Genomic DNA, 144179 nt, shown 5'->3' with positions numbered 1-144179 from the left:
TAAAAATACAATTTCTTTTTAACCATGTATTCTTATTTCAAGACTAGAAGAAGTGTTATTTTACAGATAGTGATCAGACACCAGGAGAGTTAACTTTCCCACAGTTGCATTGTAAGTCTGTGCTCACACTGGCAGTTGCATCCACTCAAATTGCTATTAATTCTGCTTACCACATCAGTGCTTAAGAACTACTGCAAGTGTAGTGCCTTCACTCTCGCCAGGCTCTGTGCACACAGAGCTGCAGGCAGGCCCTGCCAGGAGGTCTCACAGCCCAAGCAAGAAGTGGAGGAAAGGCTGCAGGAAAGGCAGTACCACAGCCAGCAAATTGTGCAGGCTTTAGATAAAGTGGGGTGTGTGGAACTAAAAGAAACAAGTGACTGATGAGGAAAGGTTAGAGGAGAAATAGGTCAGGAGAGATGAAGATAAACCAAAACAGACAAGGAGCAAAAATGAAGTGAAAGGACTGCAGGGAGTGGTAAGATGCAGAAGAGAGAGACAGAGCTCCAGCGAAAGAGGATGGGGTGCAGAAGTTGCTCCAGAAGTGCAGCAAGCTCTCACAGCATCTAACAGTCCCTGTTTCAGCAACTCTGGTAGCTGTTCCTCTCTGTGGTTCAGGGGAGGCATCGCTTGTGTCCTAACATCCTCTGAGCAAAAGAGCTCCCTACACAGCTCTGCACTGAGGGAAGGGGGAGGGATGGGCACTGACCAGAGCCTGTCTACTTCCCCATCTCCTCACAGCCAGCTCAGCCCCGGCTGCCTCTGCAGCTGCTCCAAAGCCAAGGAGTTCGGCCGCAAGGCCAACCACAAGCCCAAACTTCTCCTGCTACTTGGTTCACCACTTGTATCTCACATAACAGGCCTGCTCTGAGCCTGCTGCAAACACACTGAACACTCCCGCTTCTCTTCCATATCCATACCATTTCCCTTCCAGGTTCAGATGAGCAGAAGTATATATGCAATAGAGGAGAGAAAGGAGAAGAAAAAATGGATCTTTGTGGCTCACCCAGATGGCTTTTTAGCTAAGTGTTCTGACAAACATGCAATACTTCTAAAAGCTGTTCCTATTAAACCCTACTGAATTTGAAGGACAGACTTCAATCTTTACTTTTTTGCAAAAGCTGCCAAAACCCCCAGATTTTGAAGTCTGCTGTACCTGATGGTTATGTCATGCACCCATTTCCTGCAGACAAAGGGACATGGACATAGAGCACACCACGGTTTATGAGAGCTGGAAACAGAAGATGGAGGCACTGGCACCTACCTCCATATCCCTATCCCTCGTGGGAGGAAATGGACTTCAAGGGGACAGATGTGCAACCACTTCCCATGGTATCCTGCCAGTCCTCTGCCCCTGAGTCTGTCATGATTAATGCTGATCCACCACCTGGAGCCTGTGTTGGCCATTCACACTGCTTGTCATGGCGAGTTACCATAGTAAGCATGTGTAATAGATCTCCACCCACATTTTCGAAGAGTTCTGGGATTGCTAGAAAGACGAAGCAAAGTTAAACTGGGCCCCAGACTGTACCATGTAACCAAGTTCCCTGTGGATCTACTTTCTGCTGACGGCTTGTAGCAAGGGCTTTGTCTCCCTTGAGGGTATATTAGGAGCAGCAAGAAATGAGTTACAGCAGGGTAAGTTCTCAACAGGCAGCAGGTAAGAGAAGATATTTTCTTCTAAGCCACTCTGAATCCTGTTCAGAAGCAAGTTTCTCTCCAGAATCCTCCAGACATTTTGACACAGCTCACTGCCTCTAAAAAACTGACCTTCAAAGAAGAATATCAAAGTTAGGGCAACAGGTTTCTGAAACATTTCAAACAGTATCTTGTGAGTCATCATTAAAATGGCCATTTGTGGGTAAGAACAAAATCCCGAGCAAAGGTTACCCCTCAAATGCTTTTGAAAAGGCATGTGGTGTGTTAAACAAAACCATTACAACACAAGCTGCAACCTATTTCCAACATCCAGAGCCAGAGATCATATAAAACTATCAGATTAGATTTGTATTGTGAAGTTTCTATTAAAATAAAGTCATGCCTGATAACACTGATATACTACACCCTATACATAGGTAAATCAATATTATCATTACCCCCCAGAGTGCAATACTCAAGCTAGGTTTGGTAATAAAAGCTAGACAGCATTTAACAGAATATCAGAAATATTTATGATTTCTTTAAACAATTGCAATCCTGAAAGCTAGAGCCCTGATGATTCAAAGTACAAAGCTAGATTTTGACAGCACTCCATGGAAAGAGAATTTTCTTTCTCCATTTGGCACGCTACCAACAGATCCCTTGCATGCAATCCAGCCCCACAGCAAATATCCAGGCCACACATAACCCACATACACACCCGCAGGCACCCAAAGTTTTGGCTCTTGCAAACTATCATTGCTTACTTGACTTCAGCACAACTGTCTGCAGCACCTGAGGATCTGGCCCAAGAAACATATTCCACCAGAAACTGAAAAGCACCAGTTTTAATGTGCTTTTGACAGATTAATGAGCTTGGTGTAGTTTTTTAAATTAACATCCTTTAGTTCATGAGAAGTCTTCAGCATTTTTATATTACAACAACCATCTTAAGCTCATCTGCAGGGTTTCAGGCCAATGCCAACAGACAGTACTGCCAGGCACTGACATTTGGGGCTTATAAGTTATTGCATTTCAGTCACCAAACTAAAGGCCTAGAATCACATCTGAGATTTCAAACTTCACCCTTCAGAAGTGCAGATTATAAGCAGGGACTGAGACTGTGGCTGCAACTGAGAGAGAGCCCAGCTCCACAACAAGCCCCATGAATTTTCTCATACCTCCATCCTCACCACACTTTCCCAGATAAGATACTTTGCTTCCATGTTGAGACCCTGGGAATGTGATGAGCAGGCTCTGGTTCAACAACAGAGTGTTCTTGTCTTTCTGTGGGTAGGTAAATAGGATCAGAAGTTTGGTGAAGTCCACAAAATAAAATTCGCTATTAATACAGTCCAGGTGGTTTGAGCTTTTTTTTTTTTACTAGACTGGTTCATAAGAAGACTCACCTACTCATCTGTTCATTCTCAAGAAATGTAAACTCCTTAATTCATTGCACATCTAATTGGAAAACCCAGGGCCCTGTGATGTATCCTGAGCCCTGCCACCCAAGCAAGCACTGCAATTTGATGACACATTAAACAGTGTCACTAGTAGAAGCAATTTCTGGGTATAAACACTGAAAATCTTTACAAGTACTGGTCAGTTGCTTGTTGAAGAAACTGCTGTTAGATGGTCCCCCTTCAACTGGCTGCTACCATCCCTCTGTCAGGAGCTGCCCACACTGCAGAGCTCCTCTTCATTCCTCTTACAAATGCTAGCAGGTTAATTTAACACAAGAAAAGCTCTTTACTTTAATCTGGCTGACATTACCCTGAAGTAGATTCTCACTGTCTCTTTACACATGGCTTTCAGGGCAATAGCATTACAAAAAAAAAAAAAAAAAGTTGGTAACCAACAACAAAAAGGAAAGCACATCTGAAACCAGTGTGCTGATCTACAGTGGATGTCTACCACATCCTAAAACACAAAATGTCAGTCAAAGATGAAATCTGCAGGCAAAACCAATCTTTGCATGCCAGTGCCTTTCCTTTGAACGAGATTAAAGAAAAAAGTAATTGCAGTGAAAAACTACCCCTTTACCTAAACAAAATCTGGGGAAATTCTAGGAACACATACCTTGGAGAAAAAGAATACATTCTGGAAATTATTAACAAGTAGTTGACTTCCCTTATGGCAATGTTAGAATTTGAAGCTAAGGAAAAAGACAGTAAATTTCAGCAGATAGATCTCAGTTTCCTCAGACCTGAATGTTAACATGATAGCAAATTTTGGCCACAGCAACTTTTTTCCTTGATTTTTATTTCTCTCCTGTAAAACGCTGAAAGTGGTTTTATCTTTTTTAATTTCAGTCTGGTTTATGTTCTTCAAATTTTATTTTTCTGTATAATTGCCCAAAATGCTGAGTGTTACGGTGATATACACAAATTTCAAACTCAGTTTCCAAGGCTTTCTTCTGGAAAATGCCAATTTCCTCTAAAACACTCATTTTCTATGGGAAAAAAAAAATTGAGCTGCTTCTCTTTTCTCAGGATGGATCTCATTTCAAACTTGCAATGAGTTGTCACCTTTTCATCCAAATCTTGGAATATAATTCAAGATGATTTTTCAATTAGCCAGGTCTTGAAGTAGAGTGGAAGAGGCACTTCTGTGGAGCTTGCATTGGTTTGTAGGTTCCCCCGTAGCTGTCAATGAAAATCATCTCTTGATAATGGCAAGGAAAGGAAAGGAGGCTTGAAAGAGTGGGAAAACCCAGTAGAAAATAAAAACCTTCACAAAGAATTTAAGATTTCTATTCCACTCCACCCTTATTTGTCAGCAAATCTCAAAACAAATATAAATTGTGCCCCTTAGCACTAATATAACTGACTCCTTCATGTTCCCCCATCCTTCTTTTGTTAATATCAGTCCTATGGAAAATAAAACCCAATAACTTCTGATCAGCCTAGGCATGGAAATCAATGCTGCATTATGCAGACGATAAGGATCTCTCTGATTTCAAACAGGAGTCTGAACAACCAAGCCACACCAGTCCAACACAGCCATCCCTGGATGAAGTCCCCATGCCCCTTCCCAGCCAGGACTTGCCTATTCCCTGCTGCTGCAAACCTGGGTCTTTTCACACCAGAATACAGCACTCATGCCAAATTGTGAAGTTGTTTTACAAGGTGGAAAGGCACCAGCTTGGGGCTAAAGAAAGGCCAATAAACTGCTCTAACTTGTAACAAAATAACAGATTTAAACCCAGGTCAACCGAGGTGAAGGGCAAGTGCATTAATCGCCTGCATTAACAAGGCTCTGCGTGCCTGCAGCAGCCCTCAATTGGAAAAGACAGTACATCTTCCTGTAAATAAGACAAATAAACAGCAGCTACAACAACAAATCTTCCCCCAATTTCTTTTACTTTTCATTAAATGAGTAATCTGACTTTTATTAAGTCCTCTTCAAAGGCCGTGCAGGCCACTCTCTGTGGCTGTGCCTGTTTGCAGCCATGCACACCCCGAGACGTACATCTCAGCCTGACGGGTGCCTGGGAAGGAACCTCAGCCAGTTTTGTTCTTAAGTGATAATCAAAGAAGAAATCCTCTGTCACGTGTTGCAGCAGTGTGAGTTGGCCATACCAGGACGAAGAGTCATGCAGATGTTACCCAAATGCTTCCATTAACTTAATCTTCCTCAGAAGAGCCCTTCTGCTGCCAAGTACTTAAGAGTGTCACTTGGGATTTAGATGCCATTTTTGTTCACTACTGAAGACCGGTCATGTGTAGGAATCTGCAGCCTTGATAATAGGGTTTACAGAACACCATGAAAATAGATTACTGACTGCTGAAAACATTTTAAAAAGACAATGCTACCTTTTTTACTAGCCTTAAGTGCTTTCTGGCTTGGAAGACTTAATGGTTGTTTACTCCAGTGTGTTTTCTAGAATGTCAGCTTAGAACAAAATAAGGATCATCATAATAATTAGCTGAGATGCTGACAATATTAATCAAGAATCAAGATCAATATATGTTTTCATACACATCATTTTAGAAAACAAACTGTATTTCTGTGATCAGAAAATGCATCAAGCTTTTTCAATTGTCCTAGCATATACTGTTATCTCAGTAATGAAATCAGTTTTGCTTTTTTCCTTTTTTAACTCAGTTGTTATGTGGGAAGATGTAGTAGTATAAAATAGCAGGAAATAGTATGAGTAAATTTAACTTGAACAGTTTAGTATGTGTTTTAGAGAAAAGATTACCAAGTCCTATTTTTTTTCAACTGTCTTTTCATCTCCATTTTTTCCATCTTGCATTTGCTTCAGCCAAGCAATTCCAACAGTTCAGAAGGACAGATGTTCCATCTCATTCTATTCCCAGACAAGTCACTCTGTAAAATTACATTTCTTTTGAAACATTAGTACAACAGTTTAAAGACCATCAGAAGTTTTAAAGGCAAATTGCAGAGGAATAATCAGCAATGTGTTTGGATCTAGTTTCTGTAATGGATTTTTAGTTGTAGTACCATTCCTCAGTGAGAGAGTTTCAAATTTATTTTCCACCTTGTGTTTCTTCCTGGTTTGCATCTATATAGTACCACAAACCTCAGTGCAACCTGAGCAGAGTATGTGTATTTGTGATATTCAAGGGTGATGTGTTCAGGCATGTGTTCAGTGAACCAAGGCATACCAGTACACAGCACAAGGAGAAAAAAATGATTTAAAATACACTACTTTGCTGACTGGCTAATCAAAGCCTACTCAATAAGGACATTCAGATCACACAGCTGCATTTCATATCATCCCTGTTAATCTGCTTGTGCTGATACATTTCTACAGCAAGGCCAGAGAGGTAGAAACCTTTGATCGATCCTCTCAGGAACCACACACCTTGCACTGCCTCTTCCTGAACAGGCTAGTGATGGCACAAGAATTAAATGCAAAGTCTCAAGAAAAGCAAATTAGGATTTAAAAGCAGACAACACAGAGAGACAGAAATGTCTCCATGTGGGTGCATCTGTACTATTGCTTTAGCTGGGATCACAGGGACTCTTTTGAGCCAAACCTACCAATCATCCTCACTTACTGTACTTGGGCTCACACTGCAGAGTGGCCTCAGAGCTAAAAGAGAAAGAAATGTTCCTGAGCGCCCCTATTTACTCACTGAGATTGCTGACATTCACTCCATGGGACTGGACTGGCATCAGCCTGAAGCAGCCTCCTGAAAGGCACTCAGTGTGGCTGACAGCTCCGTGCTGCCAGTGCTGCTCTCCATCTGCCCTGCTGGCCAGAGTGGGCACACAGGCTGTTCTGTGCACATGGAAGGCACATTACTGTCTGGGCCTTAATCTCCAGCTTCTTCTCCAGGTATGAACACTGATGCTTGTAAAATGGAAGTAATGCCTTACATGCATCTTCTATGGTTTAAGTCGGACACAAGCTTCAAGAAAATACAGAATTGGGCCCAGTATCTCAAATCTATATAATAATTGATCAGATCAATTAACTATAACTCATATGATATATTAAATACCTATTTTGTTTTGGCATATAGAAATAAATTTCAAATTAGACCGTTAAAATCCTATGCAATATAATGTCTTCCTAGGCCAATTACTTCTCAGAAAATACAAAATACAGACTCAAGTTTACTAACTTGAAAGTGTGAATTTGTAGCTTAAAACTCCAGATCTGTAAATACACACAAACAAAACCTTGGCATGTGAGTATTTTATGTAACCCCAGTGTTGCCTACACATAGTAAACCTTATCACATACACTCTTGTTACCATATCAAGACTAAAAACTTCACAGAGAAAGGCTTGTGCATCCATTCTGTTACCAAGATTCACCACGTGAAATTGTGATAGATGAGCTCAGGCCAAAACACTCAGGTTAAGGCAGTTCACACAGCCCAGCTTCATCCACCTTTCTATATCAGATGCTGCTCATTCAAAGCACACTGAAGATCTGGACCTCCAGCTTTTGAATTTCAAAGGTACCACTAGAGATAGTGGAAAGGAATATTCGGGCTTTATTTTTTTTCTTTATTTGTAGCTATTTTGGAGTTAATCACCTAAGGTTACTGTCCATGGAAACAAACTGGACCCTTCAGGGAATCGCCTTGTTGTGATCTGAACCCCACTTTTATGGAAGGGCAGCTGATTATAAAAATAACCAGGTGCAATAGTGGAAAACTCCTGCCATCTTAATGTCACTAGGAATTTTACTATCAATTTCAACTCACAAAGTGAAGTTTCAAGGCAATTGTGGACATCCTTTAGATATTTAGCACTACTTGCAGCAGCAGTTTGCCTACTCCCTCTAGTAGGAATTAAAAAAAAAATGCTCATGTTTGAGTGCAGAAATAGAAAATGTTATTGTATTAAGCTCCCTGAAAGCAAGATGGTACTCAGTGAAGAGTGTATTAGGCCAAATCCAATTATTTAGTAACTCCAAAGAGGTCAATGGAATTGCAGCACAGCTGGATTTGGTCCAGCACTGCAAGTTAAGAAAATTGAGCTAAATTCTGCCCAAGGAACATGCACTGAAGTAAGACTACACATTTAACAGACAGGAAAAAATGAGCTTACACCACACACAGGATCAAGTCATGCTTGCTCTGGCAGTGTAAATCTCTTACCAAATGCAGTGGACTTACTCCTCTAATTTGAAGCAGCGAGATTTGGATTTTTCTTTTTACAGTTACATATAAGAATGTGATCACATTAGGAAGATTTTCTGTCATCACTTTTCCTTCAATTACAAAACAGAATACAGAGGGTAGGGGATGTTATGAAATCACAGTACTGGACTGAATCCCAAAACAAGGATTATGTTAAATAAAAAGGGGAATTCAAACTTGTTTCATGACTTTGGTGCTTCAGTTTTACTTAGATAATTCTAACAAAACTAATACTCACGTCTGATTTACAAATGTGCACATACCAAATATGGGATGGAAGATCTTAGGAGCTTTTCTCGAAACATGTGAAAAATCCTTGCTCCCTAGTAAAAGAAAAACCTGTTTTTACTATTATATGACTAATTTTATCCACCTAATATTGGTACAATAATGGACCAAGATAACCTGTAGCTCCAATCACATAAATAGTCCCTTTTTTCACTTAATTCAGTGAGTTCCTTTTCTACCAAAGCAGCTAGAAAGCAAACTTTAATATTATCATGCGCTAATTACAGCTAATGCTCTATGCTTAGAAATTATAAAACTACTTTATCATTAAATGTAACATTATGGACTTTTAGAATCCTGCAGGCATTCTTAGGACTTTGCATGACTGGAGATGCAAACTAGGATCCTCATACCTATTCACCTGTCCAGTTCGTGAATTGCATTGAACAAGGTACCTACTGAGGATGCAAATCCCAGTTTCCCACAAAAATGATCCATCAATACATCACAGAAAGAGGATACCAATGTGAGCTTTTCAGGCTGAGTCCTGAATGAAAAATGTGAGAAAGACTTAAGGAAAAAACTCCCTGCATAATGATAGCAGTTTTGCTTTAAGTATCATCTGCTTTTTAAATTTTCAGACACTAGAAGGACTAAAATATCACATAAATGTTACATTTTAAAAAAGGAAAGTCCTGGAAGTAACAGAAATAAATGGAGTTCTCAGTGGCAAATTCTGCACCCTTTCTGTGGGAGTCAGCCTGAGGAAGTGGGAGTAGAATCACACTAATTGGTAACAGAGTCATTCAGTTCACTCCTAGACTGGTACTAATTTCATTATTTCACTATATAGAAATGTATAATTATTTACAAATAATTTCACAAATAAATTGCCTGAATTTACACATGAATAAACCAGGCCAAAGTTAGGTTCTGCTCTGGAAAAAGCGTTTTTCAGCAGCTTATAACGGCCCAGAGTTAAAAAGAGGGACGGATGCAAACAGTGCCTCTGTATGTTGTGCTGATTTCTGTGCGAATTGGTTTAACACCAACGATAGGCAGCACACAAAAACTCATATGGGCTCAACACTGCAAGCCTGCCAATTTAATTTGAAATGACTTGACAGAAAATCTCTAGGCCACCAAATGCTATTACAAAGCACTGTATTCTCATTAAAGGTCTGAGCCCTTTTTTTTTCCTCCCTGAGGGCAAGCTCCTCGTGAGGCTGTCCCTCTGGCATAACATGTGATAGAGCTAATCTGTCTTCACTTGGACAGCACTGTGGATATGCAAACCCAGGTGGCACTAATAGGTTTACAGTAATAACTATGGAATTGGATACAGTATGTTACACTGTGAGAAATTCCCACAGATCAATTTTTGTGGTGAAGGTTAACCAACAGACATGGAGCCATAATATTCTTTTTTCATGGGTCTGTTAACAATTTTATGGTTTTAAAAGTAAAAGAAGAAAGACTCTCCCATATTTGGACAGAATATAAATATTTAACTTTTCAAACATATCTACAATATATGTGCATAAAAAATACTCTCCTGGAAAGACAACTTCTGTTGTCAGTTATTCCAGCACAAACCTGGAGGAATTCCACTGGCTTCAAAGAAAGATACCACTGTAAGTGAGAGCACAATATGCCCCAAAATATGTGTAATGTAAGATTGTCTCATACCATTTTGTTTGTACATTTTGGTGGCTGTATTGTAACTATATTATTAGAAATTACAATCAGAATAAAATTAGCTACATAATCATAATGAATGTACTATACAGTTGAAAATACCCTTGTTGTAGTAAAGCATTATAGCCAGAGACATAAAATTGTGATCTGACCATTTGTGGTCATTAGAGATCCCATGGTACTCTTTGTAAGATTAGGGGTTTTAATCTCAGGGTGCTGGCCAAATTCCAGCAAGGGTAATTACATTCTCTCTACCTAAATTCCCCACATTTCACCTAAGGTGGTTACATTTCCATGGTGCATGAAGTGTTCTTTGCACGTGGATTTTAAAATTCCGTACCTGTTAGTGTAAAAGGTGTTATAAAACATGTGATACCCTTGTTACAATTAAGTACATTCATTCCAGAAAAAAAGAAAGAGCCATCTGTCAATCAACTGCAACATTTATTGTACTGATTAAAAACATCATTTCAGCTCAAGAGGCACTCCTGTATTGTGGTATGTTATGTCTTTGCAGTCATAAATTCCATACCCCTGTTAGCTACCACAGATGGAACATATTGAGAAGTTAAACACACAGCACTGGTGACTGAAGAGGATGTATACAACCACACTGCAAATTCACCCAGCTTGTCAGCCCCCAAACAGCACTATTACCAGCTCAAGCCAGAGCATCTGTCTCACTTGAGACTAACAAAGAGATCTCCTACAGGCAGTATAATCACCTAGGAGGGGGAGTTTGGAAACTGAAAACAAAGCCAGAAAAAAGAAATACATTACTCAGTCCACAGCCACCTGAGCACTTCCAAGGCAGGGTACCTGTCTACCTGCAGAAACAGGAATGATGGGGACCACCTCCCCAGGCAATTTATTACTCCCTCTGATGATTCAGGTACCGCCTCCTACTGCAACACCTACTCACCCTCACTAGTAAGCAAAGACATATGGAAAGAAGGATGATGTACTCTGCAGCACTGCAAGATGGTTTTCCAGCCTAGAATGCCACCTCATGTGTATCTTAACTTTGTCAGCCATTTTGGTTCATCTTCCACAAAAAGAAACAGAATGGAAATAAAATAGCAAAATACCACAAGAAAAAAGAGTCATTAAAAATACTTCCAAGTCTTCCTTTTACCAGCATCTTTTTGTCTCAATTTTGACAGTCAGATTTTCAGTAAGAAACTTGATATTTCTCAAGTACAGAATGAAATCATTAGAGTTTCATATACTTAATTCATTTACTAAGGAGTAAAACAGCCTTTCAGGATTGTTTTATTAATTGATCCAGTGAGTCATGAGCCAGGTCCAGGGATGCTCAGTCTAGCAGAATGGCATCTTCATTTGGACTGAGACTGTTGCACTGAACCAAGTCATGTACAATTCAATTCTCAGAATCTACCCTGATGAAACCAGACTTAGGCATCTATCTATCTATGCATGCTCAGTGCTTAACAAACAAATCACTTGTGTTGAGCAGCACCATGTGCAATATTGACACTGAGTGCAGTTGGAAGCAGGAAATCACTGATTTTAAATTGATACTGATTGTTATTAGGCAGACACTTTGTACTGAATTAGCACAAAATTATCTGATATATGAAAAAACTACTATTAATCAAGGTAATATTAAGTGAACTTAACTGCAAACTTTAAACAGTTTTTCTCATTTGAGTCGTCCACATCAATCTACACAACCTACTTACACAAGATACAGTTTATTGCTAAGTTGAGTGTTTTCTTCTGTATTTACAAAAATGTCTCACGTGTGGGCCTTCACATCAGAAAAAGACTTTATACATCAGTTTCTCCTAGAAGGTTTTTTGACAACTGATACCATGCAACTGCACTGCCAACCCTTTTTTCCCCTAGAGAAAAGTGGAGGTATTTCAGACATGACATCTGATAACAATTTCAATAGCCTGTCCTTTTAATTCTGAATCTTCAGATTACCATACTATATCAGCATTGTTTTTGTTTTGATGTGGGATCATATTCTAACTGTATATGGCTAATTTAGGGATCACAAGCAGTGCAGTCTCAAAGTCCAAGAGACAAGCCTTCCTTCAGATTACACATAATCCAGAGCTTTCAGACCCAACTCCATGGGTAGTCAATGAAGAGAAGTTAGAGTAGTGGAATACAATATTCTGTACTTCTATTTATGCTTTGCATTGCACAGACATATTAAAATATGAACTAACCCTACACAACACAGGCATCTCTGTGAGGTATCCAGTTAGAATACAGTCACCTTTTGATCCACGTCTGGCCAATAAGGATAGGAAGACACCTCAACACAAACAGATGAATGAAAAGAATGATGAACAGAAATAAATTGTTATGTCCATTAAGTACAAAGAAATTACTTAGAAATGCTGACTTGTCCAAAACCCCAGCAAACACCTAAAGAAAGGTAGAAATGATTCTCAGTTGTATCAAGCTCTGGTTTGGTATCTTATTTGTATGATGCCTTCTTACCATATGTGCTTCCAAAGACACAGATTCCTCAATGCTTTATTGATCAGGGCCGTCAATTATAGCAACATCTTTGAGCAGTGAAGGAAAACAAAATTATTTTCCATCAAAATATTTAAACAATAAAATTTCAGTACATTTTTTTCCTACTTTACCTCTGAGGAAAACGCCTGGCTGAATCTTCCAGATTTAGAGAAAGGTCTGAGTTTAAAGCCAATTAATATATTAGTTAATTAATAAATTGGCAGATTCTGAAATGGTTACCACATTTTAAGTTACCCAGATCTAAACCCAGCCTTTTATCTCAGTTCTTCCTCTTTCCATAAAATTTCAGCAAAATCTGTTCCTACATTATCACACCATCAACCTCTGAATTTTCTTTATCTCAAACACATCTCTTTCCTCAAAAAAGTTATCCAGTCTTCTTTGTTAGACTCTGAAAACTACAACTAACTCAGTTTTATTCTTCACCAGCTCATCTTCACCTCTCCATTTCTCCATCCCCAGACATCAGCAGTTCTCACTCTCCCATTATGCAACCCACATTCTCCAATACAAATCACAGCACTAAAATTACTGCTCTGCTTTGTTTTTTTACCAGCTTATCTCCCTCTACTACTCCCTTCCCTCCCTCTATCATATCTGTCAAACAGCACAGATTTCCCAACCTCTCTTTCCTCCTTCCAAGCTATCTCTGAATTGCCCCATATGAATCCTACTCCTGTCCTCACCTTTCTGCCCCTCTCTTTTAGGCTTTGCTCTCTCTTCTGCTATTCACAAAGTTACTTTTCTCCTCTTGTCATTCACTTGCAGTGCATTTTTCCCCATAATACTACAGAGAGATTTTAAAATCTCAGTTAATAAGAAATGTGGATATTGAACCCATGTATTTCACACAGCTCAATACCTATTGTCTCACTCAGCCAAGCCTATTGGAGGCCCCATGGGCAGCAGCATTTCTCCTTGTATATCTGTACAGTACCAAGTACTCTCCTGGAGCTCAGCAAATAGTAACGCAGTTGTGTATCTTAAAGGAACCAGATAACACAGTAATAATGATCATAAGCATATGCAGTAACTTTTCTCCAGATGGATCCCAAAGCACTCTATACCATTTGCCAATTAACAGTACAAAATGAAGTATTTACATAGGAATAATTTCACCCACGAACAATGGCATAATGCCAGCCATGCCTTAATTGCATGAAGTTACACAATACAAATTTAAGACAGGAAGTGAAGACTCATGTCATATTTTTAGGGAGAATTAAGGCTGGAGTATTATAATTACCAAAACTAGCAGTAAAATGCAAATAAATTCACAACAAAATAAACTACACTTATTTTCAGAATTGTAGTAACATCCTAAAATTTTTATCTGGTTAATAACAAGAACAGTTAATCCCAACCCAAAGTCTGAACACTTTCAAAGATTGCTGCAATTTGAAAAAAAAATTTAAAAAATCAAAACCACAAACAAAACCAAAACAACCCAAAAACTGCTGTCCTCCTGAATAACTTTATTAAAACCTGGAAACAAGCCAGGACCTGAGACTTCTTTAGTAATTGTTGTAGTGATTTGCCTCATCATAAACTGGGACTTCAGATGACAGAAAATATCATGATGTGGAAATAAAAAAAAAAAAAAAAACACACGTTGACTGTGCATTCACATATTCAAATTTTAATTTAAATTAATTAGATTTATTAATAAAAGCTGGGGCTGAAGTAATTCCTGCTTATTTTTTTCTATACATTGGAAAAGTCACAGGTAAGTTTACCACTAATATTTAAACCAAGGTTCCATAGGTAAATGTAACACTTAGTTCTCAAAAGACTTTGAAGTCTTGGCATTGGTCAAATAATTTAGAATGTTTTTGCTAACTTTAACACAGTCACAGTTTCACTCACAGTCCATGGGATAGAGGAGTGTATAATGAAAAAAATACTTTGAATAAATTACTCAATGATTGCTCAAAATTTATGAATAATTTATTTGAAAAAGAGTATTTAACCATACATGAAGCTTGTCAAAGAGGGGCAAATATATTTCTGAGTTATTTATTCAACAATTAATGGAAAAAAAACTATTCACAAATGTCATTCAAATAAGCTCTAGACTATAGTAACTTGGTTTCCAGTTGACTCAGTATGCCTTTTAGAAAAGTTCCAAGTTTTCCTGCACACTAAGCTTGCTCTCATTATTTGAGATTCTCTTGTTTCCAGTTTTCCCTTTCCCCCAGCAAAATAACATCTTTTTTCAGTACCACCACCACTATTGTAAGCCTGACTGGCTTTGACTGCAAGCCCAGTATCCAACTCTTATAATCTTCCCCTTCACCAAGAAGTAAAGAAAAATGAGCATGTATCTATATGTATTTATATATCTTTGAATTTCTGAATATATCTGCGAGGTGGGGAGCAGAGAAGAAATCCACCTCAAAACAAGGGCATGAGTCAGAGCAAGCACAGGAGAGGTGAGACAAGAGTTGGTGGCTGCATTCCTTCAAAGCCTCTCTTGCAGCCGTGTCCGCACTGGGACACACCAGCCTGGAGTGATCCAGGAGCATCAGTGCACTGCCAGAGAAGATTTCCCTTCTCAAGCCACAACGTGATTCATTGCAACCGCTGGAGAAGTAGGTTGCTCTTGAAAAGAAATACTGGCATACTGGCATTTGGTGTAATTAACTATGGAAATCATAGATGCAGGAAATTCATGTTGTTATCATTGTTTTTCCAATATGCATTTAAAATGTAGCATAGCAAACACTGGCTGGTGTTCCTGCCTCAATGGGATTTTCCCAGTGCTTTGAGCACGGTATAATGGAATGAACTCATCTTTCAACAACTTGGCACCTTTTTTTTCAAATGCAACTTAAACAATAAAGGTCAGATTTAAAGACACAGCAAGACAAACAGCTCTGCTTTACTCTTTTTTTTTTTTTTTTTAATGTTATTCACTAGCATTTAATGAGAATTTCCAAGGCAAGAGTAAACAAGAATGAACTGCTAAGAAGAATTTACCTGAAAAGGAGGTAGAAGAAGAGCTGTATGATGCACTGATAAATATGAATAAGTACTCTTTGTACACAATGTGTGCAGAAATTGGTGACTTATTTCTTGTGCTCTGAGTAAGAACAAAGGCAAAGAAGCAGAAAAGATCAGAGTGCAAAGCTGCATAATAGCTATTCCAAAGCAAAACAGCCACTTTTTTCAACCAAATCTGCTTTAAAATAATGGCTTATAGAACTAGATACAATATTTTCTTAATTTAGACTTTTCTAATGCAATATGATTTGGCATCTAGAATATATAATCATCACCAGAATGTAAATGCTATAATCCTCCTGACATCTATTCTACCTACTCTTTCTGATGCTATTTTGGCTTGACTCTAAGAAATTGTACCACACCAAGTATTACTTTAATTAATAAAGGTTAAGCATAGCTGAGTGCTGCTTAGCAAAATCTTATTTATGTGAATAAATAACTGCCTAGAAATGATGAGTACACACAGCAATGTGTATGCTTTCATTTCCACATAATATACATCCATTAATTCCCACTGTGCATTAGAGTTATGTGCCCTGTATCAAGTCAAAGAGATTTATTTAACAGAGCATAATTTTAAAGGTGAGTTTTGAATCCTTGGACTGTTTGTTGGCCTATGCCAAAGAACCCAGGTCTGGAGCTGGAAAGAAGATAAAAAGATGTGGTTTATGGTGCAAATCACTCCTTCATTTATCCACCCCTGTCACACCTGAAGCTGCACAGTGCCAAGGACAAGACACCACTGCAGGTGCTGCCTTTCAGAGATATACAGCCCAGTCTAAGCCTACACGAGACCAGCAGAAAGATGAGGTCATGGCTGGGAACAAAAGAAGCAATTTGGGGAACCTGCTGATCAGTGAACAGCCCTGGGGCTTAGCACAGGCTTGGCAGGATCTCCAATCCTCTGACCTCGCTGATTAGCAAGATGGGAGAAGGGAGGAGAGGGAAGGAGTTTGTAAGGAAGATGAAAGAGCAATTGAATCCTGACAAAAACAACCTTCCTGAGACCCCTGTGTCTAATGTCAGCAGTTAATTTGCATTTTCACATTTAATTTGGACACTGCTGGACCAAAGCCTCCCAGGCACAACCTGTCACCACACTGGTTTCAACAGTGTTAAAGTGGGATACATTTGTCCTGTCGTCTACATATTAAACTGCCATCATCTCCTCTTTATGCTTGTAGCACTAGACTGAGATTGCTGCTCCACATTCATTTCAAGCAGCAGCCTTGCCACACACATTACAGCAATTGTGCCACTGACCATTTAACAACCAACACTGAAAGAAAAGAAACCTCTTTCTTTTTCCCTCCCCTGTCCAGCAGATCCCATCCATTCAGGTTCCCATCCATTCCATTGTCTATGGAAATGACCCCTCTGTAAATATCCTGTTACCCAATATTTACTGCACTGGCACAGAGTCCCAAAGGTAAACTTGGAAAGAGGTGAGTTCAGCCCTCACAAACAACTAACCAAGAAATGCTCTGGGAACAGCAGGCACGTAGGATTCGTTAGCTGGAGCAGGGCTACAAAAGCCATTCACAGCACCCTTCTTGACACTGCTTTACTTCTCCAAGACTCTGCTTGCTAATAAAACTGCAAAAGGATTAACCAAGGAGTTGCACAGAAATCACCACAAAATGTCTTAGCATTTTAAAGCAGAAAACCCTTGGCATTGATTTTACAGATGACATACTGAAAAGGTTGGGGGTTTTTGTTGCGTCTTTTTTTTTCTGTTAAAGAAAATAGGATTAGAGGTAGAGGCTTTTATATACCACCACTTCTGAGACATATGTTCTGCTCTCCCACCAGTTATGAAGTGATTACTGGAGTGGCACAAACAGATTTTTTTAACAAAGTAAAGGTGTGATTTTCTCAGGTTCTGTGAGAACATGCACACTTATTTTTACCAACCCAATCTGTTTTCCAGTAGTTTAATGTCCGCAGGGTTTATAAGGCTATCTTAGGTGTTGGAATCAACGCAGTTTGCAGGGTGCTACCTGACTATGGAAGTTTAAAGAAAAAGACACAGAAGCAGAAATTATATAAAACTCAAACTAACATGGGGCCAATTCAAATATACAAAAAGATTGACTGTATATGGGCTGTTTGCCCATATACAGTACTCTAAAGCCTGAAGGCCTTCATATCATAAATACTTGCTTAGTTTTAGAAACTTCACTGAAGATCTATCCCTAAATAATTTACATGTACAGCTTTTAAAAGTATTATTTTTACTCCACAAAAAGGAATTTGATCTTATAAATGCTTACTGCCTGGAGCAGCAATTCCCAAGTGGAAAGTGGGACTTGATTTCTTGCACTGTCTATTTAAGCTGGCCATAAAATGTTACCAAAGGCACAACTGAAGAGATCGGATTTTATATCCATTCACACCAATTTTTTAGTATATGAAAAGCAAGAAAAGGAGATTTCACTACAAGGCAGTGCAGAGAAAGCATTCACACCTGAATTGGACTGCTCACCTATTCCAGATTCTCAGCCAAAAATCTATAAACACACCAACATAAGGCAATGGTCCTCCAAGAGGCTCCTAAAGTTAAATTTTGGTCTGTTACACTGGGACAAATTTAGAATAACCACTTCAAATGCAGTGAAGAGACTCAGGACGAGAGGAAGTGAGAACAAAATTTGGTAGGGACTGTACAGGGAAGTAGTCAGTTAACATTTAAACCCTGATGAAAACCTTCACAGTTGAGTGTCACTGGTTTAAAAACCAATTTATCTGAAAACCCTTTCACGGATATTTCAAGGTACCATACAGCACCTTAGCTCATAATTTAGCAACAGAACCTATGCTTTACATTTTCAGCCTGGTTGAAATCTATGCATTTGAAATTCTGCAAAGTTTTGATGCCATTTTAAGTATAACACTTCTGGGGGAAAAGAAAATTCCAAATCTACCTCCTTTTACTGAAACTTCACAGGTAGAGAAGAGTCTTGCATAGGACAATATTCCTTCAGTATTTTTCTGTTCAAATGACTGTACTTTGTCAGTACCCTTAAGACAAGAGGGCTGTAGGGTATTTTCTTGACACAAGATAGCTGAGCCATCCTAATCAAATTTTTTTGGAAAAACAGTCTTCATCCTTAGCTCTATGCTGAGGGATCGGACAGTGATGTCAAAGTCATTGGTCCCTGACAAAAGCCTTAGCAGGTCCCACCCAGCATGCTTGGCAGGATTTGTTGTTGTTGCTATTTATTTTGGATGAAAAGTCTCCCCTTCTTGAAAAACTGGGATTTTCAGTGCATCCTCACCTGGCTGCATCTGGGCACATTCACAGGAGCAGAGAGGTCCTGTGGTCACAGCAGCACAGGTGGTGGAGACCCTGTGGCACAGGGCTGCACCCTGCACTTGGGGCCCTTTAAAATGCAGCTTCCATGAAATCAGAAGTTTAACTGTAAAACTGAAAGGCAAATGGAGACTGGGAAAAACTCTGTGCATCAAAACTTAGAGAACAGATAATCCTTTTGTAGGAAGTATCCAGAGATAGCCTTGGTCATTTCATTTAGACCTCTTACAATGCCAAAGGCACTTGTGACATCCAAGCTGTTCTTACAGCTTTGTTTTTCTCTGCTGGCCCATTACAGTATTTCCTACTCTTGAAACAGCTCCTCAGTGATGGAATTGGTGATGTTTTACTCAGGTTTTTTCACATAAGTTCTCTTCTTACCCCTTTCCTTTATTTCCTGTTGGCTGTACCAAATTTGTATGAGACAAAGCTGTGAACAAATAGACATTCCCATTTTAAAATTTACAATGTATACTGTTTTATCCCATACCTACACAACAATCATCTCAAACACCTTGCTTGAATTATAACATGGCCTTTTTGTTTACTTTTACTATCTGTTTATTACCATTAGAAAAACCCCACACAAAAACAACAAAAAACCCCACAATAGAAATAAAAGTGCAATAATCGATGGGAATGCAAAACATAAGTATCTGCTTTAGATGCACAGAGGCAAAGAAATTAAAAGAGACTTAAACTGTGAGCTAATGCTTCATCCCTAATTCATTCTCTTGTAGCCATACATGGAACACTCAGCACAATGAATCTGTGAAAAGACACATTAAGGTGTTGTGGAACTGGTGTAGAATAAATTGATGGAGAATTTAATGTAACTCTGATCAGAGACTAGGTCAGAGATTTCAGTGATGAATAATGCCAGGCAAATCATTTATATTTTAATTCAAGCTTTCCTTAGGTTTTTTTTTTTGCTTTTATTCATACCCCAAATACTTTTGGGGAAGAAGGCTTCTGCTGAGGCATCCTATACAAGGCACTGAATGTTTGACAGCAGTCAGTACTTTGTGATTTAACTGCACTGGTATTTCTTAAAAGTAAGAGGTCATATGTCACAAAGCAATGTAAGGGCCTGAACCTCTTCTTTTAAAGATTACTAAAAATTGTTAAATACTATTTGTAGCAGAAAGAACATACTAGTCCTGATATTGCAGAGTATGTTTGTACTCAAAACATGTTCACAAGTTCTCATAATCCTATATTCTAAGGAAGTAAAAATATCTTACATAGTATTAACATCAAATTGAACAGAAACTCATGCTCTGTGATAGATTATTTCCAAGAAGAAAAGCTTGCTTTTCCAAGTTCTTCCTGCCTCAACTTGCTTTTTTAGATTTGCTATGAAATAAAACAAGATTTTTTAAGAGTGGATATTTGGAAAAAAATACAGAAACAATGTAATCTTTCCACTGCAAACACCCATGCTGAACTGACGAAGGAAAGTAGAAGGTGCATGCAGAATCACTGCAAATAAATTGCTACATGTGCTGTATCTTGTAGAACTGCTGAACAGTTTTTATTACATTTTTGTTCATTGGTGATTGCTATAGAGATCTCTGCATTGCAAGTAGCCACACCATTTTAGTGCTTTGCTGTTTCAGAAGAGCAGATTTTCTTGATTAATAACAAAAGGTTTTGTTGGGATCAGAGCTGTTTCCCACCATCTCTATGCAAACCCGGCAACACAAACTGTGTACATTAGCATTTCAAGGAGCCTCCTATTAATGATGGCAAGAAAAGCTTCTCTCGGTGGGTAAAATCCATTTTGTCCTCTCTTGTGACATCTGTTCTAACTTTTAAAGCCAGAAAGGAAACTAGATAATGCCAGAGAGTCTTTTGATTTACTGTATTGGCACTTGTGATGATGCTTCAGACTATAAAAGCATGTAACCCTAGTGGACATACATGACTGTGTAAATGTGAACATCTGCATATTCCCACAACATAGGGTGAATTGAACAAGTAATTCCAAAGTTCTTTGTTAAACTTTTAACTATCTTTTTTTTTTCAAGATTTCATAATTATACTTTCAATTACTTCTGCACCATGCAAAATTCAACATTTTAAATTGTATTTTTATGTAAATGTTTATTGCTACATATGTTTTTTTAATTAATTTCATTTCCCAGAAGCTTTTCTTTTTCTTACATTTTTGTGAGTGAAGACATTTAAGCAAATAGAGTTGGAGTTACTGAAACATGGTTAAAAAAAATAAAACCCCAAACAGTGTAGAATAAGAAAACGTAAACTAAACCCTGCAGATTTCTTACCTCTTTACACCATCTGTGCAGTATTGCTCTTAGGCCTTTTACATTGGTCATCCTGGGAACAAAGCTGAAGGCAGATTCCAGCAGTTTTTCCATTCACTATTCATTCAGAGGTTCATCAGCTCCATATGGATCCAGCCAACTGCTGTGTTAAATCAGAGCCTTTTCCCAGAATTGACATGGTAATGAAGTCATGGTATTGCTCACAGAAAAGGCCTCCATAGGTATTTTCCTCTCTAACAAATCCAGCCTTTTCACCCTATTCACTCCCTAAAATTATCTCATAACATTACAACATCTGTGAACTGGGTTTTTGCCTTTTAATGTCTAGCATGTTTTATTACATGACTATGCATTACGTACTGGTTAACAAGACTCCTACACAACCAAGGAAATAAACTTGCACTCTTCCCAGCTCAGATTGTTTTGTCCCCTTTTAATTTATATCTACTATATTTATTTTTCTGCAGATAGAGCTGTCCAAACTACTGATAAACAAGATTAACTTTTTTTTTATTTCTATCAGAAAGTGGCTTCAGAAATATTCCAGAATGAAAAAATGTTTAACCACAAAATGGTAAATGCATCAATACAAAAAATTGCTAAAGACAGTTTGCATTAATGGCAACTACGTTCTAAAAGTTTCCTTCAGTTCATCATATACATGAGCTTTGCTTTAACAGCAATGGTTTAAGATTTTTTTAAGGAATAAATTAGAGAAAGTTCATTTCTGCAATAAATATGTAGATATTGTCTTGATATGAAAACACAAGGTAGCTTTATTGGAAAAATATGTCTTTCTTGTAGCAATAATGTACTTGAACAAATATGATCTATAAAATGGGTACCATTACAGATGTGTATGTATGCCCAAGGTTAGCCACGTGCTGACTGAAGAGATTAGTTTGTTACTTACTGTCAGTGTAGGTTTTTGAGATGGTTGTGAGATATGTTTCACTTCTGGTCTGCATGTATGCTGCCATTATTTTTTTGTATGAGTTAACACTGTGTCCTGGTAAATTCTGGTGGTTTGGATTGGAAAGCAGAAAGATGCAGGAAGATAAAGCACACACAGTTCCCCTTCTGCACCCCAGCACAGCATCCATCCAAGTGCCTCAGCCAGAGGGAAACTGTATGGCTTACAAACAGACAGTAGGTGCATGGGACAAGTGACTAAAGACACTTCTTAGGGAAACTGTCCCTAAGAATGGGATCCCTCCTGACTACTCTTCACACTGCTGGTCCCAGCACCTCCAGGCAGACATGGCAGAGTTTCTGCATGTGCAGACAAGGACAACTAAAACTATCAAAGGGATAGAATAGTTGCTCTAAGAAAAAATAAATTACTAAAAAAGATTAGAGCTCAAATTTGACAAGGAGCTAGCTGAGGGGGAATATAATCAAGGTTTCTGGAACACAAAGGAGAAGTCTTCAGAAACTTTTGCGAATCTATAACTAGGAGTCACTTGATGAAATCAGTAAGTGATTGATTTAAAAGAGGTAAAAGCACTTCTTTATAAAGCATCTACCAAACTTCTGGAACCTGCTGATGCAGAAGGGAGGGAAACTGCAAGTGTAGGATCATTAAAAAATGAGATAACTTGATGGACTATGAGTCCATAAGCAGATGCTGAAAGAGCTAAGCAGGGCTACGGTCTAACATCCCTACAAATTGCTCCAGGTGTGGGAGGGAAGTGAAGAAGAATGAATTGAAGAAATGACCAGGCTAGTATGGTCTCCCTAAATAACATTTCCTGTTACTGCTTTCAGAGACACAACACCTGGGCAGCTGGACAGTGGTCTGACCCAACTAGAGTCATTGCAAAGTTCTTTTTTACATCTTGTGAATGTCATTCAGCCACCACTCTAGAGCTTAGTGTTCATTCTACAGAAGCAATGACTGCCAAAACTAACATCAACCAGAGACCTGCTATTCAAAGTAAAGCCATCTAAAGGTAGATGGAGCATAAGACCAAGTCACAGAAAACAAGGAACTGCTTTGAAGCAGAAACTGAGAGATATCTTCTTTTCATATGACACAAAATTGTCATAGTGTCTCCAGTATCAGAAGACACACTTTATCAGTGAGTGACAATTAATGGTTGTTTTATGCAGGGAGCTCCAACTGGATATCAGAGACCACATATAATCACTGACAGCATCTGTGCTGGATTGGTTCCTAGGAAAAAGTATCCTTGTCTGCATTTACTGCAGTGAGGTGCACCATCATGAGTCCTGAGATGTGTTACTAAGTCAAAAAAGAGCAACAAAAAAAACTGGTAGAACACCTATGCTCCTTATGGGTGAATTAACTCCTTATTAGTGAGATTAGCCAAACAAACATATCTTTAATCCTGACATCTTTAAGTCTGAGATGTTTAAGAATACAAAGGTCCAAGTCTGAAGACATTTCTTCTATACTTCTAATTCCAGAGGGCTAGAGAGCTGTAAGTACAGTTACAGCTCCACCAGCCAAGTTACTCAGAAACATCAACCAGGGTGCATCCAATAATGGGATAAATAACCTGGGATAAATGCCAATAGCCCCAAGAAGAGTAAAGAAGCACTTGATGAACATGAACAACATCCTTAAAATACTTCTGGCAATTGGGGGAAAAAACTTGCCGCTTGTATAAAAATAGAAAGAAATGAAGATTAAATAACATCTGCAAAGAAATACTGCACAAGAAAAACATATGGAACTTCTATAGTAGATTATGCAAAAGAATACCCCTTACACAATAAATTTGTTTTACCTATCCATGAAAACCAGCTGCTGAGTCAGAGTCAGCCCACTCCATTTGTTCATGCATTGCCTTTCAAGTTAACTAAAGTTTCTAGCACTTCACACAATGCTGACTGCTGACACAGGGCACCCAGAGCAAAGACAAACACCACTCTACCTACAGGGCTCTCTGGTCCCTCTGAATTCAGACAGGACTCCATCTGGTGAAGTGATTTTGGGCCTTGATGCAACAACTGCTGCAGGAAAAATGTGGAACTGAGAGCAACACCCAGGCAAGTTTTGAGGCCTGGTTAGTAAATTCTGCTGTAGCACCCTCACACACCAAAAGGATGGTTTCTACCAAGATTTTCTGCTTCCCTTTGGCACCAGACAGTTATGAAGAGGAAATGTTATCACTATCCTCAAGAAATCTCACACGCTGTCTCCACAGCACAGTATGTCTCCTGCTTTCCAGGCAGCAGAGTTTCCAAGCTGGTTAAAGCCAAGCAGTCCCGCATAGCGGAGAGCTGAGGTGTTGACTGGCCCCTTGGAGAGCAGCAGAGGGCAGGGGGAGGGGACACAAATCCCCAGTGCCGGTGAGGAAGATGCACTTGCTCTGTCTCTGAGGACAAATGCTAAAGAAATTGGCCATTCTCTGTGTTTGGACACCTACTGACAACTGATCTCATCCTTTCTTGGAAAGAGCTGTTTAACTATTCAGTGCACTTTAGACCTCTTAATTCACAAATAGCTGTTTCAAAGTAGCCTGGGGCATGGATGTATGGCATTGTGTTGCAATTGCCTCCACAATATTTGCAAAGGGATTGTTTATCTATTAGGTATTATGCATCTCCCCCACTTGCTTCTTCCTAGAGGCTACTATGAACAACAATGCAATCATGCCTGAAAGGCTTTTAACCCAGTATACAAACAACCATCTCGCTGAACAGCTCACACAATGTATTCACAAAATGACTAACCCAATATTCTGAGATTTTGATGTAGTAGCTCCTTGTCTGACCCTTACCTATAAACCTGTGGAGATGTATGCCAGAGGTAATGGTGATGGAGGGCAAAGACAGCTGGTTTGAAATGGGACACTTGCATCTGGTCAGCATGGTGTTCGTTCCTTGGTCAGAGCTGCTCAGCCCTGCTCTAACTGCCAGAAGATAAGGAGGAGCTAAAGAGGTAATTCTGTCTCCTCAGCTAGGACTTGCAGGTGAAAACCTTTATTCTGGCTCCTTCTTGCATGCTTCTAACAGTGTTTTGCACTGCAGCTTCTGTGTGGGTACAAGCTGTTTGATTCAATGACACTACACCAGACAGGAAAAAAATTCCTTTTTCTCCTCAGTTACATTTATTAGATTTGTAACAAATGAAGACAATTTTGTTGGAATAAGAATCACAGGAGTTTGTAAAGGAAAGCAGAATCCTTTGCAGCCTTGTACAGTGCATCCCACCCTGGATGAAACAGCATCTACTTCACATCTACTTAGGGATTTGACGCAGCAAGATAATCAGTTAATTCCAGCTACACTAATGAGCGGGGAAAAATTCTCCAACATGAAGAACAGCTTTGCTAGCCATTCAGAAGAGAGGCTGCCTTAACACAGAGGTCTGCTGCCAACCCAGGGTCCTGCATTTGGGATGTCACAAAAGAGGCCTCCAAGCCTGGCAAAAGCTGAGGATTCGTGCAGGATCAATTGAAGATGTGACAGATTCCAAAATATCAGAAGTGACTTCATTCCCCTCTGAAAGATATTGAAAGGATCTGAGGCACCAGCAGTGTTCTCTTTTACCCTCCCAGTAGGGCACTGGGACCCTGGCAGAGTGAAACAAGTGCACAGGGTGAAGGATTGGCCATAAGATTGGTGCCATGCTCAGAGCTTTGTGTTCTCTGATCTGGGACATGCCAGAGACTGGGCATGTCAAAGGATGGGGCACACTTGCTCAGGTGGGGTACAAGTGCTTTGGGGAGCAAGTTGGTGGGACTTATTAGCCAGGGCTTTAAACTAGATTCAGGGGGGAAGGGTATGTTCTACCAGGTGTCAGTAAGGAACCAGGAAAAAACAGCCCTAAAGCAAGGAAACACCAAAAATTATCCCAAAGGAATTGGAGAGGGCTCCTCCCAAAAGACGAAGAGCTCAACAGCCAAGTTACACAGCATGGGTAACCAACAGGATGAGATGGAAACCATGGTGCAGTTAGAGGACTACGACCTGATTGCCCTCACAGAAACATGGTGGGATGAGTTGTCATGTTTGACCACAGCATGGCAGCTGAGGCCCACAAGCCTTTCAGAAGAGACAGGCTGGGAAGGGGGGCCAGGGGCTTTTACCCTATGTTAAGGAGGGGATAGATTGTGAAGAGCTGCCTCTGAGTAACAGCCACGAACAGGTTGAGAGCTTGTGGGTAAAAATCTAGGACAGGACCAACAAAGGACACCTGGTGATGGACATCTAGACCACGTGATCAGGAGCCTGTTGATGAGGCCTTTTTGCTTCACATACAGGAACTGGCACACTTGAAAGTTCTCATGCTGATGGGTGATTTCAACCACCTGGACATCTGCTGGGAAAGCAATGCAGCTGGTGCAAGCAGTGCAGGAGACCCTGGAGTGAGTAGAGGACAACTTCCTGGTCCAGGTGTTAGACAAGGCAACCAGAGGTGAGGCATTAATGGACCTGGTGCTCACCAGTGTGCATGGGCTCACATAAGGAATTAAGATTGGAGGCAGCCTGAGCTGTGTGACCACACTCTAGCCTGGTGAGGAGCAAAGTCAAGATCCTGAAGTTTGCAAGACTGAACTTCCAGCTGTTTAAGGAGTTGGTGAATGAGATCCCCTGGGTAACTGGCCTTAAGGACACAGGAGCTAAACAGAATTGGCAGATATTTAATGCCATTTTTCTCATAATACAAGAGCTCCAATCCCAGTGTGCAGGAAATCAAGCAAGGCAGGACAGAAACCAGCACAGCTGAGCAAGAATCTGCTTCTCATACTGAGGAGTAAGAAAGAAATGCACAGGCAGTGAATGCAGGGACAGGTCACCTGGGGAGACTACAGATTTTCCCAGCTAGAAGTAGCTGGGTTTTGAGGCACAAAAGCCCAGAATACAAAGCAGACTATGCTGCTGTTTCCAGTGGAGGAATGAGGAAAGACATTTCAGAGTCTTCAGTCCTCAAAATTTTCCTAGGTATAAACACCCAATTTACAGAATGTAAAGCATCATATTAATCACATGTGTAAGTTTAGGACCACAACATGATAAAAATACTGACTTCCTTTATTCTCCATAGCTCACAGTATTCTACTCTGTTGAGATAAAACCAGCAGATATCTTTGCCTTTTTCTTTCAAAGGGCAAACACATTATTTTACTCTCCCATCAAAGGGTCCTTTGACTTTTCACCTCCCTTGGTTTTAGTTCAGCTTCCAACAACAGTCACTTATGGATTCTTTGAAACCAATGGTAAGTGTACATTTCTAATTTTTATCTCACTATTCTCAATAGGGGTAGGCCTAGGGGCTTTTTTTCATTCCTGGGCAAGTATTTTCAGCTTCCCCTTCATCTATTCCATTCTGGAATGGCTGCTATCCTTGCCACTTCTCTACATTTTTGCTCTCCACTTGATGTTTCTGTTTAGGTATATACTTCATCCACACTGTTTAAAATCAAACCACTTGTTTAGGTATATACTTCATGTGTTTAGGTATATACTTCATCCACACTTGTTTAAAATCAATGCCACTTTTGTTTGCATTGACCAACAGCTCCCTAATGATTGCTGCCTCTACATTTAATCCATCACAAACCACAGAAAACCCTTGAAATTAAGATTGCAGATAATTTGTAGGATTATAATCCACAGACACATAAATCAATAAAGAAATTTAGTTGAACTAAAGACCACCCATACTTCCCAAACTAAAAATTAAACACCAAAGTATTTGGTATTTCAAAGATATTTCACTAGTTACTTCTACATTTATCTTCTAGGTGTCTTTTTTGGCCCTCCATAAGAGCACAAACAGTTCAGATAAGCGTTAGGGCACAGAAAAAGAACACATCCATAAAATAAGGTACTCATTAACAGTAAATTTCAGCATCCAGATTCCTTGCCGATATGCCAAGAAAATCAAGATGAAGGACTGGCAGGAATTTCAGGCCTGCTGTATATATTCTTCTGTAATTTCTTTTGAGATGAGGTGGGAAAAAATGTGCTTAGTTGTTTGTAAGACTCTAAAAAGAAGCAAAGTTTGCTTTGAAGTTCACAAACTTGCGAATCTTTTAGCTCAGGGCTGTTATATTGAACTGCTTGTTAAGTGCAGCAGAAACAATCTGCTGCACTATTAATTTAAGAGATCTATATACCTGCAATATTAATGATGCTGGCATTAAGAAAGGAGGGAGTGCATCCTTCATAAGACCTGATCCTGGAGTGAACTTCACATTGGCAGGTTATGCATCAGTCTGAAACTTGCAGCCAGAGCAAGTACCAAGTTCCTACTTTCCTTTCTTTACAGCTTTTGCAACTTGCTTAATTTCATGTCAATTTAGAAGCTTTAGGTGATCACCAACTGATTGTTGAGTTCAGTCAGAGGTGTGTCAACAAGACATTTCAGTTCCTTTGCATGTAGCTTATTTAGCAGTGTTAACTGCAGCCATAGCAGAGCCCAGGTACCTGTGGAGCACTGCTTAATAATGGCACAAACATCACAAACAGAAAAACAGACAAAAGATTTCAATAAGAAAAGCATCTGAGAGTCTGTATGATGTTACAGAGCACTAGAGCAGGTGCACAGTTGGGTATGCATTGGCTCCATCCCCGTGCTGGGCGAGCAGGCCACTGTAGTATAGTAAAAAAATCACAATTATATAGGCTGGAAATTAGCTGCTGGAATAGGAGACAGTTTCAGTGTTTATCTGTCAGTGTCAGTTTTTAAGTTAATGGTCAGTGACTGCTGAGCCATGGAACTGACTCAGAGGCAGACATAGTTTGGGACTCTGGTTTGACACCTCCCTACAGACTGAGCTTATTGATTAGATGTTCACTGACTACAACTGGTGTCATTTGAGATGCAAAGAGGATGAAAGCAGGCTCTCCTCAGTGGATGCTAACAAGAAGGCAGCAGGCAGAGATGTACAGGAAGTTCCACCTGAACATCAGGAAGAACAACTTTTCTGTGCAAGTAATTGGAGCAGGTTGCTGAGAGAGGCTGTGGAGCCTCCCCCACCAGAGATATTCAAGAACTATCTGGACACAAATCTGTCCAATGTGCTCTGGGATAATCCTGCAGGAGCAGGGAGGTTGGAACAGATGACCCACTGTGGTCTCTTCCAGCCTGACCCATTCTGTGATTCTGTGGTGTGCCTCATCTGAATTCCAAAACTCCTGCTCCTGAATTGAGCAACTCTGCAAGACTCCATTTTAGTAATTTGGACTTTGTGAGATGAAAATATGAAAACATACTTCCTACCACTGACAAGAGACACCCCAGGATTGCAGTGAAAGGGATGTTGTACAGAAGGTCTTATGGATGTTTATGGAGAACAGAAAGGTGCATTCTGGAAAAGCAGACAAAAACTGCAAACCAAATTTGCTGGACTGATGAGCCTCAAATGGGAAAGCAGTGACAGATTAGGTAGGTTCTCTTTTAGTTAGAAACATACCTCAGCTGGTGTTGGGCAAAAAAACTCCCCAGTTCTGTTTCTCCTTGGAATTGACGCCTCACAATTAAGGCTAATTCTTAATCTGATGTTTACTCAGTTTACTGCTTTTCTGCATTGTCCACATCTGGACAATGTGCATTTATTCATCAGCTGTGCTCAAGGTGGCAATTTCTTTCTAATTCTCTGCATACATCAATGGATAGTTCAGCTGAAAGGCAATGTTTCTCATGCCTGTTCTCAAGCCAGAACTTGCATATTTTTTCTGAAAGTTAGAAGTATACATGCACTCCTTTCCTAACCTCTCATATTTAAATGTGAGAACACAACATTATAACAAAATGCTTTTGATCCAGAGTGGTTTTTCATTTTTCTTTTTGAGTCTTTCAATTTAAAGCAACTCTGAAGATACAGCAACATGTGTTTCTTCAAATGCTATCACAAATGCGAGAAAGGCACCGGACTGTCTAGGAAAGGTAAGGTTTATAAGGAAAAGGAACACCACCACTCATTTGTGCATGAACTCCAACAGGAGGGTGAAGCATGTGACTGTGAGAAAGTCTGAGTCACATTTGCATACAAATAGTTAAAGAGCACTCAAATGAGTCATGAAAATTCACTCTGTTTCTAAAAATGAGTGGAAATGCTAATGCAATGGTAAGGCTGAGATTTCAATTGATGATAAGCAAAAATATTTACTGTTCTGGTTTCAAAGAGACTAACTTCTGCTCATTATTCCTACCTACTACAACAGCCCATGCAACATTCATTCAATTCAGATCTTGCTAGTATTTATCTATATACATTTTTTGATTATTTGGGTCTTTTTTAAGGGAGGGTGTTTTTTTTTTTGTGCAATACCACATTATCTTTCCTGCATTAATGGTGAAGTACATTCTATCACAAGGGGTAATAGTGATATCTTACGAATAAAACATAAATATACTTAAATTCTGTGTCCTGGTAAAAACAGAATGGTCTAAGATGGTCTAATGTCTTGTTCAGGAAAGCAAGGAAGGTGTCAGAGCTGGGATTTGTGCAAACAGAAAGATGGGAAGGGAAAGAGGTACCCTTTTTTGGAAGAAGGCATGGGTGTTTACTTGCAGAACTTTGTAAAGGCAGTATTAGAGGATGATGGAAAGTCAGTTAGGATGAGTACAGTTTTCTGTCACTACAATGACAAAAAAAATTTAAAAAGTCAAAAAGACACGAGTGCTGTTCATGTCCAGGGCCCAGGAGACAATGTAGCAGCTTACCACAGCTTGAATAGCTCATTCTCTGTTTACAAACCTCTATAAAACCCAAGGTAATGCAACAAAGAGCAAAAAGAAAAATCCTTTGTACTTTCTCCAGTACTAAGTGGAGCAGCTGAACAAGTCAGAAGGATGACTGTGACTGACAGCTGTGCTCCTGTACCAGCTATCATCAGCACCCATCCACACCACAGGTAACACTTCCATTGCTCCAGGGGAATACATCACGTGAGGACTACAAACGAAGCACTGCCTGACTTTTGCATCTGTCATCCTCACACGCTGCCTGGTTTAAAAAACATTAGCAAAAATGGCAAGGTAACAGCTTGTGTTTGTTCTGTCATCCCCCCACTTCAAGACCCCTGACGCACTGAGAGACAGACTGTGGGTCAGGTTCTGCTCTGCCCCGTTCTCTCTGTCGTTATTTACACCTGAACAAACTGAGTGGAAAACATGCAAAATGGTACCATTTTGTTTTGATAGTGTTTTACCCTCACTTCACAGGGGTGAGAATGAATAGACAGGGTGCAAGGCAGTGGAGAATCAGGGATTCTGTATATTAAAAAACAGTGCAGACAGCGCAGAAAGTGTCAAACACCATACAAAAGGACTGCTCATGCATTCACGCTCAGCATCTGTGATCTGGACAGTATAAACAGAAGTCACTGTCTTTGGGCTATGTGGATTTTACAGGGTTTTGTTTATATAATTTAAAATCAGCAGACCTGCAAGGCTGAATGTTGCAGGATGCTTTGCAAACAGCAATCTCACCCTTTACAGAAGCTTCTGGAGCTTGTGAGAGGAATTCCCTCATTATTGATAGATGGTGAAGGCTATTGTCAGATGACTGACACTGGCTCTCTGCCACATGAAGCTGGAGCCTACAGTATTAATTAAAAACCCTAAAACAATTTGAAGAATTGCCTATCTGAAGTTCTGATTAGCTAGGATGCCTTCCCCTTCCATATGGAGTTGGGCAAGTAATATCAGCTAGGAGGGAAGCCTTTCTGCCACTCTGAAGGATTAAGATCTGTTGCTTCACATACAAGAAAGTCATGTCCCCCAAAGAGATCTTTGATGCCAAGATGTGCTGATAAAGCCTGAAAGGGTGGACTCTGCCTTAGTCCCTGGCCAGGCACAGGAGCTGAATTTGCAGATGTGCAAGAGGCAGGAAGGACAGAAGCAGCACAGTGGCTAAAAGCAAACTGGGACAGCTGGGAGTGAGGGAAAGGGAAGGTAACAACCAGCAGAGCCAAGAGCTGCTCCTGTCTGTGTCAGCTTCCAATGCCAGCTGATGGTTACTGAAATGGCATCACGGCCTTGTGGTCCCCAGCAGGAAAGGGGTGACAGCAGATCTGCAGTAGGAGTAACATGAGCATGTTTTCAAACAGACTGCCTAAAAAGCAATTTAACTTCCACTCTGCCCAGCTACTGCCAGCAAAGCCCCACAGACACGAGGGAGGTGTGATGTATGGGACAAAGATCTTTCCAGCCCTTGAGTGATTAGGCAAGGGCTGGAAAGATCTTTGTCCCACACATGGAGGACAGGGTACAGGAAAATGTGATATGTGTGCAGTAAAAGGACAAAAAAATCTGTGCAGTAAAAGGACAAGTGTGTGGTACAGGCCAGCATCACTACCTGAGCAAAGGTCAAGTTCAGCTATGCAATAAGTTAAGAGAGCTGGAAAGAGAGGACAAAGAGTCCAGAAAAAGAGCAAGGGGTTTTTTTGCCTGGAGCACAAAGGATGTTAAGTGAAGTTAGTTGTGTAGATGCAGGTTTTCCTCTTTAACCATCTGGTTTGTGAATTGATGGAGGTTTTTGTTGTTTGGAAGAAAATCTCATGCATTCTGGGATTTTGTTTTGGTCTCCCTCATACTGCAAGCACTCTTCAGAGCTATTAAGTTGAACAGCCACTAGTTAAGCACTTAAAGATAGGCTCTGACAGGTTTCCCAAGCTGCTTCTGAAATGTATTTGGCAAATAAATTCCTCCTCATCTGCTAATTTCAGACTTTTAAAATAATTTAGCTCTCAAGTACATAACATAATGTTATTATCTTGTTCTTTACAATCTGAGGGCAGAATCTATTTAGAATGTGAGCAGGCTGGCTATGTACAAGTGACAAGCTTTAGATAAAATTCATTTGCCAAGCCAGAGCAGTGAAACAAATTCCCTCTCAGCTCTCACAGGCACCTGTTACACTAGCCAAAAACCAGCCACATCCCACAGACACATTCACAAACACACCTGAAGCTGAACCCAAAGTTGTGACCTGACAAGGAAGAGTCTTCCCCTCTGGAAGGTCTCACTGGATTTGCATCAGGCCCCAAAGGTGTAAAGCATGAAGACTACTGAGTCTCCATCAAAGGACTTTCCACTGCCTGTTTTATGTCTTACCCACAGCCACCCCCATAACAGCTGATTCACACAGACAGCCTGCTTATTCTATACAGGAATGTACATTTGCAGCTTATATACATGTGCTTCTCGCCACAAAACACTACCAAAATAGCAGAAAAGAGAGAAATTGGCACACTCCAGACTGCTCCTTAAAACGATTCTGCAAGGTGTGTTGCTGCTGTCAGTACAGAGCAAAGAGTAACATGTCCCCACATAGCTATGCCTTTGTCAGGTTTAAAAAAGGAGCATCTGCATTACAGCAAAAAAAACACCTAGTCAATAAAAAAATTACCAAAAACTTTCCCATAACATTTTTTCCTTAATAGAGTCTATAAAAGCACTTCTGAAAACAAAGCAGAAGCTCACATAAAGAGAAATAAAACCACACTTCAGAAGAAAACCAAGATTATTCTCCTGAACATTTCCTCAGGAAATTCAAAGTAGTCTGATGCTTACAAGGCCTATGAAAAACCAAGGCTTCAAATCCCATTCTTCCCAGTTCAGACTGCAATTTAGAGCTCCCATTGCATCAGGTGAACGTGCCAACTGACCACTTCCAGAGTGTTTCTTATCTAATGATTATAGGAACCTCACTGGATTAACCCAGAACCTATGTGTTGTCATTTTAGTGCAGAGCTTCTATTATCAGGGCATTGCAAGGGCTCCATATTGCCAGAGTTCCATACCTCCTTGATGTTTCTTGTAGGCAGCTCCTCCAGGCACTGACTCATCCTTGCCCTCACAGCAGCCACCTGACTCCAGTTCCTACCAATCCACTCTTTATAGCACTCTTCAGATTGGCTACAGCTGTGGCCTGTCAACATCAGGCCTGCTCCAATCTTTAGTAATTGGTTCAGCTGCAACTCTTTAGGGGGTAAGATTACTTTCTATACCACCTTCACTTACCCATACTGTGTCCCTCTACACCTATGTCTCCCATAACCTGGAAAACTGATTTAACTAGGGCTAAAATCACCATATTACAACTCACAAGTTGTCCTAACAGGAGACAGAAATACAAGAAACTTCTTCAGAAGCATTCACTTTCTGGATAGTGTTGCTTATTTTAGCTTGACATTTCAAATGAAAGAAATCTAAATTGATGAAGAAATCTGAAACGTGAATTCTCCCTCTCCCTTTCCTCTTTAATCCTTAGACTTCCTTGTTCCTGCTCCAAGCCCTCATCCAGCTGTGACTGGTACTTTCTCTGGTCTCTGGCAATCACCCTACTGTCACTGCACCACCTTGTGATTTCCCAGCTGGAGAGCAGGAGCTGGAATCTCTCTATGGCTGCTGGAAAGGACACCAGAATGCCCCTTATTACAATTATTATTTCTGCCACCCCACAATCTTTTCCCACTGTACTATATTCTGTACTATATTCTGTACTATATTCCCACTATATTCTGTACTACCCTCAAAAGGCATATTCCCTTTTCAAGAACAAGAAAATAAAAAAGAAAAAAATTAAAAAGGAAAAATTAAAAAATCTAAAAAAATAAAAAAGAGGGGAAAAAGAGAAGAAAAAAGAGGAAAAAAAAGAAAAAAAAAAAAAAAAGGAAAAAATTTAAAAAGAGAAAAAGAAGCTGTTATCTGTAAACCAATGGTAATATATGAAGCAGCTGGTCAGAAAATGTACTGGCTATTAACTCTAGTTCTAGCTGCCAAACTTGTGATCAATGAGACCTGTTACTTCAAGCAGTGTTTTCACTATAATTTAGATCTTAAGGACAATTCCCGTTGGATAAAGGACTTCCCATGTGATAAACAGTCTCCTGACACAGGTCAGCTCTAAGGGACTTGTCCATCATCACACATTAAAAAAACTTTGTGGCAGAGACATGTTTTAAGTCCTCCAGAACATAACTCAGCTGTTTCAAGGAGCATCTTCCTTCTTTGTACACCCACTACAACAGCTGAGGTAAGGCTTCCAAAGAAAGCCATCTCCCTCACCATGGAAGTCCCATCTATGCCACAAAGGAACACTCAGCCCTGCTGCTGTAGATTGCACAGCTAACCAGGCAGAAATGCACAAAACTTACAACCATGAGCATCTAGCCCAGAGGTTACACAGTGTGGACTGTAAAACCCCAGCACTCCACAAAACCACAGTCAGAAAAGGTTCTTGGTCTACATCTATTAGCCACTGCTCATTCTTCCCAGTGCTGTCAAACATGTAAAGTCACACAGTCAGACAAACACCAAAAAAAAAAAAAAAAAAAAAAAAGAAAGAAAAGTCTGGGAACCAACCCTGACATGGGATATCCACATGAAGGCCAGGGTGTCTAGGTAAACCATGTGCTGTCTGGGCTAAGGACAGCTGGACTCAGAAATCAAGAGAGTGTCCAGGATAGAGTTAAGCTTTTAGACTTCTGCAGTAGGTAGATAGAAGTCATCACAGAAACAACAATTTCCTCAACTGTAAACTGAGTCTTTAAAGACAGGCTTAGATGCAGACATCAACTAGACACAAGCCGTAAATCAGGTGAGGTGAATCCCATCTCCAGAACCAAGAGACCTGTGAAAAGGAAAAAGGAATACAAAACTATTGCTAATGAAGTGAAAACAAGCAGAGTGATAAGGCAGGAAAAAAGAAACTGCAAAAAGTCCAAATTCAATGGAGAACAGCTGAGATGCTAGGTATAAATGAGCTGTTCTGTCCTGGCTCAAAGTATTTCAACAAGATCTCTTGTTTCTGCTGTAAAAAATAGCTTGAGGCCTTAAATAATTTAATTTTAGTCCATTCCAAATTATTTTTAAGTTGTCGAATTTAGACATCTATCTTCCATATTTTGATAAAAGAAGCAGAAGGGTTTCTCAACCATGTGTTTTGGAATAGTTGAAGGCATTCAGTTTTATGGAATGATTGACATGAACAACATGGTAACATCTCCAATTGTATTCATAGCTAAAAACCCATCAGGAGAACATATTACTGTAATTTTGCCAAACTGGACACTTATTTTCCACAATTGTTTCCACAATCTAAATTTTGCAAAATATCTGGACAATAAGCCTTTGGTGACCTTTAACTAAAATTGTCTTTCCCTGGAATCATCCATTTGCAAGGAATGTGTGCACCAAACTTAGACCAGCACAGAAAACACTTGCACTCCAGTAATTTGATAAGAAAGCTGGGTGACCTTTTGCTGATCTCTGATGGAACAATTAAGTACATGGTTGGGATTTATGCTGCAATACCACAGCACTACTCCACATTATCAAAAATAAAAAAAGTATCGCTTTTTGAAACTGGGAATTACAGGCTCACATCTTCAGAGCTAGTATTAAAGGTGATATTTTTAAAGGCATCCAACCACCAGTTTTAGAAGTCAGAGACAGATTTTTCTGCATATTCAAGTGCATAAAATGCAGTATACACTTAGTCCATTTTCCATACTTCACTTTCTTTGATTTCAATACCGAGCCTTTCAGCTTTCTGAAAATCCCAACTGTAGCCCTGTAATATCTTCAAACAATTTTTATGCATATTTTACACATCTAACTCCTCCCTTTGAAGCAGTATGTAGTGCCTCAAGCCAGTTAGACCATCCACAAAAGAGTGCAAAATGACAGGTTATAGTTCCATACTCACATTTCAGACACCTGGCACCACGATCCACAAGCACAGACTAGGAACACACATGGCCACATGGCCTTTAGGCTCTACAGGCTCAGCAATACCTCATCCCAAGACACTTCACCCCAGCTACCCATGCCCAGCCTTCCAATGGAAGGAATGACCATGATACAGAGACAGAACTCAACTAACTTTGTCTACATACCCAAATTTTAAAGGCTAAATTCGGGTACGATGAATCAGAAAAATTAGTCATCCACAGTGGAATCCACCTCACTTGGCATCTATAAGTCAGGCTTCTGGCTGAAATTGGTTGTCTGGCTCCTGCTGAGAACTGATGGCGAGCAACGGCCCCCAGCGAGGAGATTCACTCCATCCTGAGAGAGGTGTCAGATGGGCACAGAATGAATCACTCTCTGCAGGTGTCTCCTGCTCTCTCTTCCCACTGACTATAGAGAGATGAGACATAAAACCTCTAAATAGCTAAGATAAGGTGAGATGAACTTCACCCTCAAGAATGGGTGAGTCTGCCACGCCAGCAGGCCCAGACTTCAGGCTTCTTGCCATTCAGGAGATGCCTTTACCCCAGAGCTACAGTGTTAGGCTCCCTCTTGTTTATAATGCCTCTGGCCCTCTGAAATTTGCATCTGTTTCTTTACTGCGGCAAGCTTGAACAGGATGGGTGGGTGTCCTCCACCTTAGCCTTATCTCTGGTCGTTAGGGCTGCTTTGCAAGCAGGAGGGAGTTTATATCACCTCTGATGAGGAGAACATTGAATCTGCATCACTCACTTCCAGGACAAGTGCTCTCATGAGAAAAATTGCCTATGAGAAAGCAGCAGTTCCTTTCCTTCTTTGCAGTGAACTTTGTGGCGGCTCCAGCTGCTGCGCCTCGTGCTAAGCTCCATGCTGTCAGTGGGCATTTAACCATGATCTTGTGCACACCTCCCGGACCAGGCCTCTCCAGAGATTCAGGCACACACCTATTTTGTGTGTCCCAGGTGGGTTAAGGCAGGCGACAGTCACAGAGAAAGTCAGCTTAACCTAGATAATGCTCATTCTGGGCCAATAAAGAAGCAAAGTTTTAACAGCCTAGGAAACTTCACTTAAACTCACGTGGTTCAACAGGACTCATGAGGGTGCACGTGCATTTGGGATGTGGTGCACACATTTTGTTAAACTGCACTTGCAGTACCCAAACCCTGAGTGGAATTAGGTTTTCCTGACCATACAAATTTTTTTTCTGTACATTAGTTAAAAAGGACTGAGAATGCTGTGGGTCCTGTGTTGACATATCCTATAACAACAATAGCTTTGGAAAAGTTGAATTAGTACTGCCTGCTAAATAATAAAAAGCTTTCCACCATGGAACTGAGGTGTTCTTCCTGAAGACAACAGGAAGACCAGATTGACCAATAATTAGGTGCAGTACAGACTCAATTTCTCCTCTATGTTCATGAAACATTATTATTATTGAGGAAAACTAAAACACACAGAGCATACTATGTAAATATATTTATATTTAAAATTATCACAATTTTGCAATTTTGGGGGTGGAGTGGGGTGCGTGTGTTTAAAACCATACTTGGAACAGATTTGCAAAGTCTTCTCCCACCAAACCTATTCCCAATCCTTCCCTTTTTTTTTAGTGAAATTAAGACAAGATTTTTGTGATCTTATTCCCACAGGCCTGTGGGAAAAGACTGGGACAATGTGGGAGAGTGAAGGGAGCTGGACCAGCCAGCCAGAAAATTAAGAAAGGAATAAACCCATTTTTTAATCCTTGGTTTATTCCTTATTGCATGTGAGGTACTGTCAGTAATCTCCCTCCCTTTTCTATCTTGAATAGATTTTCCAGAGAATTGGTGGGGAGTGCAAAATCTGCAACATGTTAGACCTACATTAATTTAAAGGTATCACTAGAAAAGTTACACTAGATGAAAACCATCTGCTACATAAGCCATGCAGTAATAAGTGTACTTGCTTGATCCCAGCTTTTAGAACAACCATGCTAAGTTAGAGAGCCACCTATAAGGACTTAATTAAAACATCCATGCTGCATTAATAAAATAGTTAAAGATTTTTAAAAAGAAATGTATTTGGCTTTGAGTAAAAATATAAGAGTTAATACATGGATCTAATACACCTTATACCAGTAGAACTTACTGTGCCAGAGAGATGCTGCTCTCAGAAAGATTTCACAGCAATTTTCTTCAAGCAGAATCAGGTAAGCAATAGCCTTTTGCAGATAGCAGTTTATATAGCAAAGCCTTCAGGTCACTGGTCCTACTTACAAAAAAGAGAAATCCTACAAAACACAAATGAACATTAGAACTAAAGCAACCGAATATGGATTTGATATAAATGTTGCAGCAAAACCATGCAATTCACATGGAAACACCCCTCTTTGCAGAGTGGTGTTGGAAAATACAGTTTGAATAAAAGTCATTTTACTGCCCAGCAGCAGTTTAAGAATATGATCATGAAACGATACACATGTCAAAGCGGAATACAAACAAAGGCCTGCCCTTCCTATAGTCCAACACTTCTAGCCAAAATGGACACGTCTCAAAAGAATTAAAAACCATTTATGTGTTGCCAAAATACTTCCAAAGCATCCCAACACCACACGGCCTGGGATTAACAGCAGCAGATGAGGGATGCTTAAAAGCGGGGATGAAGAGAATGATACTAAAGCAACATTATTCAAAAGCACAGTGAGGAAGGAGGAAAAGAGATCTAAGAAGCTGGCGGAACTGTGGCATTTGCAAACACGGCCCAGAAGAGAATGGAGTTGGGAAATGGGTCTCAGAGAAGGTGTGTCCTTGGAGCGGCACCCGGAGGGGTTGGCAGGGGGGTGTGGGGAACGGTGGGCAGGGCATTGTCGTGCCCAGTGTAGGACCTGGGGAGAGGGAGCTGCGCTGCCAGGGCGGGCACGGGGTGCGGGAGGCAGAGTCCTGCTCGCAGCAGCGCGGCTGTTCGCGGAACGCCGCGGGGCAGGGAGATGCCACCCTGCTGCTGCTGGCGCTCCGGGGCTGGCCCCGCTCCCCGCCGGGGGCACGACAGCGCTGTCCCCGCACGGCAGCCGCGCCCGCGGGCGCGGTGACAGCGGCTGCGGTGACAGCGGCTGCGGTGGCACAGGGCAGCGCACGCACGACACGCGCCGGGCGGGGGACAGGGGCTCACCCACGGCCCTGCCAGCCGGGCCCGCCGCGCTGGGGACGGGGCACGGGGCAGGGCTGCTGCCGGCATGACCAGGAGTAGGAAACAGGGAAAAGTAGAAGGAAAATTAAAAAAAAAAAATTAAAAAAATTTTAAAAAAAGTTCCCTTCCCCCAGGCAGCTGTGGAGTGTGCTGAAACCCCCTTTTAGGCACAATCAGCCCCGAGCATCTGGGCAAGGATGAGGTGGGTGCAAAGTGCACGGGGAGGAAATGTGTCAGCTGCAGCATCCGAGAGCAGCGGAGCAAGCTCAGACGGGAAATGAGCTTGCGAAGTGCACCCGACAAGATGATCGCGGGGATAAGTTGCTTCTATGGAAACTGCAGCCCGATGAACCAAAAAACAGTTTGATGGCAAAGTTTTAGCAGGAGCTGGCTGATGCCTGGTTTCAGCTACATTCTCCACCCCCTGAAGAAAAAAAGAAAAAAGTAGAAAAAGCTGCACAATGTGTTTCTTGTTATGGACAAAAAAAAAGAAAAAAAAAGAAAAAAAAAGAAGAAAAAATGGGGACACAGGTTTTTCCCTGTATGGGCTACATCATATTAAGCTGTAAGTTTAGTTCTGGACAAACAATCTCTTGTTGCATCTCTGGGATGGAGGTTAATGAATTCCCACAGATGATGTTGGCCAAACAGTGGTCGGCTTGTGACTTGATTTCCAGCATCATGATGTGAGGGGATCAGTATAGAAAAGCACTTTGAAGGGAAGAGGCTGCCTACAGCAGGATTGTTTCTACAAGCTAATTGTACTGAGTGCAGCTGCACAAAGCTGGATCAACAGTAATAGAAGGCGGCGCAGACTTCCTGACGCCAGCCCCGCAGAGCTCCCACCAACAGCCTGGCAATTCCAGATTGTTTTCCAGACCTTATCTCTCCCCCAAGTTTTTTTTTTTTTTTCTTCTTCTTCTTCTTCTTCTTTCGCCTTTTTTTTTTTTTTTAATTTTGTGACCGGAACAAAAGTAACAGGAAAATCCTTTGTGAAAGTAGAAAATGCTGTTACAGATCGGTGCTTTTCGCAGAAGTTGTAACTAAATATTTTGCATGCATTACTCTCCCTCCCGCTCAAAAGAAAGAAAGAAAAAAAAAAGCCAACCCCCAAAACTTCTACAACTTTTCTTTGAATGAGTTGGAAACGTGAGGCAAACAAAAGGGAGCGGGTAGTTAAAAGCGGCCGGGTTTAGCGATATATTTTACCTGGTACATTGAAAACTCCTGTATCAAAATATATTTGGACACCCCGCTTGGACAGGCTGGATGGTGTCAATGACTTGGAACAGGGCCAATTTTAACAGATTTTTTTTTTTTTTTTTTTTTTTTTTTAGCCTGGTTTGATGGCTTAAATACGCGGCAATTAAAGCTATTTACATTATTACTGGATGTTTTAGATAGATTTCATTAGAGGCAGGGCACAGGGCCGCGGAGGAACGCGCCGGGCCCCAAGGGGGGTGGGTGGCAGCGCAGCCCCGCAGGTTCTGCCCGGAGCCCTCGCCCCGCACACACCGGGGGGAGCCTGCCTGGGGGGCGACCCTGGGGCTGGGCTGAGAAGACCTTCAGAGGCCAAAGAATGGGCATCAAAACAACCATGAAAATACACTTTTTTTGGCGCGGGGGGGGGGGGGGGGGGGGGAAGGGAGGGGAAGGGGTGCGGCGGGACCGAACCCCTTACTCTCTGCCCCACATCGGAGCCAGGGAAGCGCGGCCCGCTCCTTCCCGCCCTGCAACCCGGGACAGCCGGGCTGGGGGGCGAGCGGCGCCGGCACCTTTCCCCCCTCGTCCATCCGCGATTTTGCCCGTTTTACTCTTTCCTCTCTCCTTTCTGCGGGCGCCCCCCCCGCCTTCCCACATTCCCTCGTCCTCCCCCCGCGGCATGGCGGGGCGTCCGGCGGCGGCCCCCGCTGCAGGTGCGCCCGGGAGGGGGAAGCGAGGCCGGGCCGCCGCCGCGGGCGCAGCCCCGGTCGCCATGGCAGCCGCCTGAGCGGCGCCGCCGGGCCCGGGCGGCGCGGGCGGGGGGGGGCGGCGGCGAGGGGCTGATGTCACGGGGCTGGCGCCGCGCAGTCCGGGCCGGCCCCGGGCGCGGGGCGGGGCGCGGGGGCGCGGGGGGGAGTCCGGCGCCCCCGGGGCGGCCGCGCTCCCGCCGCCGCTCCGCGCACCCAGCGCCGCCGCGGGCTGGCGCCGGCCGGGGGGACCCGCGGAGCGCAGCCACGGGTCCGCGATCCCGGGGGCGAAAGCGGCGCTTTGTGCGCGGCTTCGAGTGGCGGCGGTTCGGGGCTGGGAACCGACTGTAAAAGTCCCGGCTGAAAACTAAGGGGTGGACGCGCGGCTCCCGAGGCGCTCGGAGCTGCCTGGGACGGTCCTGGAAAAGTCCCCGAGGAGCAGCTCGCACGCAGTGCCCTCCCCGGTGGTTTCGGGCTCCCCCCGCCCCGCAATGCCCGCCGGACAGCGGGACCGCCGCGGGTGCGACACCGCCCGTGGGGCCCGTGTCAGAGCGCAGGAGCTCCCGAAGCTAGCGAGCCGCTGCCAAAGCTTTCTGTGGTAAAGCAGCAGAATTGAGGGAATGCAGTGTTAGGGAAAGCCTCTCAAGCCGCTCTCCTGGCTGCTCGCGGGCTCTATTTTGCGTGCAGAACGCGCACATGACAGTCATTTGATGACATAGAAAATAGCCAGGTTAGGCTCGCCACACAACTTCCCGGTGTTCCAAAAAGCGTGCTAAGCCCTTGGTGTGGAAAACCGAGAGCAATAATACGGGGTCCTCTGCAGCGCCCGGCCGGCCGGTGCTGCTGCGCTGTCCAAGAACGACAAACAGTGATGGGAGAAGCATGAACATATTTACGTTGGCTATTATTACAACCAAACCACTCAACATTTCTTCCACTTTTGCCTTCATTAGACAGAAACGCAAGTATGTTGCAGGACCAAAACCTGTGGCCGCTGATCAAGTTCCACCACCAATTGGTATCTTACAGATGTAAGGGTTGAAGTCACCTTAAGTCGTGATTTTAAGTGAGTCGTTAATTGGCAGGGTGTTTTTATTATTATTTACTCTCTGTGACTGCACATGAACAGTGTACTTGCCTTCCTATCAGATTGAATGTCGAGATTCACTTTCACCCTTCGCGTTTCAAAACGCGTTGAATTGTGTTCCTGTCAGCCTCGGCACCGCCTCCAGTCCACACCGGAGAACAGCCCCGGGGCAAACACCCTGGTGTGACAGTCACCCAAGTGCCCTGTTAAGAGAATAACCAACCACCAGCTCAGGAATGCCACGTTAATTGGAAAAAAACCTGATGTGGCTCTTCGCAGCTTTGTCTCCAAGTGTCCGCAATGTTCCTCTCTCACAGCCCCGACCCCCTTCGTGTAGCTATGCAACAACCTCGCAGATAAATCCAGTATTTGTCTGCTTTTAATATTTATGATTGGCAGCACAGTCCCCACTGATTTTATGGATGTATGCGTTTACTACGGTTTTGTTTGCAATGACACTAACGCTCTTTGAGCATCTGTGTGGTTCTACTATTAAAAAATTGCTGCGATTTGTGCTGAATTTAATTTCTATTATTTGCATCTATACGTTCATGTTTTTGTAAGTTGAACTTTCCTTAGGTAGTGTGTGGAATGGAAGGTGGAAGCTGTGTCCGTTTTGTTACACGGCCGGTAGCATAAGCAAAATATAGGAAAATACAATGGAACTAAACTTAAAAAAAAAATCAATGTCACTTCTCCAGCTCAACAAAACAGAAAAACCCCGAAAACTTTTTCCTCTGGAATGTTTCTGGAAGATGTTTCATTGGCTGCAACCAAAAGCTGCTAAAAGTACAGCGTGTAGTAAGCATTTGCATTTGTCACCAGAAACAATCTATGCATAATTAATGGCAGCACTGTGTCACGAGCACTGATAGGGCGCAGATGAGCAGCCTTTCAAGGGTAATACATGTAAATGCACTTCCAATATGCAGATTTGCTTAATGATCTCCAATTAATAGCATCATCTGAAGTAGCCCCGTTCTCAGGAAGCAGGGCGCTGGGAGTGACGCCTGCCTGGCTGCTGAGGCGCTCAATGTCCCAATGTCCCGTTCTCACTAGGACAGAAAGTTGCAGTGGGGTTTAAGGGCTTATTTTATCTTTGATCTTGGTTTATTTGATTCCTGCTTACAGCCGCGTCCAACAGCGCTGGCTGCAAACCCGGCCATTGACTTTCGCTGCCGTGTGCTGAGCGGGGACGTGCAGACCCAGCCGGGACGCTCCAATTCACGGTGACCTGGGGAAGCTCAGCCCTCGCCACCCCTCGCTGCAGCGGGACCTGCGCACCCCGCACTGCGGCCCTGGCGGGGCGCCGCCAGCCCCGCACACCGGGCCGAGCCCGCGCAGACACTAGGGACACCGGGGTGCGGAGGAGGGCAGGGAGCGGGCACGGACGGGGAGAGGACAGGAGGGGTGCCCGGGGGCACGGAGGGGTGTCTGACAGCCCAAGGGGTGCCAGTGGGCACGAAAGGCTGTCTGAGGGCCGGAGGGGTGCCAGGGTACCTGGAGGGGCGCCTGAGGGCCCGGCGGGAACGCGGCGCTGCCGCCCGAGACCCCGCGCGGGCCCGCGTAGCCCCGCACACTATTTACTCCCTCAGCTGTGCGCGCGGCCACGCCCCCCGCCGCCATTGGCTGTCCGGGCGGAAGGCCCCACCAGTGAGGGCGCCCCGCGGTGATGGACGTGCCGGCGGCCGCCAATGGCAGCGAGCGCGGGCCGGGCCCTGCGGCGGCCGCCGTATAAAAGCGGTCGCGCAGCGCTGGCCCTCAGTGCGAGCTCCGGCAGCGCCAGAGCGGCAGCAGAGCGTTCCTCAGGCTCCAGCCCGCACGCCAGAACCGCGCTCTCCTCCCGCCTGCCCTGCCAGCATGAAAGCCTTCAGCCCGGTGCGGTCCGTCAGGAAAACCGGCCTCTCGGAGCACAACCTGGGCATCTCCCGGAGCAAGACCCCCGTGGATGATCCCATGAGCCTGCTGTACAATATGAACGACTGCTACTCCAAGCTGAAGGAGCTGGTGCCCAGCATCCCGCAGAACAAGAAAGTGAGCAAGATGGAAATCTTGCAGCACGTCATCGACTACATACTGGACCTGCAGATCGCCTTGGACTCGCACCCCAGCATCGTCAGCCTGCACCACCAGAGACCGGGGCAGAACCCTTCCTCCAGAACTCCCCTGACCACGCTCAACACAGACATCAGCATCCTCTCGCTACAGGTAAGCGCGTCCCCCGCTCGCCGCCGAGCCGCATCGGGAGCTGGGGCGGCGCTCCGTGTGCCCAGCGCGGGCGGGCGGGCGGCGGTGACAGCGGCCGCGGGGCGCTCCCTCTCCCGCCGCAGGAGCCGGGACGATCTGCTCCGGCCTCCCTGTGGGTGCTCGGCCACCTCGCCCTTACCCTGCTCTTGTTCTCTCGCAGGCGTCCGAGTTCCCCTCAGAGCTCATGTCAAGCGACAGCAAAGCACTTTGTGGCTGAATCAAACGGTGAGTGCAGTGCGCCTTTTCCCTAAACTTCGGGTACAAACTGCCTGCCGGGGGAATGGGGGGCGTGATGGCAAGTGCTAAAAATAGGTCCTAAAAGTTGATTAGGAGATGCCTTTATAATCAGTAAGAAATGAGACTAATAACTGAGTCTTGAGGTCCTAAGTGTGTGTGTGAGTCGCTAAGGTTCACCCAGCAGCACAGGCTCCTCTGATGCTGCTCGCTGCTTAATGCAAATTCTTATCTGTTCTTGGAGCCTTAACTTCCTGGGCCAAAGTGACTGATTAAGTTGGGAATCTTGGCACAATTCCTTGAATTCTGTGATGTGGGATTGTCTGCGTTATCAGTTAAATAAGTGACTGCTTTTAATCAAATAATTGCTCTAAGAGGCAGACTGGCGCCTCTGAGCATTGCGTTTACAGAGATCTAAATAAAGATTGGACTGAGAATCCTCTTTCTAGCCTTTCCCTGGAGTGTATGTTATTTTTATGTTCAATTTGTGCTCTTGAGAGCGAGTGTGTGAGCTTGTATGTGTTGCATCTGGACGCCAGGGTTTGCCCAATCTCTGAGTGTTTGGTTAAATGTTCAAACTGTGGCTTCCTCTCTGGCGCCAGTCTGTCCGGATCTCTGCCCTGTTAGCATTCTCCTAAATATGCCTCTTTTCAATCTCTTGCAGGTGTTCCACTGATGAGATTTTTTTTTTCCTTTTGCACAAGAAAATGTCTACAGGATTTTTTTTCTTTTTTGAGGTGCTGAATTTATTTTTCAGCTGTATCTGGAGGGGAAAATCCACGTTCAAGTACAAGGAACTTTTAAAATGAATAAAGAAGAAAAAATCAAGATTGATCTTTATCCCCACCCCATTTTTCAACTTGGACTGAACCTAGTTATTTATGAAGAGACTCTTAAATACCCTTTCCCTAGTTGGAAGGCTTCCTTTATATACTATTCCCAACGTGGGGAGCGAAACAAAAATCTCACAAGGAGTTGCCCATTTTAAAGCAGACTTTGCCTTTTTTTCCAAAGGTGGAGCGTGAGTACCGGAAGGATCTAGTGTTCAGTTTTTTAGGAAAGTCTGTGGTCAGAAATTACCTTTTTGACACAAACCTAAGACTGAATGCTGTGTATATATTTATATATAAATATATATATATGAGTGAAACCTTGTGAACTCTTTAATTAGAGTTTTCTTGTATAGTGGCAGAAATATACATTTCTGCAAAAAGTGTAATGATGTACTTAATCATGCTAAACTTTTTATAAAAGTTTAGTTGTAAACTTAACCCTTTTTATACAAAATAAATCAAGTGTGTTTATTGAACTGATTGCTTGCTTTATTCTTTGGGGACCAACTGTTGGCTTTGATTTGTGTTGTTTCTGTTGTTTTTTTTAATACTTATACATTGTTACGAATTTATGAAGTAAAAATTCAAATATGTAGAGACTATAAAGAATAAAATTACCTGAAGTGAATAATTCTTGTAACTTGGAAAATCTTATTTGAGTGTATATTGCAATCTTCTAAGTCATCTGCCTGTAAACAGTATCAAAGGAACGAGAAAAGGAACTTGATACACAAGGGATGCTATTGACAAAAGTGCTTGGAAATGTACAAAAGCAGTTAATCCTGAGGCATTCCCATAGAGTATTGCCTTTTTTCTTCCCTCCCACCCCTCAGCATGATTCAGTTCGGGGTAGTAATGGCCCAGATCTGTTAATTTGTGCTTGGAATAATCACTCAGAGTTAAGGGTTGTGGGTGGTTATTTGTGCCCCAACTATTAAATTTCTCTGGAAAGGCTTTGAATGTGAGAGTTGGTGATGCGTTAACATGGGATCTAAACTGATGAAGTGACTGTTGCCTTTCCTCACTGGAATTTTCATGCCTCCATGCAATATTTCAATGAAATGGGCTTTCTAATCAGTTGCAGCAGCTTCTCCATATGACTAAGATACTGAGAATTGACTTAAATCGCTGTTGTGTTACTGATTAAACTTTGGCTGCTCCTGCAGGGACTCTCTCCATAAGAATTAAATTAAGTTTGAAATAGGAATCTAAATTCCTGAAAGCCAGAAACGGTTTATTTCTTTTTCTTTTGCTCTCAGAAGCGATGCAATATCCCTTATTATTCCAGGGACACTTACTGTACCCTCTGGAGCCACTGTTCATTAAATATGTGTAGTTGTCATAAGACAGTGGTTGTGGGAACTGTGCCTTATCAGATGACATTCTAATTTAAGCGCAGGCATAAACTTCCCTGAAACGAGAAGTTAAATTGTGGGTCCTACTTGGGGATTTAAGAGAGTCACTTGTAATAAGAAAGAAAGAAACTTCCCTGGTGCTTGGGGTAAGTTCAGCTCTGGCAGGCGCTGGGCCTGAGGGAGCGTTTGGGCTTTCTGTGCTCTGGGGACTCTTAGTGTGAAAGGCAGGAGCCTCACCTGGGGCCAGGAACACTTTCCCTGGCGAACAGGTGGGTGGGTGGTGCTCTGGGGCAGCAGCAGCTGCCTTTCCTTGCCCTTGACACCAAATCCATTCACGTAGGCTGGGAGAAAGCCAGCTCTGATCTCTTAATACTGACGCGGCCCTGCCCGAGCAGAAGCGCGCCCTCTCAGCGGATCAATGCAATCAGAAGACAAGAAGGGTTAGCAGAAGCTGGGACGGGCCGGGGGGTGGGGAGGGAAGGACACGGAGCTGATCTGCATCTCCCGTGCCCAGCCCGCAGGGATTAGGGAAAGCTCCGTGCGGCGCACACCGCCTGTGCCTCCTGTGGCCGAACCTCGCTACTGTCCCAGCGCCCGGAGCGCAGGGCTTGTTCCAGCTCCGTGCGATCAGCGTTTAACCCTGACAGCCCAGTAGTGAAATACTTCATTACCGCAAATCAGCACGCCTCAGTCCCCGAAATGCTCTTTTTCCTGTGTGTGTTTTACCCAACTCTTAACAGCAGCACATTCGGGGTTGTAATCAGAGTATTGAGATCTTCCAAGCCAGTAACAATCCAATGCAGTCGCCACCAAATTTCACTGTCAAAACTACTTTTTTACCCTGCTGCTCATTTTGGGGCAAAACAACAGTAAGTCACTTTAAACCCTCAGTTCATATTATAAAATTAAAGAGCTGCAATGGTCAGATCACTGTAATTATTTTAAGATCAACCCCTTTAGAAACTACGGTGTTTACACTTTGATATTTTTAAGCTACAGGATGATTAACACACTTGTAGAATGAAACCGATTTTCCTTATCATGCACAGCCAAAATAGAAATTCACAATTTACAAGGCGTGGGGAGCTGAGCAGGAAAACAAACAAACATGTTTTTAAAAATGTAAATTAAGAAAGGAAAACATTTCTCCTCTTTCAGAATTAACTAATTCCTCGACTTGACAATGCAATCCTAGAATCAGAACTGGGGCTTAAACTAGATCCTCGCTTAGAGATTCGCTCATTGTTTCTGTTCTTAAGATTTTGTCATTTAAAGGTAAACAGCAAGGTCAAAGCTGAGTGCCCAACATTATTAATTCTTAACAGTAATTCTTTAACTTTCCTTGAAGGTGTGGGATCACTTTATTCCATACCATTGTCATTGTCCCTCCAGAACGCATCAGAAAAATCTGTGACATTTTCACCACTTTCCCTGGCCCATTTACTGTCGCTGCACACAGCTGTTGCCCATAGTCCTGTTAACTGAGTAGCTCGACACAACAGATCAAGACGACCTGCAGTCAAGTGTGTGATAGCAAAATAGTTTTAGTGGCAATCATATTTAAACTCTGCAATTTGTTTTTGAGTAGGCTATGCATGAAAGTTGCAAATACACCTATAGCCAACTCCACACGGGGGTGGGGGGATAACAGAGATACAGGAGGATTCTCTCATCCAGAAGAGAGGTTTCCAAGCCTGGCCTTTCTTGCGTATCGCCCTTAATAACACATGGCCCAGCTCCCAGTGTTATCCCGGTCAGAAATCGGCAGGCTCACACCCACGGGCGCTAGGAGTCCCTCCGGCCCGTCTCCAGGTAAGGGAAACGCAGAGAGCAGTGAGTTTGTTTACTCACCCCCGGGCAAACAGCATTGTGTCTATCGCACCGAAACCATTCGGGAGCCACTCGCAGAACCGGTGCCAATATTTTGACAAAGCCGTGCCCGAGGGCGCTGCCTGGGAGCGCGGGCAGGGCGCACCTTGTGCCGGGCGGGCGGTGCGTGGAGGGCCAGTGCCACCCTCCGGGCCGGCCGCGCACCGCACCGCGCTCCCCGCGGCAGCGCCGGCCCTCCCTGCCCTGCCCGCTCCGGCCGGGAGCTGCAGCGAGAGCGAGAGCGCGGCTCCCGGGGCTGCGGACCGCGTTCCCAGCCACGGACACGGCTTGGAAACACCTGCAGAGAACGCTGCTTTGAAACAACAAATACTCTGCTCGTCACGCAGTGAGAAATGCAGCATTTGATACAACTAATTTGTGTTTGACTCTGGAAAGTAAAACATGTTCTCTAAACAGTCTAGTGTGTGTGTGTGTGTGTGTGTGTGTGTGTGTGTGTGTGTGTTAAGGATTCTTCCACAGAACACTTTGCAGTCTGGATCGATTAATGCAATATGGGAAAAAGATAAAATTATGATTTGCTAATGGGAATTAGCTGTGGTAAGAATCTCTTCCTGTGCTTACCACTGCCCTCGCTTACTTACAAGGAATGATTTACACAGCTTTTACTGGAAGCTGTAAAAAAGAAGGATAGCAGAATGCAACTGTTGCATGGCAAAAGAAAACACGGGCATTGAATTTTGTACAGAAAAAGGTTTTCATAAATGCACTCTGTAAAACTACTATTTTGCAAAAGGATCAGTATTTCTGATTCTATAAATGAAAATGTTAGATCTTTGAAATCAGATTTGTTTTAACTGCATTACCATATTCCTCTCTAGAACAGCCATTAAGTTATCATAATTCTAAAGTGTAGGAGTCAAATGCAAACAGTGTTTCAATAAAACAAGCTGATATTGCAACAGCCACTGATTGTGTGAGCCACTAGCTAAGATAAATTGAAGGAGAAAGCAAAGGACAAAACAAACAAATGCAATTACTTTTGGAGTCACTCATGATAACTGAGAGGAATTTATATTTCAGTTGATTGCTTGTCTTAAAAAAAATATTTTAAAAGGGCAGTCACTGCACTGGGCAAGAACTATAAATAGGGGCAAACTGAGAAAAATTAATTGCACAGGAAGTGCTGCAGTGGACTTACTGCTGTTAGTTGCTCTAGAAGACAGCACTTTACTTTCTATTTCACCAGAACACAATGAATGGACAGATAAAATGACATTATGTGAAGCAACAAGGCCTATCCAGATTTCAAACAATTAAACTAACTGCATTACTTGCCAAAAAGAGTATGTTTCTATAATTTCTAGTATCACCACAAATAACACCCTGTCTGTGACTAACAGTTTTATGAATAGATAAGGTATTTCCCCTTAAAACTAACAGCCTGAAACAGCTCTTAAGTTTTACTACTGATGGCAGAACTTCAAAAGCTCACACACAGTTGTTTGTGGGGTATTTTTTTTCCCTTCTTTTTATAGGAACTGGACTGTAAACCTGCTGAATTTCTCCTTCATTTGGAAAAGAACAAATTATTCGGATACTTACCATCTTGCATCTGAGCAGACACAGGACCAGCAGTATTGCCTCACTGAAGCCCACCTCTTGCTAACAGCTGCAGTATCTGATGCTGATGGATGAGTGCAAGATCAGCTTTGGGTGGTACTTCCTCCATGTAATCTCAGCATCTCACATGCTCCTAGAACAGCTTTCCTCATATTTTTTGGCATGGAGGTTCACTTTGATGCACTGTTTCTCAATACAGAACTTGCATATCCTATTGGAGTTACACCTGTCACATTATTTTTCTCTTGTCCGGAGAGGAGACATAGTGCTCTGAAGGGGGAGAGAGAGCCAGGAAGAAAAAAGGAGGACAGAAGTAACATAAGACTAAGTATTTCCTGCTCATTAGACTGTAAAAGATCAAAGCAGTGTATCTCTCCTTTAAAAAACAATGAGGTTGGAGTTGTGTTTTCAGTCTTGTGGAAGTTCCTTTCACCTGGAGTAGAGAGCCCAGCCTCCATCCCAGATGGACCCTCTCACTCAGGCACCCCACAGAACTGAGCTGGGTTGGCCACATTGGATACCAGCACCCCAGGGAAATTCAGTGTCTTGGAAAACCTCCTAGAGTGTCCTTCAGCCATATTTTCTGTCAGCCTCATTGCCCATCCACAAGCTCTTTGTGACCTTTTAGAAATCTGTGCAGTATTTGAAGAGAAGGAATGTGATAACAGTGTACTGTAAACCAATGTGGAGAGCAGAGAATAGAGAACTGGCGCTCCACACCAGATGCTGATGCTGCTGCTGAGATTTCTGCCTTGTTCAGACCAGTAGCTTCACACCCAGCTGTAACACGTAATGCCTCTAGAAAAGACAGGCTCACACAGCATCAGAAAGACACACAGACACCTCAGTGGAACTGGGAGGAAATGTTTCTCATGGGCATTGCTATGCAGGAGGTTAACTACTAGAGATTCTTATTTTCCATTCATTAGGGTAGAAGAGGTTTGCTTCAAGAACAAGAGTAAACAAAACAAAACAAAAAACCCACAAAAAAATAAACCAAAAACCCAAACAAACAAAAAACACCCCAAAACCAAAAAATAAAAACAGACCAAGAATATGAACATGTAAATATTTTTTAAAGTTCAGATTCAGTGTCCACATAAGTTAATATACAGGAATAAAGTGATAGGAAGGCAATTTCAGGAAGACTGGTCAAGCTACATAGCTACATTTTACAACTTATTGGAAAAGTATCTATCTTCCCAGTGCTTTTGTATTTCTCCCCATAAATACATGAGAATACAGTGTCACTGCTAGGGGTTTGCATCTTTGAGTTTAAAAGGCTTGTGTAAAATGCATTAAGTAAATCTCCCCTTAGTACTTTACAAAAGATGTAACAGTTAGAAGGCTGAGTAAATCACATGCCAAATCTATAAACTCAGTCCAGCTCTTGTTAGAAAGCTGCTTTACAGCACATAGATATTTTCACCCAGCAGATAGGAAGGTGCTACACACGTGGACACATTTTTTACTAATCTTTACTAATTCCCATTTTGCTCTCATTATCACAATGTTGCACTTACTACTCTTTCAGAAAAAGCTGGAAGTGTTGGTTGGACCTAATCCTGTAGGTATCAAGACATCACAATACCTGTAAAACTAAATCCTAAATTCCACTGTAAATCTGATTCCTTTGTCACTCAAATGTTAAAAGTTCCTTGGAGATTTAATTTTTTTTCTGAATTACTTTAATTCATCCACCAATCTAAGTTTAAAAGTTTAATTAGAAGAAAAAGCTATGCTTAGAGTTAAAAAGGGTAGAGATTTGGACCCTTGTAGTAAACATAAACATAAAAACTGTGTTATGTACGCACCACATCCAACCATGCAACTAGCAGTTTGAAAGCATGAAAACAATTCTCCTAATCTGAATATCTGACACAGAGTGTCACTAATATTTAATGGTATGTTGTTTTTTCGCAATTTTGAATACTTACTTTTATTTTTATTTCTATTTTACAAGGCTTTGAGGTAAGCACTATTTTCAGAAAATATAAAAGTAAGGTGGCTGAACAGTACTTGTAAGGGAAAAGGGAGAACTTCTGGAGAGACATCCAAAGGCAGAAACTTCCTGGACTATAGCAGTCCTGGAATGAAGCAGATTTCTTAGTTATGAGCCTAAAAATAACCAAAATTTTTCAAATAGAAGAAGAAACTCAGAAGTCAGGCATCAGAGTGAGAAAACAAAGCAGGTACTTCAGGATTTATTTGTTTTCCATTGAAAAATATGATGTGACAATACCCTGCCACAAAACAATGGAAATGTGACTACAAGTGGAAGAATGAGACAAGAAGGATATGCAGAACAAAAAGAGTGATATCATGTACACACACACACAAGAAAATTCTGAAGAAAATTATTGTGCCAGAGGAAGGGAGGAAAAGTAGGTTTTATGCAAGGAATCACAGGTAATGAAGACATTACACAAATACACAAAGAATGAGGTAAAAAAGTAGTGTCCATGTAAGAAAGAGGAAGAACAGAAGAAAGTGTATTTGCAGTGTAGAAAGTGAATGCAATCACAAATTCTACAAGAAAGAAAGCAGATTTTGAGAACGAAAGTATGTAAAACTTGTGAACTCAGGAAGGGGGTGGACAGATTTATTCTTTATCCTCTCCGAAGAGTTTTAAGACAGAGCTAAAAATCCCTCTCCTAATTCCACAGTATTTACAAATATAAAATGCTAGTTCCAGCCAGCCTTGCTCCTCAATCAGAATATAAATTACTTCTTTCTTTTTTTTTTTCCATTTTAGATATTATTCACACTGCATAACCTATGGGAAATAAAGGATTTTAGTCCTTGATAACTATACCTCCCATAACAGACTAAATTTAACATTTTCTAGGGAAAAATAAGATAATTAGCTGTAAAAGTATTTCTTTAAAACTTCCTTTTGCAGGTTCAATTGCTAAGAAAATTATGAATGAATCACCTTCAGTAACACAATTCCTGCCAAGCATAAAGTAACAATAAAATATTATCATAGGAAGCATGTAATTCACTAAAAGCAGGGAGAACAAAAAAGTAGGTCAGCTTTGAGAACTTATTTTAGATTCCATGTTGGGGTTTATTAGTAAGTGTTATTTCTTATTAAATCCTGTGTATGTATAACATTTATAACCTCACATATGATTTCAGGGGGTTACCAATAAATGTGTAAATAAGAAATGAGGAGCATTTTTTTAATATTGTTTACATTAGGAATAGAAAGTGGGGGTTTCACCTTCAGAACTATATGCAGCAAAGGATAAAAAGGACTATGATTATGTCAAAAAAAAATAGACATGGTGAACAGGGTAAATGACTGAGAAAAGGAGGACTGACACTAAATTCAAGAGTTCTGTGATTTAAATTTCTTCATCAATCAGATTTTCCAGTGAAAGTCATTCACTAGGAAACAAAAACAGCAGGTCCTTTTGATATACAAGTTTCAGGCTTAAAAAGGAAAAACAGCTCTGTAAGTGCAAACTTTGAGGTCATTAATTAATGGAGTACCTCAAAGGTTAGAAAGGAAGTGGATGTTGTCCTGGGGTGATCCAGCATTTTTCCAATCCTGAAAAATGTAACCTCTGTAGTACAAGTGGGAAGCATGACTGCAGTATGTGAGCAAGACCTAAGCAAACTTTCCTTCTCTTAGGTTGGGTACCAACACCAAAGACTCTCCAGTACAGATATCAGTGTAGAAGACAGCCATGGAGAATACACATGGCTGTACTGGCACCTATATCTTTGCAAGCTGACTGCTCCTGAAGCTTCAAACAGCTTTTTCAGTCATCCTCATCATCTGCATGAGCTGACCTAAAGGCTTCACACTGAAACACAGACATATCCAAGAACAAATGCCTAAGGGCTTCAGGAGGTATACTTGGAATTATTATGTGACATAATCAATTATGGATATCTTCCTTATCTTTGAGACAGTGTCACATGGGACCTAAAGGTAAATGTAAGGTAGCTGTGTGGCAATTTGATGTAATCATCACAGAAAAAGGTCTCAAAAGAAGCAAACTTCCAAAAAGATCTTCAGAGATAGATGCCTCTAAGCAACTGAAAGTTTTGCTGAAGAGATATTTATAGACATTCTTCTATTTTCTGGAGAGAAAAAAAAAAAGAGCTTTATAAATGTAATCAGTTTCAAGTTTTAGAAGTATTAGTTTACTACCTCTTAGTCTCTGAACTATTGCTGATATGTACTTTTAATTTTTTTGATCAACTGATGGCTTCCACAGCTTTTTTAAGCACTTAATTACAAGGAAAGAAAGTTAATTTCATTAGATTCTTATAGAGTTGGTGAATGATTTAAGGTGTCCATGAAAACACTTATAAGCCACAACAACTTCTTACCTTTCCCTTCAAAGTTCTGGCATTTAAGCAGCTCAAACCAGTAATTTATCAGCTGTTGAAGGTGATGAAACAGGGCTTCACTGATGTGGGGGGAAATACGATCTTGTGGTTAAGACTTTGAACTGGGAGCTATAAGACATAGCTCTTAGCCCAAATTTCCCACAGACTTTGTATGCGACCTCTGCAAGTCATTTCACTCCTTCATGTTTCTAACCATCTGTAAAAATGGAAAATATCATTCTCCCTCTCAGGAATTCTTATGAACTAGCAAGTCTCATGCTGGGCTACCTTTGTAATACTACCAATGGGAGCATCTTGGGCACTAAAGCTGGTCATTTATCATGTGAAATTGTAGCTGCCACACACTCGAACACTTATCAGTCAGGACTTGGGAGTTACATGGCCCAGAAGCTCTCCCAGAGTAGCATTATGTTTTACAGAGTATCAGTATCAATATCAACAGGAGAGGTTCCATTCCAATAGGCCAAAGAATGGTCCTCATCCTGTTGGAAGCATTAAGGTAGGTTCGAGCCCTGGGCTTGTTTAAATCACTAAGAAAAAAGAGCCAGGGAGAAATCATAAACACTGGGCAGCCACAGATCTCTGGGTGAAGTAAAAGCAGTTTCTTTGGCCTGAATGCAAATCAGGTAACAGGATTTTATGTCAGGATTTTATGTCAAGTACTTCATTTCTTCCAAGAACCATACATTTAATTATCAGTGTTAGTAACATTGTAACATGAATGCAAAGACCCAATGTGACAGTAGGCTGGGCACAAGGTCACTGTGCAAAACACAAGAGTCATACTTGTGACTGCAAGTCTGGCCATCAAGTGCATGAACAAGGAGTTGTTAGTCTGATATGCAAAATATCCTTGTTTGTTCCTCCATTTGATCTGGCAGCCACTGTATCCCATACAACTGGAACAGTCTGGGTTATTCCTATCTTTGTGTTGCCTGGTTCTTTTTATTTCAAAGCGGGGCCTTCTGCATTTGAACTTCTAATCATGGACCTGCTCCAAGGGGAAATTTGGCAACTTGTTCTCTTTCATGGGTATTTACATTGAGGCCTACTTTATCAGTGAATTTCCCAGGAACACATATAGTTTGGCACATGCTGTTTTTCCTTTGGGAGTCCCATCGGTGCTGAACACAGTGACAGCTGATGTTTGAAACAAATTTCTGTGCATTTGGCAATGTAAAACCAAGAAGTGCAAACCAGAGTGGCAGGAGGTCATCTTATGATCCATTCATTTACATTACTCTCAAACACTCCCAGCAAGTGAAATTCCACAATTTAGCATCACTGATATTGCTTTAGTAGAAAGCTTTTATTTTCAGAACACTTGGGAGGGGTTTCCACCACAGATCAGAAGCTGATTTCTTTGTGCTTCACTGATGAAGCTTATAATCTTTTTGTTAACAATATTTTACATCTGGAGAAATCATGTCCATTCAACCTTCCTCTAAATCCAGCTCTTCCATTATCTATATCTTTTTGCCATTCTCCTCCATTGCTGATTAAAGTTGCTCAGTTCTGGACACAGTACACCTTCAGCAGCAGGACATGCCTCTCCTGGATTGAATAATACTGCTATTAATTCACCCATCAAATATCTCCTTTCTCCCCTTCCACTTCCACATTATTATTTATCTTCTTAGCTTACTACTGGTTTAGTAGCCACACTAAAACCCCATTGCTCTCTGCAGTATTTCAGTGGCTTATAATCAATTTTATATTTGTGGATTTGATTTCACTTTTGTAAGTGCAATACTTTATACTTGCCTTTACTGAATGGCATCATGTTAATTTACAGTCTTCTGTGTATCAATAATTCTGTCCTTTGAGATAAGGCAGGTTCAGACAACAGCAAAGTCTGAGATTCCACCAATAATGTTGCTAATTAATTGAGGTACTGAACAAGAATGGACCAAACAGACCTCCACGTGCCCCTACTTTGACATAACTGATGACCACTCCAGCTTTACCTTTTCCAGCAGTAAGCTTTCACTCCATTGCATGATTTGCTTAAGCTTCAATTATGCAAGTCTTATTGCAGTCAAACATTTCACATCTGCTGTATCCATCTTCCGCAGGTTGGTTACTCAGACACAGGAGGAAATTGGAGCAATTTGATAAGGGTCATTCCTGAAAACTTAATATTAACTTTCAAACTTGCAGTCTAAACACCTGATGAATAATAAAAGCTTGATAAATAAAGTTCTTCCAGATGTCAAAGTAAAGATAGTTCCCCAGGCCCTCCCTTTTTGTCTTGAATATGATTCCAGATACTCCTCTCCTATCTTCTAGTAGCTGTATCTCCATGACACAGCTGTCGCTCCATTTCTCCAAGAAAACTGATCATAGTTTATAGATTATTTTGACTGGATCCATAATTTCAACAGAAAGCACACTGAAAGAAAAATAAGTATGCTTAAGTTACTATCTGGACAAAAAAACTCTTGTTGATATGCTAGAAAGATCTAAGTGTTCAGAATCCCTCGCTTTTTATCTCAAAAGTTTTTGGGTTTTTTAAAGAATTATTGTTTCTTCTTGCAGAAATCTCCATAATCATTTATGTTTGTAAGATGATTGGAGAGAAGAAAAATACACAAGCCAGACATTTATGTGGAGTCAATTTATCTTGGATTTTTTTCTGTTTCTACTTTTCAGAAAAACATTGAAAAGGTCTTAAAAAGGCTAAACATGAATGAATTTTGAAGTTATTTTCTTCAGAATTTTCAAATCCAGATAATTCTAAAATATCTGAATTGAATACATTTCAGTGCTACATAGCATCAGTGTAGAAGATTTTAATGACTATCCTCAGTAATTTTTTCCTGAAATCTCTCTCCTTTAGCCGTGATTTACTTTCTTAGAAGTGTTGTTCATTTGCATATTTATATTGTAATTGCACATGTTCCCAGGCAGTTAAGAATTTTCAACCTTTGCACTACCCACGGCGTGTGTTCACACCACATCCTCACACATTCTTCAGATACAGGTGCTGTGTCATCTCAGCCCTGGCTCTGCTACAGAAATCAGAGTTCTCAGAAAGATTTGCCCTTCGGTGCAACCTATGAATATTTTCTTTCTCCATTTTTAAATGTTTATTTAAACATCTCTCGGTGACCTGGAAAGAGGTGTCACAGTCCTCATTTTAAGACTCAAATCAATCAATTGACTCACAGATCAATCTTAGAAGCTCAGCAGCAACCCCCAGATTCCTGTGTGATGCCATAACTCTTGCTGAATATCAGCTCAAAGCTTGTTGGCTCTGCTCTCAGCAGAGAAGAGCTTCGCAACTATCTGCAGTGGAGACTCTCAAGGGTTGCCAGAGTTCTGATGAATTGCACCACTCTGGGCAAGTTTCACTCCAGACATGTCATAAATCATCATCCTGTTGAGCAGCCTTTACAGAGAGCGTTGCTTTGCTACTAACATGGTGCTGACTTGATCCTGTGAAGACAAAATCACCCACTCTTATCATCCTGGTCATGAAAGAATGGTTTAGGAATGGGAGGCTACATAAAACTACATTCCCTAGTTAAAATAGAATTGCTTGGAAAGGGGGAAAGATATAGGACTTCACTTTATCCAAAAAAGTGACAGTGGCAGTGACAGTGACAGTCCAAAGCGTGGATTTTACCTGCTCTCCAAATAATGTTACAATCTGAAGAGAAATTATCAGGAATGGCAATGCTGTAAACTCCTCTGAGGTTCTGTCCTGCAGTCCTAGCCTTGAACATCACCTGGTTTGTTTCTGTTGGTCTTCCACACTGGAAACAATTTAATTCAACCTAGAGAACCTTTGAGAACACTGAATTGAACATGTGTGGCTGGTGTACCAAGGTAATGCTGCCAAGTGAATGTGGAGCAGACAATGGGATGGTTGAGCTTCTTTAGCTCCAACAGAAAGTCCAAAGTCTGGACACTCAGCCAAGAGAGAAGAAACAGAAGGCTTTTCAGTGCATTCTCTCATAGAACCCTTTATGTTTTTCATAAGGATCTCTGCCATAGCAGAGGAACATCAGTACCCTAACCCTGACAGACACCCAGTATTCACACTGAAATAGGAAGGGTGAGTGGACTAGAACAAGTAAAGAATTCTTCATCAGATCCGAGATCAGACAGAGATGTTATTTTGAGATTTGTTACTGACAGACAGATACAAAAAAAAGGACAAAAAGACACCAACCAAAAAATCCCTAACCTAAACCAACCAAACAAAAACCCAAACAAAAATAAAACCCCAAACAAACAAACAAAACACAAAAAACCCCAGAATGAACTGAAGGTTATTTTTCAAGAAAGACTAGAAAGGAGCTCTTCACAGTAGGAGGATGACTGTCTAAGTACTCTATCCAACTTTGCACAGCCTGAAAATATTCCTGAAGAGAAAAAACTCTGATAGGTTTCTACCTACTCCTGAACACTAGGGGCTATTTAAATATAGGTGTTTTTTAATTTTTTTTCATCTACTGTCCCTGAAACAAACAAACAAACAAAACCAACAACTTAAACAACAAACAAACAAAAAACAAAAACCAAAAACCAAGAATTGAACAACCATAAAGTAGTTGACAGAACCTGAGCCAACTGACCTTATGTTTTAGAAGCCAATTACTCATCAAGAGAGTCCTGGGCCATCTCAGATGAGCAGTCTCTGCTCAGGTCTCTGCTAAAAGACAACTAGTCCCAACAAAAGTAATCTGAATTTTTTATGAAAGTCCAAATAATTTCAAGGATGAGAATAAAACAACTTTCCCCTTCCTATACTGGAAAATTACAGAAGTGAGACTACTTTCCTCAATTTGAATTTTATGCATTAATACCTTCTCTTGCAAATCTAGGATGAATCACCATTGTATTTTTTGCTTGAGAGTAATGGGTCTATGCAGATAAATTAGTTCTATGGATCTCAGTTTTGCAAAGTAGCACCAGGTGCTTAAAGAAATTACTGTAAAAAGAGACCTGAAATTTGATGTGAAGACAAAAATAAAAAATAAAAATTACTGAACACTGTAGCCATGGACAACAAAATTAAAGACTCTGGTTCATATTAGCATATAAAAAGATCTGATGAAGCTGAGCTAGTCTGTCATCAGATGGAAAAGAGGCAGAAGGTAGCACAGATGGTGAAAACAGAGGAAATTATTCATGGTTCCTCGTCACACCTTGAAAGAAGCCACTGAAAAGATGATGTTGAAAATTAAGACCAGAAGGCATCCTGGAACAACAAAACCTCTAAACCCTCCTTTATATTCCAAAGGTGTAAATATGTCCGGAGGTTAAATAGGCTTATAGTTTGATGATTTGTCTTTTATAGAAAATTAAAAAAAAAAATCACGATTTCTTTTTATCTTCAGAGTAAAAATATCTGAACACCAAAGGTTGACTCTTGAGTCTTTAAACAAATGTAGAACCTTTCAGATTCTTCAGATTACTTGAAAGCAAGTGCTAAAATGTCCTGCACATAACACTATTTGCAGTGCTACTCAGACCTGCATCATCAAGCAAAACTTAGAGAACCAAGAGGAAAATTAACCTTTCTGAGTGCAACTATAAAGTCCTTCTACAATCTTAACAGACTATTTAGAGTGTAGATGAGCTGACAACTGTTCTTATCCTATGAACAATCATTGACTGATTATTTACCAGGAACAGATGCAAGGAAACAAAGAAGCAGATTTCCCCCCCACAAAATAAAGTTCGAAGTTTTTTTTCCAGTGGCAGATATAAATTAGTGCATTTTTTTAGATGTGTCCACAATATCATTCACAATGAAGATATCAGATAAAATGTATTTTAAAACCAGCTTTGTGGACTGTGGATATATCCTGAGAATTTTCCAGGACTTGAGGAAGAGGATGGAGGGAAGTGAGAGAAAAATTGATTGTAGAACTTAAGAGCCTACCTAGACTGTAAAACCTTCCTGGGGTAAAAAACCCCACCAATTAAATCTCCTCATCCAAGCAAAAAACACACCATCACTGCAGTACAACAGCATTTTCTGCCATTGCTGAAGTGGAAAAAATTGCAGAGTACAGCCATTATGAGGTTATCGTGCAAAAGTTTGGGAAGGTAAGTCACACTGTCAGCAAACAAAGCCCCAGCTACCATTCAGGTGTTGAGGCAGAACTGAAACAGTTCCAAGTACACGATGTGCTCGTGCACCCTACACAGGGTGTGGGGGCAAGACAGGACAGGAGCATGTCCAGCAATAAGGGAAAGCAAATACATACCCAGTCCCAAATGCCTGGATTGCCTAAAGCCAGAATCATTCAAAGACAGGATCTTAGGTTTGGCCAGAAGGAGAGGACCATAAAGGACGGACTGTAAGGTTTATAGTCAGGGAACATAAGGAGGATGGGGAAAAAAAAGCTGGGGAATGAGAAAAAGTCACCTTAATAGGAATATTCAGTTTTGATTTCAGGACTTTCTACTGTTTCAATTAACATAAAAATAAACGTGGTCTCCCAACAAAAGTCCATTTTGATTGGCAGATGAAAACTCAGGACTCTCCTAAAAATACATCTCATTCTGTATTCTACCACTGCTGAGGTGGGAAAAGATTTTTGGTGTCCAAAATGAACTTAGGAAAGTTTTGCTGCCTCTCAATAGTACTGTAACAAATGAGGAAGATTTGATGGTACTGCAATATGTAAACATATTCAAGAATATGTATTGCTTTTAGCCAAGCACAAACCATCACATTATTTCAGAAGTAATATTCAAAACCAAAAAGTTAAATCTCTGCTGATTGCTTCCCTGTGGTTTAATTAGTGAGGCAAGGCAGTAAGGCATCACAAAATTTCCATTTTAGTTTAACTGTTCCCCACAGTCAATATTTTATGCCTTTGTTTTTATTTCTAGGTTCCTGGGACATGTACAAACTATTCAAAATTTTCCTTTTCTACCATTAGAAATCCTGGACACAAAGAAAAATCTTACAATGGACCACTAACATTCCTTTCCTCCCCTTCTCTTTCATAAACAATAAACTTACTGTATTCCAGTAATGATATACAGACACTCTGGTTTACTCACAAAGATAATTCTGCAATCCAGGTTACTTCTGTAAGAAGGAACAAGGATATGCAATTTCAGTCCTCAGACCTGAAACACGAACAAACCTGAACACTGTGCTGTGTAATGGCAGCTCTGAGAATTCACATAACAAGAAGTATGCTCCACTGCTGGAATCTCATCTTTAAAAGAAATATACACCAACTCTCTGTGAGAGTGTGAAATGGTTCATGGCTTAAACATTGTGAAAATCATCAGAGGACATCTGCCCACTCTAGCAAACTGCAAAGAAGCTGTTCATCTGAGACCAGGGCAGCTCACCCCACCCCACCCCGATTATGCCTACTGACTGGAGTGTGGAAAGTGACAGGCACTTGAGATAAGATAAAGGGGTGCTATTGTCCAATCATCCCAGATCTGGGAGCAGAATGTATCCACAAGTGATGCTGACAGCTCGAACATTCAGGGGCAAGCGGCGATGGGCAAAGCACCCGCCCAGGTGCAGAGGGTGAGCAGAGGGCGAGCACGCCTCTACAGGCTACAGCTGGTGTTGAGCAAGATAAGGAAAGAGGCAAACCCTGAGGCTCGGGAATGTCTTCGTGTCCTTACTAAAGTGAATTCAGCTGTGGTGGCTCCCCCGCCGGGCAAGTACTGGGACATTCGCACTCCTCCTGAGGGTTTGCATCTCTGCTGATGGGCCATAATGGACTCTACTGGGCGCACACTGACAGCTCTAAGGGTGTCAAAGGCTTCCCAAGTGTCCCGTGAACCACAGCCTTCATCCACAATTATCAGCCAGCCTGGAACGCCCCACTCCGGGAGAGGTGTTCCCATTATCACCTGAACCTGAGCTGATGAAAACTCAACAGATGTAGTGTTTTAGGGGGTGCTGTGTGACTTCTCCCACCACCTGATGGTCTGCAACCACCACTTTGACTAACAGACATTATAATTACAACTACCAACTGGTGTAAGGATAACTTTTGATGGTGAGAATTTTCTATCCTTGTCCCTTCCTTATATATATTTTAAAGCATATATTGTTATATTAATATAGTCAATAATAACCAAAATGGCTACATACCTGCTTTCCATTGCAACCAAACTGTTCTGCAATAAACCCTACTTATATTTAGAAACACCAGCCATCCAGTGTCTTTTACTCTAAACTGCCCCACGGCATCCATTAACAAGAATCTGCGTTACCCTTGAAATTCTGGAGGTGGGTTGTAGCACTCTCAATTGTAACCTTTTGCTACATAAAATGTTACACAATCTCTCACCCGTCTTTTCTTTCCTCCAAAAGATTTCTTTCTTCTAAAATATCCCAGGGATTTTTTTTTCCTTCCCCTTAGGTGACCCAAAGATAACGATACAGTAAGAGAAGAAAATTGGCCAACAGAATTTCCTTTAGAAGTTTATCCACTGTCACCATCACAACAATTCGGGGGCAAGAACACCACCTGTTAATGTTTTTAAAGGCCCTGACATTTGGTGTTGTCAGTGTCAGTCTTCTTTTAGAACTATATCACTTGTGAGTGCAAAAAACCATTCCTAAGAACCCTGTAACTCTGAGTCTTACTTCATGGAAGACAGGGCATAAACTTCTAAACCAAAACTTAACCAAAATATTAAGCATATCACAGGAGTCAGACCCACACATGAAAACATAAATGTTAGATTTAAAGCTTGGAAACATGGTGTGTGATTATTTATACTGTGAATTTTTTCGAGCACCATTTTTCCCTTTTGTTTTCTTCTGTTTCTTACAATTCAGAAACTCTTGACGATATGTCAAATTTATGAAACTGTTCTGTATTCCCAAGGAGAAAGATTATAAGTAAAATTTTTGCCTGCCCTGCCCTTAATCTAATAAAATGGGTCTTAAGAAATCTAATTGAAATCTAGAAAACATGATGCACAAAGGCTGCCAGAAAACAGCATGTAAGTCTAGCACAGTCTTTCCAGTCTCTGCTTAACTGGAATTGGACTTCTGCTCCAAGTCCTCCCCACTACAACTCCTATACAGCACAGAAAAGACCAAAAATCAGTCTTTATCTCACCAATTACTATAATGTTTTTCCCTCGTGTGTCTGAAAATTCACTAACTGGTATGAACACTTCTACTTCAGCACTATTGTAGTTTTCATTTATGAGACCTCAAATATTCAGGTATTATTTTCTTTGGCAATTTCTTAGTAATGTGTTTAGAAACTTAAACAAACCTGTAACAGATGATATAAAGCTGATAAAAATGATCAAGGCCACAGGGTGCAACATGCTGAACTGTGGCTCCTCTGCATGCGTTATCCTGTAGCTGTACAGAGAACTTCCCATATTCTTACAGCAAGGTCCAGAAAGCTTCCCACGAGAGCTGCACATATGAAATTTTGTGGATTCTGTTGACAGAAGTGAAGAGTTGAGCCCCAGACCACAAGAGAAACTACCTACTTTCAGCATTTTCTATAAACTCATGCTAAGTGTGTCTCAGGAAAATTTCCCAAAGATTACATTAAAAAAAAAAAGGGAAGAAACCAAAAAATGTAACAGTATTTGAAAAGAAAAGTTAAGAAAGCTAGGGTCTGAAAACTTACCAACATCCCATACCTATTCTGCTCTGTGGGCAAAGTCACACAGGGTGATCAGATATCCCAGAATGACCAGGACAGGCACAAACTGGAAACTTTTTTCCCAGATCTCCAAGAATTTTACCAGACCATCATTTTGTCACAAGTTTTACAAGTGAAATGTAAGAACTTCCCTCTCTCACTTCCTCAGAAACTGCAATCCTGGAAAAGGCTGGCAAATAGCCACAAGAGTCTCATATAAAACCTGGAATGTTACTTGCATCCAAATTTTCCTTCCAAAAGTGGCTTATTTTCACCCTACCATGCAATCCTATCCAGGCATCATAACACGAGGACAAGCCAAACTGCGCTCTTAAGATTCAGTTAGACAAAGTAGTCATGGTTTCAAGTTCCTGTACATTCAGCCATCCAAAATTAGAGTGGATACATAAACTATCATTACAAGAGTTCTGGAAAGCAGCGACTACCAGAAATAAGTTTGCAGTTGTCTTATTGTTTTATACTTTTCATTCATTTCCATTTTCCGTGGAACTCTTGGGTTCTATGATTCCCACAAGTCACAGAGCTACCATTAAATATTTCAACACTGGAAACTGTTTATGGTTTCTTAACTCGAAAAATTGTGCAACTATGCAAGCAAGTAGCCATAGAAACTGCGGTAGAGAAAAAAAAAACAAGTTTCAGCTAGGAAACTGAAGTGTATTTTTAAGTCTTGCAAATGTTACTCCATTATATTCTACATGTTAAAAAACATTAAACAGTAACTAACATATATTTCTGTTATGTACTAAAGGACACTTACTACTCTGTTGTATTAAGCATTCCACTTCCTTCTTTGTTTTCTCTCCCTTTATCATACTACCAGTTTCTTCTTTTAGCTTAGGAGCACCTGTATAAAAAAACTTAGAAGAAGAATTCACTCTGTCTAGTTATTTTTATGCAAGAAAATTCTGAGTCAGTTATATTTATTGTCCTGTTAAAAGCCAGCTCTTACGGCATGCTGTTCTTAAACTGGCCATAAAGTATTCATATTTCCCAATTCTAGGAACCTTGATAGGAAGGCATTAAATAAAAAGTCCATGAACACATTTGATGATATAAACTACAGCCTGCATTACTATATAACACAGCTAAAGCAGTCCATGAAACTGGACAGAACCACTGTTTGGAACTGAAATGACTTTAGGTACCCACATCCCATGTGTGGCATGGATCATCATACCCAAAGGGGGAATTGCATAAAGTCCTGTGCCATCTTACACAGACAGTTTCTTGTAACTATTGCTTCCTAGGGATGGTAAGCAATTCCACTGGTATTAGTGAACACAGGACAGAAACACTGAAAAGTTTTCCTCTTTTATCCCAATGTTGGTATTTTATGAAGACTTGAGGGATAAAACTTTCGGGAAGAAAAATACCTCAAAACCATATGACAAATTGTCATTCATCTATTTAGAGGAATCAAGATAAAATTATTCCAAATAATTTGTATCTTTTGTCAATACTATATGCCTAAATGAAGAAGGCTACACTTGTCTTCTCTTATAAAACAATGATTATAAGTATCTTTCTGTCAAAAGCTTTCACATCCCAAAAATGCCTGAGAGCAGAGTAATGTACTCTTATTTTTAAGACAAAGAACCCAGCCCAAAAAACTGTTCCCAAAGATTTGGCAAAGTATTATGAAGCTACACAGGCTTTGGGGGCTGCATATTTTGTTTTGGGAGGCATTTTGGCTGAACTATTAATCTAATAGTGCACACAAGTCACCAGTACTTCTGTAACACTGAGAAAATTTTAATTCAACCAAATAACATACCAACCAAATCCAGAAATGTACAGATCACATCTCCAGTCCTGTAAGGACTGAAAAAATACAGAGCCTAGATAAAGGCAGAAACACTTCTGTTGACTCTGGCATAGAAATGCATCCTCTTGATCTGGAAAACAAAGGCCAAGACCACAAGGTCCCTTGGGAAGCATCTGGTTGGAGATGCACTGGGATACAAGCAAGGCTGTGCAGAGTTACCAGCACATGTGACTGCCAAAACAGCAGGAATGCTGCTCTGGACTAGTGAGAGATGTCCACTTCTCTGCAGCTCACAGCACTCAATTTAGAAACATCTGCTTTGGCAATTTCATTTATCAAATGTATTTCTATACTTATTTAGCATTACATTAAAAAGCATATTGTTTTAATGCATGTTAAAGAATTGAATCTGTGAAGTACTTTAACCCGTAACAACACGGATTTAATATTTTTATCAAATGAAGAAACAAAGTACTGCAAATAAAAAGAAATTTGGACACAAGCCCAACATGCCAATTTATTCTTTATTTTCTTTCTATCAGCAGACTCTAGCTTGAACAATTCTTCCTCAAAACCATGCAGATTTCACTGGACAGTACAAGTATTTGCTATAACATCATTCCGGTACATTACTTAGATGATTAAAAAAATCTTCAAACACTGTACTTCAGAAATAAAGATGTTGGAGAACAGCTTTGACAAGATTCCAAAAGGTATGCATTAGTTTTAAAATGGCAAACACTGCTTATTTTTCTTTCCATAACCAAATGATAAACACTGTACCAAGGAAAAACCACACACAGCCACAAATGCTTCATAAATTCAAACATCATATTCATACTTTACCCTTACAGTATTTTAATCTGGTGGTTGCACCTACGGAGACCATCTATTCAGTGACTGCAAACTGTGTAGCTATAATAAATAATGGATCCACTAAGTCAATGATAAGGTATTACCTTATAAATAACTGCCAATTCCAGTGACACATCAAGACAACATTCCTTACAAACCTTATCACCACTCTACCCAAAGTTCACAAATCCAACAGTAACTACTGAACATACAGAGAGCAAAAGCATACATATAGCCAAACAAGTACCTTAACACTCAAATTTCAACATATGTATTTTATGCTGCACACATTAATTCATAAATTAATGCAAAGTTTGGTAAGGTTGTGCTATTCAATGTTTTGGCATCTTGAACATCAAATGGCAAGGGTGGACAGCATTAACTTTACTTGCAAATATGGAGAATTAATGGAATGTTTAGATGGGGTAAGTAATACATATCCCAAGAGAAAAGCAAATTCACATTGTACTTTTCATAATTAAACCATACTTCTGTAAAATCTGCCCCTGACCAAACCTTTGCACAGTGTTTTAACAAAGAACTGATTTTCCATGCTGACAACTACTGCTTTTATATGTGGGGAAGGTCTGAAGTAGTTTGCTTCTGGTAAAAATTACTCCTCCTTTCAGAGAAAATGACTGAAAATAATCTAGGCCTTCTTTTACAATATTGAAAGCTTGAGCTACAGAGATTAATGTAACCACAGACTGACAAAGAATTCCAAGCTACAATTCATGAGCATACTCTTTTCAACCTGGCTGCTTTTCACAGGATACTCTCTCTCTCTTCTCCAAACCCAGCTCCCTCTGAGGCTGCAACGGTGTGGAGCTCTGATGAATCTTTTGAAAGCCTGGTGTAACTTGAACGCTGGCCTCGCTTGTGAGCAGCCGTCTTCAGGTTCTCATTCTGAACTGCAGTTGGATTGGAACCCGAGCCAGGGTGCAGGATAATTTGAGATGGATCTCTGATACCTTGGATTTCTTCAAAATTTTGATTAGCTCGATTGCTTGGAGCACTGTTGTTATTTAAGGTGACTGTACTAGGGGTTCTGTTTAAATTATAGGCTTTCTGGCAGGCTGGCCAGCTCTCTTCAGGGCTACTTGCTATCAGGCTGCTTTCAGAAGGGCTTTTCTTATCTTCTGAGCAAATAGACATGCGAACCACAGCTGGATCTTGAAGGCCACTAAGGCTGTGTGGAATTCCTCTTTTTGCACTGTGACTGTCATCTTCAAGCTCAATGAGATTTGCCTTTTCAAGCTGTGAATCATCTGCTCCTTCATTGTGGAGGGAATGATTTGGAGAACTTTCATTGGATCTTACACCAGAGTCAGATGAATCTTTCTTATCCAGAAGGGCATCTGTCAAATACTCCTTTGCTTTGATGAAGGTTCTAATAGGTTCAGACCCATGTTCTGGAGATTTGGGCTGCTTCTCTATTTTGATATCTGTTTTCTTATCTTTACCTTCCTTAAGAAGTGGAGTATTATCTGATTCTTCAGTTCCTGACTCATCTTCATCACTGGGAAGTTTCTGATACCGGAGAGTCACTCCCTTAAGTTTTAAATCTGCAGCCTGGAAAATACTTGTTCTTTCCAAAGACTTCTTTCCTGGCAAAAGCTTGGAACCAGACTGATCAGATTTTTCATCTTCTTCTGTTATAGGATCCAAAGGAGATGCATCATTAGTAGAAACACCTGAAGTACTGTAATCAACATCATTCCTCTTCAGCAAAAAGGACTTTCTTCCATCATCCTGTTTCTGTTCACCATCTTTTCCTTTTTCCTGTTCTGCACTGGAGTGCAGGGAGCCCCCTGACGTGCTCTGGCCCATGTAGAAAGCACTTGAGCTATGAGGGGAGGACCTCCCACTTACTGTGGTAGAATTGGCACCTCCTTCTAACTGGGACATTTGAGCAATATACTCTCTATATGCATCTCTGTACTCTGCCTGCACCTTGTCTGTAAGCTTTGATATTTCAATACTAGAATCTTGAGAGTTAAGACTTGAAAGACTTGGAGTTCTACGAGTTTGTGACTGGAAAAAAAAAAAAGAAGAGAAAAAGGTAACAGTTAAATGAACCATCTATTTTTACTTTTATCAATCTTCTTACATGAAATAACTCAGAGCATTAAATATGTACTTAAATTATTCTTTTCATTGCTGCAAATAAGATTATGCAAGTGAAATTGTAAACACTATAATTAAATATGCTTACTATAAACATATATATGGAATCACACACACAAACTAAACCGAGAAAATATTCCTATTCTTGGTTTCCATAATGAAAAATTTCCACAAAATAAGCATTTCCTCCTGTGTATTTGAGACTAACTCTTGAGTGTATAATTACAAAGACTGGATTTGTATGTCAAGATGGGCTTTTCTAATACATTTCATACATTTACAAAATTTGCATTTTATATTAGAAAGACAGCAAGAATTCATCTAAATGTTGAATAAATCTCAAAAACATATTTAAAAGACCTCCACCATACATACTTCAATATATCCTGGCAAAATTCCACGTATCTGTTTTCAGAAAAATCAGTTTTCTGACAAACATAACCCTCTTTGCCCCCATGTCTGCTTTTAGAATTTGGTTTTATTTCTCACTACCCTACTCTGACATCATTGGTAACAAATTAAAACTAATTTCCCCAAGTGCAGTCTGTTTTGCCAATGGTGGTCCCTAGTGAGAGATCTCTCCCTGCAGTTATCTTGTCCCACAAGCCTTCCATTGTATTTCCTCTCCCCTGCCCAGCTGAGGAGAGCAGTGATAAAGAAATTTTGGTGGGCACCTGGCATCCAGCCAGGGCCAACTCACCACAACAGAGAAGTTGAAATACAAGTCAGTGTTGACTTAAAAAATTCTAACAGGTGAATTTTAATGTTTTCTTAAGGACAAACCATTTTTCTCATTCCTTTGATTCAACTTTAGATAACTATATAGGCATCAGAAGCACTGTTTATTCAAATACATCAAATGTTGTAATGCCACTTTGGTCTAGAAAAAACATACATTGATACTCCATGGAAATGGGTAGTAAGGGTAATTTGTATCCTACAAACAAACACAGGCATGCATGCACACACTCAGAAGTATCTGGGACAGAAATCTATCTCTGGGATATATATCCCAAACCCACTTTCACAATGTTGATTACTGAAAGTATCACCTATGGTTAGGAATTTGGGGTGTCTTTTTATTTTGGTGCACCTTCAAGATTTTATAATTTACTTTTAGAGATGAAAAGGGTTCATGCCACTGGGTTTGCTGTTTCTTTTTTTTTTTTTAATTCTAACCACTACTTAGCCACCAACTGATTAGTCTTATTTCTTAAGGATAGACAAACGAAAACCCAACACTTGACATGGTATCATAAGATACAGAATAAAACTGACCACAGCCTCTGGCAGAAACCACAGCTGGAGAAGGATGTCAGTTCTGGAGTTTATGAACAGGTTATGCATTGTAAGGACAAGGCTCTGATGTCATGGAGCACTGTCTATTTTCAAAAACCTAACAAATACATTTGTTGAATGGGCTAATGTCTGGTTAGCACATAGCTAAAATATTTAATACACAAAGCCTGAATAATATAAAAATACAGAAGCCTTGGAAGACACCACCCTAGGCTAGATGAGAAAGGCATGATAGCTTTAGGTTGTTTGTCATGAAGAGTGATTACTGGAACAGATGAGTACTTTTCAGATGGCAAAAATTAAAGACTTCAACTCCGAGTATGGTTAGAGTTTACATCTCTGCAGCACTAGGCTTTACCTAGACTGAGAACTGAAAGCATCTGGACTATCCTAGAGACTTATTTCTTGACTTGTCTATAGCAAGACTGGAAAAAACCTCTTTTCCATACAGGCAAGCAAGCAGAATACATTTCTCTGTTAAATACCTGCCAACTTAAGTTACTGTGGCGTGGAGGAGCTTCGTCAAGACCAATTGTGTTGAGTTCTTCAAAGCTGAAGTTCAGTGTGTAGGGAGCTTGGCCAGCAAGCCCTGTCAGCTCGGTGTGAGGCAGCTCGGTGCTGTGGCCAGGGCGGCGAGTAAGGTCACTGTGAGGAATCGCAGCTGTACCGTGCTCCGCTGCGCCACGAGGATCTTCCTGAGCAGCCTGATTTTCTGCATTTCTCATTTCAAGTATCTTAACGTGCAAAGAGAGACAGTTTAAATGTAATTGCATAAATAGAAGTTGTTCTCAAAATTGATAAACAAGAATTCCATTAAAAATAGGAATGAGGAATTCACTGCTGTAAATGTGTACCTGTATCTGCAGTTTTGACCACGAAAAGTAGAAAAATCACTTGCTAATTCTTTTGTATTTATAAATTATTCTTATTACCGCTCAAACCCTTGAAAGAACCCACATGCCACAAAAATACTTATATTCTTGTAAAACTAGTATGTGATAAATTATAAATTTTAAAGCAAAACAAACACTTCATATCTAACAATAAATCTCATCATGTAATTCTTGGTGTTTTCAAGACTGACTTACAGTTGACAGACACACCATTATTTCAAGAAAGAAAACTGGCAATAGTCTAAAAATAATTGAGAGAAAATTCAGTTCTCAGTGATGCATAACCCTCACTGTAACAGCCTGCCTGCCCAATTCCTTGCACTTATTATGACCCATAATTTGAATTCCCTGACTAACTTCAACAGTGGGACAGAGATTTTAAAAAGAGTTAAGTTCTGACCATTTCATTAAAGTAAGCAAATTTCAAAAAGGGAACTCACACAGGAAAAAACAGATCCCACAAAAAAAGGAGTAAAAAACTTCAGAGTTCACAATCAATTAAGATGCAAATTCAGAAGCAAAGTTACTCATTAGTGCTTAAGACAAAAAGACAAAGTAACTAAATAGCAGATGCATTCATGCTTTAAGATAATATTTACAAACTTAAAGGTGGTGACAATAAGTAAGCAATCAGAAAGAAAGAAAGTCTCATATTAAAAGACTAATTTATGATGACCTGAACACTGAACAGAAAGTCTTACCATGCTCCTGAACAGGTGCCAGTCACCAAAATTCATATTCATTTCTTTTTTCAGTTCATCTATGTTGCACTGAGCCAAGACACGACCATTTATATTTGCCTAAAAAAATACACCTAAATAATGTCAATTATGGATACAAGAATTATGGCACAGCAGTAACAGACTAAAAAGGTAGAGGTAAAGCTGGATGCAGACTACTAGTGAAATTTCCCAAAGTCACTATTAAGTCCAATTCTATATAAAACCATGTGTTTTTGTACAAGTATATTTAGTGATAATTGCTGATGGACAAGAAACACCTATATGTCATGGAAAAAAACGGAAACATTAAATCCATTAAAAATGTGTATAAAAAAGGCAATATGATGGTGTCCTATATATAGACATGAGGAAATAACATGTAAGTGGTGGAAAATTTCAGGGACAATAAGCCACACTGATCTGCTTATATTTCTCCAACTCAGAACAGAAATGGACTGCAGACACCCAAGCATTTGAAGATAATCAGACAATGAAGTCCCAGGCAGCATCTGACCCCTGGCTTCAGGCATCTGAGATCAAGTACTGCCTCCATTAAGTTCCCTATCTGCATGAAACAGGCTTACATTCCTCCCATCATCAGAAATTCCCAGGGGTAGAAGATTAGACATCTTTCTAATGCTCATCATCAATCAGAGATCAACACAGAAGTGCTTAAACAAGATCTATATTCCTTACATTTGGCATGTTTATATAGTGCTTAACTTCCAAAAGCACCAAATTCAGCACAGAACCATTTTCATTACATAACAAAAAGAGGTATTTATCTTTATACCATATATCAGTGCATAGACAGAATGTAAAACCATGTCTTAGGAGAGCAGCCAGAAAATGGAAGACCTAAGTTGAGAGCTCTGCTAATACTGAGGGATCTCAACGGTTCTCTACCCATATCCCAGCAGATGGTCTTAGTCAAACCAGGAAAAAGACCAGGCTGAGCCATTTTCTTCCTTCTTTTTTGCATGATATCCCTTGTAATTCTTACAATGCAAGAATATAAATAAGAGGAATCTCATTAGGGACAACTGATGAGTACATCCTTCTTTCAGTCTGGAGCAAAGGACGCAACTAAATTTTTTTTCAGCTTTACTTAATGACCTGCAATCTAGCATCCTACTTCTTGTTTTGAGTAACTTTGCTGAAGCTTCCTATGAAAAACCTGTCTCTTAATCCATGAATCAAATCCTTCCATATTAAGATATGATAGGTTCCAGGACAAAGTCAGCTCAGCAAATCCACTAAAGACAACCTTCATATTTTTCCATTCTTTGTAAAATAGAGCACACAGAATTGTGAAAAAAAAATGCAAGAACAAAAAACAATTCAGTGTTAAAGTATCTATCACAGAAAAGAGGAGAGACAGAAAAGTATACAGTGATCTCTTTCTGAAGCAAATAGATGTGGACTGTGATAAAGAAATGGAGCCATCTTCACCACTCATTTACAACAGGAGAGATGTGCCAATTTTTCACAGAGAAAAAAGTAAGGGATACTGCTACCTAGATATAGAAGACCTTTGCAACCCTTTTTATTTTTTCATTACATATGGCAATTTTGAAAGATTTTTCTTTGCTTCTTTTCTCAGAATAACCAGTCTCATCAACATTTATAGTTCTGAGTGTTTGTCCTTTTCAACAGAGCATTTTCTCTGAAAAATGAATGCTTGTATTAAAATGTCCTCCAAACTTGTCATGCACAGAACTTAGGATGTTATTTTAACATCTGATGTTTTTAATAAACATTTTCAAGAAAAGAAGTAACTAAATATTTTCCTCTTCTTGCGTCCTCTTCCATGTTTACGAACTAAGCACATAAATGAAATTCAGCTGATACCTTTTTTATAGTTGCAGAGTACTGAGGTAGCATGCTCTGGTCCAGACCATCTATCTGCTTTAGCTTCTCACACACAGCTTCCACACTCATTGCGCTCAGAGATACATGGGATACTCCTGTGGCTGACCCTGCGCCTGCTCCCTGTAAGTGAGAAAATGTGCACATAAGACTTGTTCCAGTACTCAGTACACCCAGAAATTCACAATACACATTAACACAAATCAAGCTGTATTCAACTATATTTTAAAATTAAGATATGAGAATAAGAATGCACAGGCATTTTTAATTATTATCAGAATATCTATATATTGGGAAACATTCATTATATGTATTTATAAGAAAAAAACCAGCACCTTGAGTCCTGCCTTTGTGACAAAATAACCCTCTTACATAATTTCAAGTAAAAAAACATAAAAATCAGAAATATTAAGTACAGGTTAATCAATTTACAATGCAGTTTCACTCATAAGTTTTCTCCTAACTTTAGCAGTTACTTTGGTTTTGGGATGTTTGGGGTTTTTTTCTCAAATAATGCAGATACAAGAAATTACTAGATAAATTACTAAATTACTAAATCTCCACCCCTGTGAAAACCAAGAGTAATCACAGAGAATGCCATTAACCTTATCTGAATTATCTTAAACCAGGATATTTACAAAGAATTTATTCAACTAGTAATTCCAAAGCAGCAATCCAAAACCCCATTATCTACTACCTCAGAGTTCTGACTTACTGTTATCAAAGATATCCTGATCTGGGGAGCTAGGCACACTCCTAGCTACTCTGAGTTTCAAAGTTTAGGTAATATTACATGTAATTCCCCTAAAGTTCTCCACCAGATGTCCTTGAAATGGACTTTAAAGTGTGTAACTATCAGCTTCATTTGGGAACACTACTGGGGGTTGTAGGGAATTTGAGCCTGGCAGCTCACACACTTGCCTGGAAATAGCTGGGGCACCAATCTTTGTTCCTTTAACCATTCCTAATTTTTTTTTTATGTCATGCCAATTGGATAATAAACAAACAAAGGATATATCCGATTTTCCAGGAAGGCAATCTACCTAAATTACTGCAGAAAAATTAAACATTTTAGTTCCACTTCAGTCTAGGCACTTAAACTAGGGCTTGGTACTCCATTAGAGAACATGTCAGATACTACAATGTCTAAAGGACAAATTTTAGATCTTAACTTACTCTGATTTTTAGCACATCTAAAATCTGTATCATGTCATGGATATAAGCCAATCATCAAAATTATGAAAATGACAGAATGAAGCTTCACCCATAATCTATTTATCATATATCTCTTTTATACATCTTTAATTTTCCTCTTTAAGAGATCACTGTGGGATTTTCTTCAGAATACCAGCTTGTGATCCATTATTTCCTCATAAACACACTATTTACTATTGGCATGAGTTATATAATACATCAACAAAGACAAGATACTCAGTTAATTCAAATTTTAATTATTTTTTGAAAGAAGGCTTATCAATTAAAACAAAAGAAACTGTTATAGCCAAAATTACTTTGTGGCACCACTAAAATAAATGGTCCCTAAGCAACATGTGTTAGCAATTGCCTTTGTTCTCAGAATCTATCAAATACATTATCTATGATATACCCAGAAATAAATGAAGAAAAGTTTTACACACATCTAATTTAACAGATTCTCGTTCAGATCAAAATATTTTTCTAACAATCAAGGATAAGCAAATCTTTCTGCATACATTAAGACCTAGTTTAGAAACTTTGCTTTCAGTGTATAAAAAAAGATACATAAAAGCTGAAATATTTAGACTATTTTTGTTAAAGTGTGAACTGTTTGAAATAGATGCACATTAATCCAAATCATTCATTATGAAAAGCACTCTCTGAAGAATAAGTAATGTAATAGCTTTAGGGATATTGTCATCATGTAAGTGAATTAAAACTGTACTTAAACTGACACATTTTTCAGCCTTAGTGGTTTTGTTAGAGATGCTTAGAGAACATTAGTCTGAAAAGTATTTGCCATGCAAAAGCTAAAAGCAGCTTGTCAAAACAAACCTCAAGGCTAGTAATGAGCATTAGTTTACAGACAGCCCAGCATGAAGCACCAGTATGATAGCTTCTGGAATGACTCTGAAACAAGTGAATGAGAATTCACAGGAATTGGCTGTACCTGTCTGTTTTTGTTTAACTCAGACTTACACAGCTTTGAGAAAAGGACAAAACAGAATTAAAAGAAACAACAGCTTAAAGTGATATCACAAAGGTCAAACATACAGAGAACAAACATGCTTTGAAGTAAACAGGAAATCAGGGTTAGGATAGACACAGGATATTTTCATAATGTGATGAAACTTTTAAAATAGGTCTTAAAAATATACATTTAGGATATGCTATACAAATACTATTTTCATGAGCAGACTATTCTGTTTTGCATTTGTAAAAAAACCACTTGCTATATTCTGTTTTTCATAAAGGTTTAGATTGTTTTTGACAGAAAATCCTTCTTTTAATGAAACATTCTCCTGCCATCTCAAGATCCCATTATACTACCAGTGTGCCTCAAATAACTTTTCAAACTTCTATCTAATCAAATCTGCCAACGTCCCTCGCCCCCACCCACCCAAAAAAGCCCCAGAAACAAACCAGCACCACCCACAGAATAGAAAAGTTATTTCTTATAAGCACAAATATTCAAAGCATAAAAATGCTACACAAAAGCACTGGAAAATCTGTAAGAAAACTCCCATGCCATACATTTCCATTCGCTCAAACTTTTGAAAAGTACTTCTTAAGAAGTACTCTATGTTTATCTATACTTCATGCTCTGGCCACGTTAGTCCTCATTCAAAGCACACATAACACTACATCTTATGGATTATATATTCAGTGCAGTATGAAAAAATGTATTTAAACAAAGTAATCATATTGGAACAAGCTACTTCCTAAGAAGTCAAAATCAACAATGCAAATTAAAGCACAAAATCAAGTTTATGACAGATAAGCACTGCTAATGCTAGTTTGATTTCTAACATAAAAGGGGATTCTGTGAACCATTCCATGTTACCATTCCATGACTGGTAACACTGCAATCCACCTATAAACTCTTCAAAAGGGCATTCTAGAAATTTTTGCACTTATTCAAAAATAAGCATCTGTACAGTAAAACCAGCAGAAATGCATGTTTGTCTGCATCACAGATATCAAAGGCTGGCATCTTAAGACTATTTCCATTAGTGGTTCAAGCTGATTACCTAAAATTTGCAATGCACCTTCATGCTGATACAACTAAATAGATGGTATTTGGTCAGCTCACCAGTTTGACATCTATGTTTTGATCCATTTAGCAAAGAACAGTAAACTATGGTCTGAGACAGACAAGTTTTATCATCAGCAGCAGAATCTAAGTACGGAAGGTGGCTAAAGTAAAATGCTTGATACAGGATGACTATACTCAAAATATTTCTGATTTTTACTAAGCTAACCTGAACTTACACAGATATTATGAGACTAATGATGGTGGTCTGGAATTTCAGGATTTGCTCACTCCAACATCAGACTGACAACAGCAGACCCATAACTAGATCACATAACAGCCTCTACACAGCTGTCAACTCATGCAATAAGCAGAAATTATGATGTGTGTGAAAAAAAATTATGCTCCTGAGTAATCCTGTTTTTTCACCCTGTTATGACTCAAACATTCAAAACAATGATTATTCTCTATTTTACACAGGAGTTGCAACATTTCTGGCTCATTGCCAGTTTAGCATGAAAGACAATTTTGATTCTACATGCTCCTCTTGTTTTCAATCACCAAACCAATTACACATCTTGGTGTTCATTAACTACTTTGTGCAGGTTTTTTTTTTCGTTTATTTAATTACTTTGCGTGCACCAAACCATTTAATAAGTTGGATCACTTATACAGTAGCAACGACCCATCAATTAAGAGCTACCTAAATAGCTGGATGAAATTATTGTACCCATCATCTACAGATAATTGTAGCACATAACACAAACATAATATTGTTTCCTTTCATGGAAAATTCAATAAAGTTGACAAAAGAAGTGGATTTAGAGTAGATGAAACCCTGAAAATACATCGCATATCTTATCCTGACTAACAACCTTCTAGTCAACTTCCCAAGAGACTTTAAAAAAATCCCAAGTTTTAGATTTACACCATAGGTTAAATAGTGCTAAGTCTTAGAAAAGTATGTGATCTGATATGCTGCATTAGAGATTCACATCAGTATAAATTAAATTAAAAAACAGATCTAACAAAATCTTCCATTATCATTATCTCAAAGGAAGTTTCTTTTTAATGTTTTAATTCCTGTATTTTCTTGCTTAGAGGCAATATATTACTTACAGGAGTCTTTTAAACTGCTGTTTGAAGCTGCACCTAAATGTGCATTAAGATAAACACTCAGCAGCAAGCAGAAGAGGCACTCAGTTCCAATTCTGCTGCTGGAACTCATTCACTATTCTGCTCCAAGACTAAATCCTCCTTTTCCAGGCTTGTGTGCCTTGTCACACTCACAGAGACACACAGTCCTCAGCCATCATGCTAATACTTTTGAGCAAGTCCATAATTTTCCTTGCACTGGCAAGTCTCAAAGGTCTGGGAAAAGAATGGGATAATGAGATAAGGAGTCAAACACAAGGATGGCATTTCAAAAGGAAAAATTACTCCACAGTCATCCCTTCACACAAAGTAAAAAGTGACTTGGGAGAGAGAAACTTAGCATACCTTTTCCATTGCACTACACATATGTGGTTTCTCAGTGAAAGTTATGTACAGTTAAACAGAGTTTGGAATCTGTGTGGGATTTGATTGTTTTTTCATTGCACAACAGCAGAAAGACATTTTTGCAATTATTTACAAAAAGAAAAAGTAAATGCAATCGAACTATAACTTTTGCCAACAACTATTGGCAGCAAATATTAAGAGAATCATGACAGTCACATTAAACTCTTTGTTTTGGTATAAAACACGATTACCATAATTAGAGTTAAAACATATACCATAAAGATGACATCCTAAGTATGAATACTTAGGATAACACAAAACAAGTCACAGAAAAGGTAACTGTTAACATTCTGACTCATGAATAAGTTATGACCAGCAATATTTTATTTTTCCATTTCTATCAAAGCTGCCTTATACTGTATTACCTGCAATAGCTTTATGTCACCAACTAAAGAAGTAGGTTCGGGAGAGAGAGTTGACTGAAGCAGAAAAACACAATTACTTCTAAAACTTAAGCACTGAAAGACCAGCTGTCATTCTACACTCTGCTCAGCTACCACGACACTTGACTCAAAGCTCACCACAGCTACTGAGAAAGGCAAGGGGAAAACTACAGGGGAAAACAGAGTACGTCTTGCAAGTGAAATATTAGCTTTTAAATTCATTCACGAACTACATTAGTTTTCAACTACTCTATTTGCCCACCAAAGCCACTGATGCAGTGTTAGTGAACTGCAGTTATGATTAATGCAGACTCATTACTGCTGAAAAAGCAATGAGATGCTAAAATTTCCACACCACATGACTACTCGTTTACCATTGAGGGGTCTGTGGGTGAAGGAAGCCCCTCATCAGCATCCTCCTTGATAACATCCTAACAACAACAAAATATTATGGTTTGGGTAAAATGATCAAGGGCTCAACAAAAATTATGAAGTAAACAGTGAATGAGACTGATCTCACAATAATACATAATTCAAGAGAAACACATTTGTTATCTTTAAGTGATTAAAGCTTTTACCACCTTTTAACAGCCTTGCTCGTTGTATAAGTACCCTAGAATTAAAGCAACCAACAAGTGAGGCTTTTACTTTTTTATCTTTCCTCAGTACATCATTCCATTTGAACAGCCATCTGTCAGTAAAATAAATACTGTTAAACAGGAAACTTATTATTCTATAGGAAGCTAGAAAAGTCTGCTAATTTTGCCCTTCTAATGGGTAAAATTGGATTATTTGTACTTCAAAAACACTTCAGATAAAATGTATTTTGTTTTACTTGAATATATTTCTTTTAACATTTAAATATGATCTTCCAGTTTCTAGCATTCTTTACAATATTAAAGGATGTAATTTTATCTTCTCTGGGTACAAAGAATTTGTGATACATTATTAAAAAAATGGAATATAAATTTACAAGTAGTCTTCTATCACTACATCTGTTTTGGTACTATAGTACAGTTGGCATTTTCATTAATATATTTTTGCCAGTTATCAAAGGTCATTCTTTTCTAATCTTTATACATGGATGCTAGAATTGGTTGTCCTCTGTAAGAAATTTCCAAAGTTAAAACAAAATACATTTACATTACATGTTAGTAACACCTTTGCTTAAAATATATATAATAAATATAAAGCTTATACTTGTCTAACAGAGAATCATTATTAATAACCTTTAATTTCATTACTCACTATATTTATTGTCTAGGTTAGTATTTGAATTACCCTTCAAAATACTTACTAGGCCATTGTTCTGATCTCTGGACAAACTCGTTTTTAGTGGTGGACGTGAGATGAGATGAGAACTGCCAGGGTAATACCTTGGCATATAAAGATATGGGGCAAAGAATGGCTATGGAAAAAAAAAAAGGTGTAACAAAAAAGGGACAAACAATTACACAAATCAAAATGTAATAATAAAATAAAAATCATTACAACAAAACACATCCTCTAGCTCTAGTAAAAAAGAGCAATTACTAATAGCTTTCTTTACTTTTGCATTGAACCATTGAACAGAATTCAATCAAAAGCTCTGGAGTGAATTCTTCAAAATCACTCAGCAAATGATCCCTTTTTTTCCCTCCAAGCCAATGGGTGCTCTGGTATAGTTTTCTGGAGGAATAGAGACAGAATGGTTTTGGTAGCTACTCTCTAACATCTGCTTTCAATATGGGAAAAGGATAATTTAACAATAATTCTGATAATTTTACTCTCCGACCTTCTCAGTTGCTCAGTAAAACTTTGAGTCATTTGTAATATTCAAGACAATTGAACCAAATAAACAAGAAGTGTGATACTAAGAGCATTCACCACTAGAACTTCCCATATTTGTGGCACCCAACCTGGGGGCTTCCACAAACACTAGATTTTATAAACATATGAACAGATGCTTAGAGCAGACAGTACTGGAGTTTTGTTTTGCTGGAAATACATTAATGCATGTTGTTCAATACAAATAACATTTTAAGGGACAGTGTTAATTTAGACTTTAGGGAAAGCAGAATTACAGCACTCATTGCTTTCAACTCATTGCCCAATTCTTAATAAAACTCCTCCCCCCAAAAAAACCAAAATCTAAAAACCAACAAAACACCATAAAAACCTTTAAAAAATCTCAAAACAATGGCTATATTACTGATTTCTGATGTTTCTATGTGTAGCATTTTCAAAATTATTATCCAGATACTTCACAAGAGAACATATTATCTGATTTGTGTTTCTGCACATGACAAGATTCTGATTAGTCTACAGCACTAAATTCAGTATAGAGTAAATAATTCTATGACTAAAGGGAGAATCTATGAGGAAGGAGTGAAATTTGTGGAAATATTCCACCTTAGATTTGCCAATAAGGACTTAAAAACTTCTGTATTCAGAAGCAGCTCTAAATGAACTGAGAAATTCAAGTTTAATTTCTGAGTATATAATTTATGTAGACAGCATATGCTACAACTTCAAGCACTTTATGGAAAATAAAAATGTTTCCATATTCTTAGCTGCTAGAGGTAGATTCTGAGCACTTTCACATAATTATCACAAAAATTTCATATGCTTTTCCAACCATCAGTCTAATTGGGGAAGTTTGATTACCTAACCTTTGCCTCCACATGTTTTAGCTAGTACAGAATGATGCAGGAAAGTTCACTGAATTAAAACTACTCCATTGTCATAAGGCACATTCTACAAACAATACAAACTCTTTTTTTGGAAGAGATTAATTTCCAGAAAATACCACAGAAACATTTAATGCCTCAGTTTTCCACTAACAGCTTAAACCATGTGGAAAACCCCCAAGCATGAAATGCTTTATGATCAAACTGCATTCAAGTGCCCAGCTCTCACTGCAGAGCCTCTTCTCTGAAACACACAGGGAGCTTGCTGGTTGCATGATATCCGACTACAAAGCAATGGAAAAAAAAGCTGTCCACTAAGGCAATTATCCCACAATCCTCTCATAACTTCTAATCAACCACTGGGCCCATTTCAGCTACTCCACTGCTTCCCAATTGTGGAATTAATTCTCCATTACAGGCCAAGCACTTCAGAATCAATCTTCATTTGAAGTACAATACAGGTATCATGAAAACATGAGATCAATATAAATATATACTGGGCATAAACCAATGCAGAGTTGCTCTTCAAGTCTGCAGATAGCCTACAAAGCTAAATGGATGTAGCAAAACATCATTTGTTCAAGATATCAAAGAATTTTCTCCTCTTTTGTAAAAAGAAAAAAAATTTCTTGCTCCCATCCAGGAAATCCCAGTTAGACTTGCCTACAGCTCTGAACTTCCCTGGAAGAAACATCATCACAACAATGATCCATGAGAGCAGCAATTTTGAGAAGCTGAACTTGAATTCAGCTTTCAGCCAGGCCATTAGACAGTGATAAACAGTACACGTTCAGCTTAGCCCTATAAGAGAGCCAGAGTGCTAAATTGAATAGCTTCTAAATAGGACCATAATCTTCCCTTTACAGCTAACCAGAGGGAGAACTGGGTTTTAAACCAAAAAAATCAACAGATTACATCACTGGAAGTTCCAGGTCCATAACACAGGAGAATCTAAAGAAAAAAGAAGAAACATACACAGTAAAAAACCCCATATTTTCTAAAAATAAAGTCTTTTCCCCAACAGCTGGAGGAGGTTTTTCTTAAGCATAAATTAATGCTTAAAGACAATAGGACAGGAACCATTTAATGGTTAGGGCACATATCCCCAGATCTGAGGGTGTTTTTGAATAAAATCCAGCCATTTCCACAGAAGTATTTGAATCCACTGTGTTGTGTCATACCAGTATCCAAGACCTCTCTCAGAAACTTCTACTGGGGAGTTGCTATTCATTTTTTTAAACACCATATTTACAAAAACCTGATAAATGAAATATGACTGAAAATGCTGAAGGAAACAGTTTTTCAGGATGAATTTTCTACTTTTAAAAGGTTCTCATCACGCATCTCAGTATGTGGTGCTCATGACAGTACCTTTAGGAGTCCAGAGTAATGAATACAGTTCTCTGACAATATTCATTAAGTGACACACTAAAAACAATTCTATTTTAGAAGGGTAGTATAAAATTCCTGTGAGAAAGGCCAAAACTGAAGTATTTTAGTCTTCAGCAGGCAAAAAAGTAAGCATATCTGTAAGCCTTAACACAAATGAACAAATAATAAACTCTATGTAAGAACAGCTTATGACTCACCAATAATTATTTCTCTAATCCTTATTGGAGCCAAAAACCCCCATACAAGTTTCAACAGCTTATCATCCCCGACTTTAAACCTTGTCATGTACAGTAACACAAAACAGGGTAAAACAGACACAAAAACAGGGCTTCCAACAATACAGCTACTTGGACTAAGCTGAGTTAGTATCAACACAAATATTCATGTGTCAACATTTATCAGTGTTGGACTACTTCAAAATATATGTTATTTTACGTTATTTTCAACATAACAGCATACTGTCACCGCCTTGAAGGTATATAAGAATCATTGTAGAATAGATAACTTAAAAAGTTCTGGCCTACATATACTTTTTTTGCCTTGGTTAACAAACACTGATTTATGAATAATTCAATTTACTTTTCACCTTAATAGGCTACAGTCAAATCTACTTAATGTTGAGGCTATTTCCTGTATATAGAAGTACACTATAACTTTTATCAGCTCTCTGTGTTTTTTTTCATGACAGTACTACAGAAAAAAAGTGAAAAATAAAGTTTAAAAATAGTGAACACATCCCACAAAACCAGAAAGTTTAGACACTCTTCAACTATACAGTAAAGCACTTAATTCAATTTTCACATGACCCATTCTCAGGACTAGGTTTTCTGAGGCCCACAAATAGGTCAAAAATGTATGTTTTATGCAATTCATGTTAATTCCTTTAAACTAGTACAACACCAGCTTAGGGAAAAGATAGGAATAACTTTAAAAAGAGACAGAAGGGAAGACAGACATACATTCTTATAATCTATCTCCCCACTTGAGTTTCTGCATGTTTTAACAAAAGTAACCAAAAAGAGATGGGATCCCTTCCACTATCTGTGAGCATGAGAAAAACTGAGCACAGTTTACACCCCCCAAAAAACAACAAAAAAACCCGCAACAAAACAAAAACAAACAAAAAAAACAGCAACCCAAAAAGCCCTGTAATATCCTACAAATGAGCAGAGTCTCAAATTTTTTTTCCTTTGTAATTTGTTTTTCTGATGCCATTTACCATGTTTCTTCCCCAAACAACAATTACTGAACATTACTGCAAAATTTGTCAGCTTTTGGACTTTTTTCCACTCCTAAATAAAACTTGCATGGGTATTTTAATATTTAATAGATGACATCTGCAGTATTACCAGACTAAATCAGAAGAATGTTAATTGGATCTCGATTATTTACCCGATTGTAAAAGGGATGCTGAGGTCCTGTCATACCACTATAGTAACTGCTGTGAGGCTGGGGGGACAAAACTCCACTGTTGAAAGGCCCATTGAAAGAGGTTGTAGAAGAGCAAGCTGAGGAAGGCTGACTGAAGACAGATGTTCCTCTAGCAGGTGCCTCATGTAAAGGCAAGGTGGGATAAGGAAGTCCTCCAATATTCATCTGATCTCTTGCAGCACGAACATCTGAAAAATAAATTGGTAACAAGAATATGATTTTGCCTGAAGTATTTGGAAAAGTTTTAATTTGTTTGCCGTTTCAATACAGTACATTTTTGTATATCTAACTCCAATCAGAGCTCATCAAATAGAACATCAAGAAGGTCAAATTTCAGCTGGATTTGGTTGATTTCTCTTGATGATCACATCTACACAGGAGTCTTTAGGAAAGGTAGGATGGTTTATCACACATTAAATCTCTCTAAACATTTAGATTCTTTTAAAATGTGGCATAAAGGAACCTAACAGTCACTCTCCAAGAGAAGTTGCTCCAAGGCTGGTCTGTACCATGGCAGAGTGACAAATCCCAGCACACAGGGACCTCTTCTGATCCACCAGGCGCTGTCAGTGCTCTCGCAGCAGGTGCTACAGAGACCTGGGAGTTGCCAAAGAAAAAAAGGTCCCCAACAAGCCTCAGCCCAGGGAGTGTGACAAGGTAGTTTGAGTGGCCAGGGTACAGGAAGGGTGCAGTCACCCTACCCAAGAGGCGAGCTCCTTTGGTGGCCATCATCCTCTCAGAAGGAGCTCAGAAATGGCATCCAGATAAGGCACAAACCCCTAGTAGTCTGCACTCACCAGAAAGGATGTGACAACACAGACAGAGCTCCCATCCAGGTCTCAGGCTGCGGGGGGCAGAGCCTCTCACCAGTGCTGGATGTAGTAGAGATAACAAGTGTGTGACACAACCAGGGAGACAACCCCGGTCCAGCCTGGTGAAGAATTAAGTAAGGAAGCGGAAAGACTAAGAAGTATGAGAGAGTCAAAGGACAGAGACTGCTGGAATCACAGTCTGGTCTCCCTGAGACAAAACAGCCACCAGAAAAAAGCTGAGATCCAGGGGACCTTGCACTCTCCCCATAACAGGCAAAAGGCACCTGTGCCAGGGGACATTCATGTTGGACATCAGAAACAATTCCTCCACTGAAAGTCTTATGGAGATGAGGCAGGAACTCCTGAGGTAACAGAATCCAACAGGGAAACACCACTAAAACACTTCAAAGGAATTAAAGGGTGCTCCTCTAAGAAGGTGACACAGCTCACAGCCCAGCTGAGGTGCCTCTATCTCAGTGCACACAGACTGGGTAACAGGAGGAGCTGGAGGCCACCGTGCTGCTAGAAAACTGTGACCTAGCTGCCATTCCAGAATCTTTGGTGGATGAATCCCATGACTGGAGTGGAACTGTTGATGGCTGCAGGCTGTTCAAATGGGACAGGAGAGAAAGGAGGAGAGGAGAGGTTGCCCTCAACATAAGAGATGGAGAGATTGCAAATTTTAAAAACAGTAGCAAGGAAGACCCCAGGAACTAGCGACCTGTCAGCCTCACCTCTGTGCCTCTGAAGATCATGGACCAGATCCTCAGGGAAGTTTTGCTAAGACACATGGAGGACAGAGGTGATTCAAGACAGCTAGCAACAACTTCACCACAGGGAAGTCCTGCCTGACCAACCCTGTGTCCTTCTGTGATGGACTGCATCTGTGGAAAAGGGAAGGGCTAGAGATATCTATCTTGACAGATCTCTATCTATAGATATCTTTATTTATCTGGACTTCTACAAAGCTTGTCAAAGCTTTTTCACAGTCCCCCACAATGTCCTTCTCTCTACATTGCAGATACATTTGATGGGTAGACTGTTACACAGATAAGAAATTGGGTGTGGACAACTGTATCCAGAGGGTACAGAGTTCCCTCTGTATCAATGGCTCAGAGTTCCAACAGACATCAGTGATGTCCATCAGGTCTGTACTGGGACCGGTGTTATTTAGTATCTGTATTAATGTCATGAATGGATGAGTGCACCCTCAGCCAGTCTGCAGATGACACCATGCTGAGTGGTGCAGCTGACACACCTGAGGGATGGCATGCCATCCAGAGGGACCTGGATGGCTCAAGAAGGGGACCTATGGGAATCTTATGAAGTTTAATAAGATCACCTGAGCTGGGTCAACTCTCAGTAGCAATACAGGCTGGGAGATGAACAGATGCAGAGAAGCTCTGCTGAGAAGGACTTGCGGGTGCTGTGGTGAGAGGCTGGATTTCACCCAGCCAGGTTCCCTTGTAGCTCAGAAAGACAAACATGTCCTAGGCTGCATCCAAAGCAGTGTGGGCAGCAGGAGAGGGAGGGATACAGTCCCTCTGCCCTGGTGAGACCCCACCTGCAGTGCTGCATCCAGCTCTGGGATCCCCAGAACAAGAAGGACATCAATGTATTTGAGCAAGTCCAGAGGAGGCCACAAAGATGACTGATGAGGGATGGAGCACCTCTACTATGAGGAAAGGCTGAGAGAATTGGGATTTTTCAAAGAGAAGGCTTTGGGTGACCTAATTGCAGCCTTCCAGCATCTGCAGAGAGTCTTCAAGACAGGTGGAAGAAGACTATTTACAGGGATATGTAGTGACAGGACAAGGGGGAATGGCTTCAAACTGATAGTAGGTTTAGAATTCTTTACCATGAAGGTGGTGACGTACTGGAGCAGGTTGACCAGAGAACTTATGGATGCTTCAACACTGGAAGTGTTCAAGACCAGGTTGGATAGGCTTCTGAGGAACCTGGTCTAGTGAAAGGTATCCCTGCACATTGCAAGGGGGTTGGAACTAGATAATTTTTAAGGTCCCTTCCTACCTAAGCCATTATAAGACTCTATGGAACAACTCCCCTAGGAGGAAAGGCTGAAAGAATTTGGGTTCTCCAGCCTAGAGAAACTTTGTTTCACTGACTTAATTTCTACAGAGTTTTACATGTACTTTCAAAATTGTTAACAAACATCTGAAGTCAACTTGCATCTCTTCTACTAAAATATTGTTGTGTGTATTGGTTTCTTCCATTTCCTAAAGCACTCTGCAAAGCAAAACAGTAGACTTCACCCTCCAAAAGAGAAGCTTTAGTCCAGGATGGTCTGGGTGTTACAGCAAAACTATTAAGTGAAACTGAATGGCCTCTTACTGAAGTCAAATCAGACAATCTGAAGGTATGGTTTGATGAACATGAAATGAGTGTTCTGTGTGACATGCCAAGTAGCTCAACTTAAAATAAATGACAGATTTGTCATTTTCCATTTATTTGAAAGTATACCCACCTGCAATGATTTCTCGTAGCTTGGGATCCAGGTTCACTGTACAAGGCAAAAAGGTTCTCACATCACGTGCAACAAGGACAGGTGTTCGTGAGGATAAAAATACCTCAAAGTTCCGTATATCTGCATCAATTTCAAGTAGAGGTTCAACATCTTTAGTTGTAGGAATATTCTTTGAAATTCTGGGGGGTGAAATTAGATACATCATAAGCACTATTTATTAAGAGTATGACTTCAGTTTACAAAGTAATATTCTAGGGTGAAACACTAGCACACTTGCACCCATTCTCCCTGTTCTCTGAAAAATAAGGGAACCCAAAAAAGCTGTTCTATCTGCAGAAAGAGCAATGTAATGTTTTCTAATATGCAAAAAAACCTTAAACTGCTGAACAATCTGATCGAATGGTATGCTTCAGAGAAAAGTCAAAGAAGCCATACATCAGTAATGTCAAATCCCAAGTAAGGGGAAGTTAACATTTGTGAACTTTAACCTCAAACATCTATTCAAATTCCTATACCCAATTCAGAAATTCCATGGGAAAAATAGCCTCATTTTTAAACTAACTTTTGGTAACAGGAACAGGCATCTTAGAAATTGATCAAAATCTAACTGTGCATTAATTGTAAAAAGTGGGAAAACAACCACCTGCTTTCAAGCAATTCACCTTCTAAGAAAAAGTCACAAACAAATGAAAACAACAAAACCATGAGACATGATCAATGTAAGGGACTGTTCATGCATTATGACTATTGTCAGGCAACAGTGGGGGTTTTGTGAGCAGTAGTATAGAGGGGAGTTTCAGGAAGGAACAAGTAGGATTAAATGTTAGTCTTGTGGAAGTTTATGAAAAGCTCCTACCAAGCAAGTGATGGAGGCTGACACTGTTGGTCAGATGGACCTATCTTACTTGATATTTCATCTCATAATACTGGCATCACATATTAAATGAGAAATTATAATCTAAATTAAAGATTATGAAAATGAAAAAGTACTCACAACCTAGCATAATAAATATGTAAACAGTGGGAGAATGTACTGAGAACAGTGAACACAGTTACAGAAATGGCTATAAAGTGACTGTGATACCACTCTATATGGATACCAGTGAAGTAACCACACTGTACATAAAGTAAAAATAGAAAAAAAATTATGAGGAGAAAAAAAACAAAAAAAATCCTATAAAATTATTTATGATTTTAATGGCTCTTTTCAAAGACTTGTTAAGGCTACAACTACATGATAAAGGGGAACAGCATACGTGTGTTGGCTGCGCTGTGAACTGCTGTAACTTGCTTAAAAGAAGAAGGTAGCATAGAACAAAGAAAGTGTGTTTTCTTCAACTACTGGACAATTAGAAGAGCTAAGGCAACTACCAATGCTGTCATGGGGGAAATGAGTGCACTGATGCATGGATGGGAAGGAAGGCAGGAGACTCACGCACACTACGTAAATCACCAATATACCAGGAATCTCTTACATTACATAAATTCACAATCACATTGTGTCTTTGAAAAGAAAAAAAAAAAAAAAACACTTAAAAGAAACCCCCAGGTAGTATAGTAATTGAATTGTATTTTTAAGAGAGCTAATGAACTAAGTCCACCATTAGTTGAACAATCTTACCCTATTTCACAATTTGTCTGCTTTTTAAAAGCAACAATCTTTTTTAATCTTTATTTTTAAATCCTCCACAGAAAGTAGAATTTTATGTACCATGGGATTATTCCAGAAACAAAAGTGGCAGATTTACACAGAATACATAGCATTTAATGTTAAGAAAAATAAAAAATTAGAGAATCAATGCTACATGCTTGAAGTAAGTGCAACTCCATTGCATTAAAAACGTATTTCAGCTGTGATAATCTTTCAATCTGATCTTTTACCACATTCTAGCCATATACTAAGAGTAGAATTAACAAATTCCTAAAAATTTTACCAGAAAACAATGGACCATGTACCTAACAGACAGAGGATTCTGCCATACCATGCTGTCATAAACAGTGTCTGCGAATAACTATATTCACAGTGAGAGGTCACTTTATAGCACAGGAAAAATGTAACAAATATAAAGCATAAAAGCAAGTGTAGCCTATTCTAACAAAGGTTCTGCAGAACAAATTGTTATAAGACATTGTCCAGATAGCAGCTGGATTATCCACTTTAGGGAAGCTCAATGTATGTAAGACTTCAGAGACTTCAGCCTTAAGAGAATAAAAGGTGGTGCTTCTGTGAGAAGACAAATTTGACACTCAAAGGTTACAATTTCAAATAATGGTACAGTTCATTCTCTGGCAGAGTTTAAAGAAATCTAGTAGAAGCTAAAAGTATTCCTAAACTCAAGAAGTGAAAGGTTAAAAGAAAAAAAAGAACATTGTCAGTATCAAAGTAAAACTTGTATACTCCACTGAATCTGAGAAATGCATATTTTACACTAATATTTAGCTACTACCTTATGTTATTCTATTTAGTCTTTTATAAAACTACAACTAAACTGACTGTAAATGTGTATCTTTTAAATCAAACATCAGATTGTGGAAAAAAACAAGATCCTTAATGCACACTTTAGTTATATATATATATTTGTTATATATATTTACTGTTTGAATTTTAGACAAGAGTTCAACACTGGAAATGTAAAAATTAAGTCACTTTTCAAGTCAGGAGCTGAAGAGTTAAAGAGTGGCCTACTTCAACACTTCAATCTACAAAATAAAAAGCCAAAAGAGAATGTGACATAGATTTAAATAAAACACACAGCTGATGAATCACATGAAACAAATTAGCTGATTTTTAATGCCAGCTCTACTTAAGTCTGAATGCGAACAGTGTTCCGAATGCGAAGAACAAAGCTGCTGTTCAGAAGCCAATAGCCCACTGCTGGTGTGCAGATTGAAGTCTCTATTCTAACCTTCTGAGCTCAATGTCTTAAACTACGCCTTTGAAAGAAATATTTATGTAAATGATAATCTTTTGGCAAAGAGCCACAAAAACCATACGTGCCTGCACTTCTCAGATAAAAAAAATAAAAGGTTAGCATTTAAAGCACTTTAGAAGTTACTTTTTCTAAAATACAGGCATGCAGATCTAAAAATAAAGCACTGTGAACACACTTTTTTCATTTTGGGGCTAGATTCCTGAGGCAGAATTATTATTATTTTTTAAATCAGAAACATCAGAAAGTGTCAGTGTTACAGATCATCTGTTTCCAGGAGAAACTACTTGAATTTAGAAGGAATGAAGCTAAAACAAAACATTTCATTGATTGAAGTGAACCTTAAAAATTAATTCCACTCCTCTCCACATCGCTTTCCCATGAGCAGCTGAAATTAAAAACTGCTTTCATTTGGGAATAAGTTACATTGCAACAATGTTGAATTATTCCTGGCTTTTTCCTGAAATATAGACAATTTAGTACAAGTACACAGAGGTACATCATCTTATCTTTCATTCTGTAAATTAGATTCAAATTTGTTCTAATTATGTTCACCGTGTACTTTCATGACTGACTTAGAAAATAACCAAACCATGTCTGACAGTGTGTCCAGCATTGAATGCTGCCTGCACAGTTTAGAGAAAGCTAAGCTGTTGTCCCTATTGACCATCTCCTTCACTACCCTGCTAGATGGTGCCAAAATGGCAATATTTAAAATTACCCACCTTCACCCACACTGGAGGCTGCACTGGAGGTGCCCACATTGCCTATGCCACTGGTTATGTCAGGCCCTGGAATATGCCAACAGGATTTACCCACCTCTTCCCCCAGCCAGGGCTTTTGGGGTGGGCTGGCTCTGACCCAATGTAGCTGAGTAACCAGGCCGTGCTGACAAGAGCTGTGAGCAGCCTCAGAGGTCTGAGCTAATAACAGCTTTTAAGCTCAGACCTTTGCCCTTGGTCCTCCTCCAAGCTACATCTGTGCACCTTTGGTCTTGACCTTGACCACGGGCTTACCTTCCTGCCTTGAGCTGTGCCTTGTGGCTACACATCAGGGGGCTGCTGGCTGTCCCTGGTTCCTGTCACTGAACCTGCTCCACTTTTCCTGTTTGGCGGTTGAGGGATTGCTCCCCTTGCTCACAGTGCTGTGCCTGCCTCGCAGCTCTCCTCAGCCCCCAGCCCACCCTTGCTCATGGAGCAGAACCCTGTTGTTCCCACACTGATGGAAGGCTGACTTCTCTACAAGCCCTCATACCTCAAAGGGCCGTTCTCTCTGCTCTTTCCAAACCTCTCTCCCTGAAGGTAAAAACAAAGAAATGCTTCAAATTGATCTTTGCACACCTAACTTTTTTCTTCATTTGTTTTACAGAAGCAAGCAACTGCACGGACAAGAGCAATTTAACTTTCTCACTCCATAAAAAGGAAATTACTTCATTAATTGCTATTAAATAATAGAGCAACAGAAGGCATGAGCATGAAGGCATGTCATGTTTTATCTATCATGGGCTTTTTAATTTTTTCTTCTCAAGATAGTACAAGTCAAAAATGTTGCTTAAAATAATGAAATAATTTGTCATTAAAAACGAGAAAAAAATTTCTACAGGTTTGATACTGAGAAACACAAAACTAGAAAATCTTGGCCGCTATGGAATGCAATATGAAATTTTTATGCTTAACAGTTTGCTAATTTGACGTCTGATCTCAAATACCTAATAATCTAATCCTATGCTTTGCACCGAAGTTACTTATCCCACTCTTCTCACATCTGGTTAATACAATGACAGTGTTAAAAGCTCTCACACAAATCACCCCAGGAACTTTGCAGTACTTTCAACATATCAGCAACTGTGCTACAAATATTCTCTCAAACTGAAAACTGCAACAGGTCACTTGGACACTGAAAAAGAACATTCGCTTATACGCCCATTCACATAAAAATAGGAATAAAAAGTCATCACACAGTCAATAATATAACATAAGGAACAAATGCTTTATCTTTATAAAGACCAAAAAAAGAGAAAGCTATAGTTTGATATATCTATGCAGACAAAAATTCAAGTCCCCTCAGTGCATATTAAGCAGAAGAGACTTCACTGAACAGATGCAATAGCTATTTAAAAACTCCTATTACCATAGGTATTCAGGAAAACTTGATTTGCAAAACTGACTTTATTCAATTCAAGTACCAGCAGATAAACTACCTCTCCACCTCTCCTCCTAAAGTGTTCCTGCTTTTGGTCATTTCAGAAAGAAAAAAACCTATTCTGATGCTTAAAAGATTGGTATTTATTAAACTAATCTCCCACACTCAGTATCATACACTGTCACTGAGCCATATTAAAAAGTTCTGTTCTTTAAACAACTCTCTGCCATACTTTATGATTAAAATAAAGTGTTAAAGCAGTTACAAATGCCCGGATTCATTCACAGCTTTGCAGTGCTATTTGAATTACAAAAGGCAAAAGAATTTTAAAAAAGGTGGGCATCAACCACCTACTACTCAACTGGTACACTGCCTTTTAACATTGAGACCACACTATTAGCACAGTAAGAAACAGAATAACTTTATGTGCCCTGCATTTTAAGTATGAGGCAATAAAAGGAGACAGAAAAACAAAAAGCAGGTTAAATATTTTAGAAGTAATGCCTCACTGTGAGGTCTACAATACTAAATTGTCTACTTAAAGGAAGTGATTTATTTAAACCTGGCCTGGGCAAAGATGATTGCAGAGAACATTATCATCAGAGTGATGAATGTGGCACCTTCCACGGCGTTTTCATTTTTAATTTCTATAATCACTAAATAGCTACACTTCTTAAATTAATACATCAATAGGCATTAAGCAACTCACAAATCCCTCAGAAGTTCATTTCACCCTTTTTCTTAAAAGGTATTTAAACAGTGTCAAAACTGGAATTAACATAATAACCTTCCAGAAAAGTTACATTTCAATGATCTTGCTCAATTTTAACATTTAAAATTTCTACAGAATTGCTGAAAGCATGTAACATACTTTCCTAAAAGAATAATTCAATAGATATTTGTCTAAAGCACTGTAATGAAAAAGTAAACAGATAATGCTTATCTTCCATTTTTATTTTACTTCTTTTCTTCTTACTTATGTATATTAACAAAAAAAACCTCAAATGATTTAAACAAAAGCTTTTAGCTCAACACATAATTGCAACAAAATTACAATAATTGTACCAATTAAAATAATCCTGAATGAACAGTTTGTCATCTTAATGTTCCAATGGTTTATAGAAGGATCTACTTAATTAGCTGAAATTGCTTTCCAATGTTAGTATCAAATGTCATTTGTTAAAAGTTGAACGATTTTGAAAATAATTTAACAAAGCAATTTTACAAAACACCAAGAACCAACATTTTCTTTTCAGCTGAATAAAGCAAGCAGATGTGTCATCAAATTGCTATAAAAATAAATGAGCCTTTATATGGAGAAAAATAAATTTTACTACTAGTGCTACAGAATACTATTTTTGTATGAAATCAAATTCTTTAATAAAATAATTTCATATCATTTATATCTTGGTGATATTTTTAGTATGCTATAAATATACTTTCTTAAATTGAAGTAGTAAACAATCAAGGAGAAATATTCCACCGTACATGAAACAGAAAAATGTTTTAACTTGACTAAGTGATTTCTTAATTTGATTACCATGGGTGTATTACACAAGAGATCTGAATCTATCAGGAAAAGATGGCACCACTGAAACTATGTTATAGAACTCCAAATCTATAGTAATGAACCGCAGTTTCACTTATAAAACAATTTGTTTCTTAAACCAGTTTAATTTCAAGAAAAAAGGAAAAAAATAAAAGAAAAACCGTTCAGTGGTTGATTTCAAGAAGGGGTAACTTCACTAAAGACTGGAAAAAAACCCAAGGAAAATCATATACCAGTGCTGAAACTGGACTGGAACTGAAAAAATTAAGAAACAACAATTCCTTCCATTATTGATAAATTAGACAAAGCATATATTCCATAATCCATCCCTTGGAATGCTGTAAGACTTGCAAAAGCATTAAAATGAAATTAATACATGAGCTATGGCTCGCTTAAATACTTTGGTTCCCTTCATCCCTGCAACCCCTCCCTCCTTTCCCAAAAAAAGGAAAAGAAAAAGTAAAAGAAGATGATGCTGAATTAAAGAAAGCAGTTATGCTATTCTTCTAAATTTGGTATGTTCTGCCTCAGCACATCGTATTGCCATCCAATTTGCCATCCATCATAGGTAGGCATGCACACGTATGTGCACAAAGACTTTATCACAGAGGTTAAATTAAGCCCAAGTGATGGATGAATTACACGTTGTTAAGTTTTAAATAATGGTTACCTACAACTCTGAGAAAAGTATAACCATTTTCTTGTCCTGAGAAATCTCTTTTTTCAAAATCAAAGAGTTCTTGATTTCCATAGTTTCCCTCAGCTTCCCAAAAAGCATATTTTCAAGGAGATTAAGGAAGGGTGGAGATCGCAATCTGAACAGATGGCTCATGAGTTTCTTCTATCCTGAGCCAAGCTCTTCTAATATTTTTAATAAATATATAAAAATAGTCACAGAAATTTAGGGACCATCAGCTATTTGCAAATATCTTCATAAAAAATCAGAAAATACTGTCTTAATATTCTGGTTTGCTCAAAGCCCCTATCTTAAACCCCCAGAGTTTGGTCAAAATTCAGGCAAAGAATGACAGGCAGGACTGTCCCTGGTGACATCAAGCCCAAAAAGCAGATCAAAACATCAAAAACAGCCAGCAGGAAGCACCTGAATAGAAGGTTGTGTGAATACCTGAATTCTGTAGCATTAAATAAATTGCATTTTCAGTCATGGGGACAAGCACCCTCCCCTCCCCAGCATCTTTAAGCACTGATCTCATGGTCTCTCTTAGGACTATCTCCTCAGATACACCAGCCTCACACTTCTCACAGTTTCAGCAGCTAATGGCTAGAATTATATTCAGAAAGATACAGAACCTAGATCCTAATCCCATAAGAGAGAGGACAATATTTACCACACATCTACCTGCGTGAATGTCTGGTATCTGAGCATGACCATGAGGAAATTCTCATGGATTGTCATCAACCTCATACTGACTTTTTTCTTTACAAAGGGCCCTCTGTAACAGGTAAATCATTAAATTGCTCTGGCAGCCTGCAGTGCATTCCCTGCCATTTTCTTTCCAAAGGCCAACTGGAACTTTTCTACAGTGGCCTTCCTTGCCTGCTGGACAACACATCTTGCTCACCAGCACTAGAAGGTTCCTGCAACCTGTCACACATCCTGTCCCAGCACTTGGTACAACTAATTTAGACACATTTATCTTAGAACTAAAGTAGCCTTTACTGCTGTACTTTGTGCTGAACCTCATTTTATCCTCCTGCTTCAAACATCCTCAAAACACATGTTTTTTGTCTTTTATTTGGCTTTTTAAGGGCTTCAGTTACTGACTGAATAGGTTCTAGGTGCAAGGTAGGCCTTGTTTTAGCAATTCTGTGCACTCACAACAGAATTGTATCACAGCAGAACCACTGACTGCACAGGACCTTCAGGGGTAAAAATTCATAGTCCATAGTTTTTCAAGTGTCTGGAAATTTACAATAATTTTCTGAAATGCCATACAAGACAGTCTTGAACTCAGGAGGCATATGCATGCCTGAAATTTCACTTTCAATTGTATAAATCTTACAGTCCAGCTACTAACAGCTCCAAGAAGTGGCAGTCTGGTAAATTTGCCACATCTAGTAGAGAACAGGTCCACTCATAGATACAGAAACTCTCCCTAATGCCTCTGTCAGAGGGACAGGCAAGAGAGTCATGCAATTACTTCAGTTATTTCTAGGAACATTTTCCAATTGACAAAGTACTGCAGACTTTGATTTCTGCCATGATAAGAAGGATACAAAGAGATAAAATGTGTTCCATGGATTATCTTATTTAGTGAGGCAAATTGATGAGAAAAGGGATTGGGAAGACATTTCTTCTCATACAATCAGCTTTAATAGCCTGATTTTTGATCAACATGGTGGTGATATCAATCCCTGACACCTGGAGTCTTAAGAAGTAGAAACTATCAAGAAACAAAGACAACCAAGATTCAGAGCCTCAAACTGAAATGAAAAAAGTAAGACTTTTGGGGAAAAGAAAGAAATGAATCAAATGCCTTAAGAATGAGGAATGCTGGAAAAGAGAGGAGAAAGTCTGGCAAAACTGGGGGTCGTCACTACTTGATGTGAGACTACAGCTTTCCTCAGCCTCTTAAATATATCTATTTTGGTACAACTATTTTGAAATGTGATTATTAGAAAATCAGTCTTTAGAACTTGGAAAAATCACAGATTTGCATAATACAATACATTCTGCCCTTCCATTGATTTGTTGGGAACTCCTAAAGACACTGTTTGATTTTCTGACTGAAGTGGGACACAAAACATTGTTCAGAGAAATCAGCAACAATTGATAAATTCCTTTCCTTACTGCAGATTTACTGCCCACTACTGTGTTAGCAGGACTATAGATAAGACGATTTTCCCCAGTAGGGTATGATATCTATATCCACAATCACTTTGACCTGAAACTTACTCACAGCTACTTCCACAATCCTCTGTGAAACTGTTATCCTGGTTATATGCCCACCTCCCTCTGTCAGACCATTCACTGGTATGTCAAATAGCACAAAAATTATCTTTGGAAACCTCACCTGCAAGTTTCTCACTACACACACATACTACTATCATTTGCTTCCTTTTTTTGTTTTCCTGGGGCAATCATGCCTGTCATTATCCTAGATTTTAATATGTTTACATATTCTAGATTAAGATCTTGCTTAAAATGTCTTAAATTTCAAAATACTTCCTTGTCTTCTTCCTACGTTCATTGACTCTGAGGAGAATTCAGTTTTGTGAAATGTATCTTTTTTCTACAAAAGCCACAGTGACTTTTCCCAAGATATCATTTATTTAGATCTGACACTGTCATTTATTGTGGTGTCATGGATGCTTTACTTGCCTTCACAAGAGAGCACATTCCCATAGCTGGCTAATTTACAAGTCTGAGAAGCCTCAGTTCCAAACATTCAACAGAAACTTGCTTTAATCTGACAACTTAATTCTCTTAGAAGTTTATTTGCAGAAAGCCCACATATTTTATTTCACTTCTGAGCTTTAAAAATTTGCCTTTTGCAATTTCTGCAAACCACTTTGGTATTACACAAAATCGACTCTTTACAGAAGAGAATGCAGCACAACATAAATGTAGAGAAATATTAACTCTATGTCATAGCTATAAATAAAATGGTAAAGATAATTAAATTAGACCACGATATAGATATGGGTCATGACAACAGTGAGCTTGACCACCAAAGAACCTAAACACAAAAGGGGAAGGAGCAACAAAATCAGAATTAAGAGCTTAACCTGGTAAGGAGAGAGACTACATGAAAATCCTGATAATGAGAAAAGGCAACACATTGCCTGAAGGAGTAAATACTACTACTACTAAATATACCAGGTGGAAAGCAAGACCAACCAGACAAGTAGAAAGAGAGAGGCTGAAATGAGAGGATGGAAGTGAGATGATACAGCAGGTCAGTTTAAGGAAGTAAAAAGAGTAAAGACATTTTTCTCGAGCATATGAACTGAAAGCCAACAAAGCAGATTCAGCATTTTCTTTTCAAAATTTGCCACAGTGACAAAGTATGGGCTTGTTCCCCCCTAAAAAAGATTGAGAGCATAGAGTCTCTACCTGTTACCATAAGAGATGTTAAGTGACCCCAGCTCATAAAGGTTCTTCACAAACCGAACCCTAATTTTCTTTAGAGGGTTGGGGGGATGGGTTCTGTTTTGGTTTGGGGTTTTTTGCGGTTTTCTAATTGGTTGCGTGGCTTGGTTTTTTGGTTGGTTTGTTGTTGTTGTCATTGTTGTTGGTTTTGGTTGTTGTTTTGTGGGGGGAGTCTGTGTTCTTTTGGTTTTGGTGGGGTTTTTTGTGAGGGTGGTTTTTCTGTTTGTTTGTTGGGTTTTTTGTTATGGACTATGGAAGAAAGTTCCCAATATGATATTCAGTAGGTTTTTCATCTCTGCATAGTATGAAACAGGAACTATACACTTCTCCTGACAGACCTGGTTTCATACTCATCAATTTAGTCTTTGATATTCTTCTCAGTATCTATACAAAAAGACAAGTTTACTTTCCCCAACAAGCCTTCATAATAAGAATATATTAGCTAGCTTTATTTTTAATGACAAATTGAAGCACAGAGATAACAAGTATATTTATTTAGTTACCAAACTGAGGTATCCATTTTTTTCCAGAATACTCCACCAACTGAAAGCAGAGCTCCCAGCAGCTCCAGATATAGCTGAGTACTTAGCAATCTCAGCCTACAGAACCATAAGCTGTACACCACCTCCCTCCCCACAGAGGCATGAATACTCTCCAAGAGAAAGGTACTATAGAGGTGACTAGTCCAGCATCACACAAACTCTGACTAATAGTTGTGGAACAGCGTTTCATGGTCTTACTTTAGTTACTGCATTCAACTCCAAAAGATAGCACTGCAATGTAACAAAAATGGCCTTCTCTTTTACTACAGTTTGCAAAACTAAATCCTGGTCATTACAAGATGAGAATCTCAGAGAGGCAAAATAGCATATAATCATGGAAATCATATATCATTGTGCCTGCATAGAGGAGAATTAACTAAAGACTATATTTATTCTTTTGCTTCTTAGTGCTTGACTACCCGATTCTTTCAGTATTTTTTGTATGTTATGAAAGTATCGCTCTCTCCTGCAAACAGCGAGCCAAGGCTCTGGCGCCAGCGCTCTCCGCGGCTGGGCCGAGCCGGGAGCGCCACCTGCCGGCACTGCGCCGCGCCGCACAGTCCCGGCGGCACAGCCCGCCTAGGGGGACACAGTTGGGGACAGCCCGTCTAGGGGACACAGCGCGGGACAGCCCACCTCGGGGGGCACAGCTGGGGACAGCCCGTCTAGGGGACACAGCGCGGGACAGCCCGCCTCGGGGGGCACAGCGGGGGACAGCCCGCCTCGGGGACCCAGCGCGGGACAGCCCGCCTAGGGGGACACAGCGCGGGACAGCCCGCCTCGGGGACACAGGCGGGAACAGCCAGCCTTGGGGGGCACAGCTGGGGACAGGCCGCCTCGGGGACACAGCTGGGGACAGCCTGCCTCAGGACACAGCTGGGGACAGGCCGCCTCGGGGACACAGCTGGGGACAGCCCGCCTCGGGGGGCACATCTGCAGGGCAATACGGGGTTAACTGCCCCATCCGCACCGCTGCACCCCCACCGCACACAGCGGCCATCCACAGTAACTCCTCCGCTGAAGGGAGCTGTCACTGGTCAGTCCAGCGTGGTCACCCTCTGCACCATCTGTAGCAGAGGGGAAGGCAATGGAGAGTTCTCACTGCAAAGGAATCCTTGTGATTCAAAAGCTTTTTAACACTTGATCTTTTAAAATTTGGAAAAGCAGCTGTAATATCAAAGGATTCTCTTTACACAGAGAACGTGATCAAGTGTCAAAGTCTTACATTTAACACAGAACCTACAAGATTCAGCGACGAGAGATGTCCAAGCAGCAACTCTAAAGCTGCAGTGTCACAATAAAAAGTAGTTTGACAAAAGCTATTCAATACTAGGAAAACTATATTCTTGACTCTGATCTAAAATATCAAGATATTAAAAAACCCTGAAGAATAAAAAGCAGAGAACAACAAACTCAGTACAGGAACAAGCTACATAATTATCAAGATCCGGTATTTAAGAGACTCCAAATGGGAAAGCTGCTCTATAAACTAATAAAACTTAGAAAACTGAAAGTGAAGTTTTAGAAGAGGAACTAACTTTGAAATTACAGTGAAACAGTTATTTGAGTCAAGTTACTTTAAACAGTTGCAGATAAAAAGAATAGCAATGACACTGAAAGGATTACTTTGGATAAAACAGAATTTTTAGAGCTCTATATAATCCCAGAGAAGAGTTCACAGACCTTTTCACATTGAGCGTATGGTAAAGATGATCACCCAAATCACCAGACAGATGAGACCTCAGCTTTGTCAATACTTCAGGAAAGTTATATATTTAGTTCCTTACACAGGTTCAACAGAAGGGGCTGAGAGACACCAATTCTCTTCCTGAGCATGCAGCAACATTATTGTTAGAAAATTTTTTCTTTCATTGTTAAGAAGCTAAAGAAACTGAGTCTTTTAGCTTTATAATTTTTGTACCAAATAACCGTGTTGTTTTTTTTTTTTTTTCTAAAGAGAAAACCCTGAATATTGGTCTTGCTTTCCTTTTCCTCATTTTTGTGGTATTGAAGGTAGAACACAAACATCTTTCCTTAAAAGATGACGATGACCTTCCCTTTTCCAATACACTGTACAGAGTTCTTCATTGTTTCTTCCCATTATGTACTCTGGTTTATTTAAACACTAAAAAATTACCTATACACTTGTAATTGTCAGTTATGAACTAGCAGTCTACTCAAGTGGCTGTATCACTTCCAAACAACTTCCAAACCTGCATAGCAAGAGATACAAAACATAGCAGCAGCCATGAATCTCCTGCACACCTTAACTAATACACCATGATACGCTCCAGCTGGCACTAAGCATCAACAACTCAAGTGTTTGTGCTAACAACAAACAATCCAGAACCCAAGTTATTCACATTCACTTGTGAATGTCCTTTTCTTTTATTTATGTTGGTTTACTACGATTTAATATCCATGAATACTGGAATTACTAGCAGTCATTTATGAAAATAAATCAGGTCTCTAATACCTCCTCTGGTTTATCAGAGGACATTGTTATGTCTTGAAGATATCTTTGGACTTCAGTCATCCCAAATTTATTACTCTGGGTGCCAACAAACAGAAAACTGTAATGAGTTTGTTGGGTAAATACTGAAAATATAAAACTGTGAAACATGCTATACAGAAATCTGAACAAAGAGAAGTTTGAATAAAAAGCATGACAGGAAAGGGAATTCCTGATGATTCTGAATTACTTTACTTAGCTGATCACATAAACATTTGTGACACTAGTTGTGTGAACATACAGTGGAAAGATGGGTTCCCTGTGTTTTACCTTTGATTTTACAGGTATATTATACTCACAGAGGAAATGCAAAACTCAAAAACTTTATCCATATTCTAGAGGAGATGTTTTCTAAACATGCACTCAATTTACCTGTGAAGTCTGGTATTTCTAAAGCCATCTTCCAGCTTAAAGCCAGTCAACTACTTCAGTCTACTACTTGCCCTCTTCATTTGTCTTCAATCCTAAGCCTCATCATGCCAAATCTACTCTTATCCATCTACCTTCTGAGATTTCTGTGTTCAGATCCTAACTGCACTTCAACTTTTCTAAACTCATTCAATCTTTCTCAAACAATCCTAATTCCATTCCCAACACTTCAACCATTCTCAGCCCACCCCAGACCCTCACACAGTTCATCTCCTACTCCTTGACTTTCACTGCAGAGCACACTTCCAGTATTTTCTATCCAAGTTCATTGCCCTGGATCCCGCAAAATCTCTACATTTTCTGGTAACTTGTTCAGTCAGTCACAATCTTCTCTCTTTACTTCAGCTGTTCTTTTCATCTGATCTCCATTATATTTTATTCAAGTCAAACCTTACCCTCTTCCCCCTGACTCTGATTCTCAGATTCTGCTTTTCTTCTATAGGCCCCACTCTCAGTCACATCTCTCTCTTCCATTTCTCTCACTGTCATCAGGTCACAACCCACAAATCCTTTCTTACAAGCAGAGGGTTCTGGAGAGAGATGTTCACTGGCAACACTAGGCAATTTGTTCTCAGTAGTAATACCTAGACAGCTCTGTTGGAAAGCAGCTAGTAGCAGAAATGGAGAAAATCATGCCTCTTTTTCACATCCCTAACTGCAGCACATGGCATTGCCATAGCACACCTGCTAAGCACAAAACCTTCACAGATTTTTATCAGTAAGGCCAGTTTCTGCTGAGTTTACTTCAGATTAACAAAGAAGTGGAAAAAATACCCAACTTGTAGCTTGGCCAAGGTAAAGATGAAAAGGATATCAAGAGACAAAAGTACAGTTAGCTGCCTGTGAAAGAATACCTGTACAGTTCTCTTTGGTTTAAATACAAAACACTCATTCATACATAGTGCATCAAATAGCAATGAAACTCACTTAGAAGTTTTCAAAAGCCAGCAAAAGAGGGTGAGATTGTGGGAATTTTAGATTACAACCTGATAAATGTTTGAAAGCCATGTTATTCTAGTGATCATGAATAACAATCACTATTTTAATCACTGAAATTGCACACCATTACCAGAATAATGACTACCTCTCATAGATGGTTTTTAAAGTCAGGTGATCTGGAACACCTTCAGTCTCTTCAAGATGCAGGATGAGCCATGATGTTCTGTATGGCCACTGCTCTGTGAGATTGATCCAACTTGCCAGTCTGTCCCAATTGAATGTGATTTGATTGGCTCTCAATAAACGACCTAAAAGAACAAGAAAGAATAAAAGAAAACATAAAGGACTTTTTCTCCCTTTTGAAAGATATCTTTGTTTCCCCTCAAAGTAACAGCTATGTTACTATGTCATTATCTGATGTGTGAACTTCCTGCTATTACATTTTTAGCTCAGTAAATTCAAAATCATTGCAAGATGCATCCAAAAATATAACTTTACAGTCTAATAAAAATCCTTGCAAATACTGGTCAAAATATGAGACTCTCCAAAACTGTCAACTTCAGCCCCAGTTTAAACACTAATTGCTATCATCTTGCTACTGGTGAATCTTAACTTACTTCAACCAAATTCAATAAAGAATTTCACACAGCATTAATATCTCCATCTAAACACAGAATTTTATGCTAATACTTTGACAGATTTTCTATGCACTGGCATATGAAATGTGGTCAAAACAAGTTAAGCATACAACTGCCAACTTCAATAGCTATGAAAAAAACTGTTTTAGGTTAGTAAGGTAAGGTATAAATTACAAATCAGGTTATTTTAAAAACCAGAAAAAGTCAATGCTACAATTTAGGCACTTGAAGTTTCAGCAAATTTTCTGTAAGTCCTTTATTAGTATCTGTAATTACATGTAACCTACAGCCTGAAGGCTCTGTTCATAAAGGTGTTTATGAAATCACCATGTCTAACCACAGACTGTACTACACTAAAAGTGTTTTTGTAAGGTCTATTTTTTTAAGTTTAATTTTACAACTAACATTTTGTGATTTTGTTATAATTTCATAACTGCACTGTAATTTGCCAAAACAAGACAGGTTACATGCTACAAATTGCAGTAACAAGCTAAGAGAGAGAACACTTATTTAAAACATTAGACCAGAATTTGACATCTGTTGCAGATTTATTCTCTTAACTATACAGTGTAAAAAGTAACTCACTCTCTTTGCTCTGGGTAGCTGTAGGGCTACCCAGTGCCTTCTAGTGTCTGTAATAGAAAAGACACTAAATAATCCCTCCCCATTCACTTACTACACAAAACATGTTTTTATTAAACCTCTGTAAGCCCTTTCCCAGTTATTTCCAGTTTTTAAAGTTCAGAGATACCAATGTCTTGACTGTGTTTTATTGAAGAAAACCAGGTGACAAAAAGCTTTCATCAGCCTCACACAATCATTTAGGGAAAAATGCAAATACTCATAGCAAAAATAAACAGGATATATACTTGGTTTTCCACTCACAGCTTACGTTTTCACATGTCATCACTACAATCTTTGCTCACACCACAGTATTATGAAATTGAAAAATGTAATTTTCTTATACCATTTCAAAATAAAAAAATGTAAAATTTCCTAAAAATGCAGACTAGAATAATTTGTCTCCCAACTGAAGTCAATGGAACAACAAATATTATGTATCTTTCAAATCCCATGTAGAATGGTCAATTATGTTTTCTTACATTCTGGAAGAGTTTGCTTCAGAAGGACTTTCAAAAGCAACTCATGGACTGACTTGTTCAATTTAGTTTACATACTTAAAAGTCTGAGTGTAACTAGAAGCAGCCAAAACACAATCCTGTTTACTGCACACCAGCATGTCACGCTTACCAGTCACTGAAACAATATTTAGCAACCTCCTCATGGTCTGAGGGCTGATATCACTGAACCAATCCTCTGTAACTAACAGCTTGGTCAAATCAAATGACATTTGGCGGGTAATGGTCCTCTGCATCTGGCGCCTTCGGTAAGTATCCTGATAATGAAACAAAAACCCAAGGAATATTGATTAGTATCAAAAGTTTTTATGTATTTCAAATACTTCAGTTTTACTTGATAATCAAGTTAGAGCCTTTGTGAGTAAGTCTGTGAGGCTGACAGGTAATATCAGGCATACAAGAATTTAATTCTGATTTACCTATGTAAAAGCTGAACATTATTTCCATAGAAGCCAAGAAGTGGTAAGAGTTACACATTTTACTTCTACATCAATTCTGAGAGGGCAAAATAGAGTGGCACAGCACAATATTTTCTAGAAAGATTACTACTTTCAGCATTTCCATCATCACTTCTGACTGTCTTTCTAGTGAATTAATATGACCCATTTACTAACTACAAGTAAAAATTCAAGTGACCATCAGGCTCCTCCACTACCAAACTCCCAAAGTCTCCACCAACGGCAGCTCCAAAACCTCAGTATCCTCAGAGGCTGTGTTGCTTTTCATAACTTTCTAGATACCTTTTATTCAGCCAGTTTGTGATTTTATGTAAATTTGAAAGAACAGAAAGCAGAAAAAGAATGTAGTAGACATTGCAGTACAAGTCTCATACCTAATATTGCTTTGATTAACTCAGTTACTGTCTCTTGTTGCAACGTCCTGCAACAACTGATGTCAGGCTTACACAAAAAAAAATCCAAAATACACACACAGACCATAGCTCCTACCAGATCTGCTGTATCACCTCAGCCTTCACAGAGAGCTGTATTTATTTTTTGTGGAAAGGAATACTTTGGTGACCAAGCAAACTTTTTCCTCTTTGACAGAGCATCAGTCTACTCATGTAAGAATGGACTTTTCTTATATGGATCGTTTATAAAAATTTAATAAGAATGGTTTGATAAGTCTTCCAAGTTGATACTATTGAAAATGTAAAAAAAAAAACAAACCCAAAAACAAACAGAAAAGAAAAAAAAGTTTTACAAGTATCTATTTAGACTAAAAATCCTTCTCACCCGCCTGTTGAGAGCAGTTTTGCTACCAAGCTTGGCCATGTCTCCAAGACTGTTCTGAGAAACTCTCCTGTCAACCTCTTCATGCAACCCTATTGAAAGGAAAACAAAGGTAGGCATCTTCTCCAGTCATATACATTTGACTGACCCATAAAAATAACACTAATGATCTGTCAATTATTTAGACAATTTCTTCCAAAACACAGATTTTGGATCATTGTTTTTGTAATGTTCATATCACCGTCCTGCAGAACCTTACCTACACTATCTGCATAAGGAATATCCCCATTGGTTGTTGAAGCTACCATCAGTTTTTTTGCATTACTAAGCCCTCTGCTGTTCAGAAAAACGGGCAAATGAACAATATTTCGCATGTAATCATGGCCATTGATGTTTGAATCCCGTAGAACACTGTTGAGATTCTGGTTAATTGCCTTTATAATAATGTGTGGGTCACTTGCAAAAATCGCAATGAACGGGCCTTTCGAAAACAATACTCGCACCTGGAAAAAAGCAGACAGTAAACCTTGTTAGTAACAACTGTAGCTGCAGATCACTTGAACATTTGCCTCAACACTTTATATTCATTCTGTTCAAGGAATGAATATAAAGAGAGGCCAAGAGATGAATGGACATGTCAGCTTCTTCTATAAGAGATATCTAACATTAGGAACTTATCCACAGCTAGAAATAAGCACACTCAACAATTTAACAGCAGAATTTACAGTGGAAGTCATCACCAAGGATGTATCATGCAGTAATGTTCTAGTTCCCCACAAATATTTAGCATTTAAATATTTTTCATCTAAAGTACTTCAATGGTAAAAATATGAAAAACTCTCCAAATATTTTAAGCTTGTTTCAACAGAATAATTATTTTCCATAGTTTATATTTGATTGTTTCAAACCTTTTCAAAAGTACTAACATGCAATTTAATTTCCAACTTTTAAAGCACATCACTCTTAGCATTATAGCTATGCCAATGTACACAAATATTAATTACCACAACATAGCTTTCTTTCTACAGAAAACACACAATAACTGAATTTATCTGAGCTTATATGTGGAAGAGATCATGCATATAATCCAGAGGTTATCTTTATAAAATGATCCAACTCACAGTATCAAGCATCTGTAAAACCTTGTCCTGTTCACAAGCATCCAGTCCATCAATAATTACAACAAGCCTTGTCTGATTCTGAGTGAAGCTGTCAATGGTTTTTGCCATTTTGGCCATCAGTTCCACTTCACATTTCAAAACCTACAAAAATGAAAAAAAAAAGAAGGAAAAGACATGTCAATAATACTTAAAACTGATAAAAGTACATATATTTCCTTTTCCAGATTGCTAGTTTTCCTGAAAATACTTCAGTAAGATTACAAGAATAAATTTACAAATACTCAAAGTGAAAAGTCCTAAAATGTCACTTCCAATGTATTTATTTCCTACTTGAACAAAAATGTACAGCAGAAACATATATTCCGCTTTGATATAACAAACTATCCTTATTTAAAAGCCATTACAAGGTCATTTAAGAAAATAATATTTATGCACAGTAAAACAGAAGTAAATAAAAGTGCATTTGTGGCTTCAGCTAGTCCTCAAACATTGCTCTGCATAAAATGTTTTCTATCTGCCTTCCAGCCAAGCACACTATGCTCTTACTCTAATACTCAGTCACTGCTCTTCAAGATATGCAGTCTGAAGATTTGTTAGGCTTTTCAATATTGTTACACATGTAATAACCAACCATAACATAGAAACAAAGGTGGAATTTGCCTTTCTTAACTTCAGCAGCTAACAGGTAGACATTAAAATCTGATCTCTTAACCAGTAGATTCATTAGAATGTGCACAATGACGACATAAAATAGGAGATTAACAACTCTTCTGAAATGCCTACTTCTCTCCTTTGATGGCAAAGGGTGAACCTAACTCCTAAAGGCTGAAGTTATGTCAGATCAATACCACTCAACAAACAACTGTCAAGAAACACAGTACCAAGACACAATCAGGTCTTCTGTGCTGTAAAAGCATGGCACTAGGCATGCTGGCATCAGATGGGATTCACCTCTCTCAAAGGGCGAAGAGAGCCTTTGACCAGGAGCCAGCAGGGTTAACTGACACAGCTTTAAACAAGAGGGAGTGGGATGAATCAGGCTTGCTCAAACAAACTGTGGTATGACACACCAAGGTTAGAGGGATGCAGGGCTAGTGAGGGCCCTCATCTGAGATGTGCAGGTGACACTGGAGCATACTTGGAACTCTTATGGAGATGAGGCAGGAACTCCTGAGGTAACAGAAGCCAACAGGGAAACACCACTAAAACACTTCAAAGGAATTAAAGGGTGCTCCTCTAAGAAGGTGACACAGCTCACAGCCCAGCTGAGGTGCCTCTACCTCAGTGCACACAGACTGGGTAACAGGAGGAGCTGGAAGCCACCGTGCTGCTAGAAAACTGTGACCTAGCTGCCATTCCAGAATCTTTGGTGGATGAATCCCATGACTGGAGTGGAACTGTTGATGGCTGCAGGCTGTTCAAATGGGACAGGAGAGAAAGGAGGAGAGGAGAGGTTACCCTCTACATCAAGAGATGGAGAGATTACAAAAAGATGCCTCTGAGAAGCAGCCACAAACTGGTGGAGTCAGTGCACAAAAATTTGTGAGGACCAGACCAATAAATGACACCTTGAGGTTTGTGTCTGTAACAGGCCTGATCAAGGGGGGCCTATTGATGAAGTCTTTGTGTCCCAGCTACAGGAGGCATCATGCTTGTGGACTTGCATCCTCCTGGGGAACGTAGATGACCCCAACATCTGGAATGTTGTCATGAGCTGTCAGCATTCCAGGAAATTGCTGAAATTCAGCTAGGTAATAGACAAGCCCTACCAGAAGGGGAGCAGCACTGATGGTCACTAATGTGAGTGAGCTAACTGGGGATGACAAGCTTGGAGCTGCATCCTGGGCTGCAGTGATCACACACTGCTGGAGTTTGCAGTCCTGAGGGAAATGGGTTAGGTAAGGAATAAAGTCAGCACACTGCATTTCAGGGAAACAAACTTTAACTCTTCAAGGAGATAGTCAACAGACCCCCTGGAAAACTGACTACAGGGACAACACAGCTGGCAGATGTTTTAAGGATGCTTTCCATGGAACACAAAAGTCTGTAATCCCTAGAAGAAGAAGAAAATTGGCAAGGAAGAATAAAAGCTGGCTGCACTGAGTAGAGACCTGCTGGTCAAACCAAAGACCAAGATGTAAATGCACAGGCAGTGGAAGCAAGCACAGGTACGCTAGGAAGAGTGTAGGGACACTCTGGTTGTGAGCGGATGTGGTGAGGAAGGACAAGGCACAGCTGGAGCTGAACTTGTCATGAGATGCAAAAAATAACAAAGGGTCAATGGCTCAGTGTCCCAATGCACATCAGTGACAAGTGCTGTCCCTCAGAGATCTACACTGGGACCAGTGTTATTTAATATCTGTATTAATGACATGAATGAAGGGATCAAGTGCATGCCCAGCAAGTTTGCAGATGACACCAAGATAAGTGGCACAGTTCACACACCTGAGAAACAGGATGCCATCCAGAGGGACCTAGACAAGCTCAGGAAGGGGGTTCATGAGGTTCAACAAGGCCAAGAGCAAGGCCCTGCACCTGTGTACTGAATCCTTGGTATCATTCCAGTCTAGGGGATGAACAGATGTACAGGAGCCCTGCCAAGAAGGACTTGGGAGATGCTGTGGTGAGAGGCTGGAATTGGCCCATCCATGAGCCCTTGCAGCCCAGAAAGCCAAATGTATCCTGGGCTGCACAGGACACATCCAAAGCAGTGTGGGCAGCAGGTGAGGGAGGGATTCTGCACCTCTGTTCTGCTCTGGATGCAGTGCTGCATCCAACTGTGCACTCCTCAAAACAGCAATGACACCAATGTATTGCAGCAAGTCCAGAGAAGGCCACAAAGATGATTAGAGGGATGGAGCACCACTGCTGTGATGAAAGGCTGAGAGAATTTGGATTATTCAGCCTGAAGAAGATAACATTCTGGGGAGATGTTTATTGTGGCTTTCCAGTACCTAAAGAGGCCTGGTGGTAATATGAGGACAAACTTTTTTGCAGGGCCTTTTGCAAGAGGACAAGGAGGATTGGTTTTAAAAACTGAAGGTTAGATATAAGAAAGAAGTTTGTTTAAAATGAGGTGGTAAAACACTGGTACAGATTGCCCAGAGAAGTTGTAGATGCCCATCCTTGGAAATATTCAAGGTCAGGTTGCACTGGCTGACCTTTAAAAGGCCCCTTTCAACTCAAACTATTCTATTGTATGGAAAATATTTGTACAACAGATTTTTATACATTGGCTGTAATCTACAAAGCTAAAAATCACGATGCTACATTTTACTTTCAAAGAGGAGCATATAGCATATCTGATGACAGCCTGAGAGTATATCAGTTTATAGATACAAGACAGCAAAACAATAGTATTTTCTATCATTTTTCATGCAATACCATTTTTCATTAAATGGAGTGCTTTGTAATGTTCTTTCAGTGCTACAGTTCCTTTCTTAGCAAAGAGGTCTTGCAGACAGACAAAGTTAGGCTTGTTTTTACACCTTTAGAAGATTCTCAAAGCTATTCTTTCTCATCTTATGATATAAAGTAAGCTTTTATGAAATAATGGTAATTGAGAATTTTTTCCCAAGTACTTTCTTCCCAGCAAAAATAAAATCAGAAAACTGAAACCCCAAATTTAACATTCATGATTAAGCAGATAGATGTCATATATTAAGCACAATTACCAATGGCACAGAAGTGTTCCATTTAGTAAAAACTCACCAAGTCTCATTCTCCTGTTGTGAGACTTAGCCTGATTAAATTAATGGTGCCCCAATTTAATAATGCTCCATGTTTGGGGGTTTGTTTCATTCCTTTTAAGGGCCAATTCACACAAACACTCACCTTCATGAAGCCCTCACTTTTCAGCTTGTGAAGCTTGGAGGCAGCACCATGCAGCCGTTTTCTCTGAGAATTCAAAACCGAGTCCATCACCTGCCACCATGTGCGGCAATTCAAGAAAAAGGCCAAGCCAACAATACAGGTCACTGTTATGAGAATAACGTTCACTGTCATGTTGGCTGACTCCACATTAAAAATCGCCAACAGGGCGATGGCAGAAACAACGCAAGACAAGATGAACAGGAAAATCACAAAGGATGGCAGGCAGCAAGTTTTCTTCCATTTCTTTTTACCTAGGAAACAAGTATTGCTGTTAGAATTAATGTACAATGATAGGTGAGTGAAAAATCTATTAACTTGCATACTTCTCATAAAACACTAACTGGCACAAAAGCTTACTGCAGTGTTACCATCTAGTCACAAACCAGTGGAGAAAAAAATCTATTATTTGTCAAAATTCTTGGCAATTATGAAGCAGAGATATTCCTTTAATCTTTAGTTTATTTCCATAATTTCAAGAAATCCACACTGGATAGAAATGACAATTTTGTATCAGGGCTATCACCCCTTTTGTGGCATCTCTTTGTAAAGTGTATTTACATAAACAAATTGTAGAACAACAGTACAGGAACTATTTGGTTTTAAACTGGAACCTGGTACTTACGTAATTTAATAGTAATGGTACCATTGAAGAATTAAACCAAAATTGCAAGCTGCAGCCTGAGGCCATCCTTTCTTGCATGCCAAAACACACACAAACTGCAAAACTGCAGCAAATATGCTTTGGACAGCTCACAAGGGCCCCAGAGGAGAGTACAGAGCTCCTGACTTCAACTGGACTGATAAGAAAGAAGCAAATACTGCAGCTGGAGCTTAGCACAGCTAATTCTGTGGCCAAAGAAACAGCATTTTCCAAAGCAGCAGTCTCTGCCTTTAGGACCTGTACAGATCCAGTGGTACGTCTAGAAGATTGCTGTCTTCTGGACACATTTGTTGATAACAAAGAACAGAATAGCAAAGATCTAAAGCACAATTATGAGAGCTAAACATCAGTATTTGAACTACAGGGGGAAAAATCAAAGTAGAAAGAATACTCAAGGTTAATATGTGGCCCATATTATTTTCTACCAAGGCATGAGCTGCAAAGGTTTTTCACATTGCTGACATAAATGACTTACAGGATTGTGCTGAAGGACAAAGCAACAGAAATGCATAATGACAGAAGTGAGAGGCAAGAAACGAACGGGAACAGCTCATATATAATTAGATTCAGTTCTAGGCTTAAGTAGAAATCTAAACATCCTCTTACTAGAAAGAGACAGAACTGGATTAGAGAGACACAAATATCATGAACAATGTAATGACAATTGAAAGAGGCATGTCTGCAAGTTTACAGACATAACAAAAATTAAGATACAGAAGGCTAAAATTAAACCTCTGTGGAATTTCTGTGAACATCTAGAGGTAATAAACCTATGACCCTGGGCCTGTAAACAACTCAAGAAAAGGACAGAATGTGTAAAATCATCACATAGATAAAATAAATTCATCAATTAGATATTTAGACAGAGCACAGGAAGGCAACAGAGCAAAGAACACAAGTGAATGTAAGATTATAAATGAAAGGGAAAAGATGATTACTGCATATAATCACAAGAAGCCAGCACTACACTGCCATTCCCAAGACCTCTTCAGGAGAAATTACAGCATTATGAAAGCTGTTTCACTGAGATTAAGGAGAGGAACTGCAGAACCTAACATGGAAAAAAGGGTTAAATAATCCACACATCTCTTCCATAAAGCACACTTAGTGAATTTGAAAAAGAACAATGAGGAGTAAGTTGTGTTCAGCATACAGCTGAACACAGCAAACATAGTGTGTTTTTTCCAGCCTCTGCAGGACAGAAGAGTCTAAACATTTCGCTTTGAGACAGGTGACAGATTCCTCAATTTGCGGACAAAAAGAAATGAGAAGTAACTGACATACACTAAACTTTAAGTACAAACAAATCCTCAATTAATTACAAGTTAAGCCCTAGTACTCCTTCTTCACAATATCATACTCTACTCTGCAAATTTCTTTTTCTAGAAACCTACAGATGAAACAGAATGAAAAAGCTTGTAGGATCAAGTAGGTACACTTTATCCCCCCTTACTTGCACTAATCACAGCAATTTATAGGATTGGACCAACATGTTAAACACATTTATTATTTCCAAGAATAAGTAGTGGTCACTCATAAAAGCTCTAAATTAAAATCTAATAAACTAAACAAACCTCTCTTAGCAATACATAAAACATACATTTTCCTTTATCTGACTCAGTCACATTGACCTAATTTCTATGGAAATATGCTGCATCTATAAGGATGCAATATAAATATCTATTTCCACTGCCATTTCTGAAAACTATACTTCACAGGTGATATTCCTTTATTATATTAATAAAATCAAGATTAGTAAATAAAATGGGGCATTTTTTCTCTTCCAAACAAAGAGTTTCCCCTTCTCTATGAATTTCTGCTTGGCTACAACAATTTCTAAAAAGAGCTTATAATGCAGAAAACAGAAGCCCTGGTAACAGTGCACTGAAATGGAATAATTGGAAATGTCATTTAGGTAAAAAAAAAAACAAACAACCACCTTGTGTATCTTCTGTCTTGAAAACTCGAAATAGCCTTGTTGCTAGGAAACCAAATTCCCTTTCACATGCATCAGAAAGGGTAGCAATCATCTCAGCCAGTGAAGTCTCTCCACCTACACTGGACAGTCTATTGTAGTCTGTAAACAAAAATCTGAAAGAGAAAAAGCATGTATTTTGTATACTTCAGAAAACTTTAAATATTTTCTAGCAACTAAAACAAAAGTCTTGCTGCATCTCTGTACTTAAAAGTTTTTTTAAGTGGTACAAAATGTAAAACACTTAATTTTTTTTTTTTAAATCTACATGGAATTTAACTATTTTCCTATTTATCAATCTCTTCTTTGCCCCACTTCCTATTCTAAAACTTATTTTCTTTTAAAGATAAAAACTGTCACATCACTAATAGTACCTCAGATGACAGTAAAAACATGAAAATATCTTTATGATGCCAAACCATAATATTGACAAATATTTTCAAAATTGCATTCTGATCTATTTTCAAATATTTATAGAGGACTAGAAAAATACAGAAACACAAGATGATATAAAAGTACCATGAGGTTAAAATAGAAGTCTTTAAGCAATAGATATAAATTAAACTTTCAAACACACAGCATAAATCTTCCTGTTTTCAGGTAAACTAGAAGCTTTGAACAGTCTGATGCTCTACTTACAGGGAGGAAAAAAAATCCCAAACCTTAACAGAAGTAATCAGTGGAACAAGCAATAAACATAGATAATACACAACATACATAAGTTCTTATTTTATCTGGTACAAATTTTCATTAGTACAATAGCCAAAATCCCTAATTCTAAAAAGCACTTCCATCAACTTTGGCAGATAGTTTTTCTTGAGAGCACTACTATCTTCTTCACACTGAAAAGTTTATGATCAGAGCTACTGTTTTTCTAATAGGAATCTCAATAATTTTCCTAGGAAGCTAAATGTGCACATTAAACACACAGTTTGAGAAGGATCAGAGTGAGCCTGACTGATCTATTCAAGAGTAAATAAATGAAATAACTAACCTGACAGGTAAAGCTTTAGTGGTTTGCTCTGGTAGTTCTGGTGGGTTCACAAACATGAGTTTGAGAAGCAACTCTAAATATCCAACATGTCTTGCCAGCCTTGTACTTAACACCCAGGCCCAGTTCCATCTCTCCCCTTCTCTCCGGCCACCAAAGTAAATGACAGCTAAAATATTAAAAAGATGTTATGGTTTTAATTTAGTCAACATTGACAGCTGAAAGAATCAGGAAGTTTGAACAGATAAAGTATGGAGTTCTGTAAAGGAAGTTATGAACTTTTAGTAGTTAGGCTAAAAATGAGAATGGTAAGAGTAACACAATGAAATTAATAAACAAAATCCTTCTTTGTTCTCAAGAATGCCCTCTCACAAATTACCAGCAAAACAAAAGGTCCAAAGGGGTCTTATTGTCTACAAAACCATTTAGTATTTTTTCTGAATGGCAAAGCATATCTACAAAGCAGTATTTAATCCCAAAAACAGATAAAAACCTTCATGAATTCCATACAAGACTTACTAAAGAAAATGTAGAGAACAGCTAATAAGCTGAGTGACACTGCTATTCCAAGCTTTGCGTCCACAGTGAAGGCAAGCAATAAACCCAAACCTCCACACAGCATGAGTGTGAGGAATACAACAAGCCAAGAGAACTGAAACAAAGGTTCAATCTGCTGTCCTGCAAAAGTCTTCATTTCATCTAAAACAAAAACACAAAGACCAGTTAGCATAGGAAGTCATTAAAGAACAGATCATTTTTGAAAAGAACTTTTCCAGTAGACTGGATAACTTATCTCGATTATTGATCCATAAAAAGACAATGATGCTTGAATTCTTCTTCAAACATCAATACAAAACCTTAAGTTTTCATCTATGCAATGAATGAAAATATTTAAATACACAATACTCAGATTCCTTGCTGCAGATTTGCTACTTCTGAAAGCACATTAAAAGTCATGCAATCCTCCTGCAAAAGTGTAAAACATATTTTATGACTCTGAGAAAAATAAATCCACCACATCTGTCAAAAAACCCCACCCAACCCCCAAAATCTCAATCACTGAAACATGGACTGTGCTCCTCACACAGTCAGATATAAGACTACAATGTGAAGGCTATGGTATTATTTCTGTTTGTGGATTCTTACTTTACTAAAACAGGAATTCCTGAAGGAACTTATTTTGCTCCTATGGAGTAAGAAATAACAGATACACAATTCAGAACAAAAACAGGAATGAGGAACAGGAAGAAAACATCGCGAAAGTGCTTTAAAAATGTAAAAGCACATCAGCAACAAATATTGCACTCTTTTTGTATATGCTTTTTGTTTATGACATGGAAGAGGAGATGAAAAAAATGAATGCAGAAATCCCATTTTGGCTAATAGAGAAATCACAGAAAGTAAGAAACACCAAGATTGGTAGAATTATTTTGAATTATATTGAAACTTCTCAGAAAAACACCCTTTATAAGAAAATGCTAAAACTAAATAAGATGCCTATATCCATCAGGAATAATATTGATTCATTTCATATAGTGCATTTGCCTTCCTCTGTCATTTCAGAAAGTTCAAAAAACTCAAAAATAAGAAACAGGACAGGGGAAGAAAACTAGATGCAAAGAACATACACTAAAGAGAATAAAATATTAATAGCCTGATAATTGTTCTTAAGCATTGAAAAGAAAAAGACACATAGGATGCACAATAAATAAATACTGCAGAAGAGGTCTGAACCTCATCTGACACACAAACAGGCCCAGCAAGGCATATTTTGGCAGTCAGACTTTCTGCAGTACCTAAAAGGTAGATTCACTGCTGCAGGAAACTCACAGGAAAATAGACAAAAGCACTTAAAGACTCTCTTGACATTGTATAACTGAACAAAGCAATCTATGGATGAACTGACCACAGCGAAATTTAAATCCTTTCATCATAGAAACAGAGACCAGATACAACATCACATGGACCAACAATCCTCACAAAAACTAGTAACTCCACTGTGATGCTTTTCATAGACAGATTGTAAGTACTGAAAAGACTAAATCAAGCTTTTACCTTCCAGTTTCTTAAGCAGGAAAGATTTTCCACTTCCCCACTGTGCATACAAGCCTACACAGATGGGGGGCTGCATGGTTGGTTCACTCAGAATATCAGCCAAAGCGCTGCTGTACAGATCATAGCCCAGCATGTCACCATCAGATTCAGTGGGGGACAAGTGTCCTGCAACACAAACACTGTGCTATACATCTTTGCTCTAAGAAAGCTCTTCAGTACAACAATTTTCATACATAAAGTCATGACACATTCACCCATATTTGTATATATACTCCTGTCCTATAACAGCTCTTGTTCTTTGTACATTCCTGTTCAAAGGAATTTTAAATCATCCACATAAATGATACATAATTATCACAACTATTGAAGTCTACTGCAAGATTCAAGACCCCAAACCACCAGAAGTCAAACAAAGTAATTCCCACACAAGCAAGATCCAAATAAAAACAAAGCGATCGATCAACACAAGTCACGTAGTATCTAACACCTAAAATCAAAATAAAAGGTTATTTTACCTCTGCCAGGCTTTTAGAGTGATGGGATTTTTTCCCAACTGATTATTTTTAAGCCTTCCTGTTAGGTGCAACATTAAAACATTAAAAAAATGTAGTCGCCTTTCAATACATAATTGAATAAACTGGATTGTCAACATACAAGTGATTTAAAAAAAAAAACAACTTATACTTACTGGCACCAAATATCTGTGTTAAAATACTCTTCTGGTGGCTACAGTCAATATTGTAAGGGGTTTCTCCTGTCTTGTTGGGTCTATAAAGCAATCGACCATCTTTTGGATTTCTTAGGAGTAATTCAGCAAGTTTACGGCTTCTCCCACGAATAGCAATGTGAAGTGGGGTATCTCCTTTCTGCAATTAAGTGAAAAGTCAGTAATATCTAAGAGGAATTCCTAAAACTATAGACACACTGTATGTTCAACACTGTTTCAGAAGCACTATTTCCTTGAAATAAATTTTAGGACACTTTCAAAAGCATCAGTGCCTTACAGCAAGCATTTTTGCCCTTGAAGAAGCATTACAAATGTTTCAGAGAAGACATGTAAAAAAGCAGTTCTTAGAATGCTAAACCTCAGACACTGCCTTCTTTCTTAAATGCTTATTAATATCTTGAAGTTCATGAAAACTGTAGTCTCTGTGTAGAAACAAATGTCTACAGGCAAACTCAGGGACTTGTTTGGAACAAGAGATAGTGCTTGTTACAATTGTTTCAATGTCTGCCCAGACTTCCCCAAAAACTTCCCAGTAAAAGCTTTCTTATTGCATCAAACCAATATAATTACTTATTCACCCTGAACAAGAGATTAAAAAAGCACCAAATAAATGTTCCTGTATTTAAGAGGTTTGCAGTCAAAGCAGGTAATGCATAACAAGACAGCAATAACCAGCTGTATTTGTCCTTGGCATCCTTTAGTTTCATGTCTATTAATCAAAAACTAACATTAGTGACGAATGACAACCATTCTGCATGCTCTTCTTCAAATGTACTAAAAATTAGCTGTTTTATCTGTGCAAGTTTTTATTCCTCACCTGGATTTTTTTTTTCAAGTAATTAAGAGCACCCTAATACAAAACAAATCAAAATCCACCATTACACTAATGGTGGAAACAAATTTACACTTAAGTGTTCTTATCTATTTAATTATTAAACATATGGGAGACTAAGCATTTACATCTTATTGTCTATTTCATTATTAACCATATGGGAAGCTCTCTTTCTGTACTGACAGCCTTGATAGCCCTCTCCAAAATCCTGCTGCAAAACTGAAATTATTAAATATACAAACAAACAAATATTCTTTACCTTGTCTACAGCAGAGACCTTAGCTCCTTTATCCAGAAGAAGTTCTACTATTTCAATATTTCTCATCTTGGTTGCCTTTATAAGTGGTGTTTCACCATCCTAAAATGGAAAAGCAGGACGAATATAAAGATCTCCATATACCCAAAACCAAGAAAAAGAAATAGTGATTGAGTAACAAATTAAAACAAAAAAATTTAAGATCATTAAAATTAAATGTGCTACTGTGCAAGCAACACCACTTTAGCACCTATGTCTCTGAAAAAGTATCCCAGACCCAGTTCTAGATTGATAAGAATCAAATAAAAAATTACATTTCTGTCAATAACAGTGTCAAATAGAGAAAGACAAAATTCAGATATAATACAAGATACATGAAAATATTCCAATGCTGTGCCAACTATTCTCTTATTTTTTTCCTTACTGCTGCACATGCCTAAACTCACACCTAGTAATATCAGAAACCTCTTTCCTCAGTTTCCAGTAGCACCTGCTCTTTACTCCTTATTGCTGGTCATGTCAATGATGCTGAGGTAAAGAATCCACCTGCTCCCTCCTATCCCTGTTTGTATTTAACAGCAAATCATATTTATTAACAGAGGGAACCTTACTGTTGCTGAGAAGCCTTATTTCAGGAAAAAAAAATTAACAGTGTTCAAGGTACCAACACTTGACAAAAACTGAATGTGGTATGATCTTCACATCACACAAGAGCTGAGAAAAGAACAGATATTAAAGAAAGCAATTCAATTAAAATTCTGTTACCTTGGTACATGTCTCAGTATCAGGGTTGCATTGCAAGATATCCCTCACCATTGTAGCATTTCCTTTCTCAACTGCCCAATATAAAGCAGTTTTATTATCCTAAAAAAAAGGAGAGTATTACTCACTAACAGTACTTTCATTTAGTTGGATTAATTTCAAAAAAATATTTAAAGTACAACTACTATATATTGAAAACTGCACATAATACAGCAATTTTTAGCAAAGCTGAAAGCAAAGGGAAAGGTCAACAAATCTAATTGGCATAACAGAAGAATTTAGAGGGGAGGATGCAAATTTGCTAGGGAGTACAAAGCTATTTTTAAAACCTTTGTGAAATGTTTTAAAAGCTTTAACAATCCAAGCAGACTTAATCTGTCTTGAAAAAGTTTCTGAAACTACATGTAAGTATTCAATTCTAACTCAAATATACAAATTACCTAATGAAATAAACCAACTTTTTTTCAGAGGCATTGGAAGCTGGGAAGCTATAAAAGTAGATGGACAAGAAAGTCAACACAAAGCACCAGAATGCTAATCAGCCAGATATTTCATCAGTAAACCTGGGGGAAGGTTCACAGCCACAAATCTGCTTCTGTCATCTTCTTTTCCTCCCAGTGATGTGTGGATGTGTCCTACTCAGAAAGTTTTCACATATGGGAAGACTTTCACCATCTTTCTGTAGCCTAGTGACGGCATCATGACTCTTTCTGTTTGATGCATATTTGTGTAGAGACATTTAAGAATAGCCTCTGAACACACACCTACTTCTAAGCAGGAATGTCAAAGTGTCCCTTGCAGCCTTCCACCTTGCCTGCTTCTTTCATTTGCAGCTCTTTCTCTTCCACTCATGGGCTTCAAAGCAAACTGAGTTTAAAGCCTTTCTCAACAGTTTAACAAGCCCAGTCACTAAGATTTCTTTCCTCTCCAATCACTTGAGCTTCATCATCTCTGTCCTTCAGTGAGCTGGCTTCCAAGACACCAGCCTGAGCTGCACATCAGTCACACAGCCTGGGTCCTTGCCCCTCCCAGAAGGGCTGAGGAAAACACTGCCTGAGCCCTCACCTGCCCCAACACCCCCTCTCAATGGCCTTTCAGTCATGTTTTATCTGCTGAAGCTATCCACCAGCTAGTGACCATATCAATGAATGATCAGCCAGTAACACTGTTGCTGGAAGGCTGGCCAAGACTCAGCAGTATTTCTGAAATGTTTGACTGCCCAAATTTGTGACATCTCCCCAGAACAGGCCAGCAGGCAGGTGCTGCAGTGCCAAACAGCAGGGAAGTTGCTCCCAGCAGGGAACTAGCACTTATCTCCAATTTTGATACTGCTGGTCCTAAACTATGATCTGAAGTGAGGAGCCAAAATGTAGCTCTGATGTTACTGACTCCTGCTGTGCCTCCTGTAAGGCCATAGAAGTGTTGTCTAGATCAACCACTGCAAATTGCCACTCAAGCAGCCTCATGCTGCCAGAAGTCACAAGCTTCCCTGCTACCAAAGACTCTGCATCCTCCTGCTGCTTCTGTATGGCTTCAGTCACAGCAAGATGTTGAAAAGCTTCAGATTTCAAACCCACATCACAGCCAGAAGCTGAGACACACAGGTTGCCAATGTCAGCTTAGAGGAAGAGATTCTAATGCTACTTTTTCTTGAGAATAAAAACTTGTTGGCTTCTCAGAGACGCTCTGCAGCAGCAGCAGGCATTGAACCTTTGCAGCTCTCAGTGACTAGTTAGTTTTGTGTACCAGCTTGGGAGAACCCACGTGCCAACAAAGCAGAGTGGTTTGAATAGCTTCAAGCAAAAGAAAGCAAATTGAATGTAACAAACAGAAGTACCATGCTGAATGAGAGAGCTTCCAGTACAAGAGTAAAAGTAATACCTTAATCAGAAGGACAAAAAAGAAAGAAGGGGTAGGTAGAAAACACAGAAATCACTGACAGTGTTTAACAGAAAGGAACACAGAAAATTGGTGGAGACAAGAACCAACCAAGCACAGTGACAGAATTGCTCTGACAACAGATATAATCTCTGGTGCATCACATTTCATTGATACTCTGTTTAAAATATGATTTAAATCATTATATTAAATGTCTTTAAAAGCATGTCATTATTCTAAATCTGTTCAGTAGTGCAGATGAAGTTCAGTTTACATTTTTTGCTTTTCAACCATTATACAATTAAGTGAAAAAGCTGTGCTTAACAAGCCATTACAATTACATGTATCTTATAGCTTAAAACCTGCACAGCAACATGATCTATCTTACTGTTTGATGGAACTGAATTTCCTACAGAGTAGACAGTGCAAACTTTAATGCTCTGTTTTCAGGAACACAGTATAAGTGTTTGGTATAAAGATTCACATCCTATTTAAGAAATACTCTAACATTTACACTGTTGTACTTACCTGACCTCTGATATCTATATCAGCATATTTATGGAGCAGGGCTCTCACAATTTCAACGTGACCACCTCTAACAGCCCCAATCAACACTGTATCTCCACTCTAAAAAAAAAGTGAAAGAATATTGAACATGAATTAACATTATTTACCAATAAGAAATGCAACATAGAATGAATTATAGCTTCCAAATATGCACTATGCCTATTCATATTAAGAAATCTACATTCATTTTAAAAAAGATACAGAAAATAGAACTATCTCTAAAAAAATGGGTATTTAATAGAAAAAATTCTCGACTTTTTTTTTCAATTGTTCAGGAAAACAAACACTCCATAAATACATCTAGCTTAAACCACTATCCTAAAAAAACCCAGCATAAATTAATAATAAATATGAAAAAAGCCAACCAGGAAGACCAAGCACTCATAGTAATAACCTGCTTACAACCAAACAAGAATATTGTCAATCTCTTAGAGATGTTTCACAGCTGACAAAAGCTCCTCAAGAATTTTAAATAAATTTATCTTGTTTAAATACACTATGCTATTATAAAGAAAAAAGCAAAAGGCTAATTTCATCTCAGACCAAAATTTTAAAAAAATGTAGTGTGGTAAATGAAACTGTATGTACATAAAACAAAGTTACAGTTGTGCTTAAGGCTTCTGATTTTAACACACTTAAGGACATGCTAGAATTTCAGAAATTACCTTACAGTCCTTAAACTGCCTATTACTCCTTGTAGGATGAAACAGGAAAAATAAATATAAGTGTAGCACAATCACAGGTGTGGGACTGAGAGAACTCAGCAGTAGGGAATGCCCCATCAATCAGTCACTACATACTTGGCTGCAAGAAACTTTCTTTATCAAAACCTACTCCAGCATCTGAAACTAAGAGTACTCATTGTTAGGTGTATTTCTGAACACAGTCAGCTGTGCTGAAAGCTGTAATTTCTCCTTCCTGAAAGCACAGAAATGCAGACCGTTGTAGAATATTGTGGCAAAAGAGGTGCTAAGAGGATTGCAATGTATTTTCTTAAATATTTTAAGTTTGCTATGTGCCTGAGATCAAATTTGTTGTGACATAACTATAGCTCAGTACACTGCCATCTAAGAAATGCACTGACACTTGAAATACAGGAAAATGCATCCAAAATAATTTTAAATTTATGAGGCAAACATTAGAAAGTTTTCCTCTATTCTCTGCAACCCCAAGCAATCCATCTTATGCAGTGTCAAAAACATATTACCTCTCTGAACTAAGTCACTGACCCTGACAGAGACAGCTAAGTTCAGGTATCTAACCAACTACAGCCTCAAGGCTGCAGTGCTTGACCTGTCTCTGACACTTCAGAAACACCTCCCTGTCAGGAGGGCACTGCAGACAGCCCAAAGCACCTGTATAAGTGACCAAATAAAATCCTGAGCTGCCAGCAAGCAGATTCCCACTGTGGGCACTGTTCATGTCACATTTCTACTGAGTAATGCACTTATGGGTCAGGTACACAGCGTTACATTTACATCTCTTAACCCAGAGCTGAAGTCTCCCTCTCATATATGCAAGTTTCCTCGTAAAAAGTTTCATTGTAAAAGATAAAGGTACATGTTGAATACATTCTTTTTTGCAGAATCCACGGTTTATGGTTTTAGCAGCACTACCCCACCCCAAACCTACAGATTAGTTCATCATTAGTCTTATGTTACAGATATGTCAGATGCCCTATGTTCTCAATTCAAGCATCTCAAAGAAAAAGAGTAGCTTCAGTAATTTATCCTTGAGCTCCACATAGCAACATTTAGCACTTAATGTACTTGTAAAAGAGCAATACACAAAAATACCCCTAGATGGCAGAAAAATTAGAAAGCCAGAAAAATCACATATTTACAAATCTGCATACACTGGTATTTAAACAGAAACTGTATCTATATAAAATGACAATTATGATGAAAATTGACTCACTCTGTCAGGAATGTTCACGTAAGTTCCAGCATCAAGAAGATCCTGCACAATTTCAGTATGTCCTTCTTTTGATGCAATCATCAAAGCTGTATTTCCATCTTTATCTGTTAGGTTTACATTTGGGTTCCTTTTCAGTATTTCTTTTACTGAGTCAGTATAGCCACCCTTCACTGCTACAATAAGTGCAGTCATAGAATTCTTTAAATAAAACCAAAAGATTTTATTGTACAGTGGATATAGCAATCATCATTATATCAGCAGCTCAAATAAGAAGATACCACTCATGGACATCACTCTCTTAATCATCCAAATGCTACTTCAGTTTTGTGTTTTAAAGTGCACCAAAACACGTGCTTTTTGAAAAGAAAGAAATAAACTAAGAGCAATAGTAGAGAACACTTCAGTGCAAAAAGTAAAGTTCAGATCAGTTTATTCTATCTCCTGAATGCCACATATGATAAAAAAAATTTCTTGTCACATGGGAACATAGTATTATCAAAGCACCCAAGTCTACCAATACCATTCACAAATAGGATCTTTTAAGAACTTCAGAAATAATCATATGAATACCAAAAGTTTTCTCAATCTTCCACTTAACTTTAAATGGACTTCGTTTTTATTTTGACAAGCAATTTAATGTAATCTGTTATATTTTAAAACAATATGCAGCTGAAACTTCTGAAAAAAATTCAATTTCTGAAAAGTTGCAGTCAACTTTTCAAAAGATGATTTGTGTTTGATTTCCTTTTCAAATGGCTGAGGAATAGGATATTTGATGTATCAGGCATGGATACTGAATGAATTCTGATGGCATTAACCTTCAGGTAACAATTACCTAAATTAATTTACAGTCATTAATATTTACACTTAACGTACTGGTGTGTGTACTGTCAATACAACTCCCTAGTTACATCATTAAAAGGCACTAAGAAATTTCAGTAACTCTCACATGCAGTCAGCAAATAGCTGAGAAGCAAAACACCCCAACACCAACATTTCATCTTGTCTCATGTATCTCTTGGTATGTTTTATAAAAAAACCCAAATAGGACACACGTATGTACTTATTAAAATGCAGCTACTTACAGCTCCTTCTTGGTCAACATCAGCTCCCATCTGCAGCAGGTATTTCACACACTCCAAATGACCTTTCCTTGCTGCCCAAACCAGTGGGGTGGTTCCATACTGAAAACACATTCACAACATTTTATCACGTTGCTTTCTGTATTTAGTATCCCATACAATCTGGTATACTTATCCTATACTTCATTGCTTTAGTTTTTACAAAAATGTAATTTCGACTTGGGAATTAACACAAGCATTTGAAAAGCCACTCCAATTTTTCTTTTGCAGATAGCTGTAAGAATTATTTTTCTATACAACCTAGGATAGCAAGATTTCCAATAGCTCTGAAATCAGAAATATGTTCACAACCATCTTGAGTGCACTATGCAAAAACCTCTTTCAAGCATAACAACTTACTTTAGCACACTAATTCCAATCTCATGGCTAAAATACAACCACAAGTGTTTTTCTAATCAAGAACTCATAGATTTCTTTTCACAAGAAATTCATCAAACATTACAGAAATTAAATGTTATAAAGGTATAACTTACTTTGTCAGAGCAGTTCACTTTAGCTCCATACTGTAGCAAGAGATGGACTATATCTGAGTGGCCACGTCCTGCTGCCCAAATGATTGGATAAACACTGTATTGCTTAGAATTAAAAAACAAATAAATAATTATAGTCTTAGGCATTTTAATTATTTTACATCAACAAAACACGTCTCAAGGGAAGTTAAACCCATAGAAGAATGGATATACAGAAATAAATCCAACTACATTACCAATAATTGTTACCTAGTACATTACCTAGATGATATCTAGAAAGATGTCCACTGTTTTGAACCAGTTTTGACTTATAACTCTTTAAACAAGGTTTGTAAATTCACATCCTTGTCTTAATAGGAACAGTTGTAAGGTAGAAAGGAAGCAACAGACAGCTGTGTAATACCCCTGAGTAATCAGGACTGCAGAGGAGTTGTGCTATGCACACAGACACTGCATGTATAAACCTGAGAACCAGAAAGGCTTTTCTGGCCACTGGGGTTCTTTCTTCATTGTTCACTGCCTCAAAGAGCAGAGAACTGGCAGTATAAACAAATTGTTCAGTGCCTACATTTTTGTAGAAAACGCTTACAAATGAGCTAAATCTCAAAATCTTATGTTTTTTTATTCTCCAATATGAACAGTATATGTTCACATAATCTAAACTATTATGAAACAATTAAAGAAATTATGGTTTCTACATTGCACACATTAGTTACTCCATTAACTCCTACAGTTGCAGAAAAATGACAGTTGTTATACAAGTAACATTAGATACACTACTTATCTTTTCTATGATTTCCTCTCCTGATAATTTGAATCTCAATATGAGCTATACACTAATTTGCTTCAATTTAAAAAAATTCAAAATTATTTAAAAAGCCAGTGGCAATCAAACAGATTATTAAAGCAAATCCTTTATAAAGTACAGTAAAAAATATCATACTGCAAAAAATGCAAAATGTTTGATCAAGATAATAAGATGAGTGTACAATTCAGGACTTCAAACATTTGGGAGGAGGAGATGTTTAAGACTGAAACTTACCATGCCTGTGATGTTTGGATTTGCTCCTTTCTCAAGCAGCAGCTTGGCCACTTCAGTACGGCCTTTGTATGATGCCCACATCAGGGCAGTCCATCCTCCCTAGCAAACACAAGAATTGTAAAAACTGAAAAATACTTAGAAATATAACTAATGACTTTTATTTCATTCTGTATTTGTCCTAAAACTAATCTGCAAATTCAAAATAGAGTAAGGACTGACCACATAATGTTGTAATCTTATTTATTCAAAATAAATATTAAGCTCCTGTATGGAAGTACTAATTTCCTGTTATATGCAAAATTTGGGAAAACATCATGTTCTTAATGTTGCTGAACACTGAATTCAGATTTCAAATGCATACAAATCCAACCACTGGATAAAAAAAATAAACAAAAATCCACATCAATGTCTTAAAGTCTAGATTCCAAATCAATTAACGTGAAAAGTTTACCTTTGAGTTCTGTAGCAGGAAGTAATAAGAGCAATTAATTTCAAACTACATTGGTGTGCTCACTTGAGTTTGTAAGCTAGGAGATAATAAGGTTCCAGTGCCTAAGGTATTTGACAGGTCAGGTAAACAAATATAATTTTAAAATAACAGTATGCCTCCAATAACTGTAAGAACAGTTTTTATTTATTTATTTGTAATACACTTCAGGAGATGTGAAAGATCCCTGTGACTGGCAGAGGTCTAGCAATCAGGCACTTGGCCATGTGAATGTGCTTAACGTTAAACAAAAAGTCTTGGTTTGTGAAGATGCCTCAGCTTTAAGACAGAGTGGAACTTCAATTAAAGGAAGCACTTGAACTCATCCCTAGTGGTTTTCCACATTTTAACTTAAGCAGAACAAAATTAGTCCTTGCAGGTACCTAATGTAATCTCCTGTAAATGGGAACAGTTTATAGCTCTTCAGAGCCAGCTCACCTTAGACTCATGTCAGCAGCTTTTAGAACTCTTTAGATGGGCTGGACTGTAGTGCCCACTTTGCCATATAAAAATTTGGCAAGATGAATGAAAGCAAGTGTTAGGAGACTGAAAACAAGGGCTGCTGTATGAGCAATCATGGCTGCCCAGAGTGAAAGTAAATACAGACAGGTATCTTCTGGGAAAGAGAACATTTATTTTACCAGAATACTTAAAAAGACACTACCACCCAAAAAGACCTCCAACAAAAAAAACCACAAACCAATCCTCCTCCTGCAAAAAACTCTCACTACACAAAACACACCCCAAAATCAAACTGTTGTTCAGTTTAGCTTTTTTCCAAAGCAAATTAAGGGAGGAACAGCAATCCTAGTAAACCAGCTGCCATTATTAACAGTAAAGCAATCATTTGACAGCTGTAAAAAGCAATTTTTAACTATATATTCTTTTTCATTTCAGCAGCACTGGGTACATAATGTTAAAATGAAAGATATTTCCTTATTTTTATGGAATCAAAAAACTCCAACTCACACAAGTGTTTTTCTATTTTATTTTTAGACTAAGCCAACACATACCAAATCCCGATGCTCCAAACTGACATTATAATTGAGTAGCTCTGCTACAATAGCTGCATGTCCTTCTTTAGCTGCTGAAATAAGAGCTGTCCAGTTATCCTAGGAAAAAAGGAAAAAAATGTTATAAAGTAATATTCAATATTTCAATACAAGTAACCTTGTTTTTAAAATGTTTAATCCACAACAAGAAATACAGAAGCCCTTAAAATAGCTGTCCTTTAAGAAAATAATAGTACTAATAAAATCACAGCATGCCAGTTATATCCATGGAAATACAGAGTAATTACTCCAAATATCCCCTCTAGTTTTGTGCTCTCCTACCCAATATCTAGCCCTTTCCACTCCTCAGTTCACTGCAGGTTACCTTAATAAATATATGGAGGAAGCAGCACCTAAAAAGGATTAGAAAATGAGGTGAAGGTATTAAAAACTACTGAGAGGGAACAAGATGCTAACCAAGACAACAGAAAACAGTGGCAGTAAATCTCCACATAGAGTGTGTGACAGCACTCAAGGGACTGATATGCAGGGTAATCTGGACCATAGCTTTACACACTTCTGATCACTTCAGGAAGATCCATTTCCCCTTGCATTATGCTTATTTCCCCCCCACTGCTCAAAGCTCATCCAGGTGTGGATTGATTTTTTATATGCTACACACTTATAAAATATAGCAACAGTTCATAAGGTAGCTATCCTTCGTAGAAGTATAGAAATTGTGGCATTTACAGCAACTGTAATAAAATGTCTCATAACAATAAGGAATTGGTTGGTTGGTAGGTTTTGGTTGTTTTGGACTTTTTAGGCGACAGATTCCACAGAAGACCTTCCTGGATGTCCATACTGCTACACTTAAACTAAATGCAGAAATGAAAAAAAACAAGTGATATCCTTTTCCTGGTTATCACTCTTCACTGGAATATACAGACCTTTCCAAACTTTCTAACAATATCTCTGTTCTATTCACCCCTTTTGAGCATCTTTCATCTGGAGTCAACCTCTTTTGCTGAGGCACAAAGACAATTCATAAATGTCAAACCCCTCTCTGCCACTGGTCTGAAATAATCCTTCAACCTAAATTCTCTCTAGGTATTTACTGGAAAAACACCAAAGGCAAATTTAAAAAACCCCAACAAATAAACAAAAATTCAATCCACTGACATACCTCAACAACAGTGAGATGAGCAAAATACTTGGACCTCATCTTTGATGCTGTATTTCTCCATTCTGATTTCCCAGAAGACACACCAGCAAATTCAGCAGAGACTAAGATGTTTTAAACATCTGAGGAATATCCCTACTCTTCATGAGGGCTCAGAGAAATACATGAGCTAAGCAATTTTGTATAAAATTTCTCTTATATGTCATCATTTTCCACCTGCTTTTTTCCCTCCTGAGCTCAACCTAAACTCCCTCTCTTTGCCTGCCCCTTGAAATTTCCTCTTCTTCCACTGTTAGGTGCCATCACATAAAACACTAATACTTACTGCATCTTCCAAGTTGCAATTAGCTCCCTTCTTGAGAAGCTCCTGGACAATTTCTAAATTGCCTTGCTCAGCAGCCAACATAAGGGGAGTCTGGCCATTCTGAAATCAAAGTGACAGGAAAATAGATGCACCAGGAAATGATGACAATGACACACATAATCACACAATAAAACCCAGAAACTACAGAGTAACATTGTTTCCATTTTTAATTACCACTAGTAGTAAGAAGTAGTAAGAAGGAGTGGTGTTGAAACCACACTGCAATAAAAATGGAGAATATGGTACTAAATCCTGTCCCATAGGGGATTAAAAAACAAACACAAAAAACCCCAAACATTTCAGATATTAAAAAGGGCTACTAAAAGGAAAAAAGTTACATTATTAAATATCTACCTTTTTGAATTATTTCCTCGCTGAAGACATTTCCAATCCATGTTACATGCTACAACTTGGAGTAACTCATTCACATTGTAAAAAAATTAATAAAGAAATAGATCTACCTTCAGAACCACAATGGCCATTAAAACATGCACACTGGTTCAGAGGAACAGTTACTAAAGCCTTGGAAAAAACAGTCAGGTTATATACCCCACTTTTATCTCACAGCACAGGAACTACAGACATCACTCCTGTCCTCTGCAACATGGGTTCTTAGCAGACAGTCTCATCTCAGGGAAGATGAAAGACAGCAAATCTGCTTTATTTCCCTTCAGAAGTATTTTAAAAGTCAGTTAGAATCTGTCATCCTTCCATCAGCCTACTTTTGTGTCAGCAAATTTCTGAGGTACAATTGCTCTGGATGCTGAAAAGTAAAACTTGCTAAATTTTACAATAAATTTATTCATTACAAGTTTAAAGAAGTACGAGAATTTTTCCTGACCTCACTTCTATTTTTTCTCTCCACCACACAGAAAACTCAAATTAACTAGTTTCTTAATAATGCAAAAGCTACATGTTAGGAGCTATATACCAACAATTTCCCTGGAAAGAATAAAAATCAATGCAGAATCACAATACAGTAATATCACTAACCTCCATAATTGAAACTATTAATGATATGATTACTAAAGATACTTGATGATTCTTTCTGCTCTTTACACACACAGGATCAGAGAAATGCATGGATTCTTTAAAAAATGCTTTCTGGCCCATCAGCTGGGCCAGAATATATAAATATAATTATGTAATTATAAGGTAATTTTTCACATGGAAAAATTATGCTCTCATGTAAGTTTATGCTGTTATAGCTGTACATTGTATACATTCAAAAGGACACCATTGCTTTTAGATCCTAAAGTATATTTTATATCAACAAGAAGTAGTTTTATGTCTGGTCATTAAAAAAAAGGAATTAAAATGTTCAAAAAATCAAGAGAAAATAAAATGCTACTTTTTAGAAAAGAACAGCTCTCTTTGGAGGAGAAAAGAGTCATAACTTCTGCTCTTTAAGATATGCAAGTTAATAAGTTGGGAATACACATGTCAAGGGATTTCAGAAATCCTGACTGACCCCTCTTCCTTCTGTGATGATGTCACTGGGCAGTTGATGCAGAGCTGAGACATTGTTTATGCCATACCCAGCAAGGATTTCAACACTGTCTCCCACAACCAGGGACACTAATGAAGTACAAGCTAGACAAATGGACAGTGAGGTGGACTGAAACTGGCTGCAAGTGCTGGGCTCAGAGCACTGGGAGCAGCAGTACAAAGTGCAGCTGGAGGCCAGTCCCTAGTGCAGGGAATCAATACTGGGATCCTATTTAACCCTTTCATGAAGGATGGGGCAATGGCACAGAGTGCACCCACAGCACCCACACAGCCTGGACAAAGATGGGAGGAGTGGCTGATGCACCTGAGGCTGATGCACCTCTGCCATGCAGAGGGCACGGAGGGGCTGGGCAGACAGGAACCTTACTGCACTGAGTACAGGTGTCTGGCTGGGATGTCCAGAGGGAACCGCACTGAACCTTGGTGAAGAGAGGCTGCACCAGACACAGGCAATTCCACCTGGCCAACCCACCTCAGGACACAGGACTAGATAATCTCCAGGGATGCCTTCCAAGCAATGCTTTGGCAAAACAAATAAAACTCCCTGTTTTAGCCTGACCATTCTTCTCACCTCCTTCTGAACAGTTACAGTTACTTTTGTTATCACTCTGATTGTCTTCCACAAGTGGGTAACAGAAAAGCATAATACATTCCAAATAAAAGTATGTCTGGATGAGAAGAGGCTGTGGATGGGTAAATTATTCCCTTCTGTAAGAAGTGTCATACAGCTGCAGACTGGCTTTAGTTTTCTGAGACAGATGTAAAATTTTCTATAGGGGTACTGAAAACATCCTTCCCTTTTTGTTAGAAGACTCTTAATGTTATAAGGTTTCAGCAACCATCACAAAGATTTCACAACACAGAAACAAAAGACAATTATTGTATCTGTGACCTCCAGATTAATTCTTAAAAGTTCTCCAAGAGTCTAGACACTCCACAACAACTAAAAGCCCATATTTCTCACACACACATCAAGTACTGTCTATCTGTACATCACAGCTCAGTGTAAGTGCTGGAACAACCAAATTATAAAGGAGCACACCTGCATCTTTTTGGGGAAATCAATTAGTAGTGTCACCTCACAGGTTAGCGCTCTCACAGTCCATGAGAGAACAGAAGATTCAGAATTGAACATGGAGAAGCTCCTTCAGTACCAAGAGCAGAAAGAAAGGCACATCAAGGGAAAGTGGAGGCTGTTAGGATCAAACTGCATCACACAAAGCAAATATCTATCATTAGCTGCTAATTCATGCGTCTGGTATGAGAGAGAAAAAAAATCACACAAGCAGAAGGATGCGCAGAGAAAAGGCAGAGAGGCTGAGACTTGCCCCACTTAACTGAAACTGACGGTGTTAATGCAATAAACTATCCATACACAACTGGCTGGGACATCCCAGCTTTTCTGGCAACTGACCACAGTCAAGATAAGAAGGGTTGGTACAAAGGGTTGGTAATAATGTGGGTGGCCCTACCAAGTCACAAGTCACTGCAGCCTGGGAGGTCCTGGCATTAGCAAACCTTAGCTTGCCAGCAATCTCTTTAGATCTCCAAAGGCATTATCCTTTTGGCATTTTTTTTTTATCCAAGAAGAAAAGATGTCTTGGCAAGTCCAGAACTGGAAAGTGAACAGCACTCAAAGCCACTGAATTCCAAGGAAGAGCTACCATTTAAACAAAGCTCCTATCATTATACATATAGAGCATGCCCACAAGGGGTTTGAAACTGATGCAAACCACACACCTCTGTCTGCAGAAATTACCTTCTCCAATGCAACAGATAAGAAGACTGAAAACAATAGGTATTGGGGAAATGAACTCTGCAAAAAAGGCATTTAATGAAACCCAGGACTACATTTAGTCCCACCAATAAGTGAAGAAAAGTTTAGAAAAGAAGGTGAAGGCGGTAACACTTGATAATATCAACACGATCTGTCTGATTCCAGCCATGTTGTTGAAAGGAGTTGCCAGCAGAGGAAACAGACATTCCCCTTCTCAGATATGCTAAATGCCAGGTGGTGAGGTTCATGTATATGCTCTGAAACTTAAAAATTCCTCCATCTGAAATACCTCAGCATATGTGCATACACAGCATGGAACAAATGTGCCAACAATGAAAGAAAACTGTCTTAATTGAAACCAGATCTAATAAGTACAGTAAAGCTAAATTCTGTACATTGTTGTCACATTTGCATGATGCTTTTTGGTATTGAGTAATATACACTATTGGATTTCTTTCCAAAAAAATATTCTTTCCATCTTATGCAGATTTGAAACACCTATCAAAATACCAGATTCTGAATAACTGTCCTATGAACTCCCTACTGCATATCACAACTTTAGTGTACTCCTGGTAAACTCTAGATTTACCTCTTGGATACCTATTTTTTCACCTAGATGAGCATATGCTCAGGTAAGTTGCAATACATGCTGTTATTTGGAGCATTGTATAACAAAGTATCTCTTGACTGAAAACCATGTTATGAGGCAAGGGTTATCATCATAGCAGGTTTCACCACAACATGAACAGGGCATATGCAGTTGGATCTGTGAACTGAGAAACAATTCTTAGCCACAGAAATATAGGTATAAACTCCATTCACAACAGAGCTGCATTTTCCAGCTCAGAAGAACACTCTAGAAAGCAAATACTAGGAAAGATGCTTGAGTCACTGTCAGAGACTGAACATGCAGTGTTCAGGTTATGCAAAGTAAGCAATCACTTCAAAACAAGACTGAAATTTGTATATTAAATAACCAATATGATCTCACTAATTATTCATTCTATAGCTAATAAGCTGCAATGAGAAATTGACCTTTTAAAAAATCATCTTACCTCATTTCTCTCATCAACATCCCTGCATTTCTCAAGAAGTGCTTTCAGAGCAGGAACGTTCCCTTCTTCCACGTAGGTCAACAGACTCTGACTCATCAGACTGGCCATCTTCACACACTATTTGAAGGGCTTCTAGATAACAAAGCTTACCTGTATTTCAGGAAAGGAAAAAAAACCCAGCAAAGCATAAGTAATAGCTATGACATTTGACATTAGAAATCATGAACTGCATATGCTAATAAGTTATTGGCTGGGTACAAACACCTGCCATTCTCTTCAACAAAACACTTTGGAGATGTGCATTAAAAGGCACTACGTTTCCATGAAAAGTCTTAACTCCCTCTAGTTCTTAGAAAATTACAGAAATTATTCTGTTATGTGTCATCTAAATAAATATTTGGGATGGAATGCACATAAGTAAATACAATATTATAGGAATATTTGTATATGCTACATACTTTATATATATAATCCTTATCCTTGACGTGTATAAGCAGAGCATTGAGACTAATCAGCATTACAAAATACAGTGATGCTATCTAAACTGCAGCCATATGGAACTCTGAGAAACACAATTTACTAAATCAGTTATCACCAACTTTATGCAGACATGCCTGCATGTGATGGCATGCTGTTAACTCAAGAGTCAAACATAACATGGCTTCTGTTAACTGATCATGTTTTTAAGCTCTAATATGCAAGACAGCAAAGGTTTTTCTTTCTTAAGGCAGACAACTAAGAGCCATTTCAGACTTCATAAAAAGCTGTGCCCAGTAAGTTCACAGCACCAGTAGTACTACTGTGCCAAATTTACACATACAAAGGGACAGAAGCTGAGTCAAAATTAACTTTCACTGGATGCAGAAGAGGTCATGGGGATAAATACAAGACTCCACCATCCCTTCACACCCTTCTCCTCACCAGTGGCTGACATGATCGTGCTCTCTGGCTTTTTCTTTTAACAGCAGAGGAAAATCTCCAGTTTACTGTTAGCTAAAGCTTGGGCTATTCTCTCACAGGGAGAAGCCAAAGACTAGTGGTTTCCCAGAAAAATATTCTTACTTTTATTCTCAAATCAAAGCAGACAATGAATTTTTCTGTGCTTCCAACTGAAGTGGAAAAAAAGAGATGAAAGGAAGCCAGCAAGAACTTCACTGTACTTAGCACAGAGAAGTTAGTTTAGATTTGGAGATTTAAATCAAATAATCCAGCTCCACTTTACATTGCTTACATAGTCTGTAACACCATCCTCTCTCCTTTACCATCTAAGTATATATAGTCATACACACACTATTGTCAAGGTATGTTAGATACTACCAGAGCTCACCTACAGCACTGCAGCCATCAGATGGCCCACTTACAGAAATGTCTTGTTCAAAATAAGGGCAGTTAATACCTCAGTTAAGATGACAGCAGCTCTCTGTATGGGCCAATGAAATTCAGGTGCACACGAATGACTAGTGACAAAAGAAACTACAGACATTGTTTAAAACCCACACCTAAAAAATATAAATCTGGATTTGACACTTAAAGCCCAGCAGCAGTTTTCCTAGGCACTGCCCAAGCAGCCAGTCTGTCCCACAAGAAAGCTATAAATAAACTAAGAACACAAAAGGTCTGCCACATTTACTGTACAGTTCAATTACCATCAAAGGGGGTGAGCAGCACAACAGTGGTGCTGGAGTTTTGTCTCCATTTCTGCAGTAGGAGGAAGAGCCAATTGAGAGGTGGCAAACTTAAAAACAGAAAACCCACTAATCCACACAAAATACGAAAGGTTTGAAAAGGAATGGCAATTTTACTGACTCAGTGTGGACACATTGGCTCCTACTGCCATTTCAGACACTAAAAATATCAGGAAAGTATGTGGTGTCTTGCCTGGCATCCAGCTGCCAGTCCAGGACAGCCCACCTCCCTTACAGCCTACAGCAGCCTCTTACAGGCGTCTCAGATATTCAGGCACCTAAAATGACATTAGATATTCACATACACCTGTATTCCTCCCATTATTTTTTACATACAACAACAGAAGCCCATGAAACATGATTTGTTGCTAGCTCCACTGTCACCACAGGCATTTTTTGCTTTTCCTGTGCTATCTCCCAGCTTCTCTCCTGTATCTGTACCATCAATCCCTATGCTATTTTCCATACCACGTACTAAACCGAGAACTGTATTAAGAACATCAAAACATGACTAAAAATCTCTCACCAAATGATTTATACTCTGCAGTTGCCATCAAAACTTAACCAATTAATTCTTAGCTAGTGTGAAAAGAAAGAAAGTATTCAGCATTGCTTTTTCCTCAAAGTAAGATTCTTCCCTTGATGTTCCCTATGGGCATATTTCCTAAAGGCAGAGGCAGCCCTGCTGCACTGTAGATAAGCATTCTGCTTCAGAAATCCCAGCTGGCAACAGTGCAGCTTCTGCCTCCATGCAGAGCTGAATCCTTAGAGATATCTTAAACCTCTGACTAACAGCAAAACACCTGATGCCAATGAACACATCCAGAAATGTGTTTAAAAACTCCATGTTAATATTATTTTATGAATCATAAAAGATCTGTACCAGTGAAACATGTTCATGAATATTAGTACTTCTTGTCCCCTATGCTTCACTGTCACATAAAATCCCCTTCTTAGAATTAATAACAGTCTATTTTATAAGAACAAGATTCACAAGATCAGATGCTAGAATTATGCATTTTACATCCTCATACTTTTATTTGCCCTTTTTCAGGCAAGCTTCTTAGAGCATCCTAAAGATTAACATCACTGGAGGGCATTAGGAAAGCACAGTGTAGGGGCAACAACCACCACCAAACAAACAAAACTCCCCACCACTCCAGAAACAAAGATAAATTTAAAAATGGTGGTATTCATTTTTGGAAACTTTGCTTTATTTCTTCCCCACCAAGAACAAAGAACATGCCTGAAATAAGCCTGACACACGAGTGTATCATCTGTTCATGATACACTCATGACAGCAACTCAACATCAGCTGAATACAGTCACAGTCCACCTTCTCATTAAACAAAATGTATGTTACTATGTTATAAAAACCAAGCATTGTACTCAAAGTTCATAGGTGTGCCGGTCACTAAAGTGTGATTTCTTCCAATGCTTCAGATTTCTTTTAAATCATCATAAAAACTGAAGCAAGACTCTGAGGAACAGTCTTTGGCTAGAGAAGTAATTCTATTCTGGTCCCTCTAATGAAAAAAGCTCCTGAAATTTATATTCATACAGTTTTCAAACAACCCTGGAATAAAAAAACCCCAAAACTCTAAGGCTTACCCTTGACCAAATTAAAGGACAAGAACTTTTAATCCCTGCCAAATTTCATAAATAGAGTGCAAAACCAGTCTCATTCAAGATCATCCTATACATAAATGGTCCTTAATTGCTCAATTAACACAATTATTTTCTTTGACACAGAAGTATTTTCACAACCTATAACAAAAATTTCAGTTAAAACCGGGATTCTATTTGGAAACCAATCCCTTTTCCAGTAAGGATTCACGCTGTTATTTTTCTCTCCCACCTAAGTGAGCTAATTTCCAGTGCAAAAACCTGCTCTTCATTCTCAACCCAAACTTTCAAGCTTGGAAATCTCACTATGCCCTTGGGGCAGCAAATCCTGGTATTTTACAAAACTAACAACACATCAAGAACTATGAAATCATATAAAGTGCACAAATGCTCAGGTGAAGGCAATGTTTGCACAGGGATCAACCTGTTTTTGTAAGGCTCTTGCATCCTGAGCTGAAGCAGACATACATTATCACTGTTTTGGAAAGACTGCAAAAATTTGTCAATTTAAAAAAAAATAGTTTCTCTCAACAGCACCAGAATTGATAGCAGAGGTCCTCGTAACTCAAATCTGCAGGTATTTTATGTATTCTCAGAACCTCTTATAAGTTCCTACCTATATAAGAAATATTACTCACTAAATTAAATTTTCCAACTATCACAATTTTTACACAGATCTTCTGCATGTTTTTATTTATTGTGCAAACGGTGATTTTTATGAATAAATACCAAAACTGGTTAACAACTCTAGCATTATTGAGAATATCTATTGAAAACAAAAAAAGAAAAAGTCAAGATAGTAATGACATTAAATTCGTACTTTTCATTGTACAATGAAAAAATTGTTGCCTACTTTTTAATTCCTCCTTCCTTTCCCAGACACAAAAGCCACCTTCCCAACATGCAACACTGTGGCAGATCTTTCAGCTAACTATAAAAGGAAATAATTACTGTGCTGCTGAAATCTGAGCACGTACAACTCAAATGTGTAAATGCACAGCACTTCACCCTTAAGAACTGGAAACGCCATCTTTTCAAATTAAAATTTTAAAAAGGTGAAACATAAGAATTGTACACGTTAAATTTATTATAAAAAACTAACATAATCCAGTTTCACATTCTCACATGTTTTTATGCTTTAGGATGGCATAAAGAAATGAAAAACATGCTGAAACATCACCTTTACTTACAGCACACAGAATCTTACTAACACAAGCATTGCCCAGCCTTTACAACACCTTATTGTAATCCTTTCCTAAAACTGATACACTTCCTAAACATCAAGACATGAAAAGTCAGGCATCACGTGAAGTGGCAAATATCTAAAAATATTCTTTCTATTGGGACTGAGTCGACCAGGATTCTGTTTAAAGAAGAGATTTTCAGAACAGCTGAAATGAGTCTCTAAAAATATGAATTTCTGGTATCCAGAGTCAGAGAGAAATAACAAATCTAAGTTTCCATAAGTAGTCTACACCCACACTTCTTCTCCAGTGTCTGAAATTCCAGTGTGACTAATGACCTTATGCTGCATTTCTGCTTTTCCCTATTTACCTGGGAGCATTTATTCTACTTCTCTTAACCACATTTCTGTTATCCAGGTGAGAAGAATTTTTTTTAAAATTACCTTATTTTTGTTACTTTATCACATAGTTGTGTAACTCTAAAATGTCAAAAGACACAAAAAGTGAACTACAGCTAGACACACAGACATTCTTCTTTTGAAACCTGAAACTAATATAACTAAAAAAAATTGCATAAAAGGAGGTCTCTATTGTAATCATCAATACTGCACACAATAAGGAGGAGGAGAAATTGATAATACACAAGGCCTTCTTTTCTACCTTATGCACTCAAAGCAATGGTCATTTCCAAATATCGTAGTGATGGATTTTTTGTTAGTTTTAATAAGACAAAAGAGGCTGGGGATTACATATAAAAGACTGGAAAGATGTAAATCTATACTTAACATGCAGGGCTGGTTGTCAGATGACAGCAACTATCAGACATGCCCATATTCCACTCTAGTTAAAAAAATCAGTTAAAATAATGTGTGAAGTAGCTGACAACAGAATTTATACTTTATCAGAGAAATCCGTCCATCTTTGAGACAAAATTTAAATATGGTCAATGAACAGTAACATATTGTTAAGAACATCTGAATTCCAAGACAAAATTCAATTCCTAAACAAAACACAAGGTGCTCAGTCCTACAAATCACTATTTCAGCTTTTAAATACATCAGATAAAAGAAAGCAAACAGAAAGTTACCAATATTAAGGGGTTTCTTAAAATTATACCAACCAACACAAATCATTTGTCAAAACCTGTACAAAATACACAAAAGCACAAGGAAGTCTGCAAGGACATCTGATACATTCTCATATGGCCAACACATTTTTCTGTATCATAAAATCAAGGGTATGTTAGTCACAGACAAGTTATATGACAAAAAAAATCTAACTTTTGGAATGTTTCCACTTAAAAAGAGTGAATGGTGTGATTTAGAACTTTAATAAATAAACCATTTCATAAGCTGTGGTCACATAGAATTTCAAGTAGATATTAATTTCTTAATAACCAAATTATTTTAAATAAACACTGTGGCAGAACAAAAAATTGATGGCTATCCAGTAGACAAAAAGATGGGGTTTCCTACATGTTCTCATCTCAGCAAAAGATCTTCTGTTTTTCTGTCCATTTCTTTAGTATTTGATGAGAGGGAGGAGTGGCAGGTAATTAATCAGGTAATGATTCAAACACTTTTCCAGCAAAAGACATATTACTGCATTATTCCATCATGAATCCTTTACCAAAAGTTACAGAGGGGAAATCACTTTTCCAACCAATTTTTAAGCATATATGCAAAGTGGCAAAGCCCCACTATCTTTAAGACATTTTGCTACTCTTCCAGTGACGTCCTGTAGCAGGACATGAGATAATGGGCAGAAACTGAAACACAGAATCAATTAAGCTGGAAAAGACCTCTGAGAAATCATTGAGTTTAACCTGCAGTTGAACACCACTATGCTACCTAGACTATGACACCAAGTGGTCATTCCTTAAAAGCCTCCAGGGTCAGTGACTCCAGCATCTCCCTGGGCAGCCCATTACAATGTCTAACCACTCTGAGAAGAAATTCTTCCTAATATCCAAGCCAAACGTCCCCCCACACAGCTTGAGGCTACATTCTCTTGTCCTATCACTTGTTAATCGGGAGAAGAGGCTGATCCCCACTTGGCTACAAACTCCTTGCAGGTACTTGTAGGGAGTGATAAGGTCACCCCCGAGCCTCCTTCTCTTCCAGACTAAACATTCCCCGCACTCCGTCAGCCTCTCCTCACAGGACTTGTGCTCCAGACCCTTCACCCGCTTCGCTGCCCTTCTCTGCATTCAAAGGAGTCCCTGTCTGAACATTTGTTACTGAGGGGGTGACCCAGCACTGGCACAAGTGGCGCAGAGAAGTTGCCAAATCTCCTTCCTTGCAGACACACCAAAGCCCTCTGGGCACGGTCCGGGAGATCCACTCTTGCTGTTCCTATTCGAGGAGAAGGACTGGACCCTATGACCTGGGGAGGTCCCTCCCATCCTCAGTCGTTCTGTTATTCTTTACCTTAGAAACTAGATGCCAAAAACTTTCCGGACGAGTCGAACCCTTATCTGCCTTTCCAAGTCAACAAGAGAGAAACACCGTACCAGAGGCTCCTCTACCCTCAGGACAGGGGTGACAGGGCCCCCCGGCCGTGCCGCGGCACCTGCGGACCCTTCACCCACGGGGCGGTGCCCCCGACACCCGCACACCGAGACGGGCCGCCCCGCACACGGCACCGCCGGAGCCCCGCGATGCCCAGGGCAGAGCGGAGCGGGCGCGCCGCTGCCCCCGACCCGCAGCCCTGCACCGAGGGGACGGAGAGCGGGCTCGGGAACTACGGCAGCCACGAACCGCCCGAACCCAGCGCTCCCCCGGGGCCCCGCCGGAGCGGCCCCGCCGCGCCCTTTGTTTGGCAGCGGGAGCGCCACCTCCCCCACAGCCCGCGCCCTTCCCCTGCCCTTCCGCGGCCGGCCCGTACCCCCTGCCTTCCCGCCAACACTCACCCCACGGCCGGGCGCTCTCGGCCCCTGCGGCGGCTGCCCGGGCGCAGCAGGAGCCTGGCACGGAGGGAGGCGGCGGTCCCGAGCGCTGCTCAGCTGGGCCCGGCGGCGCCCGCCATCTTCCGCCACTGCACTCCGCCCGCCCGGGCCGTGACGCGCGGGGGCGGCTCCGCCGGCTCCGGCCGCGCCCATCGCCGCGAGCGGCGGCAACAGCGGGTACGGGCCCTGCCCTGCCCGGGAGCTGCGGGCACCGCCGGCCCGGCGCGGAGCGGACCTGGCTGAGCCGGAGCGCAGCGCTGGGCAGCCCAGAGCGTGGCACCGCCCTGGAGAGCCACCAGCAGTCACCCCCCGGGTGCTTTCTGACAGAAAAGAAGGAGGGAAAGGGTAGTGAACAATTGGTGCCTGACATACGGACGGATGAGGACCGAGAGGCTGGAAAGCAGCGCCGCGGAAAGGGACCTCACCTTGAGCCCTGCGGGCAGTTTTGAGCACCACAATATAAGAAAGACATTGAGTTGTTAGAGAGCGTTCAGAGGAGGGCAACGAAGGTTGTGAAGGGCCTTGAGCCGAGGAAATGCGAGGAGTGGCTGATGTCACTTGTCCTCAGTCTGGAGAAGATAGTGAGGAGAGGCCTCACTGCAGTTACAACTTCCTCATGTGACAAAGAGGATGTGACAACTGATCTCATTGTTCTTTGTGGTGACCAGTGACAGGACCTGAGGGAACAGCATGAAGCTGAGTCGGGAGGTTGAGGCTGAATGTAAGAAAAAGGTTCTTCACCCAGAGGATGGTTGGCACTGGAACCGGCTCTCCAGGGAAGCTGTCAGCACCAAGGCTGACAGAGTTCAAGAAGCATTTGGGCAATGCTCTCAGGCACATGGTGTGACTCTTGGGGTTGTACTGTGCATGGCCAGGGCTGGACTTGATAATTCTGATGGGTTCCTTCCAACTCAGAGTATTTTATGTTTCTGTGGTTTATACACAGAAGCTGTGTCAGTAACCTCCTAAGTGCAGCTCCTCCTATACTGGCTGGGTTGTAATTTTCATACAAGCTACATAACCCCAGCTGACTTCTGTGCCTGCTCAGGGGAAAGGTCTTCACATGGGCAAGGTCTTTTTGACCTTCATGAGTATAATAATGAAGATAGACGAACTATAGGATCCATGCACCTTGAGTCTTTTGCCAAGGTGGCAACATATACATAGACATACGTCAATATCTTTATTTACTTCATCCTTACAGCTTGTTAGCTCCAGGATGTCCTGACTAAGGGATGCTAGCTGCTATCTGTTCTACTGATTACGTCTCCTATCTTGCTGAGTAGACTTGAAAGTATATGAAGACCAAATATCAAGCACATCCTGATTTAAGATAATTTGGACATAACACACATTTTGCAATACCACCACATACCTCGAGACCCACCAGCTTCTCTCAGACTCCCCCACAGCCCAGATCTCGGAGCAGCTTCATGGGTATTTTGAATTTCCATCTTCAGCACAGTCCAAATCCATGATAATGTATGTGTGTAATTCATCTGGATGAGAGATGACAACTGGATGAGAGATGACCTCTGATGACTACAGCAATACCATCTCTCCAGGAGATCACAGAACCTTGCCTAAACCAACCATGGCAACAAACCAGCCAGGGAAAGGAGCATAGTTCCCACAGTACTGCTGATTTCTAAGGTAACTGAGTTTCAAGGGTCAAAGCATTGACATAATTCTTTACGAGACTGAGATCTTCAATCTCAGTAAAGAGCCATGACTGTTTCCTTCTTAGAGAAACATCTGACAGGTCTTCCTCTATACCCCAAACACTTATAAACCAGAAACCATGCAGCAAGGGCTTTGCTCATTTTTTTAATCATAAATTCTCCAATGACCTTAAAGTCTTCACACCCTGATAAAATACACAGCTTCCTTATCTGCTCTAAAGTTGTTAATACAAAGCAAAGGCACAAAGCAGTGAAATTCAAAAGCTAAATCCACCTAATCTTGCACCAAACCATTGGTTCAGCTGAAAAATGGAAAAATTAAGAACATTAAACACATTCTCCTTCTTTACACTTATTTGCAGAAATAAAACGTGAGCAAATGGAGGATGAGTCCCTGCAGTTAGTGTGGGGCTGAAAAGGGCTCTCTGTGCCACCTGAACATATGCATAAGGGCAACT

The 144179-nt window shown here is 39.4% G+C and overlaps 2 protein-coding genes across 4 annotated transcripts; one reads left to right on the top strand and one right to left on the bottom strand.

Annotated features, from left to right (window-relative positions):
• The first annotated feature begins 44961 nt into the window (after positions 1 to 44961).
• On the top strand, positions 44962 to 47107 carry ID2 (inhibitor of DNA binding 2). Its single transcript, XM_058801937.1, has 3 exons — positions 44962 to 45384; positions 45584 to 45648; positions 46322 to 47107. The coding sequence occupies exons 1-2, from the start codon at positions 45037 to 45039 to the stop codon at positions 45638 to 45640; spliced, it is 405 nt and encodes a 134-aa protein (XP_058657920.1). The 5' UTR covers positions 44962 to 45036; the 3' UTR covers positions 45641 to 45648; positions 46322 to 47107.
• Positions 47108 to 67244: 20137 nt separating this feature from the next.
• KIDINS220 (kinase D interacting substrate 220) lies at positions 67245 to 142134 on the bottom strand. Of its 3 annotated transcripts, XM_058801004.1 has the most exons (30): positions 142004 to 142134; positions 134598 to 134747; positions 130218 to 130316; positions 128731 to 128829; positions 127231 to 127329; positions 126192 to 126293; positions 125662 to 125760; positions 124577 to 124774; positions 122621 to 122719; positions 120218 to 120316; positions 119456 to 119554; positions 118326 to 118503; positions 117638 to 117802; positions 116102 to 116281; positions 115586 to 115751; positions 114556 to 114707; positions 111917 to 112206; positions 108083 to 108223; positions 107221 to 107464; positions 106965 to 107053; positions 105842 to 105986; positions 104098 to 104260; positions 88796 to 88974; positions 85460 to 85686; positions 81304 to 81414; positions 80381 to 80437; positions 74817 to 74957; positions 72945 to 73043; positions 71836 to 72084; positions 67245 to 69958 (listed from the first exon to the last, which is right to left on the bottom strand). In XM_058801004.1, exons 2-30 carry the CDS (start codon positions 134703 to 134705, stop codon positions 68690 to 68692), a joined length of 5346 nt encoding a protein of 1781 aa, XP_058656987.1. In that variant the 5' UTR covers positions 134706 to 134747; positions 142004 to 142134; the 3' UTR covers positions 67245 to 68689. The 3 variants fall into 3 exon arrangements, with proteins under 3 accessions (XP_058656987.1, XP_058656985.1, XP_058656986.1); XM_058801002.1 differs by lacking the exon at positions 80381 to 80437 and having other exon boundaries at positions 67246 to 69958; XM_058801003.1 differs by lacking the exons at positions 80381 to 80437; positions 81304 to 81414 and having other exon boundaries at positions 67246 to 69958.
• Between the last annotated feature and the right edge of the window lie 2045 nt (positions 142135 to 144179).

The sequence above is a fragment of the Ammospiza caudacuta genome, chromosome 3, assembly GCF_027887145.1.
Source record: "Ammospiza caudacuta isolate bAmmCau1 chromosome 3, bAmmCau1.pri, whole genome shotgun sequence".
Lineage (NCBI taxonomy): Eukaryota > Metazoa > Chordata > Aves > Passeriformes > Passerellidae > Ammospiza > Ammospiza caudacuta.
The sequence above is the reverse complement of the archived record's forward strand: the minus strand, read 5'-3'. Positions and strand labels throughout refer to the sequence as shown.

Coding starts and splice junctions, on each gene's coding strand:
- ID2 (XM_058801937.1), top strand. CDS start 45,037: ATGAAAGCCTTCAGCCCGGTGCGGTCCGTCAGGAAAACCGGCCTCTCG. Junction 45,385..45,583: donor TCAGCATCCTCTCGCTACAG/GTAAGCGCGTCC, acceptor GTTCTCTCGCAG/GCGTCCGAGTTCCCCTCAGA.
- KIDINS220 (XM_058801004.1), bottom strand. CDS start 134,705: ATGGCCAGTCTGATGAGTCAGAGTCTGTTGACCTACGTGGAAGAAGGG. Junction 126,294..127,230: donor ATCCAAACATCACAGGCATG/GTAAGTTTCAGT, acceptor TTTAATTCTAAG/CAATACAGTGTTTATCCAAT. Junction 72,085..72,944: donor GGCACCTGTTCAGGAGCATG/GTAAGACTTTCT, acceptor TTGCACGTTAAG/ATACTTGAAATGAGAAATGC.